Source organism: Rhododendron vialii, chromosome 9a (assembly GCF_030253575.1).
Source record: "Rhododendron vialii isolate Sample 1 chromosome 9a, ASM3025357v1".
Lineage (NCBI taxonomy): Eukaryota > Viridiplantae > Streptophyta > Magnoliopsida > Ericales > Ericaceae > Rhododendron > Rhododendron vialii.
The window spans coordinates 11,416,745-11,538,640 of NC_080565.1; the positions used below are offsets into that span (position 1 = coordinate 11,416,745).

The 121,896-nt window shown below is 40.6% G+C and overlaps 6 protein-coding genes and 2 long non-coding RNA genes across 12 annotated transcripts in view; 4 read left to right on the forward strand and 4 right to left on the reverse strand.

The window, feature by feature from the left end:
- LOC131299611 (uncharacterized) overlaps positions 1–489 on the reverse strand; it is a 2,837-nt gene extending 2,348 nt beyond the window's left edge. Inside the window, exon 1 of the mRNA XM_058325197.1 lies at positions 464–489. Coding sequence (XP_058181180.1) covers positions 464–489 — 26 coding nt within the window. The remainder of the gene's footprint in view (positions 1–463) is intronic.
- Positions 490–1,843: 1,354 nt separating this feature from the next.
- LOC131299479 (uncharacterized) lies at positions 1,844–4,930 on the forward strand. Its single transcript, XR_009190791.1, has 4 exons — positions 1,844–1,909; positions 2,122–2,188; positions 2,878–2,992; positions 4,136–4,930. It is a non-coding gene; the product is annotated as an uncharacterized LOC131299479 (long non-coding RNA).
- A 6,265-nt stretch (positions 4,931–11,195) lies between these two features.
- LOC131299480 (uncharacterized) lies at positions 11,196–27,080 on the forward strand. 3 transcript variants are annotated; one of them, XM_058325033.1, is made up of 10 exons: positions 11,196–11,564; positions 12,869–12,936; positions 14,695–14,810; positions 19,721–19,836; positions 19,937–20,067; positions 21,670–21,949; positions 22,165–22,250; positions 23,038–23,128; positions 26,316–26,400; positions 26,487–27,080. In XM_058325033.1, the coding sequence occupies exons 1-10, from the start codon at positions 11,285–11,287 to the stop codon at positions 26,836–26,838; spliced, it is 1,605 nt and encodes a 534-aa protein (XP_058181016.1). In that variant the 5' UTR covers positions 11,196–11,284; the 3' UTR covers positions 26,839–27,080. The 3 variants fall into 3 exon arrangements, with proteins under 3 accessions (XP_058181016.1, XP_058181018.1, XP_058181017.1); XM_058325035.1 differs by having other exon boundaries at positions 22,171–22,250; XM_058325034.1 differs by having other exon boundaries at positions 21,673–21,949.
- On the reverse strand, positions 23,839–25,192 carry LOC131299481 (uncharacterized). Its single transcript, XR_009190793.1, has 2 exons — positions 24,033–25,192; positions 23,839–23,980 (listed from the first exon to the last, which is right to left on the reverse strand). It is a non-coding gene; the product is annotated as an uncharacterized LOC131299481 (long non-coding RNA).
- Positions 27,081–64,613: 37,533 nt separating the features above from the next.
- LOC131299612 (protein FAR1-RELATED SEQUENCE 5-like) lies at positions 64,614–66,392 on the forward strand. Its single transcript, XM_058325198.1, has 8 exons — positions 64,614–64,887; positions 65,023–65,128; positions 65,219–65,380; positions 65,431–65,494; positions 65,648–65,900; positions 65,969–66,133; positions 66,206–66,266; positions 66,341–66,392. Exons 1-8 carry the CDS (start codon positions 64,614–64,616, stop codon positions 66,390–66,392), a joined length of 1,137 nt encoding a protein of 378 aa, XP_058181181.1.
- Positions 66,393–70,565: 4,173 nt separating this feature from the next.
- Positions 70,566–103,096, forward strand: LOC131299482 (signal peptide peptidase-like 3). Of its 2 annotated transcripts, none has more exons than XM_058325038.1 (15): positions 70,566–70,963; positions 71,082–71,325; positions 77,372–77,530; positions 78,393–78,504; positions 78,695–78,811; positions 83,843–84,000; positions 85,046–85,225; positions 87,096–87,130; positions 92,746–92,902; positions 93,682–93,735; positions 93,813–93,905; positions 98,816–98,958; positions 99,899–99,969; positions 102,202–102,285; positions 102,644–103,096. In XM_058325038.1, the coding sequence occupies exons 2-15, from the start codon at positions 71,146–71,148 to the stop codon at positions 102,742–102,744; spliced, it is 1,644 nt and encodes a 547-aa protein (XP_058181021.1). In that variant the 5' UTR covers positions 70,566–70,963; positions 71,082–71,145; the 3' UTR covers positions 102,745–103,096. The 2 variants fall into 2 exon arrangements, with proteins under 2 accessions (XP_058181021.1, XP_058181019.1); XM_058325036.1 differs by having other exon boundaries at positions 70,849–70,984.
- A 9,582-nt stretch (positions 103,097–112,678) lies between these two features.
- Positions 112,679–116,600, reverse strand: LOC131299483 (protodermal factor 1-like). Of its 2 annotated transcripts, XM_058325040.1 has the most exons (8): positions 115,864–116,274; positions 115,441–115,762; positions 115,105–115,358; positions 114,797–115,026; positions 114,634–114,726; positions 114,431–114,539; positions 113,303–113,654; positions 112,679–112,792 (listed from the first exon to the last, which is right to left on the reverse strand). In XM_058325040.1, coding segments are annotated over exons 4-8 (681 nt in total). In that variant the 5' UTR covers positions 114,923–115,026; positions 115,105–115,358; positions 115,441–115,762; positions 115,864–116,274; the 3' UTR covers positions 112,679–112,791. The 2 variants fall into 2 exon arrangements, with proteins under 2 accessions (XP_058181023.1, XP_058181022.1); XM_058325039.1 differs by lacking the exons at positions 112,679–112,792; positions 113,303–113,654 and adding an exon at positions 116,335–116,600 and having other exon boundaries at positions 114,425–114,539; positions 115,905–116,109.
- A 299-nt stretch (positions 116,601–116,899) lies between these two features.
- Positions 116,900–120,197, reverse strand: LOC131299484 (uncharacterized). The gene is made up of 4 exons (XM_058325041.1): positions 118,055–120,197; positions 117,649–117,954; positions 117,461–117,548; positions 116,900–117,378 (listed from the first exon to the last, which is right to left on the reverse strand). The coding sequence occupies exons 1-4, from the start codon at positions 118,135–118,137 to the stop codon at positions 117,037–117,039; spliced, it is 819 nt and encodes a 272-aa protein (XP_058181024.1). The 5' UTR covers positions 118,138–120,197; the 3' UTR covers positions 116,900–117,036.
- Positions 120,198–121,896: the final 1,699 nt, after the last annotated feature.

The window sequence follows — 121,896 nt, forward strand, 5'->3', positions numbered from 1 at the left end:
AACTTAGTTACAAATTGTCTGCAAAATGTTAGATGCTACAAATATATTACATTAGGAGTTCTTCAAATTGTGTTCACATATTACATATAATGACTCGCCTTGGATTACATATGCTTTTTACAAAAAAGAACCAACTACACTACAACAAAAATGGGCATTTAGGGGGGCACTTTTGAAAGGGCATTTTTCCAAAAATGCCTTATCAAGTTATTAATATGGCACCACCTTCTAAAGTGCCCTATTTGATTCTCCCTATTGCGACAGTCAATATTGGCTCTAAATTTAACATATTTAATTTTTTATGGTAATTTGATAGAGCGGTTTAAAGTGCCTCGAAAAGCTAGATTTAATAGGGCACTTACTTGGAGATATAAAACTACGACGTTTTTGTGATCAACCTTTTTTTTAAAAAAATCGGCTAGGGAATTTTGTGCACTTTGTAAAATGGCATTTTACAAACTACCTCATCAAGCAGTTAACGAGGCACATTTAAGTGCCGCAAAACAATTTCCTCACCAATTTTCCATAATTTGTGAGGAAATAATTCCTTGCTGAGAAAAAAAAAATTCCTTTCCAAACTTAACTGATTTTGTCAAGAAAAAAATAATTTCTTAGAGCAAACACTAGACCGAGCCTATTCGTTTTCATCTTTCTTTCTTTTTTTCCAACTGGCCAAAACATTCGCATAAGGATAGATGTTTTATACTCAAATACTGTAATGCGTAATTCAACACATTCGGCTCTTTACTCAATTATCCGAACCATTCATCTTGCAGAACTCGTCGAATTGAATCTCCACGCAAAAGGTCAAATTGATCGGACACACGCAACTACCTCATTGAAAAACTTTTATATAGAAAATAGATGAGTCTAATCATTTTTTGCATGAATATACTATTCCGATGAGGCGGTTATGGGTGTTCAATAAACTTGATTCTGGGTTTGAATGATCTACTAATTCCTACTCTATCATATTTAAAAGATAGACGGTTCCGATCGAGAAGAATACCTCGGGTAGTGTTCGAGTGGTACATTATCAGACTTTAATTCCTCCAAACGTATTAAATGTCTCCGATCACGTGGTTTCCAATATTCTATGATCTTTGATTTGGGTGACACTAATGGAATTAGTAAGATATGAAATTCTAATGGTTCAGATCGATCATTATAATAATAGACTCGTCAATGACCTTTAGAATCTATATGTTCAACTTATTTAATAATTAACTCAGTCTTCTGCTATAGTTCAACGTATGGTGGCCTCATCACCAGGACATAATCATGATGATCAAGACTGTTGATTTTGTTGTGCTTGTTGACCACATCATTCAGGTACAAATTTAGCCATATCCGGTTTAGAAAACCTACTCGATAATAAACTAAGTCTCGTGCTGTAATTGAATGTACAGTAGCCACATGAGTGCGACACAATCATGATGATCAAGACTGTTGAATTTTTTTCTACCTGTTCATTGCATCATTCACGTGAATTGTTGGCTCGATTGGGTTTAGAAAGCCACTTCATTTTGACGCAAATTCATTAACAAAATGGTATTTTTCTTGCAATAGACTTTGTTGTAGTGCAATTATTTTTCCACGAAAATTTTAAGCACTATATTTGCCTGACTTGCATTCCCCCCTGCAACTTCCCCAATTGCTTTCCTAAACTTCCCCGTTCTCGCCCTAGAAATCAGTCTCCATATCCCATCTCTCTCTCTCTCTCTCTCTCTCTCTCTCTCTCTCTCTCTCTCTCTCTCTCTCTCTCTTGTGCGCGCGCGCACGCCACTGACTACTGAGAACAGTGCCATCAAAACTCGTTGCCGCTGCCAATTGAGGAACACCAGCATCGCCGTTTGACCTCCATTTCCACTCCAGGCCCTCCCGTCTCTCGACATTCACCAAAATACTTGTAAGTAAATATTTGCTTATATCGTTGTCCCAATTTCTAATCCTTAAACAAATTAGGTTTACTGCAACAACTCTCTTTCTCTCTCTCTCTCTACGCTGAACCCTAAGGATATTTGTACCAATTTCATGAATCCTTATTCTCGTTATCAGAGGAATTGCATCTCTTGCTAATTATTATCCCTTCACTGGAGATTGTTGTCCCCTAAATTGCAGGTCTTGTTGTACACCAATCGAAGGACTTCATCGGATAGAGCTCGCCACTCTTGTCTTCTTTCGTTGGGTAAGAGACAATTTTTGATTTGTGCGTTAGAATTTGGGGTTTATGATTCTTGGATCCAGAAATTTATTTGGGATTTAAACTTCACAAATTTGTGGTGCATTTAGTTCTATTGTTTATGTCGAACATAGTCCAAGAATCTTGCGAATCATCACATACCTAATGGTTCTTTCTAGCATTGTAGTATTATTTGACCTAAGGTTCTACTTTTGTTCTGAATTTGTAATCAAAGTTCATGTTAATTGATATTTATTCATAGGGTTCTACTTTTGCAGTATTATTTCAATTTCGCACATGCTTTTATAGTATTACTTGTAGTATTATACAAAGTAGAAACTAATAAGGGCATGCCAAGTTCATTAACCTCTGACCCAACAGACTTCATATGGAACAACTTATTTCAATGACTTCTAAAAGTATAAGGCTGATGGCAACAAGAACAAATCCTTGTGCTTAAATCACTAGGCCTGTGATCCTCAAGTAATGGATCCAGATCAAGCTAAGGATGAGGCTTGTCCCTATTTTACCCACCAAAAATATATATGTTCTACTTTTGTAGTATTACATATATGGATCCAACTTAAGGTGTGCCTTTATTTTTATTTTTTTGATCGAAAAGGTGTGTCTATTTGTTTTATATCTATTGTTCTGATTATTATTGTGATATGCTTTATTCATTAACATGTTTTTAGGTCATGGCCCCAACGACTCGTAATCCTGGACGAGTCCATGTGCAGCCTAATTCCTATCAGCTGCACTAAGGAACTATGGACAATGCAGCCATCGTTTAGCCCGTTAATGAACCAAGTAAATGATAAACTCACAAGTGCATTTCTTTTGGTATTTTATTGTTTGATTTTGCTTTTGTTCTTGCTAAGCATAGAGCTATCCTTCTCCTATGTTATTTTCGTGGCACAAGTTGGTGTCTTGCTAAGCTATAAAACTTATTCGTGCCTTGGTTGTTGATTGAGTGTGCTTTGCCTATATTCATTGGTCCTTGCTTTGCCTATATCCATTGGTTCTTGTTGATTGGATATTGGTCCTTACTCCTGTCCTTTAATTTTGATAGTTCTGATTGTTTTCCCTTTACTTTTTAACTTACAATGATAATTGACGGTACACTAGATGGGCTGATATTATCTTGAACTTAAAAATGTGTGGCATCATAATGGAGGCAGTCTTATTATTCCTATTTTGTTTAACATTATCAATAAGATTTCACCTAAAGTTGTTCATGTCTGAGTGCATTGGATTCCATAAGCTGAACTTCACATCTGTAAATCTAAAAAATGTGGTGATTGAGCTCTTTAGGCATGATGGTTCAAGGCTAGAAGTTTCTTGCCCATACGTGACGTTACTAAATATCTCCGATATAGAGCTGATGGATCTGAATAATCTGTCATCTGTAGTTGATGTTGCTTTAAATTTCAACATTTATTTAAATTGTGCTCGTGGAAATTTTCATGACGACAAAAAGCTTTTTCAGCAGTTATATGATGCCGAGGCCTTTGCATTGTTTACTAGATCTATTCTGGTATGGTTCTCTCCATAGTGAACTTCATGTTTATGCTCTTGTTTTTGTTCAGGAACTCAATTAATCTTTCCGTTTGAATTGTCTGTTTTGTGAAGTTAAACAAAGTTAAAGCGTTAACTACTACATGACACGGTCCTTTTCATATTGATTGTAACTTGGCCAATAGGAATCTTTGAACACCTGAATTCTATGGCGGTGTCATTGCCAATAGGAAGCTCCTTTTGGATTACGATGATCATTTTCTCAATGGATATCTTGCTGAGATTGAGTATGGTATGCTACAATGGTTGTTAATATGTGTGACTGATCTTCTCTTTAGTTTTCTTGTTTTTTAATTGATGGCAACGATAATAGAACTTAAATTTCCTTTTTCTAAGCATGTGCTTCTTATTATATATCATTGTTTGTCAATTCAGGTAGCAAAGGATTAAGATAGTGATTGCGAGGAGGATAAAGCTAATAGGGATTGCAGAGAGGATTTCACGGGTGTTATATTTTTTTAGCTTCAGTGATTCGTAAATATGGTTGATTGACTATTTCTTTTCATCTTAGTTGTAACTTAGTAGGATTTGTAGGATCTTGTATTTATAAATTCGATCCAAGTATTTGTAAGTGTAAATTGGCGATTCTAGGTGTTTAAGAAATTGAGTTATTAGTTTTGGAAGCTTGGTGAGTAGTATGGGATTGAATTAGCATCTAGCTGTAAATTTTTTTTTTAAAAGAGAAACTTCTTTTGGGGCAGTTAAAAGTGCCCTATTAAGAAATCTATGGAGGTAGTTCCAAGCGCATCATCAATGAAGCTATTGTAGCACCTTAAAATGTTGCTATAGATGATTAAACATGGTTAAGAAATCACAATTAACATGTTGTAGCAGCTCCGTGAAATGCCTTAATACATATGCTTATGTGGCAGTTTTGTGTGCCTCTTCATACACTTTTTGTGGCACGTATAAGTGCAGCAACACAGAGATTTAGAGGCGTCATAATGTGCCCCAATATATAATCTGTGCGACACCTAAAAGTGTAGCGAAAAAGAGTTCTTGAGGCGTATTAAAATGCCTCATAACAAGGGCCGCATTAAACCTATAGCTGCATCGATACACACGGCACTAAGGTGGAGTGCCCCAATACACAAACTGCCTCAACAGGTCTCTTATTGAGGTAGTTTTGACTGCCCTAAAAAGTCGTTTTTGTTGTAGTGCCACTAGCATATACCGTTTCAAGTCGAAGCATTAGCTTTTATTACATTGTCTTATTACAAAAAGGGATCACCTACTAGTCCCGCTTCCTAGAATTCTAAAACCAAAGCATTTAACCGCTCCTTTTTTTTGAAATCCATTTAACCGCTCCTTGAATGGAGAAGTCTCAAATACTTAGTTCCAGGCCTACTACTATGGGTCCCCATGATAGCAAAAAGAATAACAACCAAAATGGAACAAGCAACCCACGCTGCCCACATCAGTCCATTGCTTTTCCTCACGTTTGCCTCCAATTCCTTGTTCTTTTTCTCACATTTGTCGATCCTTCTTTCATATTCCTTGTTCTTTTTCTCACATTCTTCGATCTTCCTTCCATATTCCTTACATTTTTCCTCATGTTCCTTACACGTCATCTCAATTTCTTCCATCTTCGTCTCATATTCCACAATATGTTGTTTGAGTGACCTTATGTCCCTCTGGGATCGGAGAACCACTTTCTCTTTGCTCACCAATGGGACCATCCAACCATTCAAAATAATCACAGTGTGCACCACTAGTTTTTAGCGCACCGAGATACCAATAAGGGCACCTGAAAACCTTCTACCTAGATTCTTATCCATCCACGAGGTGTGCAAGACCGCTTGCTCACTGTGCTCACAAAGTCGTATCCTCACAGGACTTCCAATCGTTCCACTGCTTGAATTAGATTCCATGCCTCCTCTAACCAAACCAAAATATATAACTGTCATATAACATAAATAACAAGGGCATCGAGTATGTGACTTTGTTTCCATGATTATAAGAATTACACTACACGATATGGTTGAAATAAAACAACATGAGTTGTCCCATTCTGTAGAGTCCAAACATACACTAAAGATACCCATTAACTTACAAAACTTGTCTGCCAAAGTTAATTGAAATTCTAACAGGACATCAGTGCCAAGTAAAATATTTATATGGACTAAACTACATGTTCAGTAGAAACCAAGTCATGCAATCAAACAGACCAAACAATCAACAAAAATGGAAACAACAAAGAGACAACAAACTGACCAAACCGATAATCCATTAGTACAACTGTTATAGGTAAACATTAGTCACATGCCAAACAAGAGCAAGCCAATAATCACCAATGTGAGCTAGATCTTCTGTAGAACAACCAAAAACTAGGGTTCAATGGTCCACATTCGCTCTATCAATGAATTTATATGCTAAATAAGAACAACCACAAACAAAATTGGAAAGTTGTAGCTGCTTAACCCATCTTTGACTTGGACACAACAAGTGTGTCTTTTCTGTGTGTGCGAGTGAGAGAGAGAGAGAGAGAGGGAGAGAGAGAGAGACCAAAGTGAGAGAAGAGTTGCCATCGTCGAGTGAGAGAGGAGTCGCTGTCGCCTGGTGTGAGGAGTCAAGAGAGACCGAGTGAGATAGGAGTCGCCGCCTAGTGTGTGGAACGAATGGGAGATTGGGGAAAGAATGAATTTTAGGGCTTATAAGTGATAAATAAGGGAGGGTAAAATAGACATTTCAAATGGGCACACCATGTATTTGTCAATATTTTCCCTCTTGTCATGCGAGTGGTAGTTTTACGATTGAAAGACCATGATTTCTGATATTCGCAGCCCGCTTCTTGCTACTCGCAGTCGATTGCTACTTGCAACATACCACCTTATAAGAATTTGCAACCTACAACCAACAAAATATCCCTGATCTCTCCATTTTACCCTTCTATACCTACAACCCACAAAATATACACCCCACAACCCTTCTATACCTACAAACCCTCCCTCTCCCCTCGTTTTTTCTACCCCAGGCCTTCTCTCTCTCTACCTCAGGCCTTTTCTTTGCCGCCCGCCGCCAGCCACCAGTCCGCCATTACCGCCACACCCAGCACACGAAACCCATCCCCTCTCACCAGTCACCACTTCCAGCTCCAAACCCACCTCGTCTCTCTCTCTCCTCCTATTTCTTCTTCTCCCCAGTCATCACCACTCCCACCACACCACAACAGCAACACATATTTGAGGCGAAGGAGATGTGAGAGAAGAGCACAACGCGCCAGCAACACCAACGATTTCGAAGTTCAAACATCGGTAAAATTTTTACTGTTGTTATTACGTGTGCTTACGCGGCTTTGCCTCATTTGAATTTTACTGTATGATTTTTTTCTTCAGAAACCCACGAGCGTACTGCTATTTCGTGTATCTATTTCATGTATTTCGAATATAATCGAACATTAGAGTCCGATTGTTTGACACAATTTTGGATATTAAAGTCTGATTGTTTGCCCTCTATTCGGATTTTAAGAGCTGAAATTTATTGGCTTATTCGGATTTTAGTATCCAATTGGCTGATTGACCCCTATGTATTACAGCAATAGTTGAATTTGTTAGCATAGCTCATTCAGAATGTAATATCTGAAATTTTTTGCATCATTCGGATTTTAATATCTGAAATATTTGACTCCATTCGGACATTAAATTTTACCCCGAGACGTGTATGTATTTTACCCCAATTCTATAATGGGTCTCTATAAGTTTTCCATTCTAAACATTTTCATCATATAATGTGAACTGATTAGACAATGACACAAACCATTGACATTGTCCAGGAATAATTAATAAAGTTTTCGGATATTAAAGTCTGATTATTTCCCCCCTATTCAAATCTTAATATCTTAAATTTATTGCCTTATTCGGATTTTAATATGTAGCTGAATTTGTAAAGTCATTCGAAATTTAATATCTGAAATGTTTTGCCTCATTTGGATTTTAATATCCAAAGTATTTTACCCCATTCGGACATTAGAGTCCGATTTGTCCCCTCTATTTCAGCCATTGGAATCCGATTGTGAGTGAGAACCCATAAACATTCATAACATTACCCCACTCAGAGTTATCTTCTTCTTCATTGAAAAAGAATAGGAAAACCCTAATTTGGCTTGAAGAACTTGAAGTAATCTCTTGGAGTTTGACATGTAATCTGAAAATTTCTCTTCTTATGGTAAGAAATCTTCCTTAAACTATGAGTATTGATGAATATGTGCATATAGAATCTACATGGAAGAGATTTAAGAATTAGGATTCTATAGTGCTTACATGATGATTTTATACCTAATTCATCGTAAATTCTCAAATATTATTAATTGGTATGGATAATATGATTTTGATCATGGAAACCAAGATTGATGCATGTTAGTTGGTATATAGATGGATTATGAGCATGAATTTGTAGAAGTTTGAAGTTGCTTACTGCTATTAATGTTGAGAAATTTTGAAAAATCTGGGCAGCAACCAAAGCTGCGTTTTTCATCAAATTTGTAATACTTAGACAAGTTTATTGGTTATGGGTCCTTTCGAGTCTTAAAGATTGTTAAGTTGGTGTTGTTTTGGCAAGGAATCATCGAAAAATAAGAAGTACACGATTTTTAATGAATATTCGATCATAGATTGCTCTGCTGAAAAACTGTGTTTCCTGCACAGAATTACCGAGAGTGCGAAAGAGCACAATGCAGCGGCTTTGGCCATTTTGGACAGTGTTTTGGGTGGGACTAGGGCTATGACTTCAACTTGCCAGTATGATCTATGACATGCACTTGTTGAAGGGCGAAGGAATTTGAGGGGATCGAAGGCTGCTAAAACGAGCATAGCAAACCCTAATTCGGATCGTTACTCGAGTCGTTACACTAGGTGCCGGCACCGTGACCATACTTGAGACTTGTCTTTTCCATGACTTGTTTTTTATGGACTTTATGGCCTTGTATTTATTTTGGACACTTTGTGGCCATGCTTTATGGACTAATTTCCATGGTGGAATGACTTTTGTTTTATTGTGGATAACTATTAGCATATTTGTGATAATTGGATACCGTGAAAATATGAATGCTAAGTAGGGCACCAAAATGTAAATTTTATGGTTTGAATCATTCTTGATACTTTCCTAGGCACAAATAATTCGCTAGACAATACTCGTATGTGAAAATTTAGATTTAAATGAGGAGTGCCGTACGAATGGACAATGCTCTAGAGAAACATAAAACACTACCAAAAAAATGGTAAGCCTAAATTTCATATTTTATAATAAGATTCTATGAACTCAAATTTTTTATGAAAGTCCTTCGAGCCAACCTAGTCTAGTTCGATTATGTCCGTCGTTGCCTCATCGTTCCCCACTATGTTTTTAAACTCTTTGATCTTGTCACAAGAATGTGTATCCCATCCATCCGTGAATGAGTAGTGATGTATATACCAATTCCTTGCAATAGGCGGGATAGGGGAATTTGGTCGCAAATGTACCATTACAAAGTGATCGCTGTTAACGCGTCCGACCACAATCAAACGTCGACTCTCAAGGGGAAGGGGTAGATATCGAGGAAGAACACGTTTTACGAGGAATAAAATTCCTACAAATATATATTTTCATGTTGGCACATTATACGAGGAATAATTACATCCCATTTTAACCAATAATAAATAAAGGCGTTGATTTTCAAACTCCCCTTTTAATATCCAGACTCTTTTTTGTCCACTACAACCCATTCATTTGGGAAAAATTAATTTCGGAAATAAATATTCGACATCTATAACAAAATTTGGACTTTAATTTTTGATTTATGTACTAGTACTTAGATTTTAATTTCCCAGTTTTCTCTATCACTCGGTACTTTTGTCGTATATTGTATACGGTTTTGATAGACGTTACGTTCTCAGGATCTTGAACCTTCAAATGGGTTAGGATTTCACTGGGTTTCACCAAAGTGACTGACAAATCAACCACCGTGCTAGTCTGCTCTGCCGACAACCTCCTGGCATACAAATGGCCCTCCAAGTACACCGCTGGAGGATGGTTGTGAGTGTCATTGTGGACAGAGACAGTCCAATCATCATTGCCCTTCACAGCTTTCAATTCAAATGGGCATTCACATTTTTTTGTGCCCATGGACCGCACTTTCTTCTTCACAGCTACCTCCTTCCCATCAACCTTCTTCATAAATGGCCTATACTTACCGCTTCTTTCACATGAAAACCTCATCCTAGGTGTGCGATTCTTAATACATTTCTCAGAACCCTTAATCACAATGATAAACCCGTGTTTTTTACCAGTACATCTTATCCAATCTACCAACGCTTCATCGGATGAAAAAATCTACACACATAACAAAAAATTATAGCTTGTAATATAAGATTGCACAAGATAAATAATCTATCAAAAAAATACTCACCGTCTCCGTTGTAAAATGCTCCGTATAATCGTATGGAGGACAAGTCGAAATAGGTATAGTCGATAGCCCTACATAACTACCAAGTGTTGAAGTGTCACCATGTAACACCCAAAGACAAACCAGGTAAGTGCATGATTCTCTGTAGTTTAATTCACATATTAATATCTGAAAACTAACATTAAATTCGGATATAAGAGTTCAACAATGTTGACAATATTTAGATATTAATATCCAGATAGTTGTACATAATTCATACATTAGAGTCTGAAAAGTTAATAAAGTTTTGGCACTGTGTATCCAACTGTAAGTGCAGGATTCTCTGTAGCTTCATTCAAATATTAATATCTGAAAACTGGCACTAAATTTGGATATAAGAGTCCAACAATGTTGATAATATTCGGATATTAATATCCGAATAGTTGTACATAATCAGATATTAGAGTCTGCAAAGTTAGCAAAGTTTTGGCACTGCGTGCCCAACTGTGTCGGGCCAGAACTGAAATTGAAATTGGAGGGCTTCTGAAATTGAAAATGGAGAGTGGGCTTACCTCTCGTTGCGATTTTTGCTCCGTCACTACAACATCTGTGACATGTTTCTCAACATCCGTTGTGTGATCTTCCGACTCCAAATCGTGGTGCATTGATGGGTTAACTATTTCTTGTTTATCAATAAAGGGAGAGGAAGCAATCGAGATTTCCATTGACAATGTAAGAGGAAAAGGAGAGGAGGAAGATAGGCAGACTTAGCTGCCGGTGGGAAGGGCCTGGTGGTGGGTGATGGCAGCTGGGTAGGGATGAAAATGGAGGAGTTTGAATGTGGGAGGGAGGAGACGTTCTGGGAGGGATGGAGGGAAATCAGGGAGATGATTTTTTGTGGTTGTATATAATGAGTTATGTAATATTCTTAAAGGGTAAAATGGTCAAATAACATGAGGTTTTAGGGGTATAATGGTCAAACTGCATGAGGGCATTCTTATCCGTAATTGATAAAAGTTTTAATCGGCTGTGAGTAGCAAAAAGTAAGCTGCAAATAGCGGCCACCTTTTGGAATTAAACCGGGTCAACACCTCTGACCCGTCATTTCCCCGAAGAAGAAAACGAGCAGAGCTCGTCTGGTCCTTCAATCGTAACATTCGCCTGCCATGGCGTCCGTTTCTAGGAGCCGGCCAACAACTAACGAGCGATCCGGAGCCGGAGGGAAAATAGTGAGAGGTCGGCAAATCGCCGCCGCCCGCGCGAGAACTCCCTATGATCGTCCGGTCGCTGCCGGTGGTGCTCCTTCCCCAAACCCTAATTGGCTCACTGGACTCATTTTTCCCACCTCTCGGATAATTGCTACCGGTGCCACCAAACTTTTCTCCTCTGTGTTTGGTCCCGAAACTTCCTCGTCTTCCTCGTCTTCTGGTACCGATTCCTCTTCAGGTACGTCCCCTTTCTTCCATTCTACTTGTACTTCCATTATGATGTATATTCATATTTTCCATTATCTGCGTGGCTTACGGTTGACATGCCATATCGCACCAGCACTCCACTAAACGTCCCTGATTGCGCAGTACACGCAACTTTTGGCATATATCCGCTGCAGATTTTATGAGTCTATGAATGTGTCTCTGTATTGATTCAGATTGGACGCGTAGATTTTTTGTAGAGGGATGAAGTAGCGTCTTTTTGTGATCTTTCTGAATACTAATGAGGTGTTTTCCAGAACCTACAATGTATTTTTAACCTGTATTGATTACACAAGTGTTAGTGCTTTTCACGTTGGGTTTTTTTTCCCCTTAAATTTGTTAGCTTCAATTGGTAGGTAATGATACTTTGAAGAGAAGTGTTAACTGATTGGAGCCTCCGTGTTTAACGGCTACGATCGTGATTAATGTAACCGGTAGTATACAATGCGGTCTCCAATTCTTCTGAGTATTTCCTTTTTTAATCTTATTTTGTAGTCCGCTTGGTTGCTGTGATACTTATTGAATTCTCCTAGTGAATTTTCCAATTGCTAGGCCAATAGCCAAACTAGACCATAGAGTCGGCTTGGTGAGGCGATCATTGGTCATATACTACGGAGGGTAGAGGGCGTCATATACTACGGAGGGCAGAGGGCTGGGTATGTGGCTCTATTATGTGGACGTATAATTTGACTTTGTGATTATCTTTTGTTGGTCTCGTGTATTTCTGAGCACTTGTACTCTCATACTGTATACTTTCCGGTTTAATTTTTTTCTTTTCAGGATGGCTTTAAGAGCGAACTAGATTAGTAGACCTACCTACTTGTTTTATTTATTTGGGAGACAATTGTAAATTGTCTCTTTTGGAAATGAACGATTTACAATTCTTTTATTTATGCATCGTTGTGCTTGAGGATCCAGGTAGTTACACTTGTTTTCCTGTAGTACACTGGTAACTTGCTATTTTAGCTCTATATGTTGCTTTGCTTAATAAAACTATTAGCTTGATGCAAGTTCTTCACTTCTGAATTAGATAGATTCAATGTGATAGAGTTTGGTGGTGGGGATTACATAGGAATGGGGTTATTCTAAGTAACCACATTGCCTGGTAACACATCATCTTGGTAGCCGCTGAGCACGCATCATGTATATATAGAGGAAAAATAATGCCGTTACATCTGCTGCTTTAGCGAAGCCAAAATACTTACTAGTTGCAGTAATGGCATCATCATCATCATCATTGCTATAAAACAAGTCTAATTGTTTTTAGTTGTTATGCAGAGGATGGTATGGATGATGGAAATGATGATTATGATGTCCCTTATGATGACGGTGGTAGGCTAGATGAGGTATTTACGAACTTGACCGTCTTGAGTTAATTGTCTTGAATTTCGAGTTAGACGCAATGCATTGTTGGAAATTTGATGAGTGGAAACTTTTGTTGTCATTTTTAAAAATTCAATCGTTTGATAATAATACATGCTTGAGTTTCTTGATTTTGGGAGGTATGTTGGCCAATTTTTCAAAAATAGAACTTTCTAAGAACATTGCATATATTCCAAAAGGTTAGGTCTCTTTCTAGTCCTCCCCCTTCTATACCCACATCGATTGGAGAATACATGGGTACAATTATTGTTGTTGTTGTGGAAAAGAATACATGCTTACATACCACTAGTAGATTTCATTTTACGAGGATGTTGACTGGTATAATGTTACAGTTGCTACTAATTCCAAGACATAGACTTGAGTTATGACACCCCTCTTGGTAAGAGGGTAGCTTGTTTGGATTCCGGAGAAGGACACGAGGATATAAGGGAGAGAATTTTTTTAGAGCGTGAAGGATAAGTGACTCAGGCTGGACAGTTTACTACGGTTGTAATATTAAAGGATGCTAGTAAGTGGTTGAACATGAATGGATAGGTTGTGTTGATTTGTCGGATAATTTGGAGTTTTGAATATACATGCAAATGGAACAAGCATAAATCATTGAAGTACAGGTATTTTTGTAAAGTTAACTTATTCACTAATTTGTGCAAAACTATGGGAAATGTGGTGCCGAAATGGTTTTGAGTAGCTTAAGTTATTCCGTTTCTTTTTCTTAGTGTGCATTAACTACAATTTAGAAGGGACATATCTTTAAGTTGGGCTTTGAGATGCATATGACCATGCAAAAGACCATTGAACCAGTGAACCAACAATGAATCTCAATGGTGATTAAACATGAATTTCAACAATGGGGAACCATCTGAATCCAAATAGTACCATATGCCAATGAAATAAATAAGTCACAATTGGATCCGATATCGTACTTAGAGTCACCATGAGTAGGCAGCTCGTGGAACTTTTCCTAAGACAATCCGGTGAAGGTTACCAAGACAATGAATTTTTCCTTCAACTGTTGAGCATTAGGGTCACCACAGCATCACCAGTGTCTATTCGCTAATGGCTAGAGTCACCCACACCAAGGTTGTTGAGCTCGTTCTGCACCGGCCGGTGCTACACGATCTTGGGTAGAACTCAACCCCAAAAGCTAGTTATTAAAGAGAGGGTGCCCTTACAAGCTTACACTTATATTTTTTTATATTACTTTGGCACCCAAGCGATATAGGACTTGGCTTCACACCCCGCCTCACGCCCAGCGTGCTCACTCGGCAGCACCGGCCGTGTGTAGGCCAGGGACACGCACCCTATCCATCCTTGGCATACCCGGCTCTGATACCATGTTACACGGTCTTGGATAGAACTCAACTCCAAAAGCTAGCTATTGAGTGAGGGTGCCCTCACACTTATATTCTTCATATTTCTTTGGTTCGCTTCACAGCCGGAATGTTCTGTTTAGGAGAGAAAACGGTTAGGTGGATACTTGATTTCGTTTCGTTCACTTTTTCAGCGAGTTCAGCCGGTATCGGCGGATTCCGGCCTTCTTGGGGAGTTCTGGCCATAGGTACCGGTCATAAAAATTTTACAAATACAAGATCACAGGAGCAGCTGAAGGACCACTATTATGCTTTTTAGTTTTTTTTTATAAGCATTCTTTAAGTCTTTATTATATGATTATACTCTTTTTCCAGTACTACTTGTGTGATTGTGATTTTTCTTATTGGAAGACTGGGGCTACATCTGAATTGATTGAGTGCTTTGGGTCAGAGCCTCAACTAACTGCAGGAAAGAGTGAAATCAAGCGTGTAATAGAAAAGCTAGTTATGCAGGAGACGTTCTCAAGGTAATAGAAAAAATTTAAGTTTCCTTAGTTATGCATAGCTTTTTTTATATGTTTCTTCTGATTTGCTCAAAATGTTGACTACACTCCATAGTTTTAGATTATTGACTACCCACCTGTTATAGTTTATAAGCTGTTAGAAGTTGTGGTAACTAGGGTTTTTGTGTTTTAAACAAGCTGCCTCACTATTGGCCCGACTCTGCTCCATAAGTCGTCCAAATATGTGCGACTATTGCAATTATTGTGATGGCGGTGTGCTTTAAACACATATTGTCTTAGATATTGGTCACCTATCATTTGAAAGAACAAGCTGTCTGGGAATTATGTGACTCTAGTGTTTGTAATTTTGTATTCTCAACCTAAGCAAGTTGAACTGAACTAGCAATTCCTTTTTTCATGGGGTAAGAAAGATTATATGCAAGAACAAAAAAGGACGTACTTTTTGGAAGAGGCATATCACAAAACATAACCCACAATAAACGTAACCAATGTTCCATATCCCAAAGTGGAACCCTCAACCCGTAGAAGCAGGATTAGGCTATCCGAAAAGTGTAGAGAAGCTAGTGCCTTGCATATCCGACTAAGCCAGGCACCAAATCACTTCCACAAAGCCAAAGACTTCCCATCATCCCCGAGTTGCTGTCACCATCAAAACATGAACACAAGGCAAATAACACTAGGAGAGGGCAATGATAAGTTAACTACAATAGTTAGACATAAGAGGGATTCCAAGGACACTCGGTAATGGAAATATTATTTAAGAATTAACTTCAACCCATACCATCCAATCTCCCTTTCAAAGGTTATGATGGTCGAATGGAGAGACACAATCAGAATCTAGAATCTTAAATCATATCTCATGGACAACCGCAATAGGTAGGGTATCTATCTTATTATAGAAACAGAAGAATAGAGTATATTGTATATACTTTAGGTTCCAAAAGTAGCTGACAAAGAAACAAAAAGATATGAACCATTTCAGTGATTTGAAAGGAGTCCTACAGAAAACAAAAAAAGTGAAATAACCTACAAACTACCCATTGCAAAATGCTTTTCAATGTCCTGAAGTAAATAAACAAGGAAACCCCTTGAACGGCTCAGGTGGCACTGAAGTTCATAGGGAAGACAAATAGAATCTCTTATCCCATAAGCTCTACGATATTCAAAGTTCAAACCAGACCAAAAGGAGCCTTAAGTCTCAATCAATTGGGGTTGGCTACATAAATATGTTTTGTTCGTTGAGCTTTGTCAAGGGCATTGTGTTCCGTGATATTTGACAAAATTGGATCTTTCGAACTACTGGATCTAAAGTCAATTTGGTCTATCCTTCTCCTTAGTGTTACCCTATATTGTAACCATATTACGCCTCATAACTACCTCATTTTTTAGCTATGCTATATACATGCTCAAATCAATATAATCTATTTGCATTGATTTTCTATCATTGCTACCTTTACCATTCTGCGAAGCTTTTCATTTCTTATTCTATCTCACAAAACTTACCACCCACCCGTCTCAACCATCTCATTTCAGCTACACCCATCTTACTCACACGTTTCTTAGTATTCCAACACTTTGGTATAAGACACGGCTGGCCTTATAGCAGTACAATAGAATTTCCCGTTCAACTTTGCGGGTATCTTGCAATTGCATCACACACTCGAAGTACTTTGCCGCTTGATCCATCTAACTATATGTATATGTTTTGTGTTAGATCATCCCCTATCTTGCCATGCTTATTGACAATTGAGCCAAGATACAGATCTAGCCAACCCATGACCCCAAAACTCAATTTCAACTCTTAAATCCACAGATCTATCCATTTGTAGCTGATTTCTTCAATTTTGGACATCCAAAAGCCATTTTCAACCTGATTCAGAGCATTTTGAGCACTGTACAACCATTTTAGGACCTGTCAAACTGATTTGGAGTATTTCAAGCACTGTACAGCACTCGTTTTCTGTTTTTGAGATTGACCCAGTCCTTTCTGAACTCGATCAATCCATTTTTGAGCTTGAAACAGTGATTCAGACCCAGATCTGCCATTTTAAGGCACTTGAAACAGTGATTTAGTGCTCATTTTTTCTGTTTCAACACTCGAAACAGTGATTTGAACCCAGATCTGCACTCGTTTTAGGTTTTCGAGCTTGACCCAGCCCCTTTTCGAACTCAAATCATGGTTTCAGCACTCGATTAGACCATTTTGATGCTCGAAAACTGTATTTCAGGCCTTCGAAATCCTATTTCAGCACTCGAATCAGGTGCTTTGGTCATAAATCTGCCTGTTGAAGTTTCAGACGCTGATTACGAGATCAACCCATTGAGTTCGGCCCCTGTACTGCGATTTCAGGTTTGATTTTCACTAGGTGGTTGCGATTTGTTGCTGTTTACTGTGGATTGTTGCTATTTGGGTATTGTCTGTGTTGATTGATTGGGATTCGTGGCTGTTGGAGTGACTGGATGTTCAATATTTGGTGTGATTAGCTTGTGAAATGGCTCATAGAGCAAGGGAAAAGAGATGAGGTAGAGGTAGAGATGTTATGGGAGATTTTGGTGATGAAATTGATACTTATGGAAATTCAAATTGCAAGAAAGTGAAGAAGTACCTATCTTGGTTGAGAAGATGCGGCATTTGCAACTTCCAACTAAAGGTATGATTTGCATTCGATTTGAGAATTGTTTTGGTGCTCCTCTTTGGTGTAGAGCATGTTCGAACAACATTGACCATGAACTCCTTAAGTTTGATGGAAGTTTCACTCCTAAGGAGTTTGTCGATTGATTGAAACTCTTGAGACAGTATTTGAATGCCATGTTATCTCGAATGAAATGAAAGTAAAGTTGGTTTCTAAAAACCTTCGAGGAAGAGCCTCCGATTGGTGGGAACATTTACTAGATAGCTGAAAAAGGAGAGGTAAGGGAAAGATTAGAGAGTGAGAAAAGATGAAGAAAACGTTCAAGGAACAGTTCTTACCTTTCCCTTCCTTCGCCAATGTCAGTTCTTTGAATAATGTTTGGAAGTGTAGGACTCAAGAGAAATCCTTTGGGGTGACGGAACTTGGTTATTTCAAGGATTTTTCCATCTTTAATTGAATATTCTAGTGAAGAACTTGGAAATGTTCTTAAAGAGATTGTGTCTTTGAGATTGTACATGAGATTGAAGAATTGCCCATCTTTGCGGAGTCTTAAAATGAAGACTATGGAGGTGATTTCAAAGATTCCCGTATTTGACGAGTTTCTGTATGAGGATGATGATGAACTTTCGTATGAAGTGTCTGAAAATGATTGTATTGTTGAGACTTTAGTGATTTTGAAGATGTTCCCATATGGGACAAGTTTGAAGAAGAGCTGGGTAATGAAGGGCTTGAGCATGTTGGTGGCAATAATGAAGAACATGAAATGCCTATTCTTGTGAGCAATGAGCCTTGCTTATTGAATTGGGAAGATAGCCAACAAGTACAAGAATGGAATGGAGTTAATGTTGCATTGAGTGTGTTACCAATAACAAATGAGGTTGCTTATGATGTCCCGCCGGTTCTAGAGGACTTTGTACTTTATAGAACCAAAATTTGATGATTGTTCTTTGAACATGCCTTGCGAATTGTCTTTGGTGCAATATGTTCAAGTTTGTGTTGTTGTGATGCCCGAACAAGTTCTAAAGTTGCCAAAAGAGGGGAAAGATGATTTGGGACAACTTGTTGACCCTTTGGGTTTTGTCTTCAAGGAAGCAAGTTTTGAGCATAGTGTTGTGACTTTTCAACATGCTAAGATGGGATAGTTCTTGGTGCAACTTAGGAGTGTTTATGATGAGCTACTATGAAGATATTTTGATTCACAAGAGGCATGGTAAATGGGTGATTTTATTTCACAAAAGTATGGATGTGGTGGATGTACACAATCGAAAACTTGTGTTGAAGATTGGCTATTGCATGAGGGTGATGTTTTTTAAGGAGTTGCAGCCACATGCCGAATCTGAAGCTGTATAATAAAGACTTTTATGTTTTCTTTATTTTGTTGTATTGAGTCGTGTTGTCCAACTTGAGGACAATTTTTTTTTTTAAGAGGGTGAGTCTGATGCAATAGGTTTAAGGGTATGTATGTCATTTTGAGTCCTTTGTAGTAGAGGGTCTATGAATAGGATTCTAGAGTGGTCATTAGGTAACTTTTTATTTGTTGATAATAGATATTGGAGAGCTTTGCTCCTTGTATTCCCCTTTGAGGGATTTATCATTCTTATGAAATCTGTCCTTTATTTGGTTTGTATCACACCAACAGCGGTAAAATGGCACCCCGTGAGTTCTACTACTAGAGGGGGAAAACAACACATTCTGTACAAATAATTTCACAAGAGGTTAAAAAGCATACATTCAGTACATACACATGAAGCAAAAACACATCCATATATGTCAACGATTTATTTGCAATTCATTGGAGAGAGAGAGAGAGAGAGAGAGAGAGAGAGAGAGAGACTATAGTATATTTCCACAACAGTTAACCCCCTAAATTTTGGAAGAATATGTATTTAGCCCCCGACTAATCATTCTTACTGCCTAATTGAAGTTGAGAATACGAGGCCTTACACACGAATTTATAGACAATATGCCACTACAAAATTTATAAAAAAAAAGACAATAGTTATTTACCTCAGGACTTCCCCTAAAAAAAAAAGTTGTCCTCAGATTGGGGCGGCAACAAAACCACAAGAAGAAACCCCAAAATAAGAAATTGAGGGTAATGGAAACACGGAAGTTGGATGGGATCTCAAGAAGTTATGTCTCAATTCAGTAGTGTGAAGTTGTAGGTGGACATGCTTTGCTCTTGTTTATCTGAACAAAACTATTGCTGTATTCTGCATGCATTTTTCTTCTCAACTTGTCCAAGCTTTTCAGTTCTAACTGGCTGCTGACTTTCACCAGGAAAGAATGTGATAGACTGATAGAGATTATTAAGTCAAGAGTTATAGATGGTAGCACCATGGAAGAGGAAAAGGATGGAACGTTAGGTGGTATACCCAACAGAACCATTGGTGATGGTATTGATTTCACGAAATTCAAAGTTTAAAGCACATATTTGTGAAATTTTCCTTCAGAAATTTAGTATCTGACTGATTGTGTGTATAATACTTTATGCAGTTACTCCTGAGCTATGCAGTAAAGCTGTCATGGAAGCCAAGCAATGGTTAGAGGAAAAGAAGGTGGCATCAAGCTCAAAATTAGGCATGGATCGTGGAACTTGTACACTTAGCTCTGTCGCACAATCGCAGGTTGTAATTATTTTCTGTGATCTTTTACTTCCACCTTACTTTATCTTAGTTGAACAAAGTGGGAGCAGATGTGGGATCGGTAGCGGTGGGGACAAGTATCCTAAGGTTGGGTGTGCGGGAGGAGCGTTACGAGCGTATATATAAAATTTATATTTAAAACTGTTGGCCTAACGTTGCGAGCATATAATTAAAACTGTTGGCCTAACGTTGCTTTCCACCTAATTGTATATACCAAACAACTCTTCAATAAAATGCATAGCAGTCCAATATCAAATGGTGCCTTTTGCGGCTAGGAAGAAGAGGAGGGGCCCAATAAAAGTACATTATCTGAAAAGAAGGGGAGACAAACACACTTTATATGGTGTACTAGGTTCCAAAGTTTGTCATGTTCTTAAGGCTGGGGTGGCAACAATGCTGCCATAGTGACACTTTGTTGTCCCTACAATCATTGGGAATGTAGCAAACACTTCTATCTCTTAATTAGTTGCACCCTGTACCACCATGGTACCAGTCCAACCACGCTAGACGCCTCTGTCATTACCCATGACCACTCTTACATTAGTCGGCATACAATTTTCTACTAGCATTGACGGCTAAGTGTTAGGGGACTAAATGGGTTCTATTGTTGTTGTTGTTGTTGTTGTATTGACCGCTAAGTGTCAGTTTTTGACTTGATACCTATATATGCAGGCCTTTCTCATATTTGGCCCTTATTGAATTCGCATATTCTTATTCCCTCTGCTTAAAGGCAGTACTATTAGCTTTAGTGTCCCATCTACAAATTTCATATGCTTTTCGCTTTGCTAAGTTACAATGATTGTTTTCTAATAGCGAAATAACACAACTTTTTGATATAGATGTATTGTGTTGTATTTATAGTTCAGAAAATTTGTATATTTATTTTCGAGAAGGATATTCAAGGAACCTCTCTCCTATCGAGAAGGATAGCACCTTTCTGAGTATATTAATTTTAAAAGAAACTAATGACAAGCTGTCAGGCGAGAGAAAATATGAAGTAATGGTCAGATAGTAGAAAAATACCAACTCCAATTCGCTCAAATACCTAATAGTTTGTCGTTTATGTAAAAACTAAAGTTCTAGGATTCTAAAACGATTGAGCGCGTAAGCAATACTTTAAAATACTAATAATTGCTATTGAGCTTGAACAAAGCAGGTAAGAGTTATTACTTTATATTAAATATAATAAATACATTACGCGGAAGCTGTATTTCCGAAGTTTATGATGCCATACCCGTGCCAACATGACATGGACGCTGAACATAGACACATGATATGTGTTTTCCCGGTGAAGGAAAAGAAGAAAAGAGATGGTGGTTGGACAATAGATAAGCGCTCAGCCCAGCTAATAAAATAAGAGGTTAGATTTAACCCATGTAACCTAATTTGTTTGGGACATCCAGCGAATTTCACTCTAGCTGGTGAACTTCCTAAACGGGGCAAATTACCTGTCCCCACGGAATTGCAACTTTCTGAATTTCGTGTTGTGGAAATGAGAGAAATGAGGTCACATGTGGACTTTTATGTTCTCACTTGCTGCTTATCTGATTACTTTATCATTTATCTAACATGACGTGGATGCAGCAGAAAGTATATTCTCTATCCAGTGGATCGTGGAATATCCAGGAGGAAATACGAAGAGTGCGTTCAAAGGCAACAGAAGACATGCTAAAGACATCTGCACGAATAGATTTGCCATCATATGCATGGGAACGTAAAAGCCTCGATGAACCATTGTTGGCTGATAAAAAGGATTGGGAAGGGGGAGCCAAATTGCACAACTTTGATTTGTTTCCAGCAACAGGATCAATAAGTGCGTCGCTGGAGTTGGCTGCCGGAGCTATTACTTCCCGTGGCTTACCAGGTCAGAATAAGTTTGTAGGAAATCAACGTTGTTTTACTTCCCGTTCCTGTAATCTGTTATCATTTGTTATTAGGCACCCCTAACCCGCAAACAGAATGATCTAATGGCTGTTAGAACTTAGAAGACAGTCTTTGTGATAAATTTTAATAAAAGTTTCAAAGTACATGCAAAGTCAGTGGATAGTGTAAAAGTGACAATGGACCTTCTTTCTGCAGCTTCAGCTTTAGAGTTGACACGCAATATTTCATGGGAGGAAGATTTCACATCGCAACCAATATTTTCTTCTTCAGCACAAATTCAGGTACCTGTTTCATGGAACTTGATTTCATATAGCCAGTATGTGTTTTTTTGTTAGGAGTTACGTGTTTTAACATAAGTGAGGCCATATTTGTCTTTTTGTCATTATTCTTTGTGCTCTCGCTATATACATCGATATTTTGTGTGTTAGGCTTAATCAAACTCTGAACACTTCACCTTATTCTCTCACAACATGGTATCAGAACCATGATACCTACTTTGCCGCCAACCACCACCAATGTCGCCGGTCACCACCCACAACGCCATCCCTCACCGATCAACCCGATAATTGATCAATCCCACTAATCGTGCCCAACCGTAGATTAATTTATCAGTCTCTCTAGTCAATCCCGCCTCGCCTTGCTAGTTGATCTCACATAATGGTCAGTCTATCTCTGTTTGTTGTTCATCTCTGGTCATGTAGACTCTGATCGAGCTCATTGTATCTTACCTCATCCGATGTATGTTCTGGTTTGGTTTTAGTTGTTTGGTTGGGGTTTTCGCACCACGTTCAGTCCGATTTTTTATGATTCTCGTTTGTTGGTAAGTGTTCTGATTTCATCGAGTTCTGTGGGTAAAACAGTTGTCTTTACATAACAGTATGTGTGTGTTAGGGTAAACCAACCCCTAAACATTTTATCTTCTTCTCTCAACATTTTTATTGAATGACCAGCTTGGTTTGCAGCATTGCTTAGCTATATTATCTGCTATTCGACTCAAAGAATTGTATATTAAGTTCAAGATAACATAAACCATTAAAAGTCTTGACTATTTTCATGTTATGTTTTAAGGATTTGGAAGGCATTCAGCTTGTTGAGGGAGAAGGACATGCTGGTTCTAACTCACGGCTCCCAACCATTCCAGATCCTGCCGTAGAGCATGGTAGTTTGCCAACTTTCTTTTAGCAATAAATCTGCATTTCCCTTTCATTTGGTATTTTTTTATTGGCATTTCATCTGGTATTGTAATTTGATTAGTGGATGCAAATATGATGCATGGAGAGAGAGATTTCTTTAAACAAAACTAAAGTTTGATCCTTGGTCACACAATTCGCCTATCTAGGGTGGCGGACTCTTGAACCCAGTGCAAATTCGTTGTAAATTTGCGAATTGATTTCACCAAGTTCGCGAATCAAGTTAAAGCTGGACCAGATTATATGATGTGTCTCCCCTATAGTTAATAGACGTGCAGGAAAGTGCAATTTCCGAGCCAAGCATGGCAGATTAGATCGACACTATAGGCTACAATCTACATAGATACCAGTGCGGGATTAATATACCACGTAACTTAGGTGCAAGTGGAAAACACTACAACTGCAAAGGTTGGAGAATGGAATGCACGTCCAACTCTCTCCCATCTACCTCAAGCTCACATGCTTGTCACAGTCAACAATTATGATAAGTGTATATCAATATATCTAGAGATAATGCTACAAAACAAATTACTCCTACAGCTTAACTTTTTTTGGTTACACAGAAATTTAAATTATAGCTTAACATGTTATGCGAAATTTGCATAGCTCATCGATTTATTAAACCTGCATAACAACTTATTAATCTCTGTCTCTCTCTCTCTCATAGATGTATATGTAAGGGGCTGGTTCCGTGGACATCAACTTTGACACAACTTTTACCACTCTATCTCAACCCTTGAAATGGAGGGTTGAGAGTAAAACTCTTAAAATGGCACACACACCCAACCTCACCCAATCTCTCTCTCTCTCTCTCTCTCTCTCTCTCTCTCTCTCTCTCTCTCTCTCTCTCTCTCTCTCTCTCTGTGTTGCAACCCATCCCCTCCTGGGCCTCCCTTGCCCCTCCATATCCGCTGAGAGTCCTCATCGGCAAACCCATCTCCGGCAATCAACCCAGTACTCTCTCTCTCTCTCTCTGAATAGCTCCCCGTCTTTCCATCTCACGTTTCTATGTCGTCTCTACCCTCACGTACTCTCTCCTCACCGACACGCCACCACCTGCGACTCCGGCGACTCCCGTACCCGGCGAACTCAGCTCCGGCGTTCTCTCTGTCTCTCCTGCCCACCCTCGCACTTCTCTCTCTCTCTCACACCCCTCTCTCGAATCCCCAATGAAGCCCTAATCTTCTTACCAATTGATCAAAATCAAAACAATTACCTCTAAAACCAGAGAGGAGGATGCTAATCTCTGCAATTGTAATGTGATTTTGCTTTGCACTTGAACTTTTTGGATGTTATTTCCGTCCAGAAATTGAAATGGGGTTATGGGTTCTGAAAATTGAATGTTAATCTTGAATGTTATGGGTTTCCATGGTTTTTTCTTTTTATGCCCATTAAAAAATCTTGAAAGGGTTACATTGGAAATTGGTAAACTCTTGTTGATGCTAACATCGGGAGAGAGAGAAGATGGTGTTCGTCGGAGATGGAGGCGCCGGAGTGGGGAGGGGAGTCGCCAGTGTTTTGATTTGTGAGTGTACAAGGAGAGAGAAAATGTTAGAGAGGTGAGAGAGGGGGAAAATTATTGAGTACAATATCCCCTTTTAAGGTTTAATCTCAGCCCTCCATTTCAAGGGTTGAGATGAAGTGGCAAAAGTTGTGTAAAAAATGATGTCCATGGAACCGGCCCCTATATGTAATATACTTATTATATACTACCGGTACAATTTCTGGTGTGATCAAATATTATACATACCAAATTATAGAACGCACAAGTACAAATAAGACCTTATAATAGATATATTTGTATTTATTAAATATTGATGCTCTAATGATGCACTTAATTCCGGTCCTTCAAACAATTGACGCTTTTGTGCTCCCGCATTTGACCCGCTCACGCTCTGTGTGACTTAGGTCGGATCCAAATGTTTAATTGGCAGTGTTCTAGCTTAGTTCTATGTAGGATGTTGAGTAGTTTTGTAGTATTTTGTTAGGTGCTTTTAGTTTAATGTCGGGCAGCTTTGTAATCAGTATGGGATGCAAGCAGGTTTTCAGGTTGGTTTTCCAGGTTTGGGGCTTCGGTATGCAGTTAGGGAAGATTCAGGGGATGAGTGAGACCAAAGAATAGTTGACTCTTTGACAAAGCTCGGCTTCCTAAGAATCCTAGAATATTGCCTTTCTTCTTCACCTCTTCCATTCTTGTCATACTCCAGTAATTTCTGCAGGACTTGATGAATTTGTCCTTTAACTTTTTATAGACCCCAAAACCTTTGTTGAACTTGTTCCAATCTCCATAATCAGTTTCTCATTGAGTCGGTTTGGAAGATTCTTAATCCTAATTGAAAATATCTTGCATCAGATTTTATTATGAGAGCAGTCCAGCACTGTGATAACTAGTCACTCTTGTGGGACAAACTTTCAGATCTGAAGTAAATCAGTGAAGAGAATTTCTACCGTGACATACAGTATAGCATAAATTTGCTGTTCATGTGGAGTCCCTGAATCAGGGATTCTGAAATAAGGGGCATCTTAATTACCAAGATAGGTGAAGGATCATCAAGAATGAAATGAAGAAGCTAAATTACTCCCTTGCTTTTGGTATCTTTATCCTTTCCCTTGGTATATGGCAACACAAATCCAGGACAGCCAAGGAGCACTTAGTATATTGGAGAACATTTCCAATGTCCAAGTTTACAAGAATTCCTTGCTTAGCTGGGGAGTAGAAAAAGACAAGTTGAAGGTTTTTTGTCTCTTTTGATATTTTTGGGTTTGTCAAGTGCTTAATTCAGCCAAATAAGAATGCTTGGATGAGTGTATTTCTTTTTGCACAAGTTGATTTCTTTGTCCTCCATAGTCCATACTGTCTCATTTACTTAGAGCTGTTTTTGAATAAGTCAAGTTTGTCAGATGATGGCAGACTATCCACTGGGCAGCTTTTGAGTCCTCAAACATCCCTCCTCTCCTGTTGTCCCCTCTTCTTTCCCCCCACCAAATAGGAAAACAAGTGGGAATGGGACACCGCGAGAAGGCCTGACATGCATCTTTTTGGTTCTTGTGCTGGCTTCTCAATTGCATCTTTAGAGAGTCTTTAGTAGGTTTTTGACTTCTCATATGGTAGTTTTGATGTTCATGCCTCATCTTCTCTGTGAATCCTTTCCACAGATACAAAAACTTATTCTGCTGACAAAGAAGAGACTGAATTAAGAGGCAACCCAAACACAAATGGTTTCTGTATTTCAGGATCTAGGTGAAAAACAGGTCGATGCCATTGAATTTTATTCATACGGTTTGGTGAATTTGAAATATGCATAATGCTGGTTTTCTTTTCTTCAGTTTTGGTGCTGGAGAAGAACAAACCCTTAGATCCTCACATGACACGAGCCCAAAACCAGTCGGCTCAAACCTTGACAATTTGGTTAATATTGTCCCCATGGAAGAGACCTGTGAACTTCTGAGTGAAGCTTCCATGGAGGTCCCAGTTATATATGAAACAAATAGTGGTGCAGCAGCAGGTGGCTCTCAAGGCAGTTGTACCATGCAGTGTGAGGAGTTATCACATGAGCTGTCTCAACCAAATCCGGAAGACAGCTTGGTGGGAAAAACCAGCACTACAGTTGAGAAGCAGCAGGGAAGGAAACTGAGCAGCAGATACAACAGAAAAAGCAGAGGGGGAAGAGATAGATGAAGTCGAAAACGGGAAGTATTAGTTTTTGTCCTTCATTGCACTGTCTGCTGTATTGTTCTGTACATAGCCTAGAAGGGTTATCCACTGTTTGTGGTCACATCAAATGTATTCATGTGTTTAACTTGTGATGCGCTTTTGTCCATGATTGTTCATTCAGGTGATTTGCCCCATGGGTAACTTGCACACTAACGACAATAGTTGAAGAATTTGGCATTTGGAAATGTAATTTTGAATTTCACTTATCTACAAATGCCCTAACTTCCAGTTTTTGAAATGATTGCAAACTTTACATGCACATTCATTTGCACCAGCCGAAAACAAGTTTGGTTTGGTGTTAACTTCAAGAATCTGTTTAATTTGAAATCATGAATATGTTCTTCATTTGCTGCTGATTTGTGCAATTAAAAAGCCAAATGTTGCATCCAATTTATTCTTACTTCAGTTGTCTATAGGTACCCCCTTTCAATTTGGTGAAATCCATCTATGGATGTGATTCGGCATTACTGAAAACTTAGTTTGACAGTTGATTAGGATTTGATTTGGTGAGACTAGACCTAAGAAGCTTGGGTAAAGGATTTGTACAGAGATTCATAAATGAGAAAACAATAGGTGCAATGAAACATACCTTCTATTTGTGAAGGTAAATCAACTGTTTTTTTCTTTTTACGCCACTAATACAATCCTAAGTGTTTGAGCCACCAGTTTAGCATAATTTTTTGTGTTGATTTCTAGATCTCTGAATGTTTGAATGTTGAATTCATCTCTCTTTTTTGTTTGTATATTGATCGGACGCAACGCTAATACCTCTTCAATTGTCCGTACAGCTCTCTCTATCTCCTCTTAGCCGAATGCTCCCCTCACTCCATAATAATTTCCTCCAACAACAATTCTCACTCTCTCTCTTCCGAACTCCATTCTCTCTCCTCCCTTAAATTCTCAAATACAATCTTTATGGCAGCCAAGCAACCATAAGAGCATAGACATCATCTGGAAATTAGGGGTTGTTCGGAAGATAAGTCAAGTGGCTTATTTTTTTGTCCTTATTCAAATTTTTTCTTACATTTGTTAGTTTTTCGTCTAGTTTTTGGGATTATTGTTTTGTCATGATGAGAAGAATCTAAAAAGTAAAAAATTACAATCGAAATCCAATTTTTTTTTGAATGAAGACGAAAAAAATTGGCTTATTGGCTTGTTTTTGTCAATATTCAAAAAATTTAGGTTTTGATCGTATTTTTTTACTTTTTAGATTCCTCTTGTCATAACGAAGTAATAATCCACAAAAAAATTAACAAATGTGAAAAAAAAATTGAATAAGAACAAAAAAGAAGAAGCCACTTGGCTTATTATTAAGCTGAACAACCCCTTACTTTCTCTATCTAATCTAGAATAGCATACCTTTCATGCCTTTTTTTTCCTTTATCGGCCGGCACCGTGTAGACACCCCATTCTGGTCTGCTCAGATAACGTTATTTGTCGATCTTTTATCCCCCCCAATGATGATTAATGGTCGAAAACAGTCTAAGGACGAAGGTGTGTTTGAACTTTGAGCGTCCCAAGCCTCTTTCAAACCCATATCAAACCCTTCAAACCAAAGCCAAACAGCCCCAGGAAAACCAAACTGGCTTACGCCAGTGTCTTGGAGGCGTACGCCAGGTATCTGCCACGTGTCAGTCATCGACCAGTGGCCCAGCTTTTACTGGCGCACGCCAGTCAAACCCAGTCAAATCAACTTTATTCAGCCACTTGGGCGAGACTTTGGTGCCACCCTGACGTCGGCCACAATGGCCCCTGATGATTATATCGGCCAGGCCCGCTCCCCCTCTCTCCTACACCCCCCATCAACTAGTCCCATGCATTAAATGCATGGGAAGGCTCCAACCTTGCCCCAACCAGCCAAACAAGGCCTTGGTCCCAGACTGATCTCAGTCTCTCTCCCCTATAAATACCCCCCTTGCATTCATTTGCAAGGGGTTAGCCTCATTAAGAAGAAAAGCTCTCTTCACCCCCCTCTCCTTGCTCTCTATCTCTCTTCTTCCATTGAAAGAGAAAGGAAAGCAATCCACTTCCATATACCCCCACTGATATCCAGTCACCATACAACATCCATCTTCAACCTTTAGGCTCAAAACTACCTTCAAACCTCAACACCCAAAAGGTATATCACCTTTGTATTCCTTTCTGTTTTCGGCCCCTGAGGGGAACCAGCAAGGCCCAGGCTAGTAAACAATGCTAGTCCTGGCCTTGAACTGGTAAAATACAACAATCGTATGCGATGATACTTGGCGCACGCCAGTTTCTATATGCCGTACGCCAGTCATGGCAGTACGAGCACAACTGGCGTGGGGATCATGGATCGTCATTCCTTTTATTTTATCTTCCTGTCAATCACCCTTGCATGCTAAGTAACCAGTTTACTGCTTTCTGTATATTTAGAACTGTTTAGATATAGTGGTTATTGCTTATTCTTTATCTGTTTAGAGGGCCCCTGGGATCCTTCTGGTCATGTTCCAGAGCCCAGATGATGCAAAAGCCAAGCACTGGATTAGGGTCAAACGTGTGTACGGCAGTCCATGACTGGCGTACGGCAGTTAAAACTAGGATCCAGTGGGTGGCCCTTGCATCTTAGCTTAGTCTTGGCCTCCTTCTTGTCCCCACTCTGTTTAGGGGGTTTTCTGTCTTTTTTCCTTTTTTTTATGGCTTCAAGCCATTTCATCTGTCTGTAAATATATATATCCTGCTTGTTTAAACTGCATGGTTTGTCCTGGGTGTGCGCTGGTCCTTTTCCAGAGCCCAGAGGGTTGCAAACAAAGACTGTGAAATCAGATAAGTGGAGTACGCCAATCTTGCTGTGGCGTGCGCAAGTCTAACCAACATGCAGTGGCTAGACCAGTGCATGCTGGTAGAGCTTGCTCATGCCCCTACGGGGCAGCGTACTGCAATTTGTCCAGTTTGCTCAGTGCTTGTTCTCAATCTATATTTAGCATTGCAATCAAGTCGTCCACAAACATTTTGCCACATAAATCACAACTTGTTATAGTTTTAACCCCCATTAACTGTTCCCCCGCCCTAACTGGCTAAAAGATGATCAAATGAGAAAGAAATGCAAATGTTTTATAAAATGCCCGAGTAGAGACCGATCTCCGGATTGGGCGAGAGGGGTGCCATAAAACCCTTCCCCTCTCGTAACATGGCTCCCGAACCTCAGATATCGAAGGTGACGACGGACCGGTCTACGCCTTTTCAAAATCAATCAAACGTGGCAAACGTTTTCGAGTTCGGTTCCTTGGGTGTTTTCACCGCTAAAACCCAAGTGGCGACTCTGAATCGAGGCGTTTCGCCGCGCTTTCCCAAACACAAAAAGGGCCGCACCCAATTTCGCAAAGCAAAATTTCCGGGGTGGCGTGCCCACAGTGGCGACTCTGCTGGGGACCATTGCGCTGATTGATATTTGGCGATTAATACATAATTGAACAAATCTCAAAAGCTTGTCAAAACAGCACGCTTCGCGCTGCTGAAGAACGGAGTGGTAACGTAACAGGATCTCAGCATCCGACCAATCTGAACTGGGGCTTTTTACTATTGTTCTCTTGTGTAGTTTTCTCCAAATATCAATTAACAAAAGTGAGCCAAGCTTCAAAAGGCATTTGTTTTCAAAAGCGTTGCATTTCTCTCTCAGCGAATCATTTTTCGGCATTCTCCGTTCGTAGCGATGGTTGGTCAGCCCCGCTGAGGTGTTTTGGGTAACCGGCACAGTTTACTGGAGCCCGGGGTCCTCGAATGCCCAACAACCTTGGACGATGATGAGTCGTACTACCGTTCGACCATTGCTTTGCTCCACGCATTGCAATGGGAGGTATATCGCGGCTCTAGTCAGAGGAACCCCTTTAAGCCAAAACCGGCCTCTACAGCGTTTACAAAGCACTAGAACCTTTCAACATAAGACAGGAACCCGCAGGGTAGGATTACTTGTTTCTAACCCCATATCCTATCTATGTGTTACCGTTTTCCTTATCGCATGCTTGTACATACATTCATGACCGTTTTTGCGTAGGAGCATGCTAGGGCGGTTTTTAGGATATCTTTTGTCGAGTCTGTCTTGCGCCCGTTCGGCGTTGCCTTGGACCGATGACGAGTCGTGCATCTCGATGTTGCACGTTACCAAAATTTTCAAATCCTTAATCAATGAGACTTCGGAAAATCGATACTTCCTAAGTCCTTGTCTAAAACCCCATCGAGGTTTCAAAACCGAAAACTAGGAACAACGGAGAGAATGGCATGATGCTTACACCGCTCGGGTTAAAAGTGCTAATCACTTACACCAGGCTCCAGCACAGTGCTGCTTACGCCAGCTCGGTTACGGTATCATGGCATCTGCACCGAGTTGTTCCAAAATCAAACTTTGAAACTTCGAGAAGGGTAGAAGTCAAAGGCTTAGGTTGTTTTGGCATCCCTTGGTAACATTCGATTCGACCAAGGATACACCGTCGAAAAGAAAATCCGAGGATTCCATGGCAACTGTCTGAGCGGCGTGAAGCAGACTCCCCTTAGTTCTAGAGTCTAGGAGGACACCGACGACGTTGGCATGATCATTTTTCCTCTCTTGTCGATTCTTTCAAATAAAATGACTGCAGGCTGTCATTGAGCTCTTATACCTTGCTGTCTAGTCTCGCCAATGCCAAAGCAGAATTCCGAAATCAAGAGCCAAACCTACTTGGGACCGTCCGTCGAGTCTGTTTGAGGATTTGATTTGGGGTTCGTCTCTCAGTCAACCGCAACGGAAGCTCTGGCCTGCACTGTGTCACGAGAGGATTCACCACCGATTACTCCGCACGAGTCTCCTCCGTCTACTCCGTCTCCACCAGCATCTCCCAAGCTTGTTAAAACAGAAGTACTAGCCATGGCGGATGTCCCACCTCCGAATCTTGCAACCGTCCTAGCCAATCTGCAGCGCAACCTGGCTATCATGCAACAAAGAGCCGACCAGGCCGACGCCTCTATGGCCAATCTTCAAACCCTAATCGAGGAGCGACTTCCCCTTGTAGCAGGAGGGGAAGGCAGTGAAAGGCGTGAACAAGGAGCCGCTGCCGAGGAGGAACCACTAGTTGAGAACCCCGCTCCGAGCCCAGAAATGGCAGCTTTGGTCGCTAAAATGGCCAAGTTGGAAGAAGCTGTGGCCAAATCCGAAAGAAAAGGGTCGGGAGTACTAGACATGGACCGCCTCTGCCCATTTCCGAATGCCAGGTTGCCCGATCGGTTCAAAATGCCCGACTTTGCAAAATTCGACGGTATTGGAGACTCGAAAACTCACTTGTTGGCCTATCATGGAGCCATGAAGCTGCACGGCGTCGGGGAGGACGCCATGGCTCAGCTATTTCCACAAATTCTTGCCGGTCCAGCCTTCCAGTGGTTCCTATCGCTCGACATCTCCAAGAGACGGACATGGGAGGACATCGGCACGGCCTTCAATGCCCAGTATAGCTACAACGCCCAACTCAAAATGACCACTCGGGAGTTGGAATCCACCAAGATGACTGCGAAGGAGTCCTTTGCAGACTTCATCCAAAGATGGAGAGCCAAGGCCGCTCTCATGCCTGATCGCCCAAGCGAGAAGGATCAGATCCGCATCATCTCCCGTAATCTGCAGCCCGACTTCGCCAAAAACCTCGTGTTGATTCAGGGCGCAAACTTCGAAACCTTCTATGACTCCGGGCTGGCCATCGAAGAAGCCCTTCAAACCGGCGTTCTGCCTAGGAGTGACAATTCCTCCTCCACCTCAGCCTCAAAATCAAAGCCCCGTGCATACACCGGGAACAGCACTGCTTTGTTCGGTGGCAACAGCTACGCCAACGCGAACTCTGCTAACAACCCCTCTGCCCAAAGCTCTAACCACATTGCCGACATCAACCAAGTTCAAACCCCTCAAAGACCCCGAAACCGCAATCAACCCCGTAACTTTGCCAACTTCGAGGCACCTCTCTCCTCGGTGTTGGAGAAGCTAATCAAAACCGGGCACCTCAGGCCTCTAGCCCCAACTCCACTTCCTCAAAATCCACCCCCTAGCCATAACCCCAACGCTTTCTGTGCGTACCACCAAATGCCCAGCCATTACACCGACTCCTGCTATCGCCTCCGTCATGCGATACAAGATTTGGTGGACAATGGCACCCTTCCAACTCCACCCACAAAGCCCAATGTCATCTCCAACTCCTTACCCAAACATGACCCTAACCCTCAAGTGAACCAGATAAACCTCAGCTCCACCATATTCAATCCCACCGACCATATTACCCCAACCATCAACCCAAGACCAGTTGTACCCTTTCCCTCCGAACCAAGCATTAACATGATGGCGGCCGGTTGGGCCATGGAGGACAAAGCCAAGAAGTGGGAAGAGCTTTGCAGTGATTGGACTGAACAGTATAACATGGGATTCCCCGCGCACCCTCAGGTCAATCAAATATGGCTAGACCAGTGGCAGGTAGAATGGAACGCGGCGCAGGCTGACCCTCTGGATGGTCTCTCTTTGTTCGCGCTCTTTTACCAGCCCGAATTAAACCAAGTCGAAGTGGAAGCCGAGGACTACGTGTGGGATCCACAGCCTGATGAATGGCAATTGGGTCAGGGTCTCGAGACTGATGTGGACCAAAACGACTTCGGTGAGAAGTACTGGGACCAGTTCCAAGAAGGGGAGATTGTGCCCGATATTTGTCGCCCACTAGGCGTCATGTTACCCTTGGTAAATTCTATTGCTGACACGCTCGACCGTCGCATCCATGAGTTTGATCCTACTCTCGACTTTGTCTCTGTGGAACAGCCTTGTCCTATTGTTTCTGCTCCCGGAGATGACTGCTCAATCATGGTCCTGGATGCGTTTCCGACCAACCTCTGGGATGCGGAAGAAACCGTTAAGACCCCACCGCCTGCTGATATTTGGGACGTCGACAACATTGTCGACCTGAACATGGGGAACGAAGTGTGGACCGTCAATGCTGCTCTCGTCGATGGAGGATTTTGGGACGTTCCATTCGTCACTAACCCGGGAGCGCCATTTGAAGAAGAGGCTGCACAGGATCCTGCCTTTTGGGAAGGTCTAGTGATGGAGGATTTGCAATGGGACACCGCTCTGAGGACAGACTCGTCTGCAACAGTGGCATCAACGGACAAAGGGAAGCGCAAGCTGGAAGAAGTACCGACCGATCTGTGGGATTCTATTGACTCATCGTCTTGGTGGGATGTGGCCAACGTCACTAGGAGCGGCCGAGTGTTTCAACCATCCAATCTCCAAGCTGGAAGCTCGTCCAATCCGCCCGGTCAGAAAGCCACTGTTCCCGCTGCTCAGAGAACTGATCCGCTCTTTCCGAATGGGGTTCCAGAAGAAGACGCCATTTTGAAGCAGCTCGAACGGATTCCGGCCGCAGTCTCTATCTGGGGCCTGATATCGTCATCAAAGGAGCATTGTGAGAAGCTGTCCTCCGCGTTGGCCCGGCTCACTGTACCGATCGACATCACCCCCGAGGCCATGATTGCTCTCGTGCTGCCACTTCTCTCTAAGCACTCCGTCACTTTCACCGAGAGGGATCTGCCCGTCGAAGGAACCGCTCACAACCGCCCACTGCACATCACCGTCAAGTGCCGGGGATATTGGGTGCCAACCGTGCTAATTGACAACAGCTCGGCCGTCAACGTTTGCCCAATGAGGGTTGCCTATCGTTTGGGGTTCTCAAAGAACGACCTAACGCCCTCCAATCTGGCCGTCAAGGCATACGACAGCACTCGCCGCATGGTGGAAGGAACTCTGATGCTAAAACTGGATGCTGAGGGCTTCGAGATGGACGTAGAGTTCCACGTGGTCGACGGCCCTGCCACCTTTAACCTGCTGCTGGGCAGGCCTTGGCTTCATAGGGCTGACATCATGGCCGTACCTTCAACCCTACATCAGAAAGTCATGCTGGGGCTGCCTACCGGAACTTTAACAATCTGCGCGGACTCTGGGATCCGCCCGCTCACAGATGATGGCACACCTGTCTTGGGCATTATGCACGGGGAAGAAGACTCAGACTTCGGAGGATTCTCTTTCGACACATCTGGCTCAGTCCTCACCATCGCCATGGATGATGACTTCACCATAAGCTCAACTGTCCTCGAAATAATGAGGAAGATGTCATTCATGCCGGGCCTAGGACTCGGGGTCAACCAACAAGGGATCGCTGAGTTCCCTGTCTTTCCTTCTAATAAAGGTCGCTTTGGTCTTGGTTACACTCCGCCGGCCAACGACACCGAAAAGAGGAAAGACACGGGAAAACCCCGAACCCTTTTTGGTAACCCCGACAGCTACTTTGTGCGAGAAGGAGGAGGCTCTGCTTATTCGGGACAGATAGAGCCGTTTTGGGATCCGGAGACTTCCACTTGGCTGCCGGGATTTGAAATCTTTGCTGCGGACACCTGGTCCGATGAGGAGACGGCCGAAGAAAAATTGGCTAAAAGGGAGTTCGAGAAACGGCTGGGTCAGACCAAGGGAGAGTTTGACTGGCTGAAGGCTTTTGATCAAGGGGGTCTGGAGATGCTGTTCTCCCAAGTAGGTTTGGTTGGCAAGGGCGAAGAAGCTGAAGTGCTGATGCTCGGGCCCGACTCCTCAGATGCTCTCGAGGATCCTACCTCTCTCATCGTGAAGGCACAGGGAAGTCTCAATAACTGCATTTTCACTCCGCGTCTAACATGCATTGACGATGAGTCTGAATCTGACACAGAGTCTGTCAAGTCTAAGTCTAGCTCAGAGTCGGAGTTTGTGCCTCTTGGCCCTCCACGTCGTATCTTTTACTTCGAGTTCGAGTCTGTTGTACTTGGCAACCCTGTGGGGTTTTATGAAATGCATGACCCTACTTCTGACTACTTTGCTAGCTTCTATATAAACTGTGTCGACCCTGACGATGAAGGAACAGACTTCGACGGGGACGTCCCGGCTGAGTTGCGTTCCCTCAACGAAAAGGAAGACGAAAGGCGTGCTCAGCCTCTAAAAGAAGAAGTAATTTTTGTAAATTTGAAAGACGAGGATGACCCCCGCATGATGCAAATCGGTGCAAATCTATCCCCGGAAAATCATGCCGGAACAATCGAGCTTCTCAAGGAATTTCCCAAGGTTTTCGCGTGGTCTCACAAGGATATGCCCGACATCGATCCTGAAATAGTGCAGCATCGAATCCCGTTGGAGCCTGGGGCTGTCCCTGTCAAACAGAAGCTCCGCAGGATGAGGCCGGATTGGGTCCAGAAGATCAAGGAAGAGGTTACGAAGCAGATCGATGCGGGATTCATAAGGGTTGCAGAATACCTCAAATGGGCGGCCAACATCGTGTCTGTCCCTAAGAAGGATGGGAAGATCCGAGTCTGCGTCGACTTCAGGGACTTAAACAAGGCAAGCCCCAAAGATAGTTTTCCCTTGCCACACATTGACGTGCTTGTGGACAACACGGCGGGGCATGCCTCGCTCTCTTTTGTCGACGGATTCTCCGGATACAACCAGATCTCTGTGGCACCCGAGGACCAAGAGAAAACGACGTTTGTCACAGAATGGGGCACTTACTGCTATGTGAAGATGCCTTTTGGGCTGAAGAACGCCGGGTGCACTTTCCAACGGGCTCAAACGACCTTGTTTCACGATGTTATCCATAAAACCGTCGAGATCTACGTCGATGACATGATCGTGAAGGCAAAGGAGGAAAAGGACTATCTTCCGTCACTCAGGCAATTTCTCGAAAGGCTCCGCAAGTACAATGTGCGCCTGAACCCACAAAAGTGCACGTTTGGGGTCACGTCAGGCAAAATGTTGGGGTTTCTGATCACCGCGCGGGGAATTGAAGTGGATCCTTCCAAAATCAAAGCGATTCTTGAGATGGAGCCGCCCAAGTCTGAAAAAGGTGTGCGAAGTTTTCTAGGGAAGGTCCAGTTCATCAGCAGGTTCATCTCCAAGTTGACTCTAACCTGCAGGCCGTTATTCCATTTGCTCAAAAAGGGGGTCCCATTCAAATGGACAGAGAAATGCCAGGCCGCTTTCGAGTCCATTCAGAGGTATTTGCAGAACCCACCGGTACTGATGCCGCCAACGCCGGGTCGACCTTTGATTCTCTATCTGTCCGTTTCTTCAACAGCCATGGGATGTCTGCTAGCACAGGAAGGAAGCAATGGGGTCGAGAAGGCTGTGTACTACCTGAGCAAGAAGATGGTTGGATCTGAGGAGCGCTATACCCCTCTGGAAAAGACGTGTTGGGCGCTAGTTTGGGCTACAAGAAAGCTTAGACACTACATGCTAGCCTATTTGGTGAGACTGATTTCTCGGATGGATCCTATCAAGTATCTGTTCGAGAAGCCTGTATTCACCCATAAGCTAGCACGTTGGTTGCTTCTGCTGGCTGAGTTCGAACTCCAACATGTCACGAGGAAGTCTGTAAAAGGGCGCGCTGTGGCCGAATTTCTAGCCGATCACCCGATCGACGGCCCGGAAGACGTGGATTTCACTTTCCCCGACGAAGAGGTTCTAACTGTGATCGAGGAAGTATGGACGCTCTATTTTGATGGGGCTGCTAACCAGAGGGGATTTGGGATCGGAGTGCTGTTAATCACGCCCGCCGGCGCTCACATTCCACTCGCCTTCAAACTGAATTTCGATGTCACCAACAATCAAGCCGAGTACGAGGCCTGCATCGTCGTAATGGAAGCTGCTATCGCTTTAGGAGTCGAGAAGTTGGAAGTAATTGGCGATTCGAACTTGGTGGTTTCCCAAGCCAATGGAGATTGGAAAGTTCGTGAGGAAAAGCTGAAGCCTTATCACCAAGATTTGGAAGAACTGATTCCTCGCTTCAATAAGGTGACTTTCACCCATGTCCCACGCTTGAAGAATCAGTTCGCCGATGCTTTGGCGACTTTGGCTTCAATGATCGAACTTCCAATAGGTGTTAAGTTGCGGCCAATCGTGATTGAACAGAGGGACTTACCTGCTTACGAGTATATCAACGCCATTGATGATGTCGATGATGGCCTACCCTGGTACCATAACATTTGGAACTTTGTGGAGCGTGGCGAATTTCCTACCGAGGCCACGAAAAAGGATCGGATTGCTCTGCAAAGGCTAGCTTCTCAGTACATCATCTGTGGGGGGAAGCTGTATCGAAGGTCGCACTGCGGGATGCACAAGCTCTGTGTCAACGGCGTCGAAGCGACAAGGATAATGGAAGAGGTTCACGAAGGAGTCTGCGGGCCTCATATGAGCGGCGTCATGCTCGCTAGGAAAATCCTCAGGCAGGGTTATTACTGGTCTACAATGGAGACGCAGTGCATCGATTATGTCCGGCGCTGTTACAAATGTCAAATCCACGCGAACCTGCAACATGTCCCTCCATCTAAACTGTATGGCATGACTTCACCGTGGCCATTCTCTGTTTGGGGCATTGATGTTATTGGGATGATCAGACCGTCTGCTTCAAACGGCCATAAGTTCATACTAGTGGCGATAGACTACTTCACCAAGTGGGTCGAAGCCGAGTCCTATAAGACGCTGACAACGGTTCAGGTTGCTCAGTTCATCCGAAAGAACATCATCTATCGGTATGGGGTTCCTCAGGCTTTTGTGTCAGATAACGGGAGTCATTTCAAGGGAAGGGTTCTGGAACTCTTTGAGGAGTTTGGTATCGAGATCCACCATTCAACGACCTATCGGCCGCAAACAAATGGAGCGGTTGAAGCTGCAAACAAGAATGTCGAGATGATCATCAGGAAGACTGCCGGGTCTACAAGGGATTGGCACGAGCAGCTGCCTCTCGCCCTTTGGGGGTACCGGACGTCTATCCGCACTTCAACTGGTGCAACTCCTTTCTCTTTAGTCTATGGGATGGAGGCAGTACTTCCCATCGAGCTTGAGGTACCGTCGCTGAGAATCATGGTCGAAAGCGGTCTTGAGGAATCTGACTGGTTAAGCGGAAGATTTATCGAGTTGATGTTGTTTGATGAGAGAAGGCTCCGGGCTTTGTATCATGTTCAGGGTTATCAGCGTCGAGTTGCTCGAGCATTCAACAAAAAGGTGAAGTCCAGGGGCTTGGTCGAAGGAGACATGGTCACAAAGGAAATTCGTGCCCCAGTGTTCGATCCCCGCGGGAAGTTCAGGCCGAAGCGATCTGGGCCGTACATCATCAAGACCATCCTATCCGGGGGCGCTGCTAAGCTCATCGACCTCGACGGCAATGAATTCAACACCCTGGTCAACATGGATCAGCTCAAACGTTACTATCCCTGAGAGATGCTCGTTGGGTCGAAAACCACAAGGGTGGGCGATTCCAAGCAAAAATTAGAGCAGCCTACTAGACCAAAAACCTAAGGAGGCGGTTCTAGGCAAAAATAAATAGGCAAGAGTCGAAAGCTCGCTAGGCCGAAAACCTGAAAAGGCGGTGCTAGGCAAAAGTTAGAGCGTAAAAGGAGAGGTAAAATACATGAGCGAACCTCAGCCTGAACTACGTTTTGACCTGATTCCTTGAAAAGGGATACGTAGGCAATCTCACCTCGAGATTCGGTCACATTCCATCAAAATTTCAATCCAGGTTCGACATTTTTGGGTCCACATCGCAGTTTGAGGAGGCCGAGCGCAAGTCAAGGTTGCACTGAAGTGAATCAGAAAAGGGGGAAACCCATCATCTTTTAACTTCATTGCAAATTACTACTTCTAATACATAAGCTGAGCATAAAAGCCTTAAAAACAGTGAAGCATGAAAAACAGAACAAAATGCTTAAGAAGCCTAACGGCTCGCAGTTTATTCTAAGCATAGCAGAGTGGCCCGGAGTCAGTCAATATTTTCCCTTGCATTCACCTCGGCTCTCAGCCACTGCCTGTAGCGACTCCTTAGCCCTGTTTCAAAATCCGGCATCTCAGCCTGAAGGGCTCTAAGGCCCCAGCGCCTCTGGTAACCGTTGAGTGTTTGAGCGTTGAAATTCGGGACACGGAAGTCCTCAATGCTGATGCGGTGGTTCTCTTGAGAAGCGCCCAGTTGTCGAAGAGCACGGCCGGGAATGTAGAAAGTAAAGCTCGACAGTCCCGCGATCACCACCCTGTCGAACCCATCGGAGTGAATGGCCATGTCCGGGAGGTCCAGCAAAGGGCACCTCCAGGCAATCTCGTCAGGCTGCATTTGCCGCATGAACTCGTACCAGCCTTCTGTGTCCATGTCAGGGTAGCGCATCTCCCTTTGATGAATCCTCTTCGGAAAGAGATTCCAACCCGCCACCGAGGGGTGCAGTAGATTCAATTTGTCCGACAGCCACAGCTGCATGAGAGGAAAAGACAAGTAAGAAGTCAGATAAAACCTGAGCGAAAAGACAAGTAAGGAGCTAGGGAGCAGCCTAAGCCGAGCGTCGAGGTAAAATGAGAACGTGTGAAAAATCGGAAAAAGGTGAGCTGAGTGAGATTACCTGAAGCAAAAGCGGGTTGCCGCTGAAAACGGCCGACTGGCCCGTATACACCAAGTCCAAACCTAAGAGTGTCTCAGCCAGGACCAAAGGGATCACATTCCTTCGTGCCCCCATCTGTGCAGCAACGCTCCCAAGAGAAGGGCTGACCTGCCCGTGGGCCGGCACGAGCAGATAGGCGGCAAGCAGGCAAATTACCAAGGCAAAACGGCGGCGCACTTGAGCGTCATCACTATCCAAATCGCCGTCCTGGCTGTACATTTCGATCAGCCGCATGATATTCATTTGGCCACCCCTGAGGATAGTATTCGCCAGGCCCCGGGAAATGTTGAGTGAACTGGCCAACAGTTTAGGCATGCTCGCTTGGTAGGGCGGAACTACAAGCGTAGGGGACGAGAAGGTCCGAAGGTACGCCTGAAATTCCTCGACAGTGGGGCACATCTCGTCGTCGCCAAAGCGAAAGACATGGACGTCAGGATCCCAGAACCTGAGAGCAGCCTGCAGGAGCGCTGGGCGAAGTGGCACATGTCGAAGAAAGCGGAACGAGGCAAGGCCGTGGTATTGAAAATTGAGCCAGTCAACGCTTAGAAATTGCGCTAACCAGGGCCTAAGTAAAGTCGGGAGGGGGTTATCCATAGAGAATGTTGAGATGTTCTGAGGCAAAGGGGAAGCAATGCAATCCTGGAGACTACAATACCTATGCCTCTACTTTATAGGCCTTGGCCTTGCCCTTTCATCACTAATAAACCATCAAAGCATCATGCTAGCTTCCAAATCTCCCCTCTGCAAAGGACACTGCCCCCTGAGAACTCAGAAACCGTGTGCAAACCGTGTGGGAGTAAAAACAAAGTGGCCCCTGAAAAAGGACAGTTGGTCAGTCAAGTGGATCTGGCGTTCAGGAACCTGGCGTACGCCAGTTTATAACAGGCGTGTCCGTGTCCCCCACTTACTGGCGTACGGGCCTCCATTTCTGGCGTACGCCAGTAGGTTTCACCAGAAACCAGTTTGTAGCAGCTACTGCCTCCGCATGTTCGTTTTCGATTTCGGGGCTGGCTTTGACCGTTTGTTGGTTCCTACAAGTCACAAACATCATTTGAGACTGTGGGAAGGCGTCGGATTCTAAAAGCCATGCCCGATGAAGAGTTTGGACCCCCGGTGGCCCGTGTCAAGCTAAAATCAAGGATACGGGTGGTCAAAACTCGTTTCCGGGGCTCTTGCCAAGTTTTGTCATACCATACATGTTACAAAGGCCTTATGTGACTGTGTGGGGGTGTCGGTTTCGGTCTGGGACCTTATCGAGTCATCTTTTGCGTCTTATGTCCATTTTTGCGGCATTTTTTAGCTTTTCCTTGGTTCTCCCTCGCACCGGGACATTTCTACCAGTCTTGATAGTTAGTGCAAGTCTCTCTAAACCTATGTCACCTTTTACAAGGGTCAGTTTCTTTCCCCGGGGAGAATCTTGGAGTTCGGCCTGCCGGCGCCCAAAACTCCCGTATCCCCCGCGTGTCTGGGATACGTGTCGTATCCTAGGACTTTTCTGTCCATCTTTTCTTCGAGCTAAGTCGATTATGTGCATATACAAGTGTTTCTTGTCGATTCAGAGCATTCGTCAATGCATGTTAGATATTAGTGGAGGGTTTTGTCCTTTTTCCTTTATAAAATCTCATCAAAGCAAAGGAAAAAGCGGTAAACAGAAAATGCATATGTTATATACTACTGTGTCAAAACCAACGGTAGGAATGTATCAAGTATTGAAGCGGCGCAACGGCCCGGGTAGAACTAAAAGTATCAGGGCACACTCGCCCACAAAGTCAAGAGGCACGCAGGCCCCGTCCAAATGTTGAAGTATCAAAGTATCTACTCAAAAGTGGCAAGTACCGGCAAAATAGACTAAGGCTCGATGGTAGCCCTCAGTCGTCAAAAAGGTCCTCGTCGTCGTCATCCTCGCTGTCCTCTACCTCTCGAGGGTCTATCCGGAACCTGGGGTCGCTCGCCGAGTCAGAGCCGCTGCTGAGGGACGTCCCCTCCTCTTCTTCTTCCTCCGCTTCTTCCTCTTCTCTCCTTTTCTTCTGCGAGGGTCCCTCGGCAAGCCTCTTCTCTGCAGGCCTTTTCCTTAGCTCCCGACGGAACTGGAGCTCCTCGCTGGCCGGAGTGATTTGCACTCCCCGTTCCACCCTTGCCGCTGGCTGGGAGGAGCTCGAAGCTGCCTTCTTTGCTGGAGGAGGCCGTACGCTTTTCCTCCTAGGAGCCGCCCTAGCATGTCCCTACATAGTCATTCAATTCAGTTAGCATACATTGTGCATATTGTATATATTGAAATGCTGAGTGCGGGGAACGTCAAAAGCAATTCTAGTCAAAAGTAAAAGGAAAAAGTTATACCTGAGGCTGCTCAACGGGAGCTGGAGCTGGTGGTGGGTAGTGCAACTGCAAAGAGGCGCCGCCGGCTATCCTGTGAAACTCTTTCTCCATGGCCTTCATCAGGCGAGCTGCCTCCCGCACCCATTCTATTGGAGCCTGTGGCATATTTTGGGGCAAAATCAGAATACAAGCCAAGTGTACATACTGAAAGCAAAATACGGGAACTACAAAAGGATAAGGAATGTCTTACCGGCCCTGTGATCTCTGCTGGGTCTGTCCTGGCAGGCTCGAACCGAACTACGGCTTCCTCTCCTTCCGCGTCCCGTACGGCTAGGGTCCAAGAAAGCCGAGGCAGCCCCGTCGCTGTAGCATAGTCGCTCCTCTCTCTCGGCTGAGCTGCCCCGCTCTCCCGGCTCTGCCTTTCCTCACCAGCTTCAATGCCTCGCTCTGCACGGCAACATGCTCCAACACTCCGAGCGTCCTAGCTAGGCGCTGCCTCCGATAGACAGCATAGTCACGCCCAGGTCTCAGAAAGGCAGCAAGCCCGGCCGGAACAGTGAAACGCCTCAGCTCGGCCAGCGTGTACTTGTCCGTATGAGAAGCGTGAGGAGGCAGTGGCCCAGGCACCTGGTACTCAAGAGAGCCCAGTGACTGCCGTGTCACCCGGTCACCCAGGTACCACCGCCACCCGAAGGCAGACTCCAACAGCACCCGGCTCGCTTTCACCACCCTGCTCCGTGCTAAGTACTCAGGCTCAGGCTCGGCGCTACTCCACGGGTTCCAATCTACCTGCAAGACAATGGCACATATTTTAAAACATCAGCGACAGCATTAAAGCAATTCTGAAGGACAGGATGATCAGTTTGGCATGTTACATAGCTGAGTACCCGACAGCTCGTCCAGGTACGACCGGAAGGCTAGGAGGCTCCCTCTCGACTTCTTCTTGCCGCTATACATGGGACCCCAGATCATGGCACGAGGGAGCATCCTCAGGTTCGGGCACTTATTCTCCGGCGGGTACATCTTCAGCACCTCATAGGCCCATAGCTGCAAATGGTCAGACAATCAAATCATCAGAATACAGTTCATATGCAAATCAAATACGAGTGCAAGAAATGGAAAAGTGGGAAGTAAATGACAGGCTTTATTTCTTACCTCCCACACCCTCCAGTAGCCGGCCATCGCTTTCTTCCCGCGCGAGAACTCTCCCATGAAACCATTGCAGGCACCCAGAGCTGCTCCTCCCCAGTCAAACCTCGAAGCTGCGCCTAAGTCATGGAGGGACAGCAAGTAGGACAGGTGCACCGTGGATCGCTTGTTCGGGTACAAGGTAGCCCCGAACAAGTACAACAAATAGGCCCTCGCCATCTGCTCCGCCTCCAACTCCGAGTCCGGCTCCCTCCCGTGCAAATACCGCTTGAACTGGTCATAATGGATGGTCTCTGCCTCACCCGCTGGCGCCTGCCCTAAGAACCACTCCAGAGCCTCGGGATCCCTGTAAATCTCTGAGTCAAACGGGATAGGCTCTCCTTTTACCCTCAGGCCAGTGAGCGCTGCGAAGTCCGACGGAGTCACCGTCATCTCCCCAATCGGCAGGTGAAAGGTGTTCGAGGAATCCCACCACCTTTCGGCCAGCGCTGTCAATAGAGCGTGGTCGCTCTTCACGGCCGTCAGCGTGAGGATAAACGGCCGGAACCCTGCCTCGTCAACCAAGGCCCTGACTCGCTCGGGCAAGCTCCTGTACAATTCAAGCGAGCTCGCTGGACCTCCATGGCCCCGAGTGCTGGCCGCCCCCCTCTGCACAACAAAGACAGACAGCAGAAAGAGTTTCATCAGTAATCGCAAATCCAAACAGTTAGTCGAATTCAGAATATCAAAGAGTAACTCTACGGTCGAAACAGGCGTCATAAGGGTCGAACAAAACTCCCAGGCACTTGTATTATTCTATCCAGTTTTGCTATCAGTCGAATCAATTCGAAGGTATTTCTTAGTCAGGTTCCGAGCTACAGGGCCTCTCTTTTCTCAGGGTACATCTCTCAGTCGATTGCACGAGTTTTCAGCTTATCAATATGGTCGATACAAATTACGAGGCACGCCGTCCGGGCGTTCAACGTGTCATGGCAATTTATCTAGTCAAGTTCAAGTTCGAAGGACAACCCTATCAAGTCAAAGCCGCTTAGGGTCGATTCGAGTTTGGCACTAACCGTTTTGTCGAAGTCATGGGCATCCTGCAAGTCGATTCAACTACTTCGAGTGTTCTATCATTCAAGTTAAGTTTCAAAAGTCGAGGCACGCTATTCGAAGTTCTACTTTCCCTATCAAGTTACAGTTCAAGGTTCTGGCCTACACGCATTACAGTTCAAGCTACAACGGTTCAAAACTACATACTGATTCAAAGTGGCAAAGCATGCACATCGAAGTAAGTTCAAAGGAATACCTGCGCCCAGTTCACGGACAGGTGTCTCTGTGGGTCCCTCAGAACAAGCTCTGCGTCGTAGCTCTCCCTCAAAGGTGCAAGGCTATCAACCCCAGACAGAATAAACACGTGTGGCTCGGGCAAAGCGTACGTGGCCACGTCAAACCTAGCATGGGGGGCCAGCCGTATGGACACTGCAAGCGTCACCGCCCGCTCAAAAGACCACACCTCCCCTTGGGCCTCCTCGGCCGCCTCGGTCTCACTCGCAAAGGCCTCCCTCTCGGCCTCCTCCCTCAAGCGCTCCTCCTCCTGCGCCCTCTCAACCTGCCGGGCCCTGTCCTCCCGCGCAGCCAACACAGCAGCCACAACCCCCGGGTTCTCCCGGAGCAGACGGCCGAGCTCCTCCTCCGATACGAACTCTGCAAAATCCCCCCGAGAGATGGGGACATGCGCCGAAGACCCTACTGATGGCCTGAACTCAACCTCCTCCATGGGTACTGCTCCGGATGCTCCCTCTTCAACCACAGGACCTTTGCCCCTTGCTGGATCTCTCACCGGTGTCTCCGGCCGGCCACCCCCGTCACCACTGCCACTGCCACTGCCGCCGGCTTCAGCCGAACCAAAGCCGATGATCACCACACCCTCTACCCCGCTGCTTGGATCCAATCGACGAACCTGTGGACCCACTATGACAACGGAGCCTGGCGTACGCCGTATCCCCCCTGGCGTACGCCGCCCATCATCACCGCCAACCTCCGCTGCATGGCCATCGCCGCCCCCATCACCGCCTGTACCCACTGCACCGGTACCCGAAGCAACCTCCCCTACTGTTTGATCGTTGATTTGGGGCCCCGGAGTCTCGGTTTCATCTTTGGATCGCCTTCCTTCTTCTCCACTGCCGCCATTGCCGCCACCTTCACTAGGCTCTGCCATGGTTGCACTGTTCCGAGCGAATAATGGAGAAGATGAGAGATTGGGTAGGAGATTGAAGAGTTTTGAGAGAGTTTTCGGGAGTATGGAGTTCGAAAACTGAAGAATGGCAGTTTCCCTGCCTTCTGCAGGAATTTTACGACGTATGGGACGATCGGGCCGTGTCTGGGCTCGGGTCTGGGCTCGGATCTCTGAGAATGGTGGCGTACGCCAGTCTGTTGGTGCCGTACGCCAGTAATTTGTGGGCCTCAGGCCCAATCCATGTCCCGTGCTGAAATGCATCGTCAAGTGGAAACCCGACTCATTTTGGAAAAGCTTTGGACCCATGCCCAAGCAGAGGTCGTCCAATTCAAATCAACGACGATCTATCCGTCCAATTTCAAATCAACGACGATCTATCCGTCCAATTTCAAATCAACGACGATCCACTAGTCCAAAATCAAATCAACGACGATCTATCCGTCCAATTTCAAATCAACGACGATCTATCCGTCCAATTTCAAATCAACGACGATCCACTCGTCCAAATTCAAATCAACGACGATCTATCCGTCCAATTTCAAATCAACGACGATCTATCCGTCCAATTTCAAATCAACGACAATCTAGCCGTCCAATTTCAAATCAACGACGATCCACTCGTCCAAAATCAAATCAACGACGATCTATCCGTCCAATTTCAAATCAACAACGATCTATCCGTCCAATTTCAAATCAACGACGATCCACTCGTCCAAATTCAAATCAACGACGATCTATCTGTCCAATTTCAAATCAACGACGATCCATCCGTCCGATTTCAAATCAACGACGATCTATCCGTCCAATTTCAAATCAACGACGATCTATCCGTGCAATTTCAAATCAACGACGATCTATCTGTCCAATTCCAAATCAACGACGACCCACTCGTCCAATTTCAAATCAACGACGATCTATCCGTCCAAATTCAAATCAACGACGGGCTGTCCATCCAATTTCTAAATCAACGACGGTCCACCCGTCCAAACATCTTCTTTCCCCAACAGAGTCGATGCTTTTACAAAAGGATCATTCCCCAGGAGAGTCCACATTCTGTGATCTGTCTATCAAAGACAGCGAAGCAGCGGTCTATCCGCCCCAGCGTCGAATCAAACAGGTTCTTCAAAATTCTTGCATTCTGGATAGCCTTGAAGAGGGTGTCTAGGAAACCTTTGACGTTACTTGTCTCCAGTCAATGGTGCATCAAGTGCCGTCAAAAAGGGGCTTTTGTAGACACCCCATTCTGGTCTGCTCAGATAACGTTATTTGTCGATCTTTTATCCCCCCAATGATGATTAGTGGTTGACAACAGTCTAAGGACGAAGGTGTGTTTGAACTTTGAGCGTCCCAAGCCTCTTTCAAACTCATATCAAACCCTTCAAACCAGAGCCAAACAGCCCCAGCAAAACCAAACTGGCTTACGCCAGTGTCTTGGAGGCGTACGCCAGGTATCTGCCATGTGTCAGTCATCGACCAGTGGCCCAGCTTTTACTGGCGCACGCCAGTTAATAGTGGCGCACGCCAGTCAAACCCAGTCAAATCAACTTTATTCAGCCACTTGGGCGAGACTTTGGTGCCACCCTGACGTCGGCCACAGTGGCCCCTGATGATTATATCGGCCAGGCCCGCTCCCCCTCTCTCCTACACCCCCCATCAACTAGTCCCATGCATTTAATGCATGGGAAGGCTCCAACCTTGCCCCAACCAGCCAAACAAGACCTTGGTCCCAGACTGATCTCAGTCTCTCTCCCCTATAAATACCCCCCTTGCATTCATTTGCAAGGGGTTAGCCTCATTAAGAAGAAAAGCTCTCTTCACCCCTCTCTTCTTGCTCTCTATCTCTCTTCTTCCATTGAAAGAGAAATGAAAGCAACCCACTTCCATATACCCCCACTGATATCCAGTCACCATACAACATCCATCTTCAACCTTTAGGCTCAAAACTACCTTCAAACCTCAACACCCAAAAGGTATATCACCTTTGTATTCCTTTCTATTTTCGGCCCCTGAGGGGAACCAGCAAGGCCCAGGCTAGTAAACAATGCTAGTCCTGGCCTTGAACTGGTAAAATACAACAATCGTATGCGATGATACTTGGCGCACGCCAGTTTCTATATGCCGTATGCCAGTCATGGCAGTATGAGCACAACTGGCGTGGGGATCATGGATCGTCATTCCTTTTATTTTATCTTCCTGTCAATCACCCTTGCATGCTAAGTAACCAGTTTACTGCTTTCTGTATGTTTAGAACTGTTTAGATATAGTGGTTATTGCTTATTCTTTATCTGTTTAGAGGGCCCCTGGGATCCTTCTGGTCATGTTCCAGAGCCCAGATGATGCAAAAGCCAAGCACTGGATAGGGTCAAACGTGCGTACGACAGTCCATGACTGGCGTACGGCAGTTAAAACTAGGATCCAGTGGCTGGCCCTTGCATCTTAGCTTAGTCTTGGCCTCCTTCCTGTCCCCACTCTGTTTAGGGGGTTTTCTGTCTTTTTTCCTTTTTTTTATGGCTTCAAGCCATTTCATCTGTCTGTAAATATATATATCCTGCTTGTTTAAACTACATGGTTTGTCCTGGGTGTGCGCTGGTCCTTTTCCAGAGCCCAGAGGGTTGCAAACAAAGACAGTGAAACCAGATAAGTGGAGTACGCCAGTCTTGCTGTGGCGTGCGCAAGTTTAACCAACATGCAGTGGCTCGACCAGTGCATGCTGGTAGAACTTGCTCATGCCCCTGCGGGGCAGCGTACTGCAATTTGTCCAGTTTGCTCAGTGCTTGTTCTCAATCTATATTTAGCATTGCAATCAAATCGTCCACAAACATTTTGCCACATAAATCACAACTTGTTATAGTTTTAACCCCCATTAATTGTTCCCCCGCCCTAACTGGCTAAAAAATGATCAAATGAGAGAGAAATGCAAATGTTTTATAAAATGCCCGAGTAGAGACCGATCTCCGGATTGGGCGAGAGGGGTGCCATAAAACCCTTCCCCTCTCGTAACATGGCTCCCGAACCTCAGATATCGAAGGTGACAACGGACCGGTCTACGCCTTTTCAAAATCAAACAAACGTGGCAAACGTTTTCGAGTTCGGTTCCTTGGGTGTTTTCACCGCTAAAACCCGAGTGGCGACTCTGAATCGAGGCGTTTCGCCGCGCTTTTTCAAACACAAAAAGGGCCGCACCCAATTTCGCAAAGCAAAATTTCCGGGGTGGCGTGCCCACACACCGGCACCACCTCCGTCGACCTCTCCTGTGACTTTACATCCTTTGTCGGCTAGCCGATCTACTCTTTTATCCCTTATTCAAAGGTTTTTTTCCTTCCTCCGTTGCTCTCCTTTTATCTCCGTGTGTACGGCTTAATTGGATTTGACACTCTATTTTTTGATAACTACATCCCAATATTTGTCTTTTAGTGTTTAAAATATACATATGGCAAGAACACTAAAAAAGACAAAAAATGGAATGTGATTATCAAAAAATAGTATGGCAAAATCATTGCCCTTACCTAAATATGGCTGACTTGTATAGTTTGGCAGATAATAAAAAAGTTTAACAATAATAAAGAGCATTTTTTAAAATTATGGGGGTTATGATGGCCACCACTTCTTTTCTCGGCTCCAGTGACGAAAGATTTAGATTCGGGTAGGACCGAAGTTAAAACAAAAAAAAAATCAGTTTTAAATTAATGAAAAGCCTTAATAATAATATTCAAGAATTCAAAAAACAGTCCCCAATTCCTAATTTCATATGGCTCACATGCAATACTCATTAAAATTAAAAAAACCAGGCTGATTGAAAAATAAAATAAAATCCACACTTTGAAAGGCAAGCAAAAAAAAAAAATCACAGGGGGCTTGGCCCCACCCAGCCACAATGTACCTTTGCCTATGCTCGAAATCAATATAATCAAACAAAATCAAATACTGAACAATTTCTTTGATTAAAATTGTGTTGTCATTTTTAAAAAAGTATACACAAAAAGTTGTTCATTCAACATTTACAAATGTGGCCGCTATTCGCAACCCACTATTTACTTCATACAACCCACCACTCATTTTTTAGAATAGAATTTACTCCACACAACCCAATAAATTCACCAAAACTTCTCAACATACCCCTCCCCTCTTAAAACTATCCTAATCTCTCTCTCTCTCTCTCTCTCTCTCTCTCTCTCTCTCTCTCTCTGTGTCTCACCACCGCCGCACCATGCATTTTCAATTTTTTTTCCCAATAATAGGTTTGTCACGTCCTCGATTTTCAACATAAATATAAAGGGTTTCCATAAATAAAACCTCACAATCATCCGTACAATACCCCAAAAGAGTTTATACGTTTTCATTTCCATAATTATACTTCAACAACCAATAGTTTCCAAAAGATTACATCTTCGGCTCCAAGGCCTAAATTAACATAAGTATCGAATATCCAAGAGTTAAGGGTTACAATATTACATAGTCAAAAGATTTACAATTAGAGTTACAAATACATCTTCTAAAAGAGATTTATAAAAATGACTAAGTAACTCTTCAATGTTAGCTTTCAAAACAAAATTATTCCACATTTAAGCATTCCAACCATGCACGCTACTGCCCTGTGTTAGTACCTGAAAATGATAATAAGCTTGAGCTACACTAGTCCAGTAGGAAATTCTACGCTAAAATTATATGCGAGAGAAATGTAGGAGAGAACACAAAATAGGAACAAGAACAAGGACTATACAGTAATCAATAACTTTGGCTCAACAATTCCCAAACGAAAACTTAGTGAACGTCATGCAACTCAAACTAGAACTATTTTCATCTTTCATGTGTCCAACGTCTTTTCATCATAGGTGTCATGAGCTGAAGCTCTTGCCGGGCCAATTAAGGGATCCCGATACCCCCTGCTAGGCACCATACCCATCTGTAGGTCATGAATGTAATCAATATGAGCTTTTGCTCCTGCCGAGCCAATTAAGGGATCCCGATACCCCCTGCCAGGCACCTACCCGTCGATAGGTCCTAAATGTACTTGTTGTGTCAACAAGTGTTCGAGCGTATCATATCCTCATTATGTGTCATTCCAATTCAATCAAAGTCCATATGGAAATCAACGTAAAATTATACCAAACAAAGGGCGAGGGATGCAAAGATACTCCACGAGCTCAACGGATATGATTAAACATGTTATGAGATGATTTGGTGATGTTTAGAACATGTTAGAAATGATCGAGGGTCAAAACAGTAGAGTTTGAAACAAAACAACAAAATTGTCCTTAAGCCCACATGTATCGATACTATCCAAACTAGTATCGATACAATAGAGCCTTAAACCGTTCCAGAGAAGTTGGTATTGATACTGAGCATAGTGGTATCGATACAGATGCCTGTTCGAGCAGATTTTCTGCAGATCTTAAGGATTTCAACTACAACAACAATCACAATAACCAAGGACACGACTTTAGGCAAGGAAAACACTTCTATCACATATATTGAGAGGTAGAATCCCTACCTCAAGGCCGAAGAGTGAAACCCACGAATTACAAGCCCTAGCATTTCGAAAATCGAAACCGAGTGCAATACGACTCCTCTGAGCTCAAACCAACGAAATACGGACCACAATACGCGTAGGGATGAAAGATTGGAGGTGGTTTTGAGTGGATTTTCGGTGAAATTCGAAGAGAAAGCAAGAGAGAGGGAGAGAGGCCGACAAAGGGAGTGAGGCGTGAGAGATAGAGAGGAGAAAAATGATTCTCTACTCTCTCACCCTCCTATATATACTCATATATCCACAAACCACACTTGCACCCTTTCACATTCAATTCTACCACTTTAGCCCCAAGTCACTTAAACACATCTCATTTTCTATTTTCCTCAATTATAATCATTAAAATTAAGTAAATTAAATACGGGTCTCTACACAGTTGAAGATGGTTGTGAAATTATTTGAAATAGTTTGTGAGCACTGTAATTGACTTGAGATTGAAAACACAAACCCAAGGAAAATCGAAAAAACAACTAAGTTGATGATGAACAGGTTTCGGATTGTAAATGTTGAAATAATTAACCTTGAACGTCATTTAAATACCGAAAATGTAACATAGTTCCCAATTGACTTTATACGGGAATTACAACCCGTAATTATTACTATGAAACGGACTTTAAATCGCAAAAAAATAGGTTCAGATTCTCATGAAAAGTTTAAACGGAAATAAAGGTCCGTATGTAGTTGTAAATTTTGGTTGACAAAAATCATAATAGTAGAATAATTTCAGGAATGTAATGTTAAAATACTCGTACAAAATTTTTGATGTTTTATTTACTAGTTGGTGCCAGATTCCGGAAGCCAAAAATTGAAATATTAGAAAATTTTGGGTCGAATTACCAAAGCAGAATTTTTAATGAATTGTTTATGGAAAGTAATTCCCATAGTTGGTGCCATTTTTTGGAAAACCAAAAACCAAAATATTAGAAAGTTTTCAATTTTGAATGTCGAATTACTTTAAAAAAATTTCTTTCCAACTTTTGTTGCCTTTTATGAATACTTATTGACTGTGTTATTGGCATATACATGCAGGTTATGCGTCCACAGCTTAGAGGTCAAAGCTGGCCCGGCCCCAAAAAGCACAACCATAGGAAGAGGCGCAGGCCCCTCTACTGAAACTGTCCTTCAGGACGTACCTGACGCTAATGAGGCCGCACCTTTGCCTCGGGGTGGTCCAAAGGACCTCACTTTGCTAAAGAGTTCTCGCACGCTCGTGGCTCAAGCCATTAGTGGAGTACACTGAGATTGCATCACCACTCGGGTTTATTAGGTAAATGGTAAGTTACGAAAGCCAGGTTCAAGGATCGGTTTAGAAAATCGGGGTTGCTTCTATTGTGCAGCCTAAATAATACTCGCTTTGCAATGCCGCAAGACTTTCAGCTTTTGTCAAAAGGTGGCATTCAGAGACAAATACCTTTCACTTCGGCTTCAGGGAGATGGGGTTGACACTTGATGACGTAGACCAGCTGCTTCGGATCCCTGTTAGTGGGTTGGCTGTGTTCATGGATTGAGGACTAGAGAGACCCGAAGACTCTTTTAATGGGTTTGCTTGGTGTGTTGGAGGAGGTAGCGATTGCTGCACTTGATAAATGAAATTTAGTTACATTTCATTGGTTGAGGATGAACTTTAGTGAGGTAAATGAGACAGACACCGACGAGAGGATGTGATCAAGCATACTTGCTCTATGTTCTTGGGTGCACCATTTTTTGCGACAAGTCAAGGACGAAAGTACTTGTCACGACCCAAATTCAGGGAATTTGAAAATCGTGACCGGCCAATGAGTTTGTCTCACCAAAGGCCTCTATTGCCCCCCCCTTTTTTTTTTTTTTTACAAATAGAAATAAACTTAACATTTACGGAAGCAATCTCTAAAAAAAATAAAAGTCACTAGATTTTCTTTTTTCAAACGAAAACATGAGCTATATTTTCCATTTTCCCTTCCACTACATAACCGCGACATAAGCTTAATGGTATAGATACTGGGCCCGACCTTCTATTATTTCGGATTACCTAAAAAGGAAAGATTTTAACAAACATAAGCCACTATTTGTGTGAGATTATGAATTATCGGAGTTACATGACCTACCATGGAATTTTTTTAAAATCCTTTTTATCAGAGAAAAGCAGGAATCATAACTTCAATTTTTCATGGCTTGAACTATAACCAATATTATAACTTTAGCTTTTTATGGCTTGAGCTGTAACCAAAACAATTCTGTGTATAACATAACATATCATAACATAATAATATGATACCATCCAACGATTGCCGCCGGTAATAAGGGAGCAACCCCCAACGCGCATAACATGAATTGATCAATTCAATTGGACACCTGGCTGTGCCCCTTTCCATTCCGCCCTTATAACACCGTTATGACTAGTATCTTTAACGTCCCCTAGATTCAGGGACATCGTTCGGATGTATCGATAATACTTTTTTCATGAACTGTTCAAAATATCATAATTCCATGGTATGTTTGCTACAAAAGAACTTCATTGTTAAATACCATAATTTAGTAAGTTAAAAACATAAATTTTACAAAAATTCATGTAACAGGGATAATTCATAACTCACCTTTTTGCATCCAAAGTTTACCGTATTGTACTGGGTCCTAGAACAATACATAAATAATCAGAAATACTAAAATTAGGGTTGAATTATTTATTCCTAACAAAACTTCTTCATAATTTGTCTTGGTTTCCCTTTTACAAGTTTTCTGTAGTAAGTGTTGGTCGTGAAGGGTGCGCGTATATGGAAAAGCTTTATTTTACTTTTACTCAATTCACTAATTAAGCAGATTAAAAACTAATCCTAATTTGAGCAAATTAGATATACCAATTCGTAGTGGCAGTAGACTTTTCACCTTCTTTATTACCTTATTATCTCAAGCCAAGCAATACATCATGTGTCCAAACCGTTAAATTGCTCAAATGGGTATCACCAAATGAGCCTAAAATTTAAGCTCAAGTTCAAGTTCGATCCGACTACAAAACGAGTAGAGTCGAGCCATAAGTTGTGCGAGAAGCTCGATTCATTTTTTAGCCCCAAATCAAAACCAAATAATAGATCAATTTTGCAAACCCATTAGTCTATTCGACTCCGAATTGAGCTGACCCTACAAAATTATTTATTGAAGCCATTGCAGACCATCCTTCCGTTTTTGTATTTTGTGAATTTAAAGGAGAACATAAAAAGTGAGTGTAAATGTGTGAGTGTGTGCTGTCGGCAGTAAAGAAGAAGAGAGGAATACTAACTTCCTAAATTCCTTTTTCTTTTCGATCCCCTGCTCTCTCTCTCTCTCTCTCTCTCTCTCTCTCTCTCTCTCTCTCTCTCTCTCTCTCTCGTTTTATGTCTCTCTCTCTCTCTCTCTCTCTCTCTCTCTCTCTCGTTTTATGTTGTACGTGGAGGGTCAAGAGGAAGGATATAGCCTATTTATAGAAAGCTTGATCATATCTAAAGAATATCTAGAATAACCTAGGATTATCTAATAAAATCTACACATAATTATTAGTATCTAAGTGTATCCTCCAAAATCTAGGGGTATCTCTAGAATGTTCTTTCATTTAGGGATTTCTATTTGATTCGCCCTATAATTAGACGCTATCTCTTTCTGGATTATATGGTTTGAGACTTACGTCTCACCGCCCCGCGGGAATTCATGCCCCATTCATGTGTCGCAATATTCTTAACATGATTGGGCGTATCGACAGAGTCTAATAAAATTGACGCATAAGCAAAAAAATACTCTAATTTTTTTGTAGACTTTACGTCCCAACGAATATACTTTCTAAATCCTAATGGCAAGCGACCACTAAATGTTACACTGTGTCATGCCCTTGCTTTTTAACATAAATATAAAGGATTTTCACAAATAAATCCTCACAATATTGCATACAATACCCAAAAGATTACAGTAATTCCATTACCATAATAATACCTCCAAGTCCATGAGATTTTCAAATATTACATCACCGGCTCAATGACCCAGATTAACATAAGTATCAAGTGTCACGAGAGTTTAGAGTTACAAATATTCTGTAGTCAAAAGGATTATAACTTAAATTACAACTACATCTTTCAAAAGAAATTTACAAAGATGAATGAGTAATTTCTTTGGTTAGCTTTCAAAAAGATATGTCCACACTTCAAACATTCCAATCATGCAAGCTACCATTCCGGATTGGTACCTGAAAATAATATAACGCTTGAGCTACACTAGCCCAGTAGAAAAGTCTACGCAAACTCTTTATGCAAATGAGCAATACAGAAGAACAAACAATAGAAACCCAATGACAACAGAGATGAACATACTATCATGATCAAGTATCCAACTATCATCAATCCAATTTCTCATGTGGAACCACATTCTTTCTCATTTCCCTTTTGTTCGTCGTCGAACCCTTTATCATGAAGTTTTTTTTTTCTTTTTGATATCAGACAATTTAGAGAAAAACTCAAGACCATTATAGGCCGAGCTCCATTGATTCAGGCTGAATACCGCAGTCTGATGATTTGTGCCCAAATACCGGAAACCGTTGATTCACTCAAGAATACCGGAGGATTTCCATCAAAATCCTTTAACCAAAACCTAAATCCTTTAATTAACTTCATAAACCAATTATATATCTAGGGGTGTCAAATGTGCCTGTTGTGCCGTGCCGTGCCGTGCCATTTTACTTTCGTGCCAACAGTGCTTCGTGTTGTGCCGTGCCGTGCCCGTTTACTTCATCGTGCCATGGCTTGCTGTGCCGTGCCGTGCCATGGTCGGCCATTTTGCTTTGTCGGGCCGTGTCGTGCCGTGCCCGATTAATTAATCATGCCGCATCGTGACGTGCCTTTTTTGTCGGGTCGGGTCAGGTCGTGCTTTTTTTTCCCTGGTTGTGCCGTGCCTTTTTGTCGGGTCATGCTGTGTCGGCCTGTTTACTTAATCATGTGTTGTGCCGAGCCATGCCGTGTTCTGCCATCGATTTTCATATACACATCACAAATCGGCAACTGATTTTCGTCTAAAAATAACTTCTTCCCAAAAAACACACATTTCGGTGCCTAGTGTGTCAAATCCCCAAGGACTTGGGTTTGAACCCCATAGAGATTATTTTTTTAAAACAAATTTTTTTTAAATTAGTTTTTTTTCTTATTTATTTTCTATGGATTTTTTTAAAATCTTTATTAGATAAAACGTAGTGTATATCAGTATATGTGTAGTAATTGGTATATTATCATGTTTGAATTTTGATTCAAAATATCTTAATCATATAAAATATTTTAAAAGCTTATTTTACTTAAATAAAAGGAAAAGATTAATAAATTATTGGATTATCAAAAAATACACAGAAATAAAGTAAGCCATAATCTGAAATCCCTTATTTATTAAATAACATATATATTTTTTGGTTTTTCCATGCCTCGTGTCTTGCCCGTGCTGTGCCTAGCTAGAATAGTGTCGTGCCGTGCTGTGTCGTGACTCGTGCCTCATCCCACTTCCGTGTCGTGCCCGTGCCGTGCTCATCTAAGACTGTGTCGTGTCGTGCCATGCCGTGCCAGGCCAACTTCCGTGCCGTGCCCGTGTCATTCCCCCTCACATCCGTGCCATGGCATGCATGGCTAGAACCGTGTCGTGACTCGTGCCCCATCCCACTTCCATGTCGTGTTCATGCCGTGCCTGTCTAAGACCGTGTCATGTCGTGCCGTACCAGGCCAATTTCCGTGCCGTGCCTGTGTCGTTCCCGCTCATTTTTGTGCCCGTGTCGTGCCGTGTGCCCACTAAGACCGTGTCGTTCCCGTGCCGTGCTAGGATTAATCCGTGCCTATGCCGTGTCGTGCCTCCTTCAAACGTGTCGTGCTCGTGCCGTGCCCGTGCCGACCCGGCCCATTTTACACCTCTATATATATCTTTAAGAGTCTAAGCCGATGCTCCCGCCAAGCATTTATTCGATAACGAGCCCTGAAGACAAATGATACGAGTAATTTGCTCCTGCCATGCATTTACTCATTCAAGAGCCCTGAAAGTATATGATGTGAGCATTTAGCTCCTGCCAGGCATTTACTCATTCAGGAGCCCTGAAAGTATATAATGTGAGCATTTAGCTCCTGCCAGGCATTTACTCATTCAAGAGCCCTGAAAGTATATGATGTGAGCATTTGAAAGTTCTCTTTGTGTCCATTTGTCATCCATTTTCATTCCATTTCCCATTCACAAACATCAAGTCATTCAATCGAATCCAAAAGCCATCTTGTTGATCACATGGTATTACAAGACCAACAATCCACCATATCACATATAATTAGATACACACGTCCTCACCGTACCTCTAAGTACACCCCGTACCTTCACATACCACATATCAACCCTCAACTAGACTCTGCGATGTCCGGTTTTCTAGTTTCTATACTTGGAGTCCGTAAGTCGTACGCTAAAGGAGTCTAAAAGATTCTACAAGTCGAGAGAACACGAATTGCAATACTACTCATTAGATCCCTAGACATATTCAGGTGTATCGTTCGTATTTCAATGTGTAATAACTTTCATTTCTCATTTCTTAACACAACGAGTTCACTCTAATCCGTTGGATACCACTCTAAATGAGAAACAAGTAATACTCTCTAAAACACTTGAAAGAATGTGTATACAAACCCATTAGAGTCGATGACAAGCTTCAGAATGTGATTTGGAAGACGTAAGTAAAGTAGCTTAAAGACACTGTAGCAGCTCAACCACCTACCGATAGATGAATGAATCCTACCAGTAGAAGAGAAGAATTCGGTACTTGACCTACCGATAGGTAAACAAGTCCTACCGGTCAGTAGAAACTGCAAACAGAAGAGCCAACATTTTGTTCCGGTAGGAAATTGCAAATAGAAGAGCCAATATTTTGAACGAAACAACTTGGTACTAAGTCCTACCGGTCAGTAAAAACTGCAAATAGAAGAGCCAACATTTTGTTCCGGTAGGAAACTGCAAATAGAAGAGCCAATATTTTGAATGAAACAACTTGGTACTAAGTCCTACCGGTCAGTAGAATTGCAAACAGAAGAGCCAAAATTTTATTCCGGTAGAAACTGCAAACAGAAGAGCCAACATTTTGAACGAAACAACTTGGTACTTGACCTACCGGTAGGTAAACAAGTCCTGCCGGTAGGTGAATGAATACGTTTGAGCAGCTTTTGAGCTAGTTGTAGAAGAATTTCTCATTTGTCTTACCGGTAGGTGAAAAGTTCCTACCGGTAGGAAACTGATTTTCTGGCAAAGCAACAACGTTCTACTGGTAGGAAGGACGGGCCTACAGGTAGGAATCCGAGAAAAACAGACGATTCTTACAACAGCAGCAGAATTTCATTCAAACTAAACTACAACCAATACAAACTCAAAACAAACACGAAAATACTCAAATAACATATAAAGAGAGGTAGAATTTGCTATCTCGAAGTCGGAGCACAAAACCCAAGAAGTTACGAGCCCTAGCTTTCCGAAAACCTTGGTCCAATCAGAATACAACTCCTCCGAGCTCGAACCAATGAGATACGGACCACAATACGCGTAGGGATGAAAGATTGAAGGTTGATTTGAGTGGGTTGGGTGAAATTTGAAGAGAGAGCAAGAGAGAGAGAGAGAGAGAGAGGTGGAGGAGAAAAATGATTCTCTACTCCCTCACCCTCCTATATATACTTGCCCAAAAACATATCACACTTGCACTCCCTCAACTAATAATCCTAACACTTTAACTCCAAATCAAATAAACTCAATAAACTTTACATTTTTCTTAATTTCTAACATTTTAAAATTTTTTTAATAATATCTGAAAAATACGGGTCCTTACACACTGCTTATTATTCGCATTGAATATATATTTTATCGCCTTATTTATTTTTTAAAAGTCAGGGTGTTACAGTACTAATTGCATAACTTTCACTTTTGGAGCACTTAGATCAGGTGGCTACTTACGAATGTTGCGCTAGCGGCTTGGCGCTCTTGTATAGACAACTTGGTCACGCAAATAGGAGGGACATGAAGCAGCTTAGTGGAGTCCTTACATTCTTGGAGGTACACTTGCCACTTTAAACTTTTATAATTAAATATAAGTTTCCCATAAATTGCATGACACGAACACATTGGTACTTAGTGTCACACCCTCGATTTTAAACATAAAAATAATAGCTTTCTCATAATTAAAAGTCAACATCTCCATATATGATTACCCGTAATCGTCATGCCCATGTCATTTCAACAACCCAACATCTTAACAAAGCATAAGTTCATTTAGTTACAACCTGGCCTTCTTGCAGTAATGCAAAATAGATAGTTATAAAATTCATTACATTCTTCCAAAGTCAAAAGATTTATAATTGAAGTTACATTTTCACCAATCAAATACATGAGATGATAGTGTAAACTAATTAATAAGCTCTCAAAAGAAAACCAAATGCATTCCGAGCATTCTAAGCTATATGCCCTGGTGGGTACTTGAAAATGAAGGGAATAACACACACTTGCCCAGTAGAAAAAATCTAACAAACTATATATGCTTATGAGATTAAGAACATATGAATGAGAAGTATGAAGAAACCGAAGTAAATCCGAACAAGTAAGATTCCATAACATCCTCTAAGTAGTTATTACCCACAAACAATTCAAAGAATTTTGGGTTCCATAGACCCTGTAGATCCCTCAACATTCCGGGCACCTCTAACCCCAGAAATCTCAAATTATTCTAGGTACTTAGACCTCGTAGATCACACAAGGTTCACCCATAGATCACATAGCATTCCGGGTACTTCGAACCCCATAGATCATCACACACAAGTTTACTTCTTTCAAACAAGATCAAAACACATTCCAATTACTTATCCTCATTACCACAGTTCATCCACTTCAATAATAAGGATTTAAACACTTAATAATGTTCAAAATGCCACATAAACATGTGTTTATATACACACACAGACACAGACACAGAAATGCTATTGGTACAGAAAGGAATGGACAAATAGTGCATACAACGTGCTTTTGGGCCCATCTTGGGTCCAACAAAGATAATCGGAACCGCTCATTTTGTTCAAAATATTTTGTTTAGGGTCCTCGTAAAAAATAAGCTCCATCCGATATCGTGAAGGGCGTTTATGAAATGTCCATATTTGCTAGCCTAAATTTTGAAGCAAAATTGGACGTTTCATAAACGTCTTTAACGGTATCGGTTGGAGGTGGTTTTTGACGGGGACCTAAAACAAAATATTTTGAACAAAATGAGCGGCTCCGATTATCTTTGTTGGACCCGAGACAAGCCCAAAAGTGCATTGTATGCGTTGTCTGTACATCACTTGCTGTATACCAGTAGCACGGTTCATATATATATATATATATATCAGTGCTTTTCTTCTAAAGATCCCCACAATTTTAGGTAAATGTGGACCTAGCTGATGGCCGTTAGATTTAATCCAACGGCTTAGATCTAAAAACCAAATTCGTGGGTCAAAATAGGTTATTGTTCACGGGTTATATGAAAACGGGTCAAAACAAGAGAAACAGATTCCCTAATCTCTCATTCCTTTCCCACGCAAACAAAGAGAGAGAGGGAGGCGATTTGAGGCGATTTCGATCCAAACCCTAGAACCAGATTCACACTTGATCAAAGACGAATAGGTCTTCTCTCTCTCTCTCTCTCTCTCTCTCTCTCTCACACCAACTCTCTCTCTCTCTCTCTGTTATATCAAAACGGGTTCCTCACTTCTCCCTTGTCATTCTACGAATAGAAAAGAGAGACGATCCAGAGAACGAAGATGAAGAAGAAGATTGAAGAATAAGATCCAAGGTATATCTCTCTTTCTCTTTCTCTGTCTCTCTCTCTTTTCTGTACCAGTTCGGAAATTCGGGTGGTTAGGGTTTCGAACCAATTTGGATTAGGGTTAGGGTTTCGAACCAGTTGATGAGTTGTTGGAGAAATTGATTAATGTACTAGAAATTTGTTCACTAAAAATTTTGTTCATTAAAAAAACCAGTTCAGAATTTGTTCACTAGAAATTTGTTCAATAAAAAATTGATTATTGTATTTTTTTAGTTGGTTTTGCGTTGAGGATTGTTCCAAATCGATTGTTCGGATTGTTACTTACCTGTCACAAAAGTGTTACTACTTTTAAGGATGAGAATACTGATTTTTTGTTTAAACGAACTAAATCAACAAGAAGTTGAATATTCTTGTAGTTGCTAATTAGTCCATGATCAGCATTTGCCACTTTCAATGCTAGTATAATTATTGGACAAATTCCTATTTTATTTATTATTTTCTCTTTCGTTATGTAGGATGCAGTCGTTGGATGATATAAAACTATCGTCACCGTCACCATCTTTACCGGCTCAATCATCTATGAATTCTTCTGAGCTACTTATCAATCCTCAAGTTAAAGATGAATTCATACAAAAAATTAAACAGCAGTTTGCCAACATAGAGGAAGTTCACATGTTTTACAATGATTAAGCTAGACAAGTAGGATTTAGTACGCGAGTCCATTCTAGCAAGACTAATAAGAATTATCAAATCACTAGGAAGAGTTTGTTTCAAACAAGGGCAGAAACACCCAACAACTACTGGGCCTATTAAACACAAATGGGGTATAATTAGAGAGGGTTGTTGTGCAAAAGTGACCTTTGTGAGAAAAAGTGAAGGATTTGACGTCTCCCAATTTTTCGAGGGTCATAACCACCCTCTAACGACCTCAAGGAAGGTGCTTTTTTGCACTCGCATCGTAAAGTGGCACCTGTACAAAAGTCTTTTGTCACGCCCCGTCTCGGAACGACACCTAAAGTGGGCCCGAATTGACACGACCACGTGGCATTCCACACAAAATGACAACAACTAAACGACAAACCATACACGAAACAGAGTAAACCCCCAGCGAAAGACTTACATTAATACAAACAAGGTGTCAATAACTTTACGAACTTACATAGTACATAAGTTGATGCCTTTTATCCCAACACAAGTAATTAAACATTAACGGAGTTTCCCACATAATTAAAAACTTGAAGTCATAAAGTACTTGACAACACTAGTCACAAAATGAGTTTAACAAAAATCAGAGTTTGACCCATTACAACCAACTCGACCAAAAACACCGACACTCGAAAATCCAAGTGTCCCCAAAATGCCGACCGGTAGTGGACCAACTCTACGACCACCTGTGACCTGACAATCCAAAAAGGAAAGCCAGAGTGTGTGAGATATAAAATACATTCAATAAAATACTACAATACCCGAAGGAACATCTCACTTGAATGTAGTTCATACAAACTCAGCTTATGTACTCAAAAAGACAACACACACATAATCACAAACATATGCGGTGGCACGTCTGCCATAATCCCATATACCCCAAGAATGGTGTCCCACACTCCATGCTCCCAACTACCGTTAATCAGGCGGCATGACTTACGACATGATATGCCTCACACACAAACCTTCGGCGGTATAATCAACATCCAACAAACATGCATAACACTAGCTAAATCCCAAATAGCATGATACACAACCACCACCATGTAATACCTTATTGAACATAACCATATCAAACACACTCACCTTTGTGTCAACCGAAGTATGTCAAACTAAAGTTTCGGCACCAAGAATGACCGGCTCTTTACCTAGCCACAAGTTGACTCATATTAGTTACGGATTCAATGAATACTTGGCACAAGGTTATAAAGCTAACGAGAAGCTAAATAATGTCTAACGGATACAAATATGTCCAAGTCAATACCTAGAAGTGTCCCACAATAAGTGTGAAACTCAAACAACACCCAATTCTCGAAAAAGATAACATATTCCATAATCAATATGTCTTAGAATGATCATAACTTTTAATAGATTTAGAACTAGTTAATGGGATCACCACCGTTAGAAAGTACACTTTCGGTACATAAATTTTGATATAAAGTTTGCTATAAACGGAGTCTGGATGACAAAGATATACTAGTTCAATGTTACACAACTAGTTGTACACAAAATCACAGATTTTGCAGATAAGTCAACTTTGCATGCAAAATTGATTTTGCCTATGAAAAACTAGGGTACAAACCCTACATATTCAAAAAGATATATGAGTCTAGTTTCCAAATCAAAAATCAGTTCGCAAACCCGATATCGGAGCTAAAAGATATGACTATTTTTCCCAAGACGTGTCGGTGCGCAAATACAAGATCCAGCAGAACAGTCAGTGATCGAAAATTCATTAAAAATTGAATACTTAATACTTTTTAGTGATTCCAAAGCCAAAACATCACCAACTTATCAATCTTTCAAACTCATAAAGACCCATAATCAGGAGGATCGCTTAACTAAAAAAAATTGATGAAAGACTCAAATCTGTCTGCTGTCTAGATTTCTAGATTGCAAAGCAATTTTCTAAAAGTCACTATAAATTAAATTCTTATTGGTTTCAAGTGATTCCATCGGCAAACAAACAAGCCTCAAGTCTACTTTATTTCATAAGAAGGAACCAAGATTCAATTCTAAGTTTAAGAAGGCGAAACCCCTCCCAAAACCAAAACCCTATTCTGCAGATTTTTTGGGTTTGAACAGCAGCCACTAGACCCACGAAAATCATCCAAAACCCATCTCCAATGACTCAAATCACACCCAAATCAGCCCCAAACTAGTAAAGATTAAGAGCTATCTATAACATGAAATTCAAGAGAAAATCAAGAACAAATTAGTTACCTTCTTAAACTATGGAACAATCCAAGAGAATTCACTCCTAGCCTTCCCTCTCTCTTCTTGCTGCTTCTCTCTCTCTCTCTCTCTCTCTCTCTATTCACGTACAAGAGATAAGAATGGGGAGAATGGGGAGAAATATCTCCCCCAGGATATTTGTAACCCTATAAACAGATTATCGTGTGCAAGCGAGACATATTGTTAACTTATGTTCCAATCACAAATCACCCACAAGACTCTCGCAAGTTCTATTATTTACGGTTTTAACCCCCAAAACATATAGTTCAATTAAAAGTAATTGAAATACCGAAATATCCGGGGCGGGTATTACATCTTTAATACAACAACTTGGAGATGCCAATGTATCACCCTGCAAACAAATGAGTATTTTGGAGTTACAATATGGAGGTCTTGAAAATGTTGGATTTACAAAACGAAATCTTCACAATGTCGAAAGGGATAGGAGGAAATCATTAGATGGACATGACGAGAATATGATGTACGAGTATTTGCAGAGTGAAAAAAAAAAAAAGAATCCCGAGTTTGCATTTACATTCGAGATGGACGATGAGCAGAGAATGACGCAATGGTTTTGGGCCGATGCAACCTGTAGAAAGTCATACAAGTATTTTGGGGACGTGGTAGTGTTTGATAGTACCTACAACATAAATAAATATTCTTTGATCTTCTTACCTATAATAGGAGTTAATTACCACGGGTAGACAACACTTTTCGGGTGTGCATTCTTAAGTGATAAAACTTGCGATTCGTTTGAGTGGTTTTTTAAAGAATGGTTGAAAGCGATGCCAGGAGGCCCGCCCAAAATGATCATAACCGATCAGGATCCGGCAATGGCAAAAGCAATTGCTTCTACACTTCCAAACACGTATCACAGGTTATGCATTTGGCACATTGTTAATAAATTTTCTGAAAAAATAGATGCACTATCATATATGCAACGTTATGAGGAGTTTGAAAAATGTAGATGGTTAGATATTATGCAGAAAATAAACTTGTCCTGCAATGAATGGTTAAATGGCATGTACACAATTTGTGATAGATGGATTCCTGCATATATGAAACACATTTTCTCTGCCCACATGACTAGTAGTCAAAGAAGTAAAAGTGATCATGCATTCTTCAAGAGGTACGTGTCTAAGAATAATTATTGTTGGAGTTTGTGACACGGTTTGATAGGGCAGTTTCACATATACGGCATAATGAATTGGATTTAGATCATAATGATGTGAATGAGAAGCCTGTGTAGAAAACCTTGTGGTTGATGAAAAAGAGAATGAGTGAATTATATACGCGGACTATTTTTTACAATTTCCAAGAGAAAATCTATCAGAAGGATGCTTATGTGTTTATGAAGACGGATGATGATGAACATCATTGTTTGTGAAATGTTCAGGGGGCAGAAATGGAAGGTTCAAGATGGCGTAAGATTTCGGTAAATAAGTCATCAAACAATGTCAGCTGTAGTTGTAAGATGTTTGAATATGATGGAATTTCATGTCAGCACATGCTAGCATATTTTGCTAGAATGCAGATAATGACATTGCCTGATCAATACATCTTGCGGAGGTGGACTATAGCAGCAAAAGCTAGCAAGGTTATGGATGACTTGGGTGGGAAAATGGGGAAAAAATATGTGGCAATTCAATGTTAATAAGGCGACAACGTGCCTTCCAACTATTTTCGAATGTGGTTGATGATGCCGAATTAACTGAAGATGGAACACAAGTTTTGAAAGAAGCTTTGGAATCAGCTAGAAAAAGGGTTGCACTCAAGAAGACTTCTCGCAAAGATGGCAAAGGGAGTGGTATCCGTGTTTCTATCTCTCTTGGAAGCCAACTTAGTTATAAAGAATCACTCCCAGTCAGAGTAAAGGGTTGTGGTAAATGACTTAAGGGAGGAAAAGAGAAGGCTATCAAGGCATTAAGGAAATGTAATGGTTGTGGATTAATAGGGCAATTTCATGACAAAAGGAACTGTCCAAAACTTCTCAACATGTATGTGTATGCATCTAAGTACGTTCATGTATAATTTAAATCATATTGCTACACCAAGTTTAAATTCTCAACTTGTTGTCTTTTTTTCTTAGGTCTTCCCAAGATGTTAGGTTGAATGATGAGGACGACACTGACTATGAGTGAAAATTGTAAGTGTTTGTACTTGTTAGTATTAATTGTTTAAATTTTTGTTGTTACAAATGTTTGCATTTTTTGTTTCTTTTATTCATCTTATGATCTATTAGTACTTCAAGAATGCAAAAACGACTAGTGAGATGATGAGGTTGTGCTAAAACGAGTCATGACTTCTTTTATTCATTTTAGAAATTAGTTGATTGTAATTTTGCTTTGAAATTTGGAAGTTTGTGAAGTTAAAAAAAATGTAATTGTTGTTTGGAAATTTCAGTAATTATGGTTGTAATTTGACTAATTTCTGTTGTTAGTTAAACAAATATATGGTTGTAAACTATCCAGATTGCTGCAATCGTGGGAAACCCTGATAGCTATTGTTGACATTGGTATCCTGGGAACATCAGTATTATGAGAATCATCAGTATTGTGAATCATAATGCCCTAATCTGTTGCTTGATATTGTGCATCTATGATGAACATTGGAATTTTATAGCCGGAATATCAATATTGTACAACATTATGCAAAGAAGAAACAATGCAAATTACATTTCCAGTTTGTAAAGAAAGAAGAAACCTGATTTCCTGTTTTTCTGTGCATTGTTTCCAAATTCATCCCACCATCTAGACCTTGACCATAAGATTTTAACCAACTAATTACTTTCAAAAAATGACAACAATGCAAAGTAGCAAATTGTAAAGAAAGAAATGTAACATCTAATAGTGACCGAAAAATGAACAAAATAAGAAACAGAAAGAAACTAAGCCATTGGATAACATTATATATGAAACATAGCATTAGATGCATTAGAAATAAACATAACATTAGAACCCAGTTTAGACACATTAACTCAATGTTACAAGGTTACAAGGTCCATCATCCTAAAGCTAAATAACCAAGTTTTGCTCGGAGATCATCCAGCTCCTCCTGAAGCTTATCTCTTTGCTCAAGTGCTATTTTTAATTGATGTGCAAGTGCTTGTTGGTCATGGGAACCGTCGAACTTCACGCTAGACGAACCATCACGCTTGCTCAAATAAATTGAATAAACTTTTCGTGCCTCCACTTTAGTCTCGTAACCTTTAAAGGATTGTGCTTAAAGCCGGTGATCTGACCATAAGCTTCTGCCTAGGAGTCACAAACCCCGGGAACCCGACCAACGAACACAACATACCATTTTCCCATTTTGCAGCCTTATGAAATATCATACACAGAATGAAGAGAAAAATGACTCTATAATCAACAAACAGCCACTTCACTAATGCTAATCAAACACCACCACTAAAGATGCATCATTTTCCACAAACAAAACCAGTTCAAAATAGTTGGAAGGTAGACATGGCTTGAGATCATTAAGGGTCCTAAAGAACATCATCATAGGTAGACTTCAAGGTGTGAAACACAAGCTTTCTTCCAAGGGGCATTCAATACAATCATTGCAGCCCTTGCGGATACTACTATTCTTTTTAGAGCACATTGCTCAATCCAACATATAATATACAACTTGTGAAGAACAAATAGACGGGTTTTTTTTCCTCCGCTAATTACCGTAATAACTTTATCTAGTCAATGACGTGACAATTTAAAAGTTGAATAAGGAATCACAAATCCAACAAAAAAAATATGTTTTTTCAAGAATAGAGTTGTAATGCGGTAGTAATGTGTTCTACATTTTTTTTTGTGAAGAACATTTTTTTTTCAAGAACAAAAAACAACATTTTTTTTTCAAGCCCTATCTTGTTGATTTAGGGTTCCAAAAAAGCCCTAACTAAAATTCAGTTCACAGAAACTAGGGTTTCGAACATCAAGTCGGAAATTAGCCATCCTAAAATCACATAAACTGTTAGGGTTCCAAATCAAAACTTTACGGTTCCAAAAAAAAATCCCAAAATTGAAACTTTAGCGTTCCAAAAAAACCCTATCTGAAAATATTTGATCGAGAGAGAGAGAGAGAGAGAGAGAGAGAGAGAAGAAGAAGAAGAAGAAGAAGAAGAAGAAGAAAGGTGAGGAACCCGTTTTCTAGGGTTCGGATTTGAAATAGAGATAGAATAGAACAGAGAGAGAGTTTGTTAGAGAAGAGAGAAGAGAGAGAGAAGACCTTTTGGGGTTTCTAGGATTTGGATCTGAACGGCTCTAAATCGCCTCATTCTCTCTCTCTTTGTGTTCGTGTGGGAAGGAATGAGGATTACGGGATTTGTTTCTCCTGTTTTGACCCGTTTTCATATAACCCGTGAACAATAACCTATTTTGACCCACGAATTTGGTTTTTAGATCTAAGCCGTCGGATTTGATCCGACGGCCATCAACTAGGTCCGCATTTTACCTTAAATTGCAGGGGTCCTCAGGAGAAAAGAATTGTGTGTGTGTGTGTGTGTGTATACAGAGAGAGAGAGAGAGAGAGAGAGAGAGAGAGAGGAGAGAAAAATTCCTACCCAAAGGGTTTTGGGCAAAACCCCAACCACTCCAAGTAGATCTAGCTCGTATCTACCAAGAACAACCTCCCTCCAAGCTCTCCTTCAAGATCTAGAGTCAAGATCTCCCAAGAACATGAAACAATGGAGAGGATAGAGAGAAAAATGTGGTGGAGAGAGAGAAACCAAGAGAAAAGATGTGAGACTTACCCCTTTGCTCACCAAACTCGAAAACCAAGAGAGATTGTAAAATGTTTAAATCTTGAAGTTTTGTGAAAGATTCATGGAGAAATCAAGAGATTTGGGCGAGATGAAGAGAGAAGTGAGAGGGGTGATTTTAGGGTTTGTTTCGTGGGTTTGGGATGTGAAAAGAGTAAATGTGTTGTATTTACAATGGTCTGAATTTGCGTAAAAAATATCTGGTTTTTCCCAGCTGGTACTAGTACTAAGTAAAACGTGGTACCAATACCTCTCACAAACGTCACAAATGTTCAACTACTAGACAACTGGTGCCGGTACTGAAGAAAAGGTGATACCGGTACCTCTTGGAAATTATTTAGTCATATCTCCTTTCTTCACTGATTCAACCCCTGCTCACTACCAACTCATCTATACTTATTTTCATTATTCTCTAAAGTTAAGTAAATGAAAATAAGAAAGTATCCCCCATTTGAAATTAATGGTAATGTAAAAAATTTCAAATTCCAAATGAATAAAAATCTAAATTTTCAATTTTAGTACAAAATACAAAACTGCACCTTTTTCTCTGAAGAAAAATGGATGAAACACCACCTTACCCCTCATGTACGACTATGAAATTTTATAATTTCTCTTAGAATAAATCAATGAACAATTACCGCCATTTTTAATTCCGCAAATCGATACTTTTTCAAAAAATCATTTTTTTATACTTAGATTTTTGAAAGACAGACAACACATTCCTCATATTCCTAAAAACTACCACAATATCGAAACACATAATCCAACTATTCTCCAAACATCTGTATGCATACACCGAAGAATAAACAATCCAGCTCAAACCAATTATATCACACATAAAATAATTAAAGAAATAAAATAAAACACGGGTCTCTACACTTAGTATAATTAACCGAGTCCTGTTTCTGGGTTCAGAGAGTTGTTTACCACCCAATTGTTGGATTCTGGATGGGCCAAGATGAGGAGTGGAGTGTGCGGTACCCAAACAGAAGTGACTTTGATCACATTAATGTCCTGGGTGATGGTGTCATTAGGCAACTTGGAGCCTCTTAGCTAAAATTTTGGCAATGCATTTGTATATGGTGTGTTGCAACATGAGATGAGTCTGTAATTAATATATCGAATAAGTTAATTGGACAATCTCAAGGAATATATATGTTGATTATATATAATTATCGATAATTTAAATTAATCAACGGGTATTTGTAATCTTAATGTGGAGAAATTAATAAGTGTTTAAGAACATAGAGTTCAAAATATAATTGAGAATAAGTATGAGAGTGCAATTACTATAATTTTTTAGTGGTATGAATTATAATTTGTAAAATAACAAATATAATCTTGGTGGGATTGATGTTTCTTATTTGCAAAAAAAGCATAGAATTATTTCTCCTTAGATTCCTTATTTGAAAAAGAACCACGTAGGAGTACTCTGCAACTTGATCGAGGTATAAAGAAATTTGGCAGAAGATCGTGAGAAATTTGGCAAAAGATCATGAGGTACTGTCGAAACAGAGTTCGTAATATACAACAATTGGCGTGTTGTAATGGTCGGTTCAACAAAGAAACAAATCAACCAACGTTCATGTTGAGAGTTGAAGTGAAATCCAAATTCCGTCTCACATGATTTTGCATTTTTTGTTATCTAATTTGTACCCATCATTATTCGGTTATGGGATTCGGTTCCCAAATGGTCACGTTGACTTGAGATCCCACCTCAAACCCTCCAATCAACGCAATCCACTTTTCGAAAAAAACCTTGCTTGCCACGGGCTTCGCGAGCACACGAGCGACTTTTTCGCAAACGTCACGACGAGAGAGAGAGAGAGAGAGAGAGAGAGAGAGAGAGAGAGAGCGCTCTAAGATCAGGAGAGGCTGAGAGAGAGAGAGAGAGAGAGAGAGCGCTCTAATAATATCAGGAGGGGCTTTCTAATTACGTTCCAGCGCAATCTTCTGGCATGTTTCTTTCTCATAAAAGTTCTCTTCTTTCTCCATCCATGATTTACTTCGAGTATATTTGTTTTTTGTTCAAATAATATAGTTGCTGAACTAAATTGGCAAAACCTGTTGATAGGGTTTGTTTGTGCTGGCAAAGGAGACGAAGGGAGAAGATTGATCGGCAGGCAATAGCAGTTGCAATGTCCGTGGCGATGGCGTCTCCTCAGCCCCTCCTCCTCCGCCATCTTGCGAAAGTCGCCATCACATTAGGCATTTTCCTGTTGTTGTCTCCTGTATCAATTATGTCCGCCGCCGATGATGATATTTCGCATCATGGGTCCGCTCCCAAATCTCCATCCTGCGACAATACTCTCAGATTGGTAAATCTCTCACCACGAATCCACATATTTCATTTTCCTTTTACCTCATCACTATAGGTTCCTTGGTTCTAATTCTCCTTGCTAGCTCATTTACAGTCTTGTGTCTGTATAATGTATCATACTCCATATGATACATCATATGCGCCCTAATTTGTGGAAAGAAACCACCCGAAACTCCAAAGTTCTTACACTTGCATCTCCAACCCTTACCCATTTTTCAACCCAAATTTGGGTCAAAATCTCTATGTGGGTAGTCTTCTCCAATGCTCTACCCATTTTTTTTACCCAAATCTATTGTTTTCTAGGCTTTCCCTCCCAAATTTGAATCAAAATGGCACATTAGTAAATATTACGAAGTGAAAGGAGGTGGTGAGAAAAATGGGTATGGGTTTGGGTCTCCCCAAATTTGGGTAAGGAAAAGGGTAAATCTCAAAATGGGTGGGTAAATGGGTATGACATTGGAGATGAGCTTTAAGGCCCCGTTTGATAACAATGATAGATGGATGGGATTCGTAAGGAGATGGGATTAGGATTGGATTGGTAATGAGAAGGAATTGATAATGAGTATGTTTGTTTGGGATGAGATTAGATGATTGGATTATTAATATCATGTTTGTTTGAGATGGGATTAGATGATGGGATTGGATTGATAGAAGGGATTGGTAATGGGAAGGGGTTGGGATTGGACTATGAATACCAAGTTCCAAGGGGTATTGCTAATACCCCCTATGGGCCGGCTTGTTCATCCCATGAGACTACCAATCTGGACCAATTTTGAAAACCAAACAAAGTATTTTTACCCAAATGTTTATCAAACGGGGCCTAAGAGTTTTTACCCAAATTTTGGGTTTGGGTAGGGAAATGGGTAAGGGTAAGAACTTTGAGTTTCGGGTGGTTTCTGCTGTTAATTTTTTTTTGTTGTAGATTACAATCCTTATGTTAGTTCACAATTTGTGCATAAATTGGGATAAAAAAGGCGACAGCCTGCATAATATGTAGCAGTGACATTTTTCGAATTCAATCAGCTTCCTGAGTTTGCCAGAAGGGTTTCCTGACCGGAGAAAGTACTAGATGGGGACACATGAGGGTTACCTCAACAAAGGGGGTATAAGAAGACTTACACGTGCATGCAAGCATGATAGAAAAAGAGAAAACATTAAGAAATCCTGATAGAAGGAAGATCCATCTTGTCCATATTCAGTAGCCCTTGATACCAACAAGAAGTGCGGTGAAATAAAAGAACTAAAGCGTATTAGCATCAACTCCCCTGTTAGCCAAAGCCCATAGGAAGTACGCTAAATGAGTAGATATGGACATGCACAACTTAATATACAAAACTATTTGTATTCTTTTTTGACAGGATACACAATGGTGAGTGTTCTAATTTTGATTTTCTTCAAATGGTCAAAAGAAAGCTATTTAACAACCAAAGCAAAGTCAAGATCCGAATAGTGAAAGTGATCCATGAAAGTTATGTTGAGAAATAACACATCCACAATCTCATAGCCAGCCAAACCATAATTCAAACTTGCTCACCACGAAGACATTAAACTTTACGAGTTGTTCAATGACGCACTCCTGAAAACCGTAGTAGACATGTTCCTGCTCATCTACACTTTACGGGCTACTAACCCGAAGAACAAAGCAACCTAACCCGTGCTGGTTTACAGCCTCTCACCAACGGTGTCACATTCGACCCGAGCCCTCCGCTGACCCAACTCAAAATCACAAAAAGTATATCAATCCCAATTTCTCAATACATGGCCCTAAAGCCAAAATCATCTAAAATCGATCAAATATCTTGAATAGCTCACCCGCATTCATCAAGATAAACCCATGAATAAATTCAATGTAGTATCAACAAAGAAAATATGAAGTGCAAACATGTATTTAACAAGTATCCATGAGAAATTCTTTCCACAAGGTAGAATTATACTTGGAATAGAAGAATGCTCATCTAAGTTAGTTGCATTTCATCAACTTATGGTATGCGTAGTAATATCTAGCTCATATTCAAGTACCAAAAAAAATTCAAAATTTTCACATTGAGATATGCTGAGTTTCGAAATTTTACTAAATCACATGTTATTAATTGTCTAAAAAGTATTGATCATGTATAATTTTCTTAGTCATAGAGACCTAGGACGTGGTGGACACGTAAAAAGAGTGTCAGACACGTGTCCGAGTTAATATTTTGTATCATAATTGGAGCCACTTTTGATTCTGCAATATTTTGTTCATTAATCACTCCAGTTTCTTTCATTTCCTCGTAAAGATCATTTCCTTCAAGGTTATTTTCACCTACTCCACCAAATACAGATACACCTCCATGAGCTTTTGGAACACAAAAAAGAGTGTGTAAATACACATTAACTTCTTTGACGTTTTAGTGCTTCACAGGTTCTTATGAACACATTTATAGTTATTTTTTCCCCTCTTAAACTATTGATGCATCTCAACATTTTCATTTGGAGAAATATTTAATGTTATTTCTTAATCGCTTAAAAGTTTTTACCAACCAACATCGCAGGCTTGTGATGGCCACCAATTTTCTTTTTGATCAATCTGGTTAAAATTCCATTACAGCTCTTGATGCAATTTTTATTTTATCCATCATTTTCCTACTCTATTTGTATCTTCCTTAGACTCATTACTTGAAGTCTTAAAGGTTAATAGTTGTATAACAAATGTCTATTTGACACTTGTTAGCTTGGGACCTGTAATAATTCTTAGCAGAAAATTATGGCGCATAAGCACGGACACGTCTAGTGGCCTCACGTATCACGGACACGACACGACACTCTCCGGACACGTATTGGCCGTGCCTAAATACTTGTCGAGTGTTTTTATGATATTTCTTTAACTTAGACACATCGTGGATACTCTAGGACATGTTGGCAACACTCTTGCAACATGCTAACGACACATTAAAATGTTTCCGACGTTTATATGAATTCGTAAAATGCCTCTATAATACAAATAGTACTTTACATTTGACGTGTTCTTGTTGTGTCCGTGTCCTAATTTTCTGGGAAATGACGTGTTTGTGTATCCATGTTGTGTCATGTCCGTATCCTGTATCTGTGTCCGTGCTTCTTAGGTTACACCCCGCTATAAGGGGAAAGTCCTCCTTAGGACTTTAGTAGCATGGCTATTCTCAGTTCCTTGGCTAAGGAACCACCCCTCTAGGGGACTCATAGCCTTCAGCCACAATCTCACCTCTTATACCCTACTTTAAAGGAAAGTCTTGTTCAGGGCTTTTGGAGCATGGCTATGCTCAATTTAAGGAATCATGACTCCAGGGGACTTCACCATCATGTCCAGAGATTCTGTGACTTCACATTGTACCTTTTGAGTTTTGACGACCTCGTTTGACTTGTCATACATGCTCAATGACTTTGATGCAGCCCCAAGGTCCCATGATAGGAAACCCACATATCATTGACCTTTGGCGCATAGACCTCATAGGCATGACACTTGTCCTCTGCAAATCGTGAGTGTCCTGAGCAAATCAGGCCTCAAAACCATGATACCATCTCTTAATATATTGATCTCAGATGGTGTAACGTATGGCCTTAGAGGCTTACAACTTTCAGACAACCAGCCACTGAGTACCTAAAACCTGTCCTCGTCCTAGCTAGATCCCATACCATCTCTCACCAGTAAAAAGAGGCCCTTGCCATTGTCCAACACATTACCAACACCCACTTACAGATTACATTACCGCGCAATACTTGCTTTCTCTATTGCCACCCTCCCTCTAAGATTTTTCTTGGGCTCTCTGCTCTACCTCTGGTAGCGTGGGCCTTCGTCCTCTCGCCGATATCCCAGACTAACCCTCAGGGCTCTCCAAGAATGAGGAAGTGTCAGTATACATCTTTATGTATTTTTAGTTATTGTGTAGAAGTACATAAATGATGTATAAACCAAAGCTTATCCACTTAGGTAATCAAAGCATGATAATTAAACATAAACCAAATGAGTCGCCACTAAGAGCATCTCCAAATGTTCAAGCCCTTTTTCGGCGGCCAAAGCCAAATTTTGGCTTGCTACTGTGCCTTTTTGCAATAATTTGGTCAAACTGCTCCAGCAGTGGCTACATTCCTTAACTACCTTTCCACTACCCTTTTATTAACTCACTTTTGAATTACCAACTAATTTTTTTATATTTTTCCTCAGTTTGAACATTGGCGGTCGTGACAAGGAGAATTATATTTAAGCAGAATGTCACCTTGTAGTACTAATTGTAGTGGTTCTCTGAGTTCTACTAATTGATAACATTATCTCCTGTTCTCTGTATCCCATTCATATTATTAACAGTTAAAGTTATCTCTGAGATTTTGTACTCTGTATTATAAAGTTATTTGTTCTCTTTATCCCATTGTTTATCTATGAGCTTCCGTTTTCTGTATGTCATTCTTCCTGTATAGATAAAGTTCTCTCAATGGTTTTTTTGTCTCTGTATCTCGTTCATATTATTAACAGATAAAGTTATCTATGAGCTTTAATGGGTCAATACATTTTCATTAATCAAAAATGAATATAATATATTAGTAAACCATACACGATAAGTAAATTGTGCAATTAAGGATGATAGAAGATTGTTACGATTGGTCTGGCGACTCGAAACAAAATCATTCTGCTTCGTACTTCTCTTTTTCTAGATGTAGGTCCTTTGATATCTTGTGGGTTGAAATCAGATCTGCATTTTCTGGCAATCAATAATTTTTGCTTTAACGAATTGTGAATTATGGTGAAAATTTTGTTTTTTTTGTTTTCATAATTATTACTGTGTAATTTGTCTATATATGTTGTTGTTGTTGATGTTATGGTAGTTAAAATCAATTAAAAATCTGATGCGGCACAAATGGCCCATGACATTTTCATGGTCAAATTCGGCCAACGAAATGACCCAGCCATTTTTGGCTCCAAAGATGGCTCCCCATTGGAGCTCGGTTTTTTGAACTGGAAACCAAAAGATGGCTTAGGCTGCCATTTTGGCTCTCCGTTGGAGATGCTCTAAGGGTTGCTCTCCCTCTCTTTTTTGTAAGTGGAATGGATCTGCAATTTTGGGTAAAAGTTTTGCATCACATGATGAGGGGACTAATGCCAATTTACTCTCTTATTTTGAGATATCATACTTTGTTTCCTAACTATCTCCTCACCTTTAATAAACCTTTCAACGTGTCAAAAAATGAGTCTAGACATAGGAGTTAGGATATGTGTGTCCATAGGATGTCCCATATGCTATGAAGCATGGACATGGATCCAGAATATGAATACGACATGACATGAATGCACTGATTTGAAAAAATCTAAAATAATAAGATATGGATACAACCAATATATGCTCTAAAAAATTTGTCTTAAAAATTTTAGAATCTCGTTACATGTAAGTTAACTACCGGCGAAGAGCCTTTAGCCATTAGCCAGTCTAAGGGATGTGGATGAGCATGTATGACATAATAAGGATTTATCAAAACGACAAATTATCAAAAGTAGAATATATTATAATAATTTCATTTTTTTGTTCTTCTTTAAAAAGTATCGAAAATATTAGAAAACTAATCTTTACATGTCTAGCAACTATTTTTTTTTACATATCTAGACCTTGATACTTGTACTCTATAGGACAAATATCACAAACTATTTCATAAAAGTTTGGCTGTGTAACTTAAGTGTATCTGAAAAGTTTCCAGTACTTCTTAAATTGAAAGAAATTAATTTCAAGTATCAGACAATGTATTAGAAGTGTCAGAGACTCATGTGCAAGTATCCAAAGAGTATCAATATCTATTTTAGATTGGTACAGAAATGACTCCCTTCTAGAAGTATCCATGCTTCATAGATCATATGCCTTGAGAGAAAATTATACTTTAAAACATGTGACATGTCTTGGGGCTTGTCCAACATGGGCACATGTGTGTCTGAAAATCATTGATGCTTCTTGAGTGTTTGACATGAATATGGGGTCCAATATGAAGTGTCCATGCATAATAGTTTGCAAGTAAACTGATACGGTTTGTTTTCCAAACTTGTTTACCAGGTCAAGGTGAAGATTTGGGTTGATGGTGCTGAAGGTAGTGTACTAGGTGGATTAACTGCTAGATTTGGTGGTAGTTTGTCCACAGAGGCGAAAGACGGCGCAAGGTTTCCTGCTGTTTTCACAAATCCCTCAAACTGTTGTTCCAACTCTTCTTCAAAGGTTTACCTTGTTTTGTTGATTGAGCATACTTCAGCTGTTCTTACATTATCATGGACTCTGCAGTTTTACGTTACCATCTTCTCAATCTTGCTGTTTCTTTGCCAAGGAATGATGAGAAGAGAACAATTGAATTTTCAACTATAAGTTTACATTATTTTATTTCCTTGAAACAGCTAAGCAATGACAAGAGAATACAAAGTGCTTATATCCATTTAATGAGATATGAATGCAGAAATGTATCTCAGTTCTTAAGATTTGATCAGAAGAAAAATTGAAGCTATTGAAATGCTGAGGTAAAAGTTGTGTTTTAGGGTCCTTAATCACTTTGTATGCATAATCGTTAAAAGCAGTAAAATTTCAGTTGTAGTTGATGAAGGACATTAGATGTGTAAGTTGTTAAGATAGGACATGCCTTGCTTGGATTAGTTGGTAACAACTTTTGATGATATATGTATTGCGGACCTTTTGTTGATAAAAAAGTATAACAGGTCTTTTATTGAGCTGTTATTTGAAAATTAGCCATTTTTTCTAGTGGTAAAATTTACAGTGCTTAACTTAGTATTCAAAAGCCTTCGTAACCTTGTATATGAATCCTTCAATCATCATCAAGGTATTTCCTTCTACAAGTGATGCTAACAAATTGAACGAAATGCGAGGATCCCTGTTTGAAATTTAAGTTTCATTTGTAAGCCCCCTTATTTTCTTTCCTTTTGGAAGGAATAAGTCCTTAAAAGATTGAGTGTTGCTTGATATGTGTAAAGGATTATCAAGAATTTATGTCCTGTTAGACCCATAGGTTTTGTAGTTGTTTGTGTTATATCTCCCTAGCCTGGTGTAAATAATTTTCTTTCTTGTTTTACAGTTATCTGGTTTTATTGCTTTGTCTATACGTGGTGATTGTGATTTCATGACCAAGGCCGAGTTTGCGGAATCAGGCGGTGCAGCAGGGTTGTTGGTTATAAATGATGGAGAAGGTTGTAATATTTGGTGCACCATATTTCAACAATTCCTAGCATTTCAAAATCTGAAATTTTAATTTATCTTTGGAATTTTGATGATTCTTTGCAAAGTAGGTGACATCTGTAAGTCCTTTTGTTGACAATTTCATCTGAACTCTTATCTTCTTCTGCATCTCCTTTTTGTTTTCGTTCTGCCTCTTTACAGAGCTTCTGGAGATGTCTTGTCGTGAGGACCATGTTTCTAACATCACAATTCCTATTGTGATGATCTCAAAGTCAGGAGGGGGGGCTATAGAGAAATCCATGACAAGTAGCAAGAAAGGTGAGCCCCTTCTTCTGTTGGTATCTTTTTTGGGTCGAATTTTACTCTTACTGGATTATGAGTTCTGGAGTTGAGAGTTGTAGGCTCGATTCTCCTAAACTTTTTGTCGAGAACTTTTTTTCGGTATATTTTTTTTTTACTTTTCGTAACTTTTGGTTGAGCTTTTCGTCGTAATTTTTGGGGTTAGTCATTTGTGTCGATGAGAGAAATCATGAAAGTATAAAGTGTGGCCGATGTTGAAAATAATTCAGATAAGATGACCCTTTAGACAAAAAAAGACAGTTTGGCACTTTTTTCGTCTTTAGTGAACTTTTTTTTCTTTTTTTCATAATTTTGTACTTCTTAGACTCCTCTCATTAAGTTGGATAATTAATTCAAAAATATGATGCGAATCAAACAAGAATTTAGAAAAGACGAACATAACGCAAGAAAGAAAATAGACAAAAAAGTTAAGGAGAATGAAGCCTTAGTATGTTTGAGGGAGATGTACCATGATTGATGACTGTGATTGGAAATGGGAGAAAAGATGAAAAATACGTTGACAGTTTAACATGTCTACCCTGCGGGATCCTGATAAAGCTAAGGCTTTGGATGGTTTCCTTTTGCCACTTCTGAGTATTATGAATATGCTGGAATTTGTGCTTCTGTTATCTCTCTCATTCATAGAACTGATTGTAAACTTCCTTTTGAGGTTGAAAATCTATTTTACTCTGTGGACTTTTTTGTGTTTTGTTCATAGGTTGGTGGGGGCAGGGATCAGAGATTTAGCTTGCTTCTTTTGTCTTTATAAAATGCATCCTCTTTAAACTTTTTGGAGTTTCCTTGACAGACATTGAGATGATATGATAGAGTTACTCATCCCCAATTTTAGCCTTTCGGGTAAAAGACGTGAACCCATGTGATCTGATACTTATTGCTATTGGACCCAACCATTTTTTTTCGCTAACTTCTTCTAATTTCTGTAAGTCTCCGAATTCCGCATTGGTGGTGGTGAAACTTGTCATGGGTGTGTATGGTTGGTTTTATGGGTAAGAGGATGAGTACGCCAGTGTGTCTTCTGGTTGAGAGGATGAGCATTGAGGGTTTAATGATGGGTGAGATGAATTTTGGTGTAACATGTGACTTTGTGTATATGCATTCACAACTTTCTCTGTACAAGAAAGTGAAAGAATCTTTGTTTCAAATTTACGAACTCATGATCATCCAGATCGAAGGACTGTTTACTGGGCACATGGAGCGTCCAGCCAGGGATACACCCTTGCAAGGAAGAAGGGAGCATCCGGCCAAGGATCATTGTGTAGACGATTTTTTTTAAGTATTAGTATTTAGGTATATTCTTATTTATCTTGTTCAACAAGGGTAGTTAAGTCTTTATGTTTCTTGGGGTTACTTAGAGCTTGACAATATATCCTAGAGGTTAGCTTTGTATTGTTTGAGGAACTTTCTTTTAGCAGTAAACTTTTGAATTCTCTTTTGCATTGTATCGTGGTATCGGAGCCGTCGTGATTTGCCTCATCTGCCAGCGGAATGGTCCTCCCTTGTTTCACTCTCTCTTTTTGTACAACGTTCATCAGCCACAGTAACATTCAGCAAACCCGAATTCTGGATTGTTTTGCAGTGGGTCTAGATCTCGATGAGCATTCAATCCAACCACTAGCGGACCCGTCTGCCACCGGGGATGCCAAACCTCTCTCGTACTATGGCAACTCTCGCCGATGTTTCTACTTGATATGCATTGTTCAGGACTGTTGATGCTATTTCTCCTCAATTTGAACCTCTCTTGACTTAGTTTGCCACCAGCAACCCTTGCCTAATCTCTCTCATACTTCGGCGACCCTCGTTGGACCTTTCAACGACCTCTGTTTCTACCATTCTGCATCCATTTCCATTTTTCACACCCAGGCAACCTTATGGAACTAATTCAGGTGACCCTTGAACATCGGAATGTTGGCCAAGTCTTTTTTGTGTCTATAACGTTGTCTTGTAACTCAGCATTGCACCCATCCCATCTACTTCTCTCCAATAGCCTCATAGAGCAGGCCTAAACACTTTCACTTCTCTCTCAAATAACACAGATTTTTACCACAAACTAACTCTGAGGTTTGAGTCTTAGGAAGAGCGGCAAGCAGCTCATTTATGGTGCTCACTCAGCTTAGGTTCATAGTTCGAGGTAGGTAGCTGACGTGTGACTAGGTGCAATTGGTTGATGATTAGGAAAGAGAAGAGAGGAGTGATGTAGAGGGGTGAAGGAAGAAGCAGGAGAACAGAAGAGACCAAGGCAGCGTGTCCTTTAGTCCTTTCCGCGAGTGGTGTAAATGGGTTTCCCTTGATGGATTGGGCGCGGTCACTCCTTGGAAGAATGTTCTCCTTCCTAGTGCCCACCACTTTCTCTCTCTAGGAAAATCTCTGTCTAACCATCATCTAAATTTGAGGAATCGTCTAGTATTTATAGGCATTTGGGCCTGGGTCAGGCCTAGAGTGGCCTAGTGAAATCCTGACACGAGTCCCTTCTGTACCTCCAGGTCGCGAGAGTGACGTCACCCCTCGCGGGCTCTTTTTCACAGGCGTGCCCTCCTCACGACGGTCCTTCTCCCTAAGCCATCAAAACATTAGACCCCCCTCAATTCCCGCGGGAGCAGGGTCGCGATCCTACCACGATCGCGTCTTGACAAGGCCCCTTTGGTCCTTCCTTATGACCAGGGCATGTGTTAGACATCTGGGTGAACTCTGTATATCTTGACCCTTCTCGCATCTCTAGCTCCTCAATCGGGCTGCGCGGTCGAGGTCCTCTCGCAATGGTTCTAGCGGACCAGAATGCCTTTGCTATAGCTCTCGCAGGCCAAAACATCTTCGCGATAGAAATTCTCTCTCTAGTCTGTTCATAAATGTATACAACTACTGCTTTTTATAGGCAAAGGCCAAGAATCTTTGTAGGGCCCCTTTGGTCGCGGGTGACTCTACCAGGCTTTCGCGCCCTTGCTAGCCTGTTCAGCCTCGCGGGGCCCCATCTTGCCTGGCAAGCTTGTTCAGCTCGCGTGTCTCATCTTGTGCTGTGTGGCACCAATTCTCTCTCCGCGTGGCAGTCGCCAGTCACATGTCATTCTCACGACCCCTCCACGTGTTGTCGCGTGAGTGGTCAGTCAGTCAAACTTCTTTGCAAGTCAACAATCATAATTTTGACCGCACCTACAATCAGTTAGGATCATAACAAGCTTCTCGGTAGGATCTGAGCTCAAGGTAAGTGTTATCAGAAGAGGAAAAAGTAACATGAACACTCATTATATATATAATGAGACACCTCATTACAATACTCAACTAACCAATGGGAGACAACTACTAAACAATACTCTAACTCTCCCCCTCAAGCTAGAGAATAAATATGACAAAATCCCAGCTTGGGGTGGACAGCTTGTTCTTGTACAGTATTTCGATACAGTTCTCCCTCTCTCTGCTGTCAATTTCTGATTGAGTGAAGTTCAGTTATGTTTCAAGTTCCTCCTGTAGAGAAATATGCCGACTTCGAAGGAGCAGTGGGACTGTGGGGTTCAGGTTCTTGAGCGGGAAGAGTTGGATAATGGAAAGTGATCTTAGCCATTGTTTTAAAGATAAGCTTGATCTAAACCCTTAGATCTTGAATGAAACCAATCTTAACCATTAGTTCAAGGCCAATTGATTCTGAATGGTTAGATTTATGTTGGGATTCAAAAACTTCCCTTCCTTATTATATAGAGGTTAATATGCGAGAGGGAGTGTTTCTCCGCCCTCCAGCTTTTTTATCCCTCCCTCAACGTGATCTTGTGTGGGTCCCGCAGTTGCAGTTCGATTTTAGTCTATTGAAAAGGCATGAATAACATCAGCATGGGTCCCACAGCAGCAAGCGTCACACTTACAGCCCCATACTTGTTGTGGGACCCACTTGCTCAACCAATTAAAATATGTAATCTACATTTGGACAGAAAAATCAGCCAAATAGTGGTAGAGGCAACAAGTGGTGATAGTGGAGAAGGGCAATGGTTCTGATACGCTAAGCTAGAAATCTGAGAGACTTCCCTCTCAACAATGATGAATTGAAATGATCCAAACTAAAATCTTTGATAGTTGTACGAGCGAATCAAATTTTAGATATGATGAAAATAATGGTGATTGAAATGCCAGAGACTAGTTTGAAATTAATATGGAATTAAATAATAATTAATTTGGTTCTATCTCGGTGATATCTATAATTTGTGGACTTCTCGGTGAAGCATTTGTAATCCATAAATGTTGTAGTTCTATTGATGAATTTTTTTGATATTGCGGATCAACTCAAGGGGAAATGCTGAAGCATCGTTAGGGAACAAAACATTTAAATTTGAATTAGAACGTGTCCAAAGTTGATGTTTGATTTATATCTTTCTCCTCATATTTCCAACACAAATTAAACTTGAGATTAAGTTTCTCCTTTCTGCTTTCATTGTTACGGAGTATTAATCTTATCTGAAAATTTTTTTGTTCACAAATTAGTAACATGGTATGGAGAAAACTACGGAAAAATGTTGTCTTTGGAGGAAATTCAGATGCGGAGGCTGAGTTCCTGGGGGTTAATGTACTTGTTATGGTTGAGCAAAAAAAAAAAAAAAGGTACTTGTTATGATGACATTGTGCCCATTCTCCCCCCTTGTTTCTCGGGATGTTGGGGGTTGAGTTGTTGATTTTGGAAACCTCAAGGTGGGTCTCATTCATGTGACGAAAGAAAAGAAATGCAACAAACGCATAATGAGGTTTGAGCCAACTTTATTCTCTTTATACATTCCATCTGCAAATAGATTTTCAGAATCCTAATTTGGAAAGCTGTGGTACCTATTGCAGTTTATGTGCTTGTATTATTCATGTTTTATGAGGTAGTCTGCTAACTGTCACATATGCTATAATAATGCTGTGCTTGTGCATCAGTGTTTTTTAACATTTTTTCAACAAAATGATACTTTTTTCAATTTGATTCCAGTTTCTTTATCTTATTTAGTGCAACTAATCACTTATCCTTCAATGCAGTGGAACTCCTGTTATACTCGCCAAATCGTCCAATTGTGGACTTCTCAGTGGTATTCTTATGGCTGATGGCTGTGGGCACGATTGTCTGTGCTTCACTCTGGTCTGAGTTTACTGGAAGCAAGAAGAATGATGAGCGCTATAATGAATTGTCACCAAAGGTTTTGATAATATTAACTTCATTTGTCTTGAAAATTGGAATTTCAGCATCTTTAGTGCCTCTCTGAGAGATTTCAGTTTTTGGTGCCATAAAATTAACCCATCTCAATTATGAATTGCCCCTACAATATACAGCTTTCTTTAATCAGAATACAGCTTTCTTTAATCAGATTCTCTGACTTTTCATGGGACTTCTTCGCTGCTCACCCAGAGGGTTATGAATAGTGAGCCCACAAGGAGTTAGACATGGCACCATAAGTCTCTATGGGTTCAACTTGATAACTTGTGTTCCAATGGTGATAATAATACACAGGCGTTTAGGTTTATATTTGTGGGCAACAGAGGCCTTAGGTTTGTAGGCAAACGACAAGGGATGGTCTGTTGAGGAGTTGTCAATGGTAGCCTTGGGATGCTATCCGTTCATTTGGGCAATAAGGTTGGTTAATTGAACGGACGAGAACTTAGGGTTATGCAGTAGGCTTTCTAGTGTCACTGGGGTCTGGCTTTGAGGTATCTTTTTCTGCAGTTATGTCGTGAAAATTGAAAAACGATGAATGAGGAGAAAGAAGCAGAAAAGGTAGGGCGTCACACCTTACTCTTATATTGATTTACTATATTGGTGATGGGGTGTTGCTTCTCACTGAAACTGTGAAAATTGTTGTCCAGCATAATGGATCTCTGGCAGCCTTGCCGTATTAAATAATTTGTTAATATCATGTTAGTGCCATGTACCTTTCTTGGAGTTACGCAGCCTGAGACCTGCTCGGAACATATCCTGATCTTTAGCTTTAAGCATGGTGTTCTGTATCTTGGCCGTGTTGTGGGTGAGAGATGGACAGTTGCAATCTGTGGAATAACTGTGGGAGATATGTTTAGTAACCTTGGCTTTTTCTCTCTCATGGTTGCTTATTTTGTCTTAAATATATTTTCTTAATGTTTTCTAAGGTTATCTTGAATTTGGTTATTCTTCTTGCTCAAGAAATCATTCCAGTGCCAGATATTATGCAGTATTTAATACATCGTCCCTTTAAATGTTTCCCCTTCTAGGAATCTTCCAATGCTGGAACGGTCCAAGATGATGCAGAGGACGAAGTAGTTGATATTAGTGCAAAGAGTGCTATAGTGTTCGTCATATCGGCATCCACTTTTCTGGTGTTACTCTATCTGTTTATGTCTTCTTGGTTTGTCTGGTTGCTGATTGTACTTTTCTGTATTGGCGGTATTGAGGTATCAACCTTCCTCTTAGTTATGTTCTTTAGTTTGCTGCTTAATTAAAATTGTGATTGCCTGCTGACAGGCTGTGCAACTTGTCTTAGATTATCCTTTGGGGATAGGTTGTCTTAATCATCAAATAGTGTTACAATGCATACTACCAGAGAATTGCTTGCCAGGGAAAATCATATTTGAATTGTCGAACACCTATTGATGGTAACTTTTAATTCTATGTAGCTGAAGGTGCTAATATCTTTATATCCATCAATTTGCCTCACAGTTGCCTCTTCTTCTTTTTCTTTTTTTTTTCCTTTCTGTTATATCAGATTTTGAAATGTACGACTCCTATGTTTTTTGACCAGCTGCAAAACAAACATGAACCACAATTACTTGATAGTTGGCGATCGTCGCTCGGCCAACCTCTGTATGGTATTGGTTCCACCTTGACCACCCTAAAGGAAAGCGATGTTGACCAGACACCTTGCTGTGCATACCATAGCTGGGTTCTGGCAATTTGCAACTACCAGATTCCTTCCTATGTACGACCACTTTGGAATTCTGATGGCTCGGATGGTTCCCACATTGGACATGCGGGCCATGCCTCCAGTGCATTTTGTCCCCATCATAGGATTGACCACTACATACAGGCTTCCTCTATTAATGAAGCCAACAATACATACCAAGCTTTAACCCTCTGGTCATCTCCCTCTTTCAGACAGCTGCCAATCTCTTTCTCTATCTGTGCTAATGGTGCTAGCTCTGACCAACAGCTCCATGGTTTCTGGCCGTTAGGGACCCGCTGTATTCTCAAAATGCTCTACTCTGGTCACTTGACCTTCTACCTATCAGCACTTGTCTTACGAGACTTGTGCTCTCTCTCTCTCTTATACGCCACACTCCCTTTCTTTCTCTTCATTCTTTCTTTTCACTTTTCACTTTTATCTTTTCATTCTCTATTCTTTTATTTGTGTCTTACCCATGAACTTCCTTGACTGCCAATGGCAGTTCCTTCACAAATCCAAGCAAGAGAGCCTATGGCTTCCGCATCTCAGTCACATCTTATGCATCATGACCCGCAAAGTTAGATTGTATACGTATGTATCTATCTCTTACTGCACTTCGTAAACACCCCACCCTTTATTCTCTTAATTCTGTGTGAGCACAATGATGCACCCCCACGTCCACTCACAGTGCACATCAATTGCACACCTCTATGTAGAGCATGACACAACACCACGACAACAAATGCACATAATATTTCTTGCTCTGTGGCATTTATATAACCACAGAAGAAGAACCGCTCTATGCAGTTGCGAAAATTATTGCCTAAGCGCCTTACGCCCCTCAACTCTCTTTCTTCTCATTCCTACAGTTCTAGCTGTGTATATGCGCAATCAATTAGGTTCGAGTACATGAATCCTTCTTTGCTATCCTGCTCTATGAAGGGCATAATCTCTCATTGACTCCCTTCCATACATTTCTTGATTAGATTTTCCCAGAATAGAATCTTGAAGAAGGCAATTTTAGTTGTTTGCATGTTCATTGAAGAAGGAAAGGTAGTGCAATTGATCTTGTGCTTTGTATTTTAGTCTTGAACATTTGAAGTGGTTTTAGTTACTGGGAAACCATGCTTTTCTGAGGACAATCATTCTGTAGATAGGATTTTTGCTTAAAGCAGAACAAAGGCCCTTTCTCCCCAGGGGTTTTTCCCGAAAGATGAAATCAACATTACTTGCATTGACTGCAGCTAATAAATTTCTTGCTTTAACTGCCTATAATATGAACGAAGCAATTTTAGTTGTTTGCCACAAATTTAAAATGATTGTAGAAAAAAAAATTATGCTCGGAATTCTGGTCTTGATCATTAGAATTGTTTTTGTATCAGGGAATGCATTCTTGTATAGTAGCTCTGATTTTAAGGTATGCTTTAAATCCAATTATGTTTAAAGTTCTCACCTTGGAATTCTATGCGTAGTGCGTATTTAACATCTTCTATCTATTGATTTTTTTTACAATCAACAAAGAAAGACTTATTAATTCAGAAGGAAAGACAGAGGTACAACTGTACAAATACGAAACCACCAAAAGACAATACAAATACTGTTAGAGTATTGTTTAGTGGTTTGTCCCACATTGGTTAGTTTAGTCTTGTAATGAAGTATCCCATAATATAAATAATGAGTGTTTGTGTTAGGGTTAATTAACACTTTAAACATTTTGATTACCTTTCCAAACAACATGGTATCAGAGCCACCCTTAACCTAACCCTAATCCACCCGTAACCATCATATGCTTCTACCACCCATGCACTGCCACCATTGTCATCTGAAAAACCCTAACAGTTCCTGCAACGTTACCGCCCAAAATTAACCCTTAACAAATCCTATTCAACCAGAATCGACAGCATTCAGACTCCTTTCAACCAAAATCGAGCCCTAATACACCAAAATCAACCAAATCAAACCCTAACAGACTGAAATCGACCCCAAAAATCGACCCTAATCAACTCGAAATAACACCCTAGTTGACCGAAGCCCTAGATACCATCCTCCTGATGCAATTCGACCTCAAAACTTCGACTTCCAGCCTCCAACGACGCCGACCTGCTGCTCTCTGTTCGAAACCCTCCACAACTCCAAAATGCAAACAGCCAGTCCACCAAACCCTAAATCGGCTCCCCCAACTCTTCGAAACCCCAAAACGCAGCATGTGCTGATCAATTTGTCCATTTGTTTGATTGTATTTCGCGTTTATTCGACGCAATTTGATCGTCTGCTTGTGTAGTCATTGGTAATAAGTTTCAGTTTATAAGTTCTAGCTATTGTCTGTTATTTCAGTGTATGTGTTGGTTATGTCACTGAAAATTACTGTTTGTTGGTAGTATATTTGTTCGATGGTTGATCCCTTTTCCACCGATTTTGAATATCTCTGTTCCTTGCTGCTGTTAAGCCAATTGGAGACTATTAGTGTTCGGTTTTGATGCGTGGAGTACACAATGATTGGTTGTAGTTGATCAGTGTTTGTTGCCACGAGTAGTTCTCTTAGTTAAGTTTGTTGGTGATTTGTTGGGCCTCTTTTATCTTTAGTTGTTGGTTGTTGACTCCATGGCAGACAAAGTTGATTGGTTGGTGGGTTGATCTGTTGGTTTCTTGTCCATGATTAGTTATTGCGATGGAATCTAATACTGCTTCTACTGTTTTTGGTGGTTTTGGTTCTTTATCTAGCCATGGCCGCAGTTGCAATTTTGGATTTAGTAGTCGTGGTTGTGATTCTAGGTTTAGTAGCCATGGTAGAGGTCATGGTTCCAAATTGTGCACAATTTGTGGAGGTACAAATCATATAGTGGAGTATGTTATGATCTTCATGGTTTTCCTCAGGCTCTTTAGGTTACTTCTTTTGAGAATATTGGGCCGTTTACTCATTATGCCGACATCGTGGTGACTATTTCTGCGGAGGAGTACCAACACCTTGTGTCGAATCAGCCTTCATCTATGGGTTCTTCATCCACTACGCTATCTCAGACAAGTACCTCTGTTGCTTGCATTGAGTCATCTCTTTCTTCTACTCCTTGGGTGATTGATTCTGGTGCATCTGATCATAGGACTGGTACTTTTACTGTTCTTTCTTATTGTCAGTCTATTGGAAACCATCTCGTGTTACCTTAGCTAGTGGTTCTACCACTGATACTTCATCTCTGACTTTGGACTTCGTATTGCATGTTCCTCGTTGGCCATTAAATCTTAAACTTACCAAGTCTTTGAATTGCTCTGTCACATTCTTCCTTGATGGTTGTGTGTTGTAGGATCTCAAGACGGGGAGGAAAATTGGTGGTGGTATTGAACGTGGTGGCCTGCATTATTTTACCGACGATGTTCACCCTAGCTCTGTTGCTTTTCAATCTTCGGTGTCACCATATCAACATCATTGTCGTCTTGGTCATCCATCCCTTTAGAACCTTAAACGGTTAGTACCTTCATGTAGCCGTGTTGATGTTTTGTCCTATGAAGTCTTTGAGTTTAGTAAACATCGTAGAGTGTCATTTTATCCTTGGGTTGAGAGTCGTGTGTTACATCCTTTTCAATTAGTTCATTCTGATATTCAGGGCCCAATGCGTGTTCCTAATGTTTTTAGCTTTCAATATTGTGTTCTCTGTCGATTTGTCTTGTGTTACGTATCTTTATCTTATGAAAGAGAGGTCATAGTCGTCTTCTATTTTTAAGTTATTTGATATAGAAATTACAACTCAGTTTGATACTTGCATTCGTATAATTCATTATGATAATGCACGAGAATATTTTCATAACGCTTTTTGTCAGTTCTTTAATGATCATGGTATTATTCACCAGTTGCTTGAACTCTACAGGGGTTATGCATGCCCTGTTATTTAAATGCATGTTCCAAAGTCTTATTGGAGTGATGTCGTCCTTATTGCGTGCTACTTGATTAATCGCATGCCGTCTATTGTCCTTGGCGGTCAGATACCCTATACGGTCTTGTTTCCTAGATGCTCTCTCCACCCATTACCTCTTCGGGTGTTTAGGTGCACGTGTTTTGTTCATGCTCTAAATTCTTGACCGGGACAAACTTGATCCCCGTTCAATCCAGTGCATCTTTCTTGGTTACTCACACACTCAAAAAGGTTACAAGTGTTAGTCACCCTCTCTTCGTCGTCATTTTGGTTGCGCTGACGTAACATTTAATGAGTCATTGTCATTCTACTTGGGTACACTCGCTCCCGTTAACTTACCTGAATCCAAGTTCGAGTCTGTATTTCTTGTGGTTGTCCCTTATGTCCCTCCTGTGGAACCCTTGCAGTTGTATGTTCGTCGATCGAAATCGTCAGCCCTCAAGTGCCTGCAACCATGCCTCCTCCATCCCAAGATCCGGTTGCACCTCCACCTGATCTTCCTATTGCTCTCTGTAAAGGTGGTACTTGCACTTCTCATCCAATTTCTCATTATGTCTCCTATGATCACTTGTTTCCTTCTCTTCGTGATTTCACTTTGTCTGTTTCCCCTATATATGTTCCCAACACCGTATAGGAGGCTCTTTATGGTTGAGTGGCGAACAACAATAGAGGCTGAGATGTTTGCTCTCCATGAAAACAAATGGCACTTGGAAGTTGGTCATTCCTTTTCCTTTACCGGTAACTGGTCAATCCGTGGTGCGATATCTTTATATCTTTATTCAGTGCGATAAATGAGTGTGCTAAATCAGTCCTCTCCTACACTCAGTCCAATCTATCTACAAATACTGTTCTGTCTTGAAAGACTTCCGATCCTCCTTGCCTTTTCGATCAGCTCTTCTGGGAGTGGGTCTTATGTTAGGTGTTTCTGTTTGGGAGTTCCCTTGTTGAATGGCATTGGGGTGTTCAGGTTATGAAGTTAACCCAGCTTTTCTGCTTTCTCGAGTTCAGTCTCTCACGAAGAACTAGGTTCCTCTTTTGCCAGGAAAGTCTACTGTTGGTTTTTGTTTGGTTTTTATGGTCAATTATAATTCGAATGGTACTGTTGAGCGGTACAAGGCATGCCTTGTGACTAGAGGCTACACTCAGTCGTATGGGGTTGATTATGCTGAGACCTTTTCTTCGGTTCCCACAGAATAAGGGTATGTTCGAGTTCTTATTTCTCTTGCTGCCGACCTTGGTTGGCCCTTGTTTTAATTGGATGTCAAGAATGCTTTCTTAAACAGTGATCTGCTTGAGGAAGTCTATATGGAGCAACCTCCGGAGTTTGTTGCTCAAGGAGCGTTCTCAGGTGTGTCATATTCACAAAGCTCTCTATGGTCTCAAGCAGTCACCTCGAGCTTGTTTTGACAGGTTTAGTGATGTTGTGTTACAGTTTGGTATTTGCCGCTCATTTTGATGATTTTGTCTTCTCTATTTAGTTGGATCGGGGGGAAATAGTGTTAGATTGTTTATGTAGAGGGTATCATCATTACTTGGGATGATCAGAAATGTATTGATGAGTTGAAACAGTTCTAACAAACAACGTCAGTTTCAAACCAAATACTTGGGTAAGTTGCTGTATTTCTCGGGTATATTGAGGTAGCAAGATCCAAGAAATGAATTAGTCTCTCTCAAAGTATGCATGGGATATTCTTTAGGAGATTGGTTTGTTGGGAGTGAAGCCTATGGAAACTCCTATGGATCCAAACGTCAAACTTTGTGTTGATTAGGTGGAGATATTTCCTCATTTGGACCGGTATTGTCGCTTATTGGCAAGTTGAATTATCTTACCAATACATGTCCTAATATCTCATTCGTAGTTAGTATGGTATGTCAGTTTATGTTAGCTCCTAGTCTTTCACATTGGGAAACTTGTCTTCGTATTGTGAAGTATCTTAAAGCTTATCTTGGACGTGGTCTATTTTACCATTCTAATGGTCATCTACAAGTTGGGGCCTTCACTAACGCTGATTGGGCAGGATCACCGTCATATAGACGGTTGACAACTGGGTACTGTACTTTTATTGGTGGCAATCTAGTTACCTGGAAGAGCAAGAAACAAACCGTTGTTGCAAGATCTAGCGCAGAAGCAAAGTATCGAACCAAGGCTTACACGTGAGATTGTATGGGTGCGAGCTTTACTCAAGGAGTTAGGTTTGGTGTGCAGTTACCTATCCCTATGTATTGTAATAATCAGGCGGCAATACATAGCGCTTCCAATTCGGTATTTCATAAGAGAACCAAATATGTTGAAGTAAATTGTCACATTATTCGAGAGAAGATAGAGGGTGGTGTGTCGGCTGCTCCCTTTGTGTCTACAGGAGCTCAGTTGGTTGATATCTTCATGAAACCATATTTAGAGTTGTTATGTAACAAGTTGAGATTTTGTGATATTTATTCTCCAACTTGAGGGGGAGTGTTAGAGTATTGTTTAGTGGTTTGTCCCACATTGGTTAGTTTAGTCTTGTAATGAAGCATCCCATTATATAAATAAATAACGAGTGTTTGTGTTAGGGTTAATTAACACGCAAAACATTTTGATTACCTTTCCAAACAACAAATACGTAACCACCAAATGACTATAGAAAAATCAAATCCGTGGACAAGTAAAAAGAGGACAAGTCCTCTAAAGACCATACTAATTTGAAACTACAAAAATAGTCAACACGTAAACAAACATGCTTTTACTGTCAGGTTCCAATCCCTACGGCGTAGACCTCAAGAAAAAAGAAATCACTTGAAAACAGGGAGAAACTATGCCCAAAAAGATGACAGATGACATACTCTATCCCAGGTCGACTCAATATTGTCGAACTTATCATCAAAGACCCTAGTATTATGCTTCAAACAAATAACCCAAAAGAGGGAAAATTGGACAAAATCTCACAACACCTTTGCCTTCTTGTTGCCACTGAAACCGCCAAACCCGGTTGGAAAAATGTTTGGATCAAGTACCCGAAGCCACCCAACAAATATCCGCCAATCAAAAAGCTGATGCAATGGAACATAGCTATAGGGTGATGCAAAATTAAGTGATCCAAAGACTCTTCATTCCTCCTACATGACACATCTACTATTTGTTGTGCAGGAAATGGAGAAATTCCGGGGATAAGAAAGTTAATTTGCCTCTTTTGGGGGAGATTTCAGTTCTTTCTATTGTGGTCTTGTTATTTTGCTTAGTATTTTCCATTGTATGGGCTGCCAAACGGAAGGAATCATATTCATGGGTTGGTCAAGATATTCTTGTAAGTTTTATCTGTATTACCTGTTTTGCCAGTTTGTCATTCCTGCACAAATCGTGTACAAATTCTAATTGCAGTTATTTTTGGACAATATGTGCAATTTTATGACATTCATTACCTAAATAGTCTTTACTTTCAATAAGTTAGGCCTATTTATGCTATAAGCCTTTGGTACTCTATTATACCATGCACATGATTCTTTCCTCAGTCAATTAGAAAAGTAATCAATGGCATGATTCTTTTCTCAAGCATATGCAATAGAAAACAGGAGACATACAGGCCCTGCCTTTTCCAGTTCCTACATTCACCCACACTAGCTAAGGCAATCATATGATGGTTTTGATGAGAAATGAAGTGCAATACGCACTTCTTCCCGTGCTACGTAGAATTTATTTTGAAGAATAATGAGATATGGCATTTGCATTGGTAAATAAGAAACTATCTCACAATTTACAAATTTCAAGCACCAAATGTGAAATAGCAAAGTCAGATTCTGGTAGCAGCACTGTCATCTTAGAAGGCATGTCACATCCACAGAAATGTTCTCTTGAACTGCTAACGAAAAAATAATTAAGTCTTGGTTGCTGATGTGATTCTTACAAACGTAAGCAAGATTTAGAGGGAAAAATTCGGTTGATATGTTACTTTCCCCATGGTTCATGATTCTTTCGATTTAGTTTGTATTAAATGGCAATATGGTGTGATATGTTGCAGATACAGAGATTTCATCATCTTAAATTTAGCTTTGTCTTTAGCTTATTTAAGGATATTATTGTTGACAGGGTGTTTGCTTGATGATAACAATCTTGCAGTTGGCTCGATTACCTAACATAAAGGTCAGTGGGTCACTGTACTGTAAATATTCTTGGTTAAAATTTCAAATCTGTTTTCTGATAGTATTATCTTTATTTAGGTTGCAACGGTACTACTTTGCTGTGCATTTATTTACGACATCTTTTGGGTCTTCCTATCGCCGCTTATTTTCCATGACAGTGTGATGATTGCTGTAAGTTTTTCTCCCATTTTTTTGTATCATAATGTAAGAAAAAAGTTGTTAAAGGAACAATTTAAAGTTGTATAGTGTTCTGTACCATTTAAAGTTTATTTAAATGTTCTGTTTGTTTTGCATTTTTATTCTTGTCTGTTCACAAGGCATTGCCTTCATGGGAGGTTTGTTTGCTTTAGCAGTTTGTCTCGCTAGTTCTTGTTATATTTAATTTTCCGAAAGCTCATAGTAATTGCTGCACTTCACATTACAATTATAAACTGACACGTTTGAGATTAGGTTGTTTTGGTGTTAGGTTTTTGTGCATTCCAAAATTTATAAAGTCAAAAAGTCAAGGCGCTCAACACAATCAGCGTGGAAAAGTCAAGATGACACCTGTTTTTCCACATGTCCTCCCAGGGTTAAATGCCAAAAGAACATTTAGGTAAAAGAAACGAGTATCCAGGGTAACGGATTTTGTTGATCGAATCATATAATTACGCACTTTTTAGTCGATCAAACCGACACCCGAGTACAGAAACAACATCACAAAGGAAGAAAAATAGCCGTTACAAAGAGGAAGGGACTCACCCCAGGGAACACCCCTGTCGTGAGTCATACACCATAAAGCAAGCCGACGACAAACAAATGACGCGCAGTCATTCAGGTTCCTCAGATCCACACAGGTTCAAAGTCGATGGTGAACCTCGGGTTCCCTTCGAGCAGCAGGCCACTGTTTCTCTGTTTCTGCCGATGATGTTGCCCGAAACAGTGAAGCTCCAGCCATTTGAAGAGCTCCACACCGGGAGAAGAATTCATGAGGGCTCTGAAGGAAAACTTCAATCCGGGAGGGTGTGTGGATGACCTGTCCAAGGTCGGGTTTGCTGTCAGCGCGAAGTCCAGGCCACAAGAGGTCATTCCCTCGCAGCTTGGAACCGACTGAGGGAAGGCAACCCCCACATCCTAATCGGCCGTCAAAGGTAGCATCTAAGCCCACCAAAGAAAAGGGATGAGAAGAGCCGAGTAGCCCTCCGTGTGTCCCTTTTTGATGAACCCAGGCCACCATTTGTCCCTGTTCAATGAACTCAGTTCCTTGTATTCCCAAAACCCACCATGCCAAACGGCAAAAGCAAAGCTGATTTAAAGAACGAAGGCACTCTGGACACCACCAAGGATGACTAAAAAGTAAGACAAAATGGGAAGTAAGTTTGGCCAACACCATCCAACTATTTGTGGAAAGAATGAGGAAACAAGAGGAGTGTTCCTATTTATGGGAAAAATGGGTGAGGAGGGACCTTTGAACAATAGATCTTTTACTCAGACTAGACATTGACAAGGCAGGTCATTGAGTACGGATGACCAGACCACACCATAACACGTCAAGGGTCTACATACTAGGGTGGCTAAAAGGTTAGACATGGATGTGAAGTGACAAGACAGTTCTCAGTTCGGTCGCCCGACAAAGACATCATCGGCAGAAGGTTATCCAAAGGCCGACCACTTAGCCAATTACCGACAGGATTCAGTTGGTGGAGAAGAGATACAAGGCGCAGATGCTCGGGAGAAGATGGAAAAGTTAGCATTTCGAGGAATATTCAAGAAGGATATAAATAGGAGAAGAAACTTCAGGATGAAGTAAGTGAAAAAGAAAAGAAAAGATAGTAATGCATTTTATGAGATAAAGTTGGTTTCTTCTGATCTTCTGAATACTTACTTGATCGTCGGAGGACATTTCTGGTCAACTAACCGAACCGGGGTGTCTATAACGAGTTTGTTCTTGTGCAGAACATTGGAGGTGAATAGGGAATATCATTCTATCCAATTGGTGGCAGTAAAAGGCAATCCTCAAACAAAAAGTGTAGGACCAGAGGAAAACGGTTCTCACAGTTTTTATATTTGTGGTCGAAGAACTATTTTTTTGCATCATTTAGTGGTGGCAGAGTCCTTGGACCCAATTAAGTAACATGACTCATACTTATCATGTTGTAAGTGCAAATGCTTGAGATTAGAGTTGATTGACGCCAAGCTTCTTTGGAATAGGGTACCATTCCACCTTGTACAATGATACAAACATTGGGGGCTTGTTCGGTTGAGTTTTTGGTTTTGGGACTCTAAATTATTACCCTACGGCAAAATCCACTCATTATCCCTATCTCCAACCATTACTTTTATTTTTATCTCTATCTCTCTCCAATCATTATCCCAATCATTACCCCTATCTCCCTACCCTAATCATTACAAATTCAAATCCAAAATCCCCAAAACGAACAAGCCTTGGAAATCTGGAAGCGCCATCTCCCCTAACATTGCAAGAAACATTAGATTATAAAATTTAGAGCACTTTGAGCACATGATTAAAAAAAATTATTCTTTGATTGGAATACAATAAATTTACTGATCCAAAACGATTCCCATATCTATCTTTTGCTTCTCTAAACATTTTCCTCTTGTGGAAATATATATATATATATATATATATATATATATATATATATATATATATATATATATACATACAGTCCGGATCCAATGAGGGATCCCGCACGGTGTTACCGTGCGGGACTCCCCTTTTCCGATCGAATTGCGATGATCCGAGTTGCTCAAAGTGATCAGAATGTGATTTTAGGGGTACTCGCGAGAAATCAGCAAAAAAAATGATCGGGAAGGGCTTGATACGAACAGTTTTTTATTGAACGGTTCAGTAAAAAATTGCTCGAATCAAGCCCTTTCCGATCATTTTTTTTGCTGATTTCTCGCGGGTACCCTTTAAATCACGTTCTGCACACTTTGAGCGGCTCGGATCGTCGCAATTCGATCGGGAAAGGGGAGTCCCGCACCATAAGGCCGTAAGGGATCCCTCATTGGATCCGGACTGTGTGTGTATATATATATATATATATATATATGTAAACATAACAAAATTGAAATCTGGAGACCGTGGATTTTTTATACAAAAAAATAATAATAATAAGGCACATAAATGCTCCAAGAAATTTGTCTTTGAGCTTAAAACATGTTAGGTTATAGATAGTTTAGTCTTTGCTCGATGGTTGTAATCATTTGCTCACACTTAGGTGTACACTGTTAAAGCATCCAACTTAAACCAATGAGTGGGGAGGTTGCACAAGCTAATATACTAGTTTTGGAGGTTATAATCAATCAATGTGGGATGCTAACAAACATTATGTTCTGTGTTTCAATAAAGGAATTGGGGAAGGATATCGATGAGGTGTCTACAATTGCAGTGCCCCTTAGGGAGTGACTGAGAAAGACTAGAAGGCGATGGAAGGTTTTCTCATTGATGGAGCGACCCCTTTATGTTAGGTGTACAAAGAGAGGGGGACAACTCACCTTCGACACATGGCGCATCCTATATACTTTTGACCACCGCAGGTATCTCAGTCTACCTAAAATCTCTCGTATCGTAACCCGATGGCCTGTCTTTTGGAATGACAGTGGTACTTGTGATGTGTCCTTGCGAGCTGCAATTATAAATTTAAGGAACCAAGAGCTTTGGTCAACGTGCCCTTTGTCCTTTCACTAGTCATGGATTCATGGTAGAGCCTCTGCTCTGGCCTCCAAGGCAAAAGTCCACATGATGGATCCCAAATGGTGGTCCTATGTCACGCTTCCAAGTTGGGCTCCTTGTGTAAATTTGTAGGACATGTCTAGGCTAACAAACCGACTAGGGACCATTGTGGTGAAGGATCCATTGGTAGATGGGGAAGTACTTCAACTCACTAATGTAAATCTTCCTTAATCGGTTCTTTAGCGCGGTGATAGTTAGAGCTCTCTAGTCATCTACATCATTTTCTTGAAATATGATCAAGCACAATGCTAGCTCTGCCATTTCCTCATGTGGATGATCTTTCAGAAGCAAACATCCTTTTTCCATTGACATTCAATACAAAGCATTGTAGCATGGAATTTATCTCTAAGGATCTCCTCAGAGGGCGGCGGCTCGTATTCTTTGTAGGGGAAATGTGCCAGTAGACCAGCCAGCCCTTAGCTTTTGAGGTCTTGATAGTTTGGAGTATATTTCATACTTGGTGACCGGGTGTATTTTGAGGGGGAGGAAGTAGCAATGCAGCTTCCCTATAAAGTGGCTGAAACTGAGAAAGTGTCTGAAACATATATCCTTTCCATGTTCATGAATTACACGCATATACTATGCATCTCTTAGTATACGAGAAAGGTCTTCAACCTATCACGCATCGTATCGGATATGCCGGGATACTAACATGCTGGGGACAAGCGGGGATACTACTTGGCATGTCCAGTTATTTAAAATAATGTTTAAGTAGAGGGCACATCTGGGATACGTGTCCCTGTGTCTCAAGTTCATGTATGGGGACACTGTGAGGTGTCACTTCATGATATAAAGAACTTATTTCATGGGTTGAAAATTACAACGAAGTTAACACTTGCAATTCGTGGTGTAGAAGCAATGTAACTTACCGTTTTTGTGCTAAGTTAGTGTTATTTCTATTAGTTTTGCATTTTTTGTGGATACATTATTTGTATTAAATATAGTTACACTTTTATAAGGATGTATGTAATTGTTTAGTTTGTGGCACATCCATGTCCGTATTTATAGTATTGTCGTATCACATGATCATATTTGTGTCTGTGTCGATGTCCGTGTCCAAACTTCTTAGCCTTCAATTTTACAAGATGATATCTCATTTGAAAACATTTATCAATGAAAAAGCAATTATACATATGACAATATCATATACATAAGCACAATGACTTCTATTATATGGAGGAAACGCTTCCCTAAGCTTTTAGCTCATGAATATTTTTCATTAGCTTTACCTTCAGTAATGCTTTGATGATATAGATGTATTCCCATATCTTTTTAACTGTAGTAGGGTTATTTGCTTTTCGAATTTAGCCTCTCTCTTTTTCTTTTTCTTTTCTGAACACAGGTTGCTCGAGGTGACAACAGTGGTGGAGAATCCATTCCAATGCTTTTGAGAGTTCCTCGAACTTTTGATCCTTGGGGGGGTTATGATATGATTGGCTTTGGAGACATTCTCTTCCCTGGTCTCCTAGTTTCATTTGCTTTTAGGTATTTTTGTTGATGGTTTTAGCTTCTATTAAACTACTTGACAACTATTAGATGTATATTCTTTTTCAATAAATGGTGAAGAGATGGTGACAAATTCTTGAGAAAGCTATAAGCCAATTTTCTTTTCGGATTTATAGACCGATAAATCTGGGACAAAATCAATGAAGATCTTAGTGCGCTTTCTTTGTCTAAGTTATAGTAGTTCTCTTCCACCTACCTCATCAACTATCAAAGCCAGATCCACGAAAACACCATGAGATGGTATCCTACAAAACCAATTTAACCTCATACAAAGGACTTCCACCATGATTTTCTACGAGTAGGTGACTAAATTAATCGATTGAAACTACAAATTTCAACTGGATTCTCCTCCTTATCACTTCTTTATCTTTCACCTAACTATTCTTTCTCTCTTCCTTCTTCTTCCTTCCCATAAACGTTAAATTGATCGGTGCGAGCTAAACTTGTAGCGACATCTTACTCCTTGACTTAAAATTTTATACGAATTAATTCCTTACATGTAGTCAGGTGATAAAGTACATTAGGTTGTAACTTTTTGTTGGAGGCCTCTCTATTGGAAGAATATGAGGTTGTACATGCCAATATAACAGCCAAAAGGCAAACGATGTTATGTCTTTAGTTCTCCAAGTTGAAAGGACAACCGTATAAAGAAATCAGTGACGCCAAATATATTTCAGTTACTGGATCTTTGGCGATGAACAGCTTTAAAGTTGACAAATAGCCCATGTTGGAAGTTGGATTTTTTGGTTTAGCCTCCAGTAACTTTTAGATTTTGCATATCACAAACATGTTGATAGTATAGGACTAGTTAATTTTCTTGTTCTTATGGATTTTTGGTAGGTTATATTACTGTCAGTTTTTTTTTCCCAATGTTTGTTTATTTCTTATAGTTCTTGTGCATTTTGTTCGATCGTTGCAGGTACGACAAAGCAAATAAGAAGGGTGTACTTAATGGATACTTCCTTTGGTTGACAATTGGCTATGGATTTGGTGGGTATTCCTGCATTTTGTTTTCTTCATTTAACATCTTTTGCATTTATATGGAGTTGATTCTTTTTTTCCATGAAAAGATGGCACTATTGAGAATTCCTTTTCATGGCCAGGCATACCTAGAAAACAAAATTTACTCACTTTGCAATTTGGATTCTTTTGTAGCTGTATCTTGTCAAACTATATGGCACTCCATATTATGCACGGTGTGCTAATGTTCTTCGGAATGTCAATGAATCTGCAAAAAATACAAGCTTTAATTTGTATTGGTGACTACTCTCTATACTAGGTGTAAGTATTTGGGCAAGTATTTTCTATTTAGAGGTTTTTCCGGCGGTCATTACCTTGGATCTTCTCGATCTACGTCCTAGGAGAGGTATACTCCAGCAATGGCTAGCCTACAACTCACTTCCTCAAAATGATAGCCCAGCAGATTTGAACTAGTGTTCCCCCTTGGATTTGTCAAGCTGAACTAGTCTTCTTGTAAACTCTGGGATTTGGTAGGATTGGCTAAGTTCTTGCTTTGAACTAGGTTATTCCTCATTTAGTAGTCTGGACAGGGAAGACGAAATTGGTGTATAGTTTATTTTCATCAATGGTTGAACGCTTGGTTTTGATAATACAATCACTTATCCAAGTATATATTGACATGTGGTAGGATACATTATTGTATCTACTTTTTTGTGAATAAGGAACAATGAACAAGTAAAAGGGAAAAAATGGGGTATATTTTTTACTGTACAATTTTATCGCAACAAAGTTTGCAGCTAACATTTTTGGTGAAACCGAATGTTAATTTAAAACAGTTTAAAAGATCCATTGAATCTTCTTTGAGGGGTTGAAAAGGTTCAAGGATCACAACATTCTCTCGATCTTATGGGTGTAGAAGATGATTATTGTGAAACTATCCAACTCAAAATCGATTGACAATAAATGGAGAGGCCACACAAGCTCGCATACTAGTTCTAGAGGCGATAATTAACCAATATGGGACAAGCTCTTACCCGACTCGCACGTGAAGAGTAAATAGATGATCCAGAACGTAGGGATCACAACAAAACAAATTACACGTGTAGCACAATGAAAGGGTAATTGCTCTAGAGATCTTGCCCAAATGCCTCTGAAAAAGCTGCTCTGGTACAATAATAAAGCATGTAATTCAAAAGGAATTGGACATGAGAGGAGAGATGGACCAGGCTCATGAACTAGTTTTGCAGATGATTTGTCAATGTGGGACAAGCTCTATCAACTACTTCAATCTCTTGTGGATGTTTTGAATGAGTCGCTCAACAATTGAGGATTACAAGATGGATTATAGAGGTTAGCTGGGCTTTGGGTGGTTACATTGCTTCTTTGCCCTAGATACATTTAGTCCTCCTTCTGGGCATAATTGAAGGTCTACAAGATTTTTGACTAAGTGGCAGACTGGCAGTGGTTGGAAAAAAAATGGTAAGATTGTGGATGGGAGGATGGGAGAGGTTCACTTTGGTTCAATCTGTCTTGGCACCTGGTGGACGTTGCTAACTTAAGTCAAAATTTTGGTGAGGTAATTAACAGGGGAAGGTAGTAGATGGGGTAAAGGTACCGACTGCCAATTGATTAGTTGAGATGTGATGTTTTCTTCGTAAGAATTAACATTGAGGGTGCTTGCTTTGGATCGCATTGTAGAAATATAATAATTTGATTGGAAAACAATTAGGGAGACTTCCTATTAAGTTGTATTCTGTTATTAGAATGGGCTTCTGGGAAATGTGTGGTACTCTATAATGTTAGGGTTGATATAAAAGGAACAATCGAACTTCCTGTAGTTGCTTAGTCCCTCTAGGGGTTTGCTTGATTCTGGATTTAGCATTTTACTGTGTAATTTTGCCAGTGGCTTTTCCTCATACATTACTACAACCTGGATAATGCTGGCAACAAGCGGCTCTCCTAATCTGCTGTTCTTTTGACTGAAAAAACCTCGTTGTTTATAAGCTGTTCATATTGCCTGAGTCAAGGATTCAAGATATTGCCATGTTGCTTTATTGTACCGGACATGTCTTTAGTCTTTCAAGCTGAAGTAGCGAACAAATATAATTTTGATCCATTGAGGAAATTAGCTAGATGTGGAAGTCTTCATATCTTTCTTTTCCTGCTTGCTGCATTTTGAAAATTGCTTGTACTACTGAGCTAATTGTTTTTTCGTTCTATTTTAATTTTTCTTGAACCTAATGGATGGTTTTCTTACTATAGGCCTCTTTTTCACTTACCTGGGCTTGTATCTAATGAATGGACACGGTCAACCTGCACTTCTGTACCTTGTTCCATGTACATTAGGTAATTATCTTTATTTTAGTTCTGCATTTTTAGCTAAGTGCCACTTTAGACTGTTTACAACCTGGGTGGTTGTAGGGATTTGGGGAGGGAAAAGAAAATGAAGCACTTTGTGTAGTTATTAGTTAATGTTTTGTTCTACCTTCTCCCGTTTGGTTTTCTTTTCCATCTGCAAATCCCTCCTTTCCCGTTTGGTTTTCTTTTCCATCTGCAAATCCCTCCTCTCCCTTTGGTATTGTTTTCCCTCTGCGAATACCTCCATAAACCCAGCTTTAATGACATTTGGTTGCATCTCATCTTATTAGATTCAAAGGGAATTCATTTATCCACTTCTTCTATTCACATTTAATTTTTATCACAGGATTTGCGGTCATCTTGGGTGCGGCTAGACGTGAGCTGAAACACCTGTGGAACTATGGCGAAGAATCTTCACAATCAAAGGAAAATGCTGTGGAAGCTTGACGAATCAGATTGACTTCATCGCATGTCCTCGACCCTATAGAGGTGAAAACAAAAGCTGGTCTTCCATTACCATCAGCGAGGGCAGAAAAGCAAGAATGAGTTTGGTTTCATATAAGTTTTAGGGCCGGCCTTCCTATTGAGGCAAATCCCCCATTTTAACGAACTTTTGTATTGTATTTGTATTTCGACCTATCTTCACTGCTGCTGCTGATTTGAATTTTCTTTTCAGTTTATATTGTTTGTGGAATCACGTTTTCATAGTTTTAGTTTTTATTGTATATAAATACGGTTGTTATGCACTTGTACTCTGGACAAGAAGTTCAATGACAAATGATGGAATGACCTTGAGTTATGGTTGCTTCGTTTGGTTTGGTTTCAGCTAATGAAGAAGTGTCAAAAGTCTGGCTATGCTAACTTAACATGGTAATCTATTAGCATCATATTCAATGGCACGACATACACTTGTAACCGTGAGGGCCTCATTTTGGATAATTATTTTGCTTCAACTTTTTATTCTGCTTTTTGTTACTTTTTATTCTGTCAAAATGTGATTCAAATATGATTGCCGTAACAGTACTATCATGTAAATGGTAGCCATGAGCCAGTTGTGTCCTTTGGTGGACTTAGCGAATTATCTTGTGTGAAGACGGAAGTCAAGTTTTGGATTAGTTGACCAATACGAATTCTTTAAGGAAGCGTAAGTCAATCTTAGAGTAGGACTTAAAGAGGTTTTCAAACTAATATTCTAATTGTGGGAGGTGAACCGGCCGATAAAAAATGGACTCAAGGTAACTACCAGATAACTAAAGGTCAGCAACAACGATCAGGGCTCAGCTGTATGCCAAGGCATTATAAAAAATGAAGGACTCAAGGTAAGGATCGTAGAGAGAACATAACAAGGAATTATAAGAACACAAGAGACTGAAAATATTATTGCAAACACTGACTGGCTTTCTAACTTGGATTACAATGGTGGAGAACCCTCCTTTTATAGGCATAAGGAGAGGGCGCTTACATCATCATACAGAGTATCAATAATACAACTTTACTATTTACATCAGGCTATTAGTACGACACTTTAACACATAGTCTTTACTTGAATAGTAAAGACCAATTATTCATCACCTACTGCTACCTAGACTAATTATACACTTTCACACCAATAGTACAAGTACAAACAGTATACTTCCTACAACGGTACATAACAGTAATCACCAATAATTTCACTACTGGCTAACTAAGGGTCAACAACAACAATCAGGGCTCAGCTGCATGCCAAGGCATTAAGGGCGCCCCCAGATGAACTGATAGGTGCAGGGACAAACCGATTTGAACATGGAAGGGGTTATCTCGACCACCTAAGGACATGCAATGCAGATTCTTTGCCAGATCCAAAATTAGCCTAACTATCGAGCACAACTGAAGAGGGAAATAAAGGAAGGTATAAGGAAGATGAAAATACATTTGATCAGCACAATGGAAATGGCTCGGCCTAAGGAAGAAAATGTAGTGGGCCAAACTGACACCAGAGGTCGTTCAGCCAGAATGACGAGCCCAACCTCCCAGTCGATGTATCTAACGATCAGCTTCCCGGGTCCTGAAGCTTGGACACCTTGGTTCGGGTAACACCGTGCCAATTTGGGACACAGCACGATCTCCTTCGAAGTGTCATATTGGCTCGGCATGTTGGTTTAGACATGATGGTTTGGCCAACTAACTAGTGCCTGCTCACCTGCAATTAACTGTTTTGCTCAACACGTCATAGAAAACGTCAGTCGAAACACTGTTTGTGAGCAGGTACCTGTGGGCCAATTGAAAATGTAGCATAAAGTAGTTATACACTGTTTTTTAGCAGGTACCTGTTTTTCTGATTTATCGGTGTAAGCCGATGGTTTGGAAACGATGTAAACAAGCTGCTGTAAAAAATAGCAGAAAGAAGTCATGGCCAACAGATCGATCTGTCGGCCGAGGAATCAAAGTCCTGTTTGTGAAATCTGTTGTAACCAGAATAATTCCCACAGATGGAAAATCGATTTGGCGGCCGACAAATCGATGTGCTGGCCGTTTGTAGAGACCCACGTTTCTATTTACATATTTTAATTCATTTCAATAATTATGACTGTAGGGGGATGAAAACAATTGATGCTTTCTGATCAACTGGATTGCAACGGCTTTCTCGTGCCTCTTCACCGGAACCCTAATTCGTCGTCGGAACCCTAATCTGCAAAATAGACAGGGGGTGAGCGCACCTTTGCCTCTCGTGGCAAAGGCCCTCCGATGCCAAAGTTAGTATCACGTACTAGCAGTCAAACCCTAATTATCAGTAGGAAAGCAAGAATGCAGAGTATTGCGTACCTTTTACCTCTAGTTTTACTCTGTTTATATAGACATTCGTATGCTTGGCGCCCAAGCATCCCTATTACCATAGGATTCCCAACTCGTATAGAAAACCCAGGACATCAAGGATTCTCGTTTCCTTTATCAGCTCATTAAAAGAGTCCTCTTTGGATTCTTTTCCATAATGAGCTGAACATCCCATTCTCATTGGGTATCTTTACTGGATCCTATACTCCCGGGATCTTATTCCTTTACGGGACATGACTACTCTGGAATCTTCCAGAGTATTCCCTATGCTCCTATTCTTGCTCGGAGCTCTCTCTTTGCTCGGCTATCTCATGGCCGAACAGACGGCTTGGACCATTGACTTCTCATGTCACTGGTCTATCTTACCGAACACTTGTTTAGCATGATGACTGTCCTGTCTATATTCAAACTATGGTCCCACATACCATTTGCATTGCTTTTTAACCCGTGATCCCTCGTATCACGTGCTTGGTTCTTTGCTTCATCTGTTCGGCTGTTTTATAACCGAACAGTCTGCTTTGGACCATCTACTTCACATGTAACTTGCCCCTTAATTTGCCGAACAGACAGCATGGATCAATGACTTCCCATATCATTGGTCCATATCGCTGTTCACCATATTGCCCGGCGGTAAGTCCTGTCATATTTACCACGTGCTCCCGAATATCACGTGTTCGGCAACTAAATGTATGTGTTCGGGAATACCTCCCTACAATGACGTGTGTTGCAAAGTCGAGATTGAGTTATACAATAAAATTTCAGAATTTTTAGTTATAAAAAAAATTGGGTTGATCCGGACCACCGCTGGTCTGGTCCGGACGAGAATATCAGAAAGTTAGGTTTCTGTCGCGCAAGAGCTCTGGTCCGGACCGCCATTGGTCTCATCCAGACTAGACCAACGGTGGGTAGGAATTCCCCATCGCGTTTTTCCCTCTCTCCTCACCATTCAGCCATGTTTTTAGAAGATCTTGACTCTAGATCTTGTAGGAGAGCTTGGAGGGAGGTTGGTCTCAGTGGATATGGAGCTAGATCTACTTGGAGTGCTTGGGATTTTGCTCAAAACCTGTTGGGTAGGAATTTCTAAACTCTCTTTACATGTTTATGGGTTTTATATGTGTCTTACATGAGTTGTATGCATGGTGTATGTGTTTGGTTTTCTTATTACTCGTCTTACTTGAAGCATTACGTAGAATCTAGACTTGAATGAGCACATGAAATGTATTGGGTCTTCTGTTCGGATGAAGTATTGGAACGTGGTTAATCTTATTTGAAAGAAGTAAATTTGTGTGTGATGATCTACGGGGTCCGAAGTACTCGGAATGTTATGTGATCTGCAAGGACAAAAGCACCCGGAACTCCTTGTGATCTACGGGGTCTAAGGCACCCAAAACCTTGTGTGATCTACGGGGTCTACGCACCCGGAATGATTTGGGATTTACGGGGTCAGAGGTGACCAGAACGTTGAAGGATTTACGAGATCGATCAAATCCCGAAACAACTTGAAATGAGTTTGTGTGTGTTTCATTGTATAAGGGATGTTATGGAATCTTTTTTGTTCGGTTCTACTTCGGTTTTGGTATTTGTTCTTGAGATGAGGTTTGGGTTAATCGAACATATTTTGTTAGGGAAATTTGAGAGTTTTTACCTAGAACTTTTCATACTGACATTCATTTTTCGTAACCTCATAGGCATGTATAGTTTGTTAGAGATTTTCCTACTAGGCAAGTGTGACGACCCGCCCTAACTGACCTGCTAATCCTTCTCCTAACTACATGGCTCAAAAGGTTAACCTCAAGTTATTAGTAGCTGGAGAGCCTTTACTATATTTCATTTTACATTTTCCACAGCCACCGATGTGGGACTCTTTTCATGGTGGTGGGTTCTTACAATCTCCCCACCTTGGCTGCAACGTCCTCGTTGCATTAGCCCAACAATCTTTTCCTGGTGGCCATGGTGTGGCACTTAGCTCTGTACTGCACAATCAGTGTGCTCGTACCAAATTCTAAGGGTGGCTCCCACCATGTAGACCAGGGTTGTGCTCTGATACTAACTGTAACAACCTGTGCTAGCTGGCCTACTTACCATTCGCCTAAATACGCGGCTCAAAAGGTTAATCTCAAGTTATTAGTAGCTGGAGGGCATTTACTTATATTCCTTTTTACATTATGTGGGACTATTTTCATGGTGGTGGTTCTCACAGTAGGTGTGTGTTCAAGCCTTCATTTTCTGGTACCCACCATGGCATATAGCTTGGAGCTTAAAGCACAAGTCGGGTGTCTTTTAAAAGTTTCATTGACTATTATATTGTCGTCTCCTATAAACTATGTTGTTGGTAGAAGAAATTGTACAATACTTATCGTGTATATCTTTTGATTTGGAAGTTTGTAAACGTTTTTTTTTTTTTTTTGGCATCAAAAAAAGAACTTCATAGATAGATAAAAGTCGATACATGAGTGTTAATATTACAGCCCCAATGAACAAAAGCCAACCAAACTAAAAGAATACAAGCTAAAAATCAAAGTAGCATAAACAAGGAAAGCAACTCGCAAAGCAGAAGATCCACTTGAGAAGACTATCCGTTGTCAAAGGGATAGGATATATCGGTTTCAGAGTGAATTCTGGAAGATGCAGCAAAACGTGCCAAAAGGTATGCTTGATGAACTTTGATGCGCTCACAAAAGGTGATACTGCAGATGTGGACTGATTGTTCGAGAAAGCAGAAATCAAAAAACAATGGGGCTACAATCGCCGGAAGCTCCTTAACACTTCTCAATTGTTGAAAAAGAGAAGAGTCATTAGTATGAATGTTTAGGTGGAACACATGAATTTTAATGGCCCAACTCACTGCCTCATTTAAAGAGATGATAGAGGTGCAGTCCCTTTGAGATTTGGAGCTTTTAAAGTTGGAGCCCACTAGCCTAGAGTTAACCATAAAGGTTACTCCCACACCCGATTTCTTGATCTGCAAATTAGAAGCATGGGCACAATATATATCTAATACAGGATCTGCCCGAGCGAAGAGACAAGGATTGGCATGGAAAGTAAAAGATGTTGCCATATGAGGGGGAAAATGGGAAGATCTAGATGTCTCACGAGTACTAGATGCTCCATGTTGTGTACCCCCAGAAGGGCCAGAACCATTGGAATGCATTTTCAAGCGGGAAGGTGAAACAAGTTTAAGGGAAACAAAGGCTTGTTTTATAGAATGCCACAATTGATTAGCATGACAGATAACTTGCATGGGGGAAGAGGAAATGGAATTAAACACAGGCTTGTTTCTAGCAAGCCAAATACACCATAAAAAGCACGAGATTCTTGAAAAAAAAATTACAATTTTCCAGTGCCAAGATATGGACAACATGATGAAGCCATCCTAACCAAAAAGAAATGGAATGACTAGGGGTTTCAGAAATGCAAATCCCAAAATCAGAACCAAACCAAATAGGCCTCACAAAATCACAATGAAGAAACAGGTGAATAAAACTCTTAGAGCTTTGTTTGCACAAATGGCAAATGGAAACACCTTTCCAACCTTGATTAACTAAGAGGTCACCTACTGACATGCATTCATGACACAATTGCCATAAGAAAAATTGAATTTTATGGGGAATAGGTAAGGACCAAATGAAGCTCCATGTGAAGTTTGGCCAACTGGGATGGATAAATGGGTTGACAGTAGTGGAACAGGAATGGAGTTTAAGATCTAATAGGAGGGAATAAGCTGACTTCACACTAAAGTCACCATCTTTGGAATGAGCCCAAATGAATCTGTCTTCAAACCCAAATTGAGAAAGAGGAATGGATAAGATAACAGATGAGAAGTTAGTAGGGAAGAGAGAAAGAATAAGATTCTGATTCCACTCTTTTTTACCAGGGAGGAAAAGCTTATTTACAGTGGCATTCCTAAGGGGGAGAAAAATACTGAGTGGTGTCATCAGAGACAAGATTGCAGCTTAATGGGAATGGGAGCCAGTAATCATTCCAGATTGAAATTTTGTCCCCAGCTCCAATCTGCCATTTAATACCCTTGACAAGAACATCTCTTCCATGTGAGATGCTCTTCCAAGCCCAAGAATTTGCAGATGAAGGATTAACTTCTAGGAATGGAATGGAATGACAAAATTTAGAGAGGAAAAAAGATGAGAAGAGACAATTAGGACGGTCAAGGATTCTCCAGCTCTGCTTGGCTAGCAGGGCTTGGTTAAAGAGGTGCAAATCCTTAATATCAAAGCCTCCTTCAGCTTTTGAAAGACAGAGAATTCCAATTTTTCCAGTGGAAGGATTTCTTGTTGGTTGTGCCAGATCAAAAGAAATTAGAAAAGATGGAGGAGATTTTCTGAGGGGAATTTGAGACTGGACATATGGTAAACGAGTAAGGAGGTAAGAATGTGTTTAATTAAGGACAGTCTCCTAGCTTTGTTAAGGAGTAAGGAAACCCGACCCTGACATCTATCATCAATATTATTGATGATATCCTAGAAAACCTCTTTTTTTCTTCGAGACTATGTCCAAACTTATCCAAAGATACTTCCCAAAATAAGGAGAAATGGGAATGTTGAGAGTAGAGGAGATGGAGGAAGGACGGAAGAGAATTTGGATTGATGAAAATATTTGATTTTTGGAAGTTATCTAGCTGACCTGAGACTTGGTAGTAAGATTCCAGGATGGATTGAATTGCTGAGACTCTAGAATCAGATATTTTGAAGAAAAGAAAACTATCATCAGCAAATAAGAGGTGTGTGATTGAGGGGCAACCCTAGAAACTTTTATCCCTTCAATAAACCCATGATTCTTTGCAGAATCTAACATACATAGAGGACAAGATGTCAACACAGAGCACAAAAAGATAAGGGGATAGTGGATCTCCTTGACGTAGGCCTTGGGTTGGATGGAAAAAAAGGAGTGTAAGAACCATTGACAAGGACAGAGTATGAGACTATAGATACACATTGCATAATTAAATATATCCATTTGTGTGGGAAACCATAGAGATGAAGAATAGTTTCCAAAAAATCCCAACGAATACGGTCAAAAGCTTTATTCATGTCCAATTTGATAGCAGCATAGCAATCAGAGCCCATCTTTTATTTCTAACAAAATGGGTAAGTTCCTGGGCAATAGAAGTGTTATTAGTGATTACACGACCAGGAATAAAGCCATTTTGATAGGGAGAAACCAATGAGCTTATGACCATTTTGATTCTGTTGGTTAAGACCTTGGAGATGAGTTTGTAAATGACATTACAAAGGCTACTAGGCCTAAAGTGATCAACAGAAGTTGGGTTGCTAATTTTTGGAATGAGAGCAAGGAAAGTCTTGTTCACTTCTCTAAGAAGTTTTCTAGAGTTGAGGAAGGAAAGAACAACATAAGTGATTTGGACAGAAATTCGGGGCCAACAATTTTGGTAAAAAATGGGTGGAACCCCATCAGGGCCTAGAGCTTTTAAGAGCATCTCCAATCCAATACTCTATTTGAGAGTATCAAAATACTCTATTTTATTCATAAAGTGATTTTAGAGAAAATCACTATTCCTAATTACTCCAACCACAAATCCTCTATTTTTCCCTCTAAAATCACTTTACGAAAAAATAACCTTTTTTTATACTCTCATAAGAATATGGTTGGTATAAAAATTTAGTAAGAAAAGCTTAGAAGGACAAAAATGTCTTTTAAAAAGGTGAATAGTGTTATGAAGATGATCCTCTATATTTTCTCTTACCCTCTAAATATAGAGGATCAAAATCCAATACTCTCAAATAGATGAGGGTTGAGAGGATGGGTTGGAATGCTTTGATACTCTCAAATAGAGATATAGAGTATGGGTAGGAGATGCTCTAAGGGAGCCATTTGGAAAAGGGCTTTTTTAACCTCCCAAGCCTGGAAAGGAAGGTTTAAAGAAGCCAGCTGAGAATCAGAAATAGTGGAGTACGGAACAAAGGATTGAAGAGAATCTAAGGCAAAGAAAGAAGCAGAGGAGTAGAAAGACTTAAAGTGCTGGTGAAATTCATTTCTAATAGGAGTATCAGATTCCTCCTTCAAGACAGCACCAGAGGAAGAGGTTAACTGCCAGATATGGTTTCTGGCTCTCCTGGCTTTTGTCATTGAAAGAAAGAACTTGGTATTATAATCCCCAAGAGCAAGCCAGCGCTGTTTGGCTCTTTGAGCCCAGAATAACTCTTCCTGCTCTAATAAAGAATCCAGCTCTTTCCTCAGAGACTTTTTAAGATGAATGTTTGAAGGAGAGAGACTCTCAAGAACTATACCTAACTGAGTTTGGATCATTTTTATTTTAACAAGAATGGAATCCTTCCTCTCTCTAGCCCATAGCTTCAAAACTTTAATCATGATCTTATTATGATTAACTACTTTAAAAAGACGGGAACCAGGAAGAGGCATATTCCAAATGAAATCAATGATTTTCATGGCTGTTGGATTTTAATGCCACCATGCCTCAAATTTAGAAGGAAAGGGAAAGAAGGATGAAGGAGAGGAGGTAACAAAGGAAATAGGAGCATGATCAGACTTAGAAATGCCCAAGTTGGACATATAGGCTTTAGGAAACTTATCCAACCATTGAAGATTGCACCAGCCTCTATCAAGCATCTCAAAAGTGCATGCATCTACTTCTCTATTGTTGGTCCATGTAAACCAAGGGCCAGCATTTGTAACTTTAACAAGGCCAAAGGAATTCAAGAAAGATTGGAAAGAGAAGGATCCTGTGGTATGAAGGTTAGTTTTCCCCCATTTGTCTACAGGAGAAAGGACTTGGTTAAAGTCCCCACAAAGGACGAGGGGTCCAGGGAAGGAGGAGATGGTTGCTGACAAGGAGGCCCAGACACACTACAAGAAAATACACATTCGCCGGCTAAAAGTTTAGTCGCCAAATGTCAGATTTTAGTCGCCCAAATATTTCAGCGACTAAATTTTTGGTCGCCAAGTTCGTCGTTGACACTTGGTCTGGGAAAGTCGTTCGCGACTAAATATTTTGTCGGCGAAAATAAACAACTTATGCCGACTAAATATTTGTCGGCGAAAATAAGCCGACTAAATATTTTGTCGACGAAAATTGGCAACTTATGCCGACTAAATATTTTTTCGGCGGAAACAAACTTATGCCGACCAAGTTGCCAAAGGGGTATCACTTTTCGCCGACTAAATGCTTAGTCGCGGGCTCCAAGTGCAGAACCATACTTTTAGAAATTTTGAAATATTTAATAATTTGTAACCCAAAAATCTTTATGCAATATTTCAAATCACTCTATTTAATCCAACCAAAAGCAATAACAAATGAAACATAATATTCAAGCTTAGTCCATCCAAAAGCACAATTTAACCACCAAGCATAGATCAATTCCAACTCCAAATTTTCATAGATTACATATTCATATCCATCCTAACCAAGAACCACAAGTCAACAGTCTTAAGTAAACAAAAACCATTCAAGTCCTCCGTATACAAAATTTGTCCATCGAATTCTTTCCATCACGACAAAAAATCATCCTCCATATACAAAATCTGTCCATCAAAGTGCACCACATTGCTCCATATACAAAATCTGTCCATCAAAGTGTGCCAAATTGCTCCATATACAAAATCTGCCCATCAAAGTCTTTCCATCACAAGCAAAAATCATCTTTCAAATTGTTTCATTTACAAAAAGCATCCCTTCAAGTCGATCTCGTATCTGTAGAACGAAGAAGTGGTAAACAACAAATTCTTTGTCAATTGCCATGCACCAATATACAAACAATTATAACCTACCTATGTCTACTCATTTATCTACCAGTAACTAAAAAATTAAGGCAAAGTTGGCAATGAATTTTGTCACAAGGCTTTCAAGCCTATCCAGGTGCCCTGTGGGGTATGTGAAGATCCCCCAAGGCCAGCACCAACACCATCTCAAAAATTTCAACAGGTTACCCAAAAATCTGCATGACCCAACACAATTTTCATTCTTTTGTATACGCAATGCCCAACAGACCTAAAACCCTAAAACTTGGCAAATAGGACCATGAAATGACAAAGTGATACAACTATATAGCCCAAGTTTGAAATAAACATGATCGATCCACGTCCCAAAAAGAGAGCTACACAAGGCAAAAATTAGAACAGAGATTGTATGGATGCCATGGCTATGAATGTCAATAACAAGTAATTCCCACTTTCACCTGATCTGCCTCCTAAGTTCACTTACCATGGAGTTCCACGAGTGTCCAGGAGTTTTGTCACAAGGCTTTCAAGCTTAGCAAAGCGATCTCGCTCCTCTTGGCGCTCTCTTTCTCGCTCCTCTCGCTCACGCTGATACTCCTCTCGCTCTCGTTGATGTTCCTCACGAAGTGACTCCATTTCAGATCTGATACTCAGTAGCTCTGAATGTGCTCGTGACTCATGTGATTTGAAAGATAAGCAAGTGGGTGTTGGGCCAACCCCAAGTCCTCTAAGGTATTTAGGATTTTTTCCTTTTCCCAACACCTTTGTTGAAAGCTCCTCATGTGTCAATGAGACTCCAGACTCCAATGCCTCGTCTCGCGCTTTTTCCATCGCCGCTTATCAATGCCAAAGAAAAGATTATACAGACGAGATAATAAAAACAGAAACCCACTAGAAATAAAGTGAACAACCTGCAGAAACAGAGTGACTCCACCCCAAAGAACTAGAACAATGATTGGTAGCCTAATGGTGTATGATCATGTTCTGACTAGAAGTTACAACCACCAAGGGAAACCCAGAGTACATAAAGAACTTACAACCATGTTCTGATCAGAATAGAGAGAAAGCTAAGCTAACTAAGCTTATCATCTAATTCCAATTAGAGTATCAAACAGCAACACTAAAAGCAAAAAATAAGACCCCCAAGAGTACGAGACAGCAGCACTAAAAGCAAAAAATCGGACAGCAGTACTACCGCAAATATTTGGTCTAACTAAAACCAGCAATAAAGCTTCATTTGGGTTGTTTGACTCCATATAACCACTAAAACCAGCAATGAACCCTGTCTCGATATACCCATTGATCAATATAGTATGAGACACTACATCCCTTCAACCAGCCATTTCAATAAATTAAAGTAAATTAGAGCATTCTGTACATAAACATCACTACGTAAGCCTACTTTTGTGACAATAGCAGTTGCAAAACTAAAACCAAAATGAGAGAAATCTTTCTAACTTAAGAAAAATGAGGAATCTAAATCAAACATGCTCACAGTTAGGAGAGAATTTAAGGGCCTAAAATACTAGACAACAACACTAAAATAAAGTGAAGATAGCAGCACTAAAATCAAACATGCTCACTAACTCCCCTAATATAGTTGGAAGACATACATGTAGCACTGCACAAGTAGGTTTGATCCACTCTTTTGTCTTCTTTAGCGTATGTGATTTTTTGAAGAATACACAGAAATCAGGAAGTACATTATCATTTCCTTCAGCCTGTCAAATTCAAGCCCATAAAGTTTGACCAATTAATATCACCAAAAATAACAGTAATTTCCTACTATTACATTTGCTTTTCTAAACCTCTCACCTCAATGGACATCGCAGCAGGAAAAGATTTGGACCCCATAGTGTGATTATACGGGAGTTTTTTCCTTCTTTTTTTTCCAGCTATGCAGCGCTTCTGCAAATATATTTATACGGTTACGTATGAATGTCACATAAGAGTTTAAAACTAATAGGTAGTAACTTACCAGAATTTTTGGATCTTTGAATACTTTGTCGATTAAGTACTTCCAATCATCCATATGCATCCCTGGATATGGACTACTATATGGGTCCACTTTCTCTTTCCTAAGTTTTCTATAATGACGCCTCATGTTACACTTCCAATCTTTATACAAAAGGGAGGCCTTCTTGTCAGTTACAGCATCAGCCAGTGAATTTCCCTTCCCTCTGTTCCATCTACGATGTCAAACTTGTCCTGCAACCATAATACACTAATTGATACACTTCATTCTTACAAGAACACTAACTAAATTCTGGAATAGAGAATCATTACTCGATTAGATTGCAGGATGGCTTTTTTAGCCATTGGGTCCACAGACTTCCATGAATGGGCAAAGCCTTGAATAGGGCAAAACCTCCTAATCTGTACCCCAAGATCAGTTGCTGCCATGGTGGCATTCACCCCACAGAATGCCTTCATCTCCTCTGGGACAGTAACTACGAGCTTTTTTCCTTCGTGGTGTGCTATAAATTTATCTAAACTTTTGCTAACAGTAGGTCCCCGCACACGCTTTGAGGATGATGGACCTGTTGAACAAACAATCGATTTGAAATAGGGTAGGATGATGAAAGCAAAGCATCCATGAAACATAAGCTAAAATTATCTTACCTGTGCCACTCACTTGTGTAGATTGTGCAACGATAGAGGGTTTGGATGGGGTAAAACCTTGGGTTGGAGATGAGGTTAACCCTTGGGGTGGAGATGGTGTCACACGTTGATGGGGAGAGGGTGTATGTGGAGATGGGGCTAACCCTTGGGGTGGAGATGAGGTTAACACTTGGGTTGGAGATGGTGTAACATTTTGAGAGGGAAATGGTGTATGTGGAGATGAGGTTAAGCCTTGGGTTGGAGATGGTGTAACACTTTGAGGAGGAGATGGTGTATCTCTATGGCCTCTAACATTTCGATGACCTGGTGCCATCTCTATGGCCTATAACAACATAATATAGAATGCCCAAGCATAAATATATAATGTACATAATTCATAACACAAGACGATAATAGAAAGAAAAGAAAGAAAGAAAAAGATACATTATTTTTGCTGATCATTAACGTATACTTATATATTGTACCTCCTGCTCAAAAGAAACAGACTCATTGTCATCATCATCCCTAAAAGGAGTTGCATTACTCTTCACCCCATGAGATTTACGTATCTCATTGTTCCTCTTTATCCACTCATTTTTTTTCCCCTCATAATCTATTTTGACATGAGTTGCTAGAAAACCAGGTTGGAGCAACAATTTTCCTCGTTCGGACATTTTGCATAACTATGAACTATGAAATACACACAAACAAGTTGTTAGAGGCAAGATGCTTATAGACATATGAGTAAGCCCATAAGTAAGTTCCTTCGTCTTTTTTCCTCACCAAACAAGTTGGTCTAGTTAGGACAATTTCTTTTTAGCAATTTGATCAAAAAGTATATCTGTGCCATATTTGGTTCATGAGAATATAGATGTCATAAAAAAGTAAAGGAATAGAGACAAAGCGAGAAATTACCAAACAAACTGAGATGTCTTCTTGCTATCTTTAAAGGAAGAGACCTGATAAGAACACAAATTAATTCGCAAAGTAAGTAACTAGTAGAAACCCGGTAATAAAGCAGTCGAGTATCCTAAATAACAAAAAAATTGGTCAAAAGCCTTAGATCCAAAATAATGCTAAAACAAAACAACTCAATAATGTTCAAACATAACAACTCAATAATGCTCCAAAGACTTAGATCCTAAATAACAAAACAGTTGGTCCACTATTATGCAAGTCTCATTAACAAAATACATTAAGGTTACATATCAAGATCGATATCCAAATCATCAAATTCATCTTCATCGTCGAGCTGATCCAATAATTCATCTTCGTCATCATCGCAGATGAACCCATCGACTTCAATATCCTCTGCTCGAGCTCGTTTTCTACTAGACTCCTCTCGGATAATTTCAGGTTCAATGTCATTTCTACGCAAAGGGGTTGTGATGAGATCTTCAACAACTCTTACAAACTCAGTGGTTTCCTCCTATTGGAACTCATCATTGGGAGCATCATTAGCTTCAAAATCATCCATCTCAGGCACATTCCAAATCCCTCGGCGTTCGAACCGCTCCACAACTCTCCAATTCTCACCTAGTTTGGTATCATTCATGTAACATACTTGTTGCACTTGACTTGGTAACACAAATGAGTCATCTTTATACCATCGACTTCTTATATCAATACTTGTAGAATGTAGATCAGTCCGCAAGTCCTGTTACTACCAGTGTTGAACCATTCACATTCGAATAAGACCACTCGATGTCTAAATAAATAAGTCATTTCCCACACTTTGGTCAAGGAACCATAGAAATTAATCGTATGGCCTTCATGGTCCCCCTCCACAACTAACCCACTATTCTGACTTCTATGACGGTTGTCACGCTCGTTGGTATGGAATCGAACACCATTGGAAATGCATCCCGAATATGTCTTTATTAGTGCACTGGGTCCGTGGGCCAATGACCACAACTCATTGGTTGCTTCTGGTGACCCTTGCCTTCGCAACTTATTCATCTACATAAAGAATTGGTGTTATAATACTTCCAATAAAAAATATGATAATGTGCCATGTTTAAAATTCATTTGTTCACCTTACACGTTCTTTGAACCACTTTGGAAATTCTTTGCGTTGTCTCTTTGCGATGTCTACAGCACTTCCATCAGCTAACAAGCTCTTGTGTTCCCTACTTAAAAATTTATAATCAGTATAATTGAATAACGATAATTATGGAATTTTTTCCCCCTCTAACTATGACATATAATGTGTGTTTAAATGAAACATACTCTAGATATGGTTCGACTTCGGAGCAATTGTACAAGGCAAACCAATGTGCCATCTCACGTTGCTTGGTGGGAGGATCAAGTGCCCTTTGGATTTGCCCAAACAGACGGACACTTTGAGTAAATACATCTAAACCAGGGCCACGCTCACCTCCATCATCATTCCTTTCATCTCGGTTGAACACCGTTTCTATTCCATCGAGATACATTGAGCAAAAAGTTGTACACTCTTTTGAAACATACGCCTCTGCAATTGAACCTTCTGGACGAGCTTTATTGCCAACAAAACCTTTTAGTACTCCAAGTAGCCTATGAATAAAGAACCCACATAATAATATTATTCTACAACTCTATCTAGCACTATAATTCAATTACTTTCTATTAATTTGTAAGAGTACAAGAAAATTACCTTTCAATTGGGTACATCCACCTATATTGCACAGGACCTCCAAGCTTAGCCTCACGCGGTAAGTGAACAGCCAAGTGCACCATAACATCAAAAAAAGCTGGAGGAAAAATCTTTTCAAGCTGGCAAAGTACAAGTATGATGTCATCCTCAAGTTTGTCGAGATCCCCTACCCTTAATGTCTTGGAGCACAACTATTGGAAGAAATTTCCTAACTCAAACAATGCAGTACTGATTTCCTTATTAAGAAACCCACGCATCCCAATTGGAAGAAGCTTTTGAAGAAGGACGTGGCAATCATGAGTTTTAAGACCAGTTAATTTACCACCTTCAGTACTAACACAACTCGAGATATTTGCGGCATAGCCATCAGGATACTTGATCGATTTTAAGAATTCACAAAACTGCAGCCTCTCGATTTGGGACGGTGTGTACAACGCTGAGGGTTTCTCAAATGACCCATCTGCGCGTTTCTTTAGGTGTAACTCCTTTCGTATTCTCATATCCTCTAAATCTCTACGTGCTTTTCTGTATCCTTACTCTTCCCATCTACACCCAGCAATGTTCCAATCAAATTGTCAAATATATTCTTCTCTATATGCATAACATCAAAACAATGTCGAAGTTTGAGTGTCTTCCAATAAGGCAGTTCAAACAAGATGCTTCTCTTTGTCCAATTCAAAATTGGATTTTCATCCCTTTGTTTTTTTCTATTGCTTGGATGCTTTCCATGCAGCTTGTACACTCCTAATTCTATTTGCCTCGATATTTCTTCCCCTGTTAACTCTAAAGGCCTGGACCTATTCTCAACTTGGCCATTGAACAGTTTGCTTTTTCTCCAAGAGTGGTTCTCAGGTAAGAAGCGACGAGCTCCCATGTAGCCTATCTTACGCCACAAATGTTGCGATGATGCATCCTCATTGCATATGGGGCAAGCTAAATAACCTTTTGTAGTCCAGCCAGACATGTTGGCATACGCAGGAAAATTGTTAATGGTCCACATGATAGCTACATGCATCTTAAAAAATTGCCCATTAGAGGCATCATAAGTTTGGATGCCATCCTCCCACAACTTTTTCAACTCATCAATCAAAGGTCGCAAGTACACATCGATGTCTCTTCCAGGTGCAGATTGACCGGGAATAAGCAATGACATCATGCAAAAGGGTTCTTTCATACACTTCCAAGGAGGGAGATTGTAAGGCATCACGATAACGGGCCACATACTATATGAAGTGCTCATAGTTCCAAAAGGGTTAAAACCATCGGTGGCCAATCCTAGCCTCACATTCCGCGGATCCGCAGCAAAGGTAGGTTATCGGACATCAAAATTCTTCCATTCCTCGCCATCAGCCAGATGCCTTAGTACCCCATCATCCACACGTTTCTCCTTATGCCATTTCATATTAGTAGATGTTTTCTTTGACCCATACAATCTCTTCAACCTCGGTATTAGTGGGAAGTATCTCAATACTTTGTGAGGAATTTTCTTACCCTTTCCATCATTCACCTTGTATCTAGATTCTGTACATCTAGGACAATTCTCAAAATCAGCATTCTCCTTCCAAAAAAGTGTGCAATCATACTTGCACACATCAATACACTCATATCCCAAACCCAAATCACGTAACAATTTCTTGGCTTCACGTATGTTCCATGGAACAAACTCATCATAAACTGGCAGCAAACTTTTGATTACTTGCATCATCATGTCAAACGTAGAGTTACTAATCATGCCATGCACTTTCGTGTGAAGCATCTTGACAATAAACGACAATATAGTACCATTGCATCCCGGGAACACTTTGCGTTGTGCATCCTCAAACAACTTATCAAAGTTCCGCACATCCTCCCTCTCAAAAGTAGAAGGAAGTTCGTCAATATCATCATCCAAGACACCTGCCATTAATATTTCTTCTAACATTTCAGGCAATTGGTCCTCATTCTCTGGGAATAGCCCTACAAGTCTACTACCAATAGTTTCACCATTGTCTTGGTTATCATTGTAGGGTGCACTAGGTTGATGCGATGGAAATTGTTCCCCATGGTAAATCCAAGTCCCATAATTTTTTGACATTCCAAATCGAATCAAATGAATCCTGACAAGCGAACTTGAATGTTTTTTGCCATTAAAGCAATTGACACACGGACACCTAATGGCAAGCTCAGGTGCAACATTTTTCATTGCAAATTCAATGAATGAATCCACCCCTTCTCGATATTGACTACTCATTCTATTTCTACTTGTCATCCAACTCTTGTCCATTTCTTATCACCTACAAACCAGAAAAAAAAAAAGTAGAGAAAAAAGAGGGGGCTGGAAAAGGCAGGAAAAATAGATTGAATTGAGATTAGAGAAAAAAGAATGATGCAACTATAATATTTTAGGATTGGGGCCACACATCATGATGATACATGTTTCCAGTCACATCAATTACCATAACTTTTATTTTCTTTCAAAAGGCCATTCAAAGAATTGTTAACATATTAGCTCCTACAAAACCCAAACAACTATGCTTTTGAATTGTCGCTCTCTCTTCTTCTTTTTTCAATATAAAAGCTGTTAGAGGTGAGATGCTTATGCATGCAAAATGCATGCGAAGAAAATAAGCAATAGTAAAACAAGATGCAAATAAAGATCGAACTGAACAATAAATAACGAATGAAACTTTTCAGCAACTTTCCAGCACTTCTACATAGTACTTCAAAGTTGATCAACTAATAGTATACATTGGAAACTTCTAAATGAACATAGAATTAAGAAACTTTTCATTTCAAATTATCTATACATTATTGTACTATTATAAGGGAGATACAGAGACCATGCTATTTGAAACTGAAGAAAGCTAACTTATAAAGATCCGAGTAAGCCAATAAGTACACTTGTTAGTCTTTTTCTAGTTAGGACCAATTTTTTTTTAGAAATTTGATCAAAAAGTTTATGTAGGTGCCAAATTTGGTCAATGGGAATACAAATGGTGTACATATAAAAGGAATAACGACAAAGCGAGAAATTACCGAACAGCTAGAGCGAGATGTCTTCTTGTTGTCTTTAAAGGAAGAGACCTGATATGAAAATAAATTAATTGCTTCCCAAAAAGTAATTAGTAACTTCACGGACATTAAAAGTATTCTGTTTGGGGAAAGATTTGTAAATCAGTTATGAATCAAACACATATAAAGATCAAGGGTGTTAAAAGCCATGAACACTCCCAAAACCAGCACAGTATAAATAAAGAAAACTCATTACATCTGTGGAAAGTTCACAACTTCAATGAGATTAAGCTCATTACCAATCCCCAACATCCCCCAAAAAAAGAACTAGAATAAACCAAGGGAGAGACTGTGATTGTGATTGCTTATGAATGTGTTTCATACTTTTTTCAGTTGGCCTTGTAACCAGGGCAGGAGAGGCTGGTAGATATCGGATACCACAAGTTTGAGACTAAGGAGCTTGTTAAGGAAACTGCATCTTGGTTCGGCCTCGCGACACACTGGACACTCCATGCCCTAAATAGTGCAATGGAACACCCATTAGGTGGTAAGGTTGTCGCTAGTCCATACAGATTATGTCACATGGTTTTGGTGATGTGGAAGATGCTCTATTGCTCTACATGTAATTTAAAATTTGTAAGTCTCCGGAGTCCGGAGTTTGTATAGAGTCAAGCTTTGTGCATGACAGTCCTTAAAGAAAACAAAAGAACGTAAATATGAGTCTATGTTGGAACTTTTGAAATATATGTTACTGCTCAAGTGGTTTGTAACTACAACTTTACTATGGTGTAAATACCAAATTTACCGGCAGCCGGCACCTAAATCTACTATATCACATATTTTTTACTTTT

What these genes read in the sequence shown, in the direction of transcription:
- LOC131299480 (XM_058325033.1), top strand. Translation starts at nt 11,285, where the DNA reads ATGGCGTCCGTTTCTAGGAGCCGGCCAACAACTAACGAGCGATCCGGA. An exon ending in ACGGTGGTAGGCTAGATGAG is followed by an intron (nt 12,937 to 14,694) that starts GTATTTACGAAC and finishes TCTTATTGGAAG; the next exon opens with ACTGGGGCTACATCTGAATT. An exon ending in TACTTCCCGTGGCTTACCAG is followed by an intron (nt 21,950 to 22,164) that starts GTCAGAATAAGT and finishes TTCTTTCTGCAG; the next exon opens with CTTCAGCTTTAGAGTTGACA.
- LOC131299612 (XM_058325198.1), top strand. Translation starts at nt 64,614, where the DNA reads ATGAGTATTTTGGAGTTACAATATGGAGGTCTTGAAAATGTTGGATTT. An exon ending in ATGATGTGAATGAGAAGCCT is followed by an intron (nt 65,495 to 65,647) that starts GTGTAGAAAACC and finishes TGAAATGTTCAG; the next exon opens with GGGGCAGAAATGGAAGGTTC. An exon ending in AGTCAGAGTAAAGGGTTGTG is followed by an intron (nt 66,134 to 66,205) that starts GTAAATGACTTA and finishes GTGGATTAATAG; the next exon opens with GGCAATTTCATGACAAAAGG.
- LOC131299482 (XM_058325038.1), top strand. Translation starts at nt 71,146, where the DNA reads ATGTCCGTGGCGATGGCGTCTCCTCAGCCCCTCCTCCTCCGCCATCTT. An exon ending in CATGACAAGTAGCAAGAAAG is followed by an intron (nt 78,812 to 83,842) that starts GTGAGCCCCTTC and finishes CCTTCAATGCAG; the next exon opens with TGGAACTCCTGTTATACTCG. An exon ending in CTCGATTACCTAACATAAAG is followed by an intron (nt 93,736 to 93,812) that starts GTCAGTGGGTCA and finishes ATCTTTATTTAG; the next exon opens with GTTGCAACGGTACTACTTTG.
- LOC131299483 (XM_058325039.1), bottom strand. Translation starts at nt 116,093, where the DNA reads ATGTCCGAACGAGGAAAATTGTTGCTCCAACCTGGTTTTCTAGCAACT. An exon ending in CTGTTTCTTTTGAGCAGGAG is followed by an intron (nt 115,763 to 115,904) that starts GTACAATATATA and finishes ATGTTGTTATAG; the next exon opens with GCCATAGAGATGGCACCAGG. An exon ending in TACACAAGTGAGTGGCACAG is followed by an intron (nt 115,359 to 115,440) that starts GTAAGATAATTT and finishes TTTGTTCAACAG; the next exon opens with GTCCATCATCCTCAAAGCGT.
- LOC131299484 (XM_058325041.1), bottom strand. Translation starts at nt 118,137, where the DNA reads ATGGTGCACTTGGCTGTTCACTTACCGCGTGAGGCTAAGCTTGGAGGT. An exon ending in TGGATGTACCCAATTGAAAG is followed by an intron (nt 117,955 to 118,054) that starts GTAATTTTCTTG and finishes CTTTATTCATAG; the next exon opens with GCTACTTGGAGTACTAAAAG. An exon ending in GAAGTCGAACCATATCTAGA is followed by an intron (nt 117,549 to 117,648) that starts GTATGTTTCATT and finishes ATTTTTAAGTAG; the next exon opens with GGAACACAAGAGCTTGTTAG.